Raw genomic sequence first — 139441 nt, 5'->3', positions numbered from 1 at the left:
AAAAAACAAAAACAACAACAACAAAAAAAAAGAAATCCGCCTGCCTCTGCCTCCCAGGGTGCTGGGATTACAGGCGTGTGCCACTACCGCCTGGCCAGACAGATTCTTATAAGGCCAAAAAGCAACCAAATTCCTCACCAAAAATATCCTAAGAACAGTCTCTCAGCCACATATTAACATTCTTCTCTTCTGAGACCTCTAGAGCCAGGCTTCCACCGTTCAGATCACCATTAGCAACAAAGTCTTTCCTTTCCTACTAGGCTGGCCCTTTAAGCCCCACTTGAAGCATTTCACTGCCTTCCAAATCCAAAGTCCCCAAATCCACACTCGCAAAAGCATGATCAGTCCTATCACAGCAATGCCCCACGCCTGGCACCAACTTCTATCTTAGGGTTTTACTGCTGTGTGTTCACATGACCAAGACAACTCTTACAAGGACTACACTTAATTGGGGCTCGCTTACAGGTTCTGGGGGTCAGCCCATTATCAAGGTGGGAACATGGCAGAGTCCAGGCAGGCATGGTGCAGGAGGAGCTGAGAGTTCTTCATCTGAAGGCTGCTAGGAGAAGACTGGCTCCCAGGCAGCTAGGACACGGGTCTTATAGCCCATGCCCACAGTGATACACCTACTCCAACAAGGCCACACCTCCTAATAGTGCCACTCCCTGGGTCAAGCATATATACACCATCCCAGTAAACCCAGCTGGTTTCAAACTCACAGACATCTGGCAGCCTCTGCACCCCAAGGGTGGGGATGTGTGCCACCATGCTTGGCCGTTTCAAGTATTTTTGTGTGTCTTCTGGTGGAATACTCTAATGTGCATATTTCTGTTGTGTGTAACTGTAGGTTTTGGCTACTTTGGGTGCTTTTACCTACCACCCTGTCCACTCCAATCCCTTCCAACCCCTCAACATTAGGTAGGAGAGAAAGGTTAGAGGGGCAAGGGGCACAGACCTTGTTGGTGTACTTCCTGGTGACGAAGGGCACTTGCTCTTTGGGGCAACACTGATCTTCTACTTGAGGGTACTTCCGATTTCTTCTTGTCTCTTTGCTCACACCCACTCAGCCAACCGCAGCAGCCGCCTCCTCTCGGGGTTCTGGCACTTTCATCCCCTCTCAAGGGTCCCCAGAATTCCAAAAGTAACCTATCTTCAGCTGGCAAAATCACACTCCTGCCAGAGACAAATCATAGCCGTTGCGGACAATCTGAAGCAGCCCCATATCCTATCCCTGGGATTAAAACAAAAGCAGTCCCATAACGTAACTGGGTTTTTTAAGAAACCAAATTCAAACTACAAATGTGTCTTAGAATTAATTAATTGTAGGAACTGGAACACGCAAGGTCATAATTTAACAAGCTAACTTTTTACACTGTTCCATTGAAGAGTGGCCAGTTCTTACCTGTCCTGTTCAGTTGAGACAGCTCGGCAGTTGAGAACATTTACTGCTCCTGCAGAGACCCAAGTTCTGTCGTGCTTACAAACAACTCTTTTCTCCTTTCTTTTTGAGACAGGATCTTCATATGGCCAAGCTGGCCTTGAACTTACCTATGTAGTGTATGATATTTTTGTGGACTCCTGGCCCTGCTGCCTCCCATCTCTGGAATGCTGGGATTACAGTCATGTGCTACTACATGGTTGTAAATTTTTTTATTTGTTTGGTGGGTGCTGGGATTGATTCAAACCTAAGACCTTGTAAGGCTTTACTTTTGAATGATATCAGCTAAGCCTAAGAGTTTTCATTTTCTTTTCAAATTTATCATTGTGTGTAGTAGGTGCTGATGCACTGTGCCACAGTGCATATATGGAGGAGACCAGAGGACTCTGTTCTCCCCTGATGGGGAGGTTCCAGGCTCTTTTGGGGGTGGGAGTGGGGGGTTTCAAAATGTAGTTTCTCTGTGTAGCCCTGACTGTCCTGGATCCAGCCCTGGAGACCATGCTGTAGGTCACAGAGATCTGCCAGCCTCTGCCTCCTGAGTGTTGGGCCTGAAAGTGGGTGCCACTGCATCCGGCTCGCCTACTTTTTGAGATGGTTCTTATTAAATTGCACAGGCTAGGTTTGAACTTGTTCTGTGGGTCAGGCAAATCTCAAACAATTACAGCCCTCTGCCACAAGCCTTAACTTTTTCGTTTTTCTTTTTTTGAGGGGAAGTTCTTACTATATATATAAGCCATTCTAGTACTTGGCGTGTGTCTGTGTCTCTGTGTGTGTGGAGGGCCTGGGGAGACAGCTATGTGTCCTTTGCGTATTTATTCTCTTACTTGTGTACTTTTTCTGTGCTAGGACATCTTCAAAGCCCCAAATTTCTAACTGAATAAAAGCCCAAATCTCTTCCCTTGTCAGGTTTGCTGACCGATGGGTACATGTGCCTATACTTGATAAATTAGATGTTCAGTAACAGAAGGTACTGGGGAGAGCTGGGTTTTCTGTGGGTGGGCTCAGTGCTAATGAGAAGGAGGGTCATATTCTTTGTCAAAGTGTCCTGTGGGCTTGGACGTGAGCTGTGAGCCTGTCAGTGATATGGGAAAGGACGCTCTGAACCAAGAATGAATGGTCTGTGCTTTGGACCTTAGACCTCACTGGTTAAATACCTGCCTGGGGTCGGGTCAGCAGGGATGGCCCCGGGGCAAGCTGGGTGGCCCTCGAGTGAGTGGCAGAACTGACTTTGGAGGTGGAATTTGCCCCAGGCATCAGGGTGACTGTAAGGGTGCCCAGCCCTACACCGGAGAGAGTCTGCCAGTGTCAGAATCACCTTGGTTCTTAGATGAAAGCACAGTTCTTCCAAGGATTTATTCTGTTTTGCGTGATCTGTTTGGCTTCCCCTTTTGTTTGTTTGTTTGTTTTTGTGAACCTGCTCCTGCCCTCTCTTCTTCAAGCACATATATTTTAGACCTCTGTGTCTTACTGGTGGCGATGTCCAGATTTACAAGGGACTTGTATCTATTCCATGTCACCATAAACCAGCTCTGATAGCCAGATATATGGTTAGAAAATGATAGATATGGAGACTAAATCTGGTGTGCGCCCTATGCTGGCAGACTCGCTGGCACAATTTTCCCCTGCTGGCATAGAACTGGTCACAGCTTCTTGGTTCTTTGCATGCAGAGCCAGCCCATCTTGTCTCCTAACTCTGTCTTGTAACAAAACCCAGCGGCTTATAAGCCAAATGTTTTGTTTGACTTGCAGAATTATTTTTAAAAATTAGATTACATTGCAACACATTCGTGTCTGTAATTATATTTAAAAATCTGGATGCCTAACTCTTTGAAAGATGACATAGAGTTTAGTGATTTCTGTTCTGTATTCTTGCAGTACTGGCATTGAAACTGGGGCTGTGTGTGCCCAGCAGGAGCCTGGCCAGTGAGCTACAGTCCCAGCCCTGTGGTCTGAATGCCTAATGTTGGATCTGCGTAGACGGTGATCCGCTCCTTCCTTGATAGGGTGGCAGGCAAGGAGACAGGATCGTCTGTCTGTCTGTCTGTCTGGAAGTAGGGTTTTACAGTGCTTCCACTGTGTGGATTCCAGATGTCTTAGTTAAGTTTTCATTATTGTAGTAATGAAAGAGACTGTAGTTGAACCAATTTAAACTTGTCCCTGTCTAACTTACAAATAAATGAGACCCAGACTGTGGTTATTTTATTACTGGGCGGTCATCCCTAATCTACTTTTCTAGCTCCTGGCCCGTCTGCTTCCCCAGCTACTGGTATGTCCCAAATACTTGCTGTTTCTCCTGGTTCCTCTCTCACGGGTGGCTTCCTCCTCTTCCTGTTCTTTCTTCTTTCCCTTTCTTTCTGCTGCCCCCCATCAGGTAATTCAAAACCCGCCTGCCTCTCTTCCCTCCAGTAATTGGCTGTAATATTTTTATTTAGCCCATAGTTTTAAATTAAGGAACAAGGTTTGCACCACACAACTAGACCTATGGGTATAGGATTAAGTATTACAATGCATAGCAACAGACTAAAACTCAGTAAGAGACACCATAACCAAGGCAGTTCTTAGAAAGGAAAACATTTTATTTCTTGATTACTTGAGACAAGGTTTCTCTGTGTAGTCCTGGCTGTCCTGGAACTCACTGTAGACCAGGCAGGCCTTGAACTCACAAGAGATCCGCCTGCCTCTGCCTCCTGAGTGCTGCGATCAAAGGTGTGTGCCACTGCCACCTAGCACTGAGATTGATTTTATTTTTGAGTGTGTTTGTCTGTCTCATGTATATGTACATCCATGTGTGTCTATATTCAATTTTGTTTTTAAGTTTAAACTTAAAAGCGATTCTCGTCAGGTAGTAGTGGCTCACACCTTCGATCCTGGCACTCACTCGGGAAGCAGAGGCAGGAGGATCTATGTGAGTCTGAGACAAGCGTGGCAGCCTGCAGGCAGACGTGGTGCTGGAGGAGCAGAGAGTTCTACATCTTGATCTGAAGGCAGCCAGGAGGAGACTGCATTTCCACACTGGGCAGAGCCTGAGCATAGGTGACCCCAAAGCCCGCCCCCATGGTGACACACTTCCTCCAGCAAGGCCACACCTCCTAATAGTGCGGCAAGCATCCAAACGCATGACTCTGGGGCCATACCTATTCAAGCCGCCACACCAGGGTTGAATTGAGGTTGTCAGTCTTGGCAGCAAGCTCTTCCACGGGGCTATCTTTCTAGCCTGGGATTCGGCTCTCATTCAGTAGCCCAGGCTATCCTAATATATAGCAGACCCATCAGTATAATGGCTCTCCTCCCTCTGCTTCTGAGTGTTAGGATTGCAGGCATAAGCCACCACTGCTGCTTTATAACTTGCTATTTAACCTTTTTTTTTAATTTATTAAGATTTTTTAAAAAGATTTGTTTATTATATGTAAGTGTGCTGTAGCTGTCTTCAGACACACCAGAAGAGGGTGTCAGATATCTTTATGGATGGTTGTGAGCCACCATGTGGTTGCTGGGATTTGAACTCAGGACCTTGGGAAGAGCAGTCAGCGCTCTTAACCTCTGAGCCATCTCTCCAGCCCCTATTAAGATGTTTTTATTGGGTTAAGAACCCCACTTGCTCTTCCAGAGGACCCAGCTTAGGTTCCTAGCACATGGTAGCTTACAACTTACCCATCTGTAACTCCAGTTCCAAGGATATGACCCTCTTCTGTCCTCTGCAGGTCCAGACACACACATGGCACACATTCCTGCATTTACGCACAACAACACTCATGCACATAAAAAATTAAATAGATCTTTAAAAATTAATTGTTTTATTCCATTTAATTTTGTGTGTGTGGAGGGTTGATGGTCTGCCATTGCTTATTTTTCTTTGGCGGAGGGCAGAAGGGAGGAGCTTGGGGTTGTCCTGGCACAGCCTTGGAGGTCAGAAGACAACTGGTAGGGAGTCAGCTCTCGCCTTCTATGCACAGGTCCCAGGAATTAAACTCAGGTTATGGGGGTTGTCAGATGTCCCTTAAACCACTGAGCCATCTCTTCAGCCTTATAGACTACTGTTTGTTTGTTTGTTTGTTTGTTTGTTTGTTTTGAGACAGGGCCTATCCATTATGTAGTTCTATCTATTTTAGAACTTGCTGTGTAGATCAGGCTGGCCTCGAACTCATAGAGACACACTTGCCTCTGCCTCCTGAGTCCACCCCATCCACAGTCTGATCTGTTTCTTGCACTTCTGACTTCTACCCGCTAGATGGCAGTATCATCTTAAAACTGCATCCGTGCCTGTGTTTTCACGTCTTGCATCATATCACTTGGCTGTGGTTATTCTACTGGTGCCAGTCAATCAGATCCAGAGACTTGAGCGCTACGCTGGCTTTTCTGGCTTTTCAGTTTCTGTGCACACTTCAATACTGATTGTTCTTACATAGAGACTGACAAACGTCTACCCTAGATTGTAGGTGGTTGGTGAAGGATGCCATGAATCTGGCGTGAGTATTTATATTTGGAGGACCATGAGTATTTCTAGTTGCTTCTTCTGGCCTCCCTTGGCTCTGAAGTCCTTACATGGAAGCTCTAGTCCAGGGGCAGTGGAGAGGCCTGGGGGGCCTTGCTGCGGAGCCTGACAGCTGGAGTTCAAGACCTTCACCGTGGGAGGGGAAAATTGAGTCCCTCAGGTTGTCCTCTGACCACATACATACTATGGCCTACACACACAGTAATTTTATCTATTTGTCTTTGAGACAGTGTCTCACTATGTAACCCTGGCTAGCCGGGACCTCATGTAGACCAGGCTTGCCTTAAACTCTTAAGTATCTGCCTGCTTCTGCTTCCCAAGTGTTGGGAGGGATGATAGATAGATAGATAGATAGATAGATAGATAGATAGAAAGAAAGAAAGGCCCAGATTTCTGTGCTTCGTTAGCCAGTCTGAGTGAGTAGTCTTAAAGTAACACCCAAGGTTGTCCTCCAACATCCATGCACATTCACATACCTGTGTGTATGAAAACATGCTTATTCACAGAAGAGAGAGCTGCCTGTTAGGAAAATTTTAGGACAGTCAGTGTAAATGATTTCCAACACCTCTTTTCCCCTCAAGGATACTTGAAGCTTAGGTTCTTTCTTTTTTTTTCTTTTTTTTTGGTTTTTTGTATTTGGTTTTTTTGAGATAGGGTTTCTCTGATAGCCCTGGCTGTCCTGGAACTCACTCAGAACAATTGGGTTCTATAGTCTTAGCCTACTGAGTCCAACCGGTGTCTTCCAGTTCACCATCTGTGGCCCTCGCTGCTTGCCATCTATGCCCCCCACCCCCACCCCCCTCCCACACCCCCCCACACCCCGCTTCCTGCGGCCTTCCCACCTGCTGGGTGGTTTTATTTCTCCCTAGATTCCCAGCTGTAGGTCTCAAATGCCCACTTGCTTGCACTGGCATGGAATCTGCTCTGGGCCTCGGCATGCTCCCAGCTGATGGTTTTCTGTCACCTCCACAATCCCCAAAGCTCAGAGTCCACATAGCTGGAACATCTGTGACATCTATGCGCTTCCTGCGGGCCTTTGCAGTAATGGTGGTTTCTTTCTAGTGCCTCAGCTTGTAGCACCCTGCTCCATTTCCAAGGCCACTGACCTGTTGTGAACTTGTGTTTCATTTGTGGGTGGTATACAGAATGCTTCCTGCCTTCCTACTAGACAAGGGGGCAATCTCAGAAGTGCCCACCTGTTCTACTGGTGTCTCTCCTCCTCCTCCTCCTCCTTCTCCCCTCCTCCTCCTCCTCCTCCTCCTCCTCCTCCTCCTCCTCCTCCTCCTCCTCGTCATCCTCCTCGAGCCAGTCTTTGTGTCTTTCTAGTAATTACACACTATAGATTTTGCTTAGGTTGGGATGAGGTGAAAACTTTGGTCTCCTGCATGCCTTCCTATCTCATCTTTGTTTCTGAGACACGTTCTCAGGCTGGACTCAAACTCACCATGTAGCTGACAGTACCCTCCCACTCCCGACCCTCATGCCCCTACCTCCCAGCTCCTGGCATGACAGGCTTGCGCACCATGCCCAGCTTGCCCAGTGAGTGCTGGGCACTCTGTGCGCCTGTTGTCTGACCTCAGCCGCCAAGTGCTTTGATTGACAGGCTAGAGGGAAGAAGAGGCAAGCCTGGGAACTCGGAGCTCAGAGCTTGCCCGCACCTCCGTCCTCCCACCACAGCTCATTGTCTTGATGGGAGCAGCAAGGGCTGGACTGCGGGGATGCGGAAGCTGCCCGGCGGGCTGATCATGTTTCACAGCAGAGCTGCCTCCTTGGTCCAGGTCAAATCCTGGTTGAAAAGCAGCAGCAACAACAGAAGAAACTCCAACCCTGTGGCCTGTTCTTTTTTTTAACTTTATTCTTGTATTGAGTAATGCTTTGAAAAAAATAAGGTCACTAACTAGAATAAAATTTGGAGTAAAACAGTGAATTTTTTTATTTGCTGTATATGGCTTGCCTGATACTTCTATGTAGCTCAAGCTGGCCTCAAAAACCCAGTAATTTCCTTCAGTCTCGTTGAATACTGGGATTACGGGAGTTTCCCCCATACACCCATATTTTATTTTTTACTTTAAGACAGGCTTTAAGTTGCCCAGGCTGACCTTGAACTCACTTGTAGCCCAAGCAGGCCTTGAATTTTTGATCCTCCTGAGTAGCTGAGCCACCCTGCTTGGCCCTTAAGACCAGGATGGTGTCTAGGCCGGGTCTTCTGCAATGACAATTCTTTCTTTTTTTTTTTTTAATTTATTCATTTTATGTATATGAGTACACCATTGCTCTCTTCAGACACCCTAGAAGAGGGCATCAGATCCCATTACAGATGGTTGTGAGCCACCACATGGTTGCTGGGAATTGAACTCAGGACCTCTGGAAGAGAAGTCAGTGCTCTTCACCGCTGAGCCATCTCTCCAGCCCGGCAAATCTTTAATTGTTGAGCTACGTCCCCAATTGAGGTATTTGGAACATCAGTCCCTGCACTTGCTTCTGGTTCAGTTGTCATCATTAGAAGTTAGAGAACAATCTAAGGTAAACTGAAGCCCGGGAAATCAATGGGAAGGCCGTGAGATGCATACCTGATCATGTCCATTGGCGAAGGTGATTTTAATTTCCAAGAGTTGTATCCAGTGATCTGCCTCATGTATCCTTACCATGAAGTAAGTGGTAACTCTGCCTTTTCTTTCCCTCTAGGCACATAAGGGAGCGGCTGAAGAACCAGGTTACTCAGATGCAGGAGCAGGTACCTGGCTTCACCCCTGGCCTGGCGATCCTGCAGGTATTAGAGCATCTTACTCCCTTTAACTCCGTTCTTACCCAGCCTCTCCACAGCAGTGGAGGCTGCCGCACTGCAGACCTCTGCCTCCCTCCTTGTGAAACCTCAGACACAACCCTGGCTTCTCACTCTCCGCTCCTTCCGGGACTTAGCGTCACTTCCGGGACCCAGCTTCCGGGTGCTGGCTTATCTTGCTCTATGCCAGTGTGTGTACTTTCTTCCTTTTTGTGTTGTTTAAGGTAGGGCCTCATATATGCCAGTGATATATTGATACAGGCTATGTGGATAAGGATGACTTGAACTCTGATCTTCCGCCTCTGCCTCCTGACTTCCGGGATTACAAGCATGTGCCACTTTACCTGGTTTTGTGTGGTGCTGGGGATGGAAGTCGGGGCTTTCTGCATTCTGGGTGAGCCCTCGCCCCACCGAGCTGCATTCTTAGCCTTGCCTGCGAGGTCTTCTTAGAACCTTTTGTAGTCTTAAAATTTAAACAGGTCATAGCTAATAATTGCTACTGTATTGGGAATAAAATTTGCATTTATTTATTTACTTATTTTCAATACATTTACTCTTGTTCAAAGCTGGGTCTCACTGTGCAGCCCTGGCTTGAAACAGTAATAACTCAGGGTTATTGATAGGAAGTAGATTTTAACAACATAGAGGGTAGTATCTACTCAGCTTTTGTGATGTTTAAGGCTTATTGCAAATATAAAGGCTGTGTGTGTGATAGAAACCCCAGGTCAGGGTGAGAAATTTTTTGACAATACTGGCTGGCCTGAAATTCCCTATGTTGACCAGGCTTCTAACTCTGAGAGCTCTATCTACCTCCTGCATACCACCATGCCCTGCCCTAAAATATTTTTATTTTTAATTAGACATTATTTATAGATTATTTTTAAGTACCTATATAAGTGGTTGCCCTTGTGTAGGTATGTGCACACGTGAATGCAGGCGGATCATTGAGTCCCAGACTCCCTGGAGCTGGAGGCAGTGATGGTGTGAGCTCCCCAGCGCGGGTGCTGTGAACAATGCTCTGCTCCTGAACTGCCGAGCCAAGACCCAGATTAAATATAATTTATTTCAAAATGCCAATGGAAACTGTTGATACGTTAACATAAATGTTATGGAGAGAGAGCTACGTCTGAGACAGGCCCTGCTCTGTGCCCCAGGCCGGCACTGAACTCAGAGTACTGAGATTATAGGTGTGCACTTTACAACTGTTTGATAGTAATATTTGATGAGAAGACATGCATTACCTGTTGAAAACTTAAAAAAAAAAACTTACACATTCATTTATTTGGTGTGTGTGCATGTGTGCCGTGGCACTCCTGTGGAGGTCAAAGGTTACTCTCAGGAGCTGTCTTTGTCATTCATTGCTGTGACGGAACACTATGAAAGGAAGGGCTCGTGTGCTTTGTATATCTTGAATCATGGTCTGTTAGGAGAAGTCAGGGAAGGAGCACACGGGGCATAAAAACCGGAGGCAGGAGCTGATGCAGCAGGAGCTGATGCAGAAGGAGCTGATGCAGAAGGAGCTGATGTAGAAGGAGCTGATGCAGAAGGAGCTGATGCAGAAGGAGCTGATGCAGAAGGAGCTGATGTAGAAGGAGCTGATGCAGAAGGAGCTGATGCAGAAGGAGCTGATGCAGAAGGAGCTGATGCAGAAGGAGCTGATGCAGCAGGAGCTGATGCAGAAGGAGCTGATGCAGAAGGAGCTGATGCAGAAGGAGCTGATGCAGAAGGAGCTGATGCAGAAGCCGTGGATGGGTGCTGCCTACTGGCTTGCTCCTCATGGCTTACTCAGCCTGCTTTTCTGTAGAACCCAGAACCGCCAGTCCAGGGATGGCTCCACTAATAAAGGCTGGGCCCTCCCAGGGTAGCACACAGTAAGAAATGATGGGCATTATGGTGTATATGTATAAGCCCAGCCCTTGGGATGCTGAGGCAGGAGGACCGCCGGCACCTGGCTTATGTGAGTATGAGAGCAGTCCTGTCTATACAGCAAAACCCTGTACAAAAAAAAAAAAGCAAGTTAAACTTAGTAAAAGCTACGTCTAGAGGGGGGAAATGCCTTCCGGACTTCCTACAGCCTGATATTGTGGAGGCTTTTTCTCAACCAAGTTTCCATCCTCAGGTGACTCTAGCTTGGGTCAAGTTGACACAAAGACTGGCCAGTATTCATTTCTGGCCAGGAGTTATTTCTCCTTCGACTGTGCAGGCCTTGGAGGCCAATCTTCAGTCTTGGTAGCAAGTGTGTTTTTTCCCACTGAGCCATCTTGAAAACTATGCACTATTGTGTATACCAGGAGAGCTAGGTCCCTTCTGTTTCCACATTGGACCCTGCTGTGTGCTGTTCTGGTTGAAGAAAACCTGGCTGGACCTGTAGGCTGGTGGTAGGAGGCTCTCTCTCTCTCTCTCTCTCTCTCTCTCTCTCTCTCTCTCTCTCTCTTTCACCCCCCTCCCCCCCGGAACCACCTGCCCATAGGGTCGCATCATCAACAATAAGCTGGGCCCCCCCCCACACCCATCACTAATTAGGAACATGCACCACAGGCTTGCCCACAGAACAGTCTGCTGGGACCGTTTTCTCAATTAAGGCTCCCTCTTCCCAAATGACTCTAGCTTGGGTCAAGTTGACATAGACCTAGCCAAGAGTCAACAGTTTTGGTTTTTTTTTTTTTTTTAAGTGTTTTTGTTTGTTTTTGAGACAGATTTGGTGGCCGCAGTCCATGGCCTTGGACCTGTGGCCGCTACCCTGCTCATGCTATACTCCCGAGGCCTGGGATTGCCAGTGTGTAGCACCAGGACAGCAGTTGTTCATTTTTAGAAAATATTTGCAAAATACTGAAGCCTGAGTAATCTCTGTCGGCTCTTTCAAGAAAAGTTGGTTCTCTGTGGAAGAGTGCATCTGGTTCATCTGGCAAGACACAATAACACAAATGCTTCCCTATTAATAGCCACCGAACTTCCTTCACAGACAACAGGAGGGCTATGGGAACTTCCTCATGCTTTACAAAAAAATCTTGAAAAGACTCCCAGGTTGAAGTTTAATAACATCAGTACTTGGTGTCACTTACCAAGAGCATTCCTTAGTGAAACTGCCCTCTGTTTTTCCTGAGGGACCATGGCTAGGTTGATACATGGAGAATAGTGGGGTTGGTATCCTTGGTCTATGCCGCCACCATCAGACTTGATGCCACTGTCAGACTAGCCCACTGTTACTTTGTACCATTAGTACAAAAGCCAACACAATTTAAAAAAAAAGGCTAGTGACATCATACTACGTAAAGGCTGTCAGAATTTAAAGTGATATTCCTTATGATAAACCTTGATAAAGAGGTTCACAAAGGGGCATTCGACACACATGACTGCTTCATAACTGTATCATCAAAGTCTTTACCAATATACCATAGCCTTCCACAAAACCACACCCTTTATACAGAAAACATTTCTGCAAGGTTCTCTGCTAAGCAGTAACTGCCTGTCCAACCATAGTCTAACATCACCATTACCATGTAGACACTCGCTATATATCCCCTGAATTCAGCCTCAGGAACCACCATCGCCCTGACACTCCTTGTATATCCCAAGCTTACCTTGTGCCTCAGCCTTAAGTGCTACAGTTATGGGTGTGCAGTATCTTTTTTTCATTGAGGGAATATTGCCAGACTCTGTTACCCTCTGTCCAGTTTTCTCCCTGATCTAAAGATTCATCCACTAGAGAAGCAAATAGTTGCTTAGGCAGACGTGCAGATGTGCAGATGTACAAATGGGTGCTTTGGGTGGCAGAAATAGCTTTCCTTTGAAACTTCCTTCAAAATCACCATCTTCCTTGTCCCACATTCTGTCTGTGCGTGTCTGCACATATGCCATTTAGTCCTTTGCTAAACCTCCGTCCCTTATGTATCAAAGATCTCAGAAAATTCCGCCTCCCCCGACCCACTCTGCCGCTCTTCCACATGGCCTTGGCAGAGCAGAAATACAGAAGGTTGTGGCTCTGCCTCTTGTGCTCCGTGTTTTCCTTTTTTAACCTCAGATAACTAAGAACCAAAGATTTGTGTGGAGGGTCTATGCCTGGTACATTTGGGGACTGGTTACTTCTTAACTCTTTCTTAATTGTTTTTGTGGGAAGAAATGCACGCCACAGGCATGAATTGTGACTCTGGCTGGAGGCGTAGCTCAGTGGTAGAACAGTTGCCCAGCATGCACCAGGCGTGGCTTTATATCCTCAGCATTGCAAAGTGAGCTGTTTATCTGACTTGAGAAAAAGCAGCCAAACTGCCCGGCAGGCCAGTTTCCCCAGATGTATCCGTTGTGCCCTGTCTGTTCGTTGTTCCGCGCTCCCTGCCTCCTTCCAGAGGAAGTGACTTTGAAATGGTGGCTGAGCTTTCTTGAGCCTTTTCTGACTAAAATAAAAACCAAGCACCTCTGTTTTATGAAATGAAAGCAAAGCAGCTCTTTGGATTGTTGTGGATTCTTCCTGTTTCCTTCCTTCCTCTTTCTCCTCCTTCAAAGGCTCTTAGCATCTCAGCTGGGTCTTAATTCCGTAAGTAGTCAAGGATGGCTTTGAACTTCAGATCCTTCTGTTCCTGCTTCCCTAGTGCTGGAATATCCAGATTAAGTTCTTCTTTTAACCAAACTTTTTCTAGCAATACTTGTAAAAAAAAGTATTGATTTTGCAACTATCTACTGTAATCTCTGCAATTTCTGTGTGGATGCTCTGGTTTTGTTCTTTGGCAATATAATGTTACCATCCCGGTTTTCCCTCAGACCTCCTGTGTTTTTTGCCCTGAGGTTTTGATGTCTTCCTACATACCAATGCCAGAGGTCTAAGGTTATCTCTCTTCAAAGCCTATGTGGTACATGCCTGTAACCCCAGCACTGCGTCAGTGGAGGTCAGAGCACTAGGAATTCAAGGCCAATCTGTTCCCATGTGAGAGACCTGTCTCTATCACAAGACAAACTCTCATTCTCGTGGGGCTGTTGTCCTGTGGAATCTGTCTTCGGTCTCAAATCTATTCCCTGTTTTACGTCCCTGTTCCTCCCACTCTGGGTCACCCTGTGACTGTTCACTAGTTTTCTGTTTCTAATCTAAAAACTTCCATTCTTTTTAAGTGTATTAATAAGCCTGCATGTCTGCCTGCACTGTGTACCTGGTACCCACATAGGCCAGAAGAGACCATTGAATCCCCTGGAACAGATGGTTGTGAGCCACCATACGGGTACTGGAAATCAAACCCAGATTCTTCAAAAGAGCAGTCAGTGCTCTTAACCCCTGAGCTCTCTCTCCAGCAGGAAGCTCTTGTTAAAATATGAATCTCATCATAACTACACTCCCTTTTTACTGATGAGATGACAGTAGATAAGTGTTTATTGTGATTCAAAGGTTCTGTATATATTTGTGATTGTGCTAATTGTTAAATTATCCCTATAAGATAAAAGCTGCCTCTACAGTAATTCAAAGGATTTGAAAGACTTTCCACCAGGGGAAAGGTTACATGAATTTTTATAGTCATCAAAAAGAAAGTTATCAGTCAGCATGTTTGCAAAACACATAGATAGGGCCACCTTGAAGTGTTACACCAAAGCAGGCAAATCTAGGTGGACGCTGTCTTCGTCCTTAGTTTAAGGTTAATGGAGGCTAGACGTCTCAAGCTTGTTTCTAGAGTTTATTTAAAGGTTATGAGGAAGTCGGATACAAGGTTGATAACAAATGGCTGCGTATAGATAGCCAGAGGTCATTCTGGCTCTTACTGGCTACAGTCTATTCACATCCAGAATGTTCTGTTTAGCCAGGTCCGTCCGGCATTCTGCAGGATCTCAAGCTCATTGCATTAGTGTGCTCTTAAAGATGTTGGCGCAGCAGCAGATGTCGGTGCAGCAACCAGGGCAGTGGTGCAGCAGCCAGGGCAGTGGTGCTCAGCTGTAAAGTAAGTCCAGACAGGAAAACCAAACTGCAGGACATTCACGATCTGGACCAAGTGTATACTTGTTAGATTTCCTTCCTTCCTTCCTTCCTTCCTTCCTTCCTTCCTTCCTTCCTTCCTTCGTTCCTGTCTTCCCTCCTTCCCTCCCTCCCTCCCTCCCTCCCTTCCTTCTTTTCTTTTATACTTTTTCCTTTCTTCTCAGACTTACTTCAATTTCTGCTTTAAAAACATGTGTGGTAGCCATAGTAGAAGCCTGGGTCCTCTAAATAGAGGCTCTGGTGTGAGTTTACACAAGGTGGTCAGTGAATTCCCGGAGGAGACTTGGTTAAACACAGTCTCTTTCTAGAAGTTGGGGGTAGCTGTAAGCCTTGGGAATGGCTTTAGAGCTGGCCTTGGCGAAGTTGTCCAGCGTGGCAGAGTAGTCCCCGGCTGGTTTGTAGTAGTCATCAATACTGGCTATCAAAGCTTCTTGGGCGCAGGAACAGAGATCATGCTTTTGCCTCTGGGGACAGGGATGAGGCACGTTCACTATGGCTGTCACCTTGCGTGGGAATGGGACTTGCCAATCTTTGTTCCTACAGTAACCTCTCTGCAGAGCAACGATGAAAAGTGTGACTAAGATGATAGCCCCTCGGATGGCACAGGTTACCTCCTTGAAGGACCTAACACCAAGACCAACTTGACCATTGCAGCCCCCATCTGCACCATCTTTAGAACAACATCCTTTAGGGATACTCTCGAGAAAATGTCAGTGATCATACAGTCCTGAACAGGAGATCTCATCAAGGCCCTTGATCTTCGTGTCCTTGGCCAGATGGCCAGCCTGGTGATGGGGATCCACTCATCCTGCCCCTAAGATAGATAGCTGAGCCCTCCCGAGCCTGGGCCCCCAGTCCTCCGGTGACACCCGTGTTATCTGTCATATTCCTGAGGAAGAAGGTGATGGCTAGTGGGTTTTTTGGGTTTTGTTGTTGCTTGGTTGGCTGGTGGCTTTTTGAGACAAGGTCTCATGGAGCAGAAGCTGACATGGAACTTGCTGGGCAGCCAAGACTGGCCTTGAAATCTGCACCCACCTCAAAAATGCAGGGATTACAACTGTGTGCCCAGTGGTGTGATGGTGCATGCTTGTGATTCAAGTGCTGTAGAGGCAGTGGCAGGCAGATGTTTGTGAGTTCAAGGCCAACCTGGTCTACCTAGCAAGTTCTTGACCAGCCAGGACTGTACCTCAAGACCCTGTGTGGAAGAGAGAAGAATAAATAAACTTTAACATTCACTCTGTCTGACTGTTATAAAAAGTGCAAAGGCCCTGAACCTGGGTTTATAATCCCAGCATGTGAGAGGCAGAGGCAGGAGGATCATAGAAGATTCTAGCTCATTTTGGGCTACATGAGACCCAGGTTGATCTCAAACTCATATCAGTCTCCTTCCTGCCTCAGCCTTCTAAGTGCTAGGATTACACGTTGGGCTTATTCTTGTCTTGTTAGGTCTTTCTGATGGTTTGAGGCACCACCCCTTTGCAGGAAGGGATTACCACTCAGGATGAAATGCTTAAGTAACATTCTTGATAAATTATTGGGATTAAGATGTGTTCTGGGGAACCAGTCTACCACCCACCCACTTGACTGCCAGTCAAGAATTTAATGTTCTTTAAACATTCTTTCATCTAGTCTATCATTGATTGTATAACCGGCTCCTCTGTGAGAGGCTTAGAGCTGGGGATGTTCTGCAGGCACAGCATGCGGGAGGCAGGACCGAAAACAAAGCTAAATCGCCAATATTCACACTCCTCTGTAGGACTCTCCTAGTTCCTTTGAAGTTTGAATAAGTCAGCAAAGCTAAGAACCAAATGAATATGGGAGATCCAGGGCTGGGATTCACACCATATTCCTGAGATCCCAGGACAACATCAGACTGCATGCAGAAAGTTCTGGAAATGCTGTTATGAAGACCACCCTCTGTCACCCTGGGCCCTATCCTGAGGCTAGGATGCTTTGCCTTGTACAGAATGGAGAGAAGCAAAACTTACTCCAAAGAGATATTAACCTGAACATGGGGAGATATTTGTGAAATAAATTCTTACAGATAGCTTAATGCAATGAAGAATTGCAAGCATGGTCGCGGTGAAAAATGTATACGGTGTAATGGGGTCAGGGTTGAAAGGGTACAAAGTCTCCCACACTGACATCTGTCCTGTGTGCGCCGGCTTGCCCTTCCCATGGTGTCTGTTTATATAAGCTAGCTCAGGATCCGGTCTCACTGGTTTCATGGTCTAGTTGACCGTGAGCATTTTCCGTTGTCCCTGGGTGCTCGGAGCCTTTGGGAACCTCTGCCTCTCTAGTGTCTTTCTGACTGATGACAATTTCTCAGTTTCAGTTACTCACCAATTACCCATCCCACAGTCCTGGAAGCCTCTAGCACTCTCGCCTTGTGTACAGTGTAGGCACTGTGCAGTGGCACCTGCGTGTCCCTTTTGTTGTTGTAACAAGGCTGTTGTTGTCCTTGTTGTTCAGGCTGGATGTTATCTGGTGGGCTTAAGCAACTCTTTGCCTCCATCTTCCAAGAAGCTTGAGATTATAGGTTCCTGCTGTTGCTTCCAGCTGTGATCTTTCTTTTGGCATTGTCGACTGGATCCTGTGAACGAAGTTATGGGGTGCAGAGTAGAGTCGCTTGTCTTCACCCCAGCCTTCCCCTTCCCCAGCCTCCTTTGTCTCCCATAAAAGTTCTCTTCATCAAGAGCAGCATGGCTCAAACATTTCGTTTTATCCAAACGAAAATTGCAGAAGTTTTTCTGTACACTCTGCCTTCCCCTGACTGTCTGATTTGCATGTATTTATTATTCCAGGTTGGCAACAGAGATGATTCCAATCTTTACATAAACATGAAGCTGAAGGCTGCTGAAGAGGTAAAGCCAAGAACAGCGATGCTGGCCTCCTTCCTCACTGCCACCCCAGGTCCTGTTGGTAACCCCTTGCCCTGTGCGACCCTCCCCACAAAACTAACTGCCACCAACAGACCCTAATTTAACTCTTGGGCAAGGCAGAATCAGGTGACTAGCTGTTTCCCCTGTGTGTTCTCGTTGGTGGGTTTCTTCACTGAGAGCCAGGTGAGAGGCTGTGGGATGGTGTTGAATGTGATAGTGACAAACGGGCCGATTCTTCTCCACACACAGGGTGAAACGACCATCCCTTAGAAAGGCAGGCTGTCTTAGGGTTTTACTGCTGTGAACAGGCACCATGACTAAGGCAACTCTTATAAGGACATTTCATTGGGGCTGGCTTACAGGTTCAGAGGTTCAGTCCTATATCATCAGGCGGGAACATGGCAGCATCCCAGTAGGCATGGTGCAGGAGGAGCTGAGAGTTCCACATCTTCATCTGAAGGCTGATAGCAGAATACTGACTTCCAGGCAGCTAGGATGAGGGCTTAAAGTCCACACCTATAGTGACGTGCCTACTCCATCAAGGCTACACCTTCTAATAGTGCCACTCCCTGAGCTGAGCTTATACAAATCATCCCATGGGCCCAGGCCTTGGGCTCTCATGCCATTTCCCTGTTTCTTGTGTTCATTTCTGCAGATTGGGATCAAAGCCACTCACATTAAATTACCAAGAACATCCACAGAGTCCGAGGTGAGCATGCGGCCGCACATGGTGGGGTGTCCCCCTGTCTGCTTGCTTTGGTGGGACTTTAGGGGCCAAAATACTCTTTGCAGACAGAAGAGATTTCTTTACAGCCCTCACTCCCCCCCCCCCTCTTCAACGTCTGTGATTAATTAGTCCAAATCAACTGTGGCACTACTTCTAGGTGTTAAAATGTGTCATCTCCCTGAATGAGGATGCCTCTGTGCATGGATTCATAGTGCAGCTGCCTTTAGACTCAGAGAATTCCATTAACACTGAGGCAGTCATCAATGCCATTGCACCCGAGAAGGATGTGGACGGGTGAGTGCTACCCATTGGCTTTATTTAGAGCGCGCTTCTGTTCTGGAAACACACCACGTCTGTTTCTAGAGGGCACAGAAGCGCCTTCCTCCTTATTCGACTGTTGTAGGTTGACGAGCATCAGTGCTGGGAAGCTTGCCAGAGGTGATCTAAACGACTGCTTCATTCCGTGCACACCCAAAGGATGCTTGGAACTCATCAAAGAGACAGGTACGAATGAGGGAAACCAGCAGGAGAACGTGAAGACCGGCCTCTGCCGCCCAAACACTGGGCTTGCAGGCATTTTTACAAGCACGCTCACTGGCTCTGAGCCTGTTTCCTTAGCTGTAAACCAGGCTTAACTAGAGCATGTACACTCCTCAGTGCAAAGGAGAAAACTAAGCATTTCTTGAGCTTTGTGAATCAGGTCCACTATGACCCACTTCCTCTGGACTGCCAAGTATCTAGGAAGCTTTCTTAGGAAGCTTTGCCTTCCTGTGGCTTCAAGAGAACTTGCCTCAAAACCAAAGATTCAGCCCCCTGCACCGAAAGCAAAAAGAAGCAAACAGAAGGGGGGGGGGAAGTGTTGCCAAGAGATAACGAACCAAGATTTGAACCCAGGGTTGCGTGCATTCAGAACAGTTTATTTTGTGAGTGGGGTGGAGTGGGGTGGGGTGTGACTCCTAAATGGCAATAAGAATTCTGACAGAAAGTGAGCAGAGTTGTCGCTGGAACCAGCCCCAAGTCAACTCTGGTTCTAACACTAGACAGATGGCTGGAGTGGATCCCATGAACATTTCACCCCACGTTACTTCAGTACATAGCTAGTACCTTTGTATTTTAGCTTCCTTATGAATACTTTTAGCAGAGTTTATTTTTTGCTCAGAAATGAGTCCTGTTAGAAAGAAGTAGGTCAGAAGTTTGAAGTGGGACGTTTGGCCAGCGTTAGCAATGAAAGTTGTCTGTGGTTGGACAGCAAAGGCCAAGCCAGAAGCCTTGGCCCAGCTGTGACAGTTCAGATCTACAGTGTCTATTCCTCAGTGTGTTTAGCCAATGTTTATTACAGCGTTATAGAAAAGAGTCCCATGAGCTATTATACCTGTGTCTTCCCAGCAGCTCACAAGCTACTGTTGCCTTAAGGTAGCTTCAAATCTTTGCTGAGTCCTAATAGTATATAGAAAGTGTCATTGATCAATTGATTGGTTGATTTGTAGTGCTGAGAAAGAAAGCCAGGGGTTCTAGCATGCTAGTCAGTTGTTCTGTAGATGACCCATGCATTCAACCCAGCAATGGACTTGTCAATTGGTTCAAACTATGAGGACTTCAATTCTAGTATAGGCACGATGTTAGCGTTCTTTAAGTGCTGATCATCTGATGAAGGTGATTATTTTTTGAGAGATATGGTTTACATCTCATGCCAGAGTTCCTAGTTTGTCAGCCATGATGGGTTAGCTTGGCCAGGCAGAGTACTTCAGAGCACTCTGCTCCCTTCTGTATGGCCAGCTCATTTCAGGCCTCTCCCTCCCTGCTCTCTTCTCATGCTAGACAGTCCAGTCATAACTGCATGTCACATAGCTGCATCAGCAATGCTGCTGGCCTCGGGGTGAGGGAGAGCACTTGTCACCTCTGTGGGACGCAGCTTCCAGTTCTAAAAAGCACATCAAGGCTTGCCTGTGCTCTAGGGAGAATGTCCGGGGCCAATGCAGGCAACCTAGTGTCTCAAAAGAAACACAAGCCTCGGGGTAGTTGAGTGGAAGAGCCCAGGCCTGTGTGTGTGAGTGAGGCCTTGAGTTTGGTCTCCAGCACTGACTGGGGTGAGGGCGATGTTGACTTGGAGCCAGGAGTACTGGTGCTGAGTCAGCAAGAGGCTTTCCGTCTCTTGCCCTTCCCGGTTTTCATTCCCCCGGAGATAACCCCGTGGTTCAGGCCCTGAGCCAGACAGAACTTTGGATGAGAAGCTGTATGAATAAACTCACTGAATTTGGGAAGTCTTACTGATACTAAACTAATTTCCTCTTTGCTCTGACCCCGTTCCACACGGCGTAGTTTTCATGACTATTTTGCCCGTGTAGTTTAATTTGATAGCTACTTCCATATGGCTGTTAGCCGTGTGTTGAGGTTTCTTTTTTGAGTGTAGGATTTCTTCCCACTCTCTTATGACTCAGTGAACAGATCTTGGCCTAAGTAGATCTCCAAAGCCTACTGCAGGAAGGACAGTGTACAAGTCCCGGTCTGAAGCTGGGTCTGAGGCTGAGGTTGGCAAAGGAGCATTCTCAGGAAGACTTCTGGCTGATGCAGAGGATGAGCTCTGTTTCCATCTGGGTGGTGTGTGAAGGAGGGCAGCTGCTTCTGCATCCCTAATGTGTGCTGCCTTCTCTTCCAGGGGTGCAGATTGCTGGAAGGCACGCGGTGGTGGTTGGTCGAAGTAAAATAGTTGGTGCACCCATGCACGACCTGCTTCTGTGGAACAATGCCACGGTGACCACCTGCCACTCCAAGACTGCCAATCTGGACAAGGAGGTAGGAGGTCCAGAGTAGTGTAGACGTCCAGCCCGCATGCCTGTGTGGGTACCTTATCTCTCTCAACCCCAGTGACTGTGCTGTGTCTCATGTCTCATTTTCCAAGAGGAAGGAACAAACTCAAATCACAAGCCTGCCAACATTATCCAGATGTTTCTGACAGTCTGACCATTTCTACACCAGCATGGCCCATGACAGACAGGGCTTAGCAGGACCATCAGTGCAATTATGCCATGTACAGCTCTCCCAGGCGTGTTGTTGGCCTTGGGGATGCAGGTACTCCAGAAGAGGTCGAGCAGTGGGCATCTTTAGCTGTTCCTGGTTATCGTCTTGTTAGGCTGGGGTTGAACCCCTTAGAGCAGGCGCTGTTTTACCACTGAGCTGCATTCTTAGCCCCAGCAGCTTATGCTTGATCCTTACGTTGGATTCCTGAGTGGCTGTGCCCCTGTGGGCAGAGAACAAGATGGAGGCCTGGTACCCCCTCTTTAATATTCTCAAGCTGTTCCGGGAATATGGCGGTAGCAATTGGCATTCCGTAAGTGAGGGTTCAATCACCAGGAATGTTGTCTTAAGTCTGCGGCTCCAAACCTGTGCTCCCTCCAGCCCCCACCGGTTCTCATTGCCTTTCCTGTTAGGGAGAATACCTAGGGAATGGGGACTTTAGGCATGTATAGGATTGAGTACGGGGTGGGATTGGGCCAGCAAACTCTGTGGTTTGCTTTTGAGGCCTTACCCAATATCCCTTAAAGTGTTGCTGGTAACTAAAAATGTAATACCACAGCTCATGATTTTCCTTTCTGTGGTGTGTGTGTGTGTGTGTGTGTGTGTGTGTGTGTGTGTGTGTGTGTGTTTTGATTATTTAATTTCTTAAGTGTGGATCCCTCCCCCTCCGTAGGTAAATAAAGGAGACATTCTGGTGGTTGCCACAGGACAGCCTGAGATGGTGAAGGGGGAGTGGATCAAGCCCGGGGCTGTGGTCATAGACTGTGGGATCAATTATGTTCCAGGTGAGTGGTGCTGCTTAGTGAGCGTGGCTATGGGAAGGTTGTCACTGTGGGCTGTGCTGCCTGGGGTCAGAGGTGTGGCTCCCCACTGCTCTGCTAATCCTCAGTTGACTTAGTCCAGAGAGAGTGGACAAGGGACAGATGCATCATTGCTTGTTTGTTTGTTTGCTATCTCTTCCGATAGCCATGGCTGCCCTGTGCCAGCCTCCTGAATGTGGGGTTACAGGTGTGCAGGACCTCTCCTGGCTTCTGTTCTGCCTTCATATACCCGTCACCCTGTATCCTACCGAAGGCACTAGATAGACTTAATGATATGCTACAGTATGTTTTCCTTGACTGTGATCTTGCTTTCCCTGGTTTCAGTTACTCAAGGTCAACTGTGGTCCAAAAATATTAAATGGAGAATTCCTTTTTTTTTTAGCCTTTTTTTGTTTGTTTGTTTGTATTTGGTTTTTTTCGAGACAGGGTTTCTCTGTATAGCCCTGGCTATCCTGGAACTCACTCTGTAGACCAGACTGGCCTCGAACTTAGAAATCCGCCGCCCGCCTCTGCCTCCTAGAGTGCTGGGATTACAGGTGTGCGCCTCCACCGCCTGGCTAAATGGAGAACTCCTAAGATGTTAGTGAGGTTGTTTCTTGTTTTTGAGTCACAGTCTCACTCTGTACTCCTGGCTGGCTTGGAACTCATTATATAGACCAGGCTGGCCCTGACTTCCCTGAGATCTGCCTGCCCCTGCTTCCAGGGTGCTAAGACTAAAGGTATACACCATACACTCCTGGGCCATTAATGACTTTTAAATTGTCTGCCTTCCAAAGTGGCTTGATGCAGTCTTGTGCCATCCTTCTCTGTCCCACGTCTTCCTGCTTGGAGCAGGGTCCACCCTTTTGTCACCCTTGTCCAGCTCTAACTACTCTACTTTACCTGTTGGTTGCTTGGTAACCTTCTCTTATTAGATCTGAACTTAGGTCATTAAATTTGGTGACAAGTGCTTTTACTCACTGAACCATCTCCTTTCCATCTTCTGTGGCAGGTTGTACTCTCAAAAGAAATGTCCAAGAACAGTACAGGAATATCCATGTGAATATATATATATAGCTAATATAACATATACTTATATGTGTATAACTATATATGTGTGTGTGTATATGTGCATATATATATATATATATATATATATATATATATATATATATATATATGCTTTCTTAAAAAATTGCATGTAGAGACAGTAACTACTTATATTCACTGAGTAGTATAGCAGGCCTTGGGCTCTGTGCCTGAGTATGGCCTAGTTATGGACTCTGTTGATTGATTGATTCATTCATTCATCCATTTATTTCGTGGTTGTGGAAATCAAACCTAGGACCTTGTGCATGGTATGCAAGTGCTCGCCCCTTGAACCACAGCAGCACTCACTCACTATTCTGTGTATTTGCACTTCAAAGACTTCTTCAGTTCCTCTCCTCCATGTCAGTTCTTCCTAAATCGGCTCTGATTTTCCTTTCATTCAGGGGATGATCTTTGTCTTCTGAAAATCCTTCTTCCCCTCACCCCAGTCCCACAGAACTTGGCATTTCGGGTGTCCCTGTGCCTTCCGCTCCTCTGGCTCCGAGGGCAGTCTGCTCTGCTCTGGGGAGCTCCTCGGTGGTCTCTGGTCTGCATCCTGCCTCCTGGCTGGCACTCAGATCTGCGGAGCTGTTGCGGCAGTTACAGCAAGGATCATTGTTCCCATCTGAAGTTTAAAATGCAGACACTGAGCCAGGAGCGCTCGTCACTGTCGAGTTCTCCCCGGTTCTAACCTCCCTCCCACTCGGCCTCGCTTTTAAGACAGTAGCTCATAATTGAGCACTCATTTGCTGGGTGTAATTATCTAACGGGTGCGGCAGAAGCTGCTCTCCTGCGTCTCCCCACTGTGAATACTTGCAATGTGACATCTAAGTTCAGTCTGCTTGCATCCCCACATCTCTGGATCATAAACTACTACTATGGGCATTTTTAAAAGAGGCAGATAAAGGCGGAAACAAGGTCTGGAGGTGCAGTGCCAGCTGTGCCATATCCTGGATTCCATCCTCATTACGTCAGCAAAAGGGAGAGATTTATTTATTTGTTTGTGTGCTTATTTATTTGAGATTTAGAAAAAAGCCAAACTGGGTTAGGATCTAGAATTCTGTAGATATGCCTGAAACTTTGGCATTAACATTGATATCTTATGTAAATATTAAAACATTATAGGTGGTCATCAATGTTTTCACTGGTCCTATGCATAAGGCTGAAATGTGTAGTTTTCTGGGAATGGTGGGATTATATCGTACCAGGCCAGAAGTGTGTCCCAAAACCTACAGATTGATCTTTGAAATCTTTATTCATGAAGCAATCTAGTCCATCCTTTAGGCCACTTCTTGGTTCATATTTTTTAAATTGTTTGAGAATTGACTATCAGTGGTAGAAGAAGAGTTTAGCAAGCAGGAGACTCTTGAGTTTTATCTTATTAAAACTGAGCCTGGTAGTGGTGACACACACCTTTAATCCCAGGACTCAGGAGGCAAGGCAGGAGGATCTCCGTGAGTTGAGGGCCAGCTTGGTTTACAGAGTGAGTTCTAAGACAGCCAGGACTACACAGAGAAACCCTGTCTTGAAAAAAACAAAAAATGATAGATATAGGTAGATAAGAATTGTCTGTGTGAGCCACTCAAGGGTAAAAGGAATGAATCACCTTATAGTTTAAGACTAAATGAATGCATACATTTTTCCAGTTTTTAAGTTTTGGTTTGCAGTGTTTGGGGAGTCAAACTCAGGACTTGGCACATCCGGGGCAGACACTCTGCCTCTGAGCCACATCTCCAGTCAACCCCAAAGGGTATTTTTCAGGAATCAAGTGGATCAAGGAAAAGTATTGGCTGGAGCTGGTGACTGACTTTCCTGCTCGGCTCTAAGGATACTTTGAGGAGTGCCAATGCTCTGTTTAAAGGGGCAGATTCCTCACCTCACTGCCTCACTCACCAGCTGAGAGCTCTGTACTGCCCCTATAGTTAGTAGTCTCCAAACTGAGTTTCAGAGCCAGACTCAAGCCAAACTTGATTTTATGTTTGGAAGTTTCCATTGAAAGAGAAAGTGTAGAGCTAGAGACAGATAACCGTGCTCATAAGTGGTCACTTTCCTGCCGACCACACAATGTTGTCCCTTTTTCAGTAGGAGATTTAAGTCAACCCTCATAGTGTTTGGTCACTGTGTCTGTGTACTGGGCATGCGCAGACATCAGGATAACTTTTTGGAATTGGTTCCTGCCTCCCTCTGCTGACTTGAGATAGTTTCATTTCCACCATCCTGTATCCCCCAGACTAGCTGGCCCACTAGTTTCCTGTTAACCCCTCAGCCTAGGAATGTTGGGACTACAGGTACATCCAACTCCTAACGTGCGCTCTGGGCATCTGACCCAGGTTGGGATGCTTTTGCTTTCTGAACCATCTTTCTCCTTCCTCCTATATTCCGAAAAGGCTTTAGGAAGGACACCGAGGAGAATCTTTCTTGCCGTGGTGTGCTGCTGTAACCTTTTGGTAACCTAAAGCATTGTGAGCTGAGCGGGTGTGTGTTAGGCCTTTGCATTTTTGGACCACAAGTCAGTGCAGGGCTGGAGAGATGACTGCTCTTCCAGAGGTCCTGAGTTCAAATCCCAACAACCACAGCCATCTGTAATAGGATCCAGTGTCCTCTTCTGGTGTGTGTGAGGACAGCAACAGTGTACTGATGTACATTAAATAAATAAATGAATAAATGAATGAATAAATCTTTATAAAAAAAAAAACAAACAAGTCAGTGCAAAGCCTCGAAGGGCAGAGGACAGTTACAATGAACGAGCTCGTCCTAGAGACAGAAGCTTCTTGGTTTGAGGTTGTTTTATTTTTTGGCTACATCTGTAAACTTCCTCTCCCAACATAGCAACATGCTCAAAGAGAACTGGAAATGTGCCTCTAAGATGCTACCAGATCCTCCCTGGGAACTTTAATGCTTCAAGGTCTAGGCCTGCCCCCAGCATGTCCCGGAAGTGCACCAGAGCAGGATGTAGGGAGCTCTTTGTGCGAGCGGTGGTGAGCAGTGGTGCATCTCTGAGTTTGTTCCCTTGAATAGCTATTCTTCGCTAGAGAGATTTGTGCTTCTGGTCCTTTTAAGGGAAGTGTAATTATATTCTTTGCCTTGAGCAAGCATTTAAGTAACGGCTCAGTCTTTGGAAGGGGATGTTGAATTGTTCCTCCGGCTCCTGCCTGGAGCTCAGTAACTGCTGACAGTTGCTGTAGAAACGTATCTGGCAGCTGTGACATAGTTGGAGCTTTGTGTACCTAAAAAAAAAAAAAATTCCTTTGTAGTCTTTGGCAAATTAACATTTTAAAAGGTCGAGAATAAGCAGCCTATTTTATTTATCACCAGAGGGAGTATAAAAGGATTCTCTGGGATCTGAAAAGCCCCTTCTTAAAAAGTATTTATTCTTAATTTATTTTAATTTTCTGTTCTTGCCACTTACACATCTCACGAGGTTTCTCAGGTAATGTAACTTTCTCCCTAGAAGATGGGGAGCACCGGCCATCTGTCTAGCCCTGGGGATCAGGGTAGAATCCAGGGCCCGCCCCGTGCTGGACCAGCACTCTCCCACAGAATTGCACCCCAGCCATGTCCAGTAGCATTAATTAAACTAGACACTGGAGCCTTATGGGACTAATACCCTCTTAAATTTTACGTAGATCTTTTTGCGGATGGGGAGCTGGGGAATGATTACGACATTGTGACTCTGAGACTCTTCTTTGATTTCTCCCCCTCTTCAAACCAGATGACACCAAACCAAATGGAAGGAAAGTGGTGGGTGACGTGGCATACGATGAAGCCAAGGAGAGGGCGAGCTTTATCACGCCTGTTCCAGGTGGTGTGGGGCCCATGACCGTGGCGATGCTGATGCAGGTACTGCGCAGAAAGTTCTGGATTGCTCTAGAGACTTTTCTACCCAAAGCCACTACTAAGATATACTTAGAAATTAGGTTCAGGGGCTGGAGCGATGGCTCAGTGGTTGAGAGCACTGACTGATCTTTTGAAGGTCCCGAGTTCAAATCTGTAATGAGATCTGACACCCTCTTCTGGAGTGTCTGAAGACAACTACAGTGTACTTACATGTAATAAATTAATCTTTAAAAAAAAAAAAGAACAAAGAAATTAGGCTCGGATAGGAGTCTGTTGAAGGAAAGAGAAGGGGGAGAACAAGCAGGGGCGCCCCTCACACTGGTAGAGCTGACGGTGCCCTTAAGTCCTTTGGCATCTTGAACTGATGTGCAGCTCACACAAACACGCTGGCCACTCCTGCTGGTGTGGATGAGACAAAGGCCTCGGTCCATCCTCCCTCTAACTGAGGTGTTTACAACGGGGGTTGTGGATTCATTCATTTGGACTGAACTGTGGTGACCTGAAGTGAGGAGTCAAACTGTTTACTGCTTCTCTCTCCATTCCTCTCACTTTGCCCAGAGCACAGTAGAGAGCGCACAGCGCTTCCTGCAGAAATTTAAGCCAGGGAAGTGGACAATTCAATACAACAAACTGAGCCTCAAGACACCTGTCCCAAGGTAGGACATGAAATGTTCTTGGTTAGAACTTTGTGGCTCTTAATTAGTGTAGGGTTAATTAAATGCGGAGACTAAAGATCGACTCCCATGTTTGTGTTTTTAAAGTGACATTGCTATATCACGATCTTGCAAACCAAAACTCATTGGTAACCTGGCCCGAGAAATTGGGCTGCTCACAGAAGAGGTGGAATTGTACGGGGAAACAAAGGCCAAAGTCTTGCTGTCGGCACTCGATCGCCTGAAGCATCAGCCAGACGGGAAATACGTCGTGGTGACTGGGTATGAACCTTCTGATGCCAGCAGGCCGGCATCACCAGTGAGGCGTTTGCACGTGTGTGGAAGAGCCGTCAGCTTAGTCTTTTCGTTGTTGTTTTAAGGGGGTTTTACGTTATGTGCAGGAGTGCATGTGTGTGTGTGTGTGTGTGTAGTGTGGGTGCCCACAGACTCCTAAAGAAGCGATTGATTCTTGGGGGCAGGGGGAGTTCTGCTGCCCCATCTGGCTTCTGAGGGCTCCAGGCGTACATGTGGTACTCTTGCATGGAGAGATGACTTGGTGATTGAGAGCCTAGGCTGCTTTTCCCGAGGACCAGGGTTTGGATCCCAGCACCCACAGCTGTCTGTACTGCCAATCCTGAGGAATCCGATGCCCTCTTCTGGCCTCCTCTGGCACTGCATGTTGTTGACGTGCAGGCAAAAAAAAAAAATGCATGTAAAATAAAACTTAATGCCAATTTTTTGGAAAAGAACTTAAAATCATGGGACATCAGGTTAAGCATCAGTTATATTTCTTGCAGTGAGTAGAGCTAACGTTCTTTACAGTTGTATTTATTATTATTGTGTACATAATGATGTCTGCATGCAGGGATACAAGTGTGGAAGTAGGACAGTTTGTAGAGCTGGGTCTTGCATGCCATCTCTATGAGTTCTGGACGAGGCTCAGGGTAAGGCTCTGCGGCTGGCGGCATCTCGGAGACGCTGCATTTTGTTTTTAATGATTTTGAAAATTACAAATGGGACTCAGCAAAGATCTCGCAGGGCTTTTGTTCTTTTTGGTTTTTTTAGAGACAGGGTTTCTCTGTGTAGCCCTGGCTGTCCTGGAACTCACTCTGTAGACCAGGCTGGCCTCGAACTCAGAAATCTGCCTGCCTCTGCCTCCCAAGTGCTGGGATTACAGGCGTGCGCCACCACTGCCTGGCATGGCTTTTGTTCTTTTTCTTTTTTTCTTTTTTGATCTTTTTGGTGTGTGTGTGTGTGTGTGTGTGTGTGCGCGCGCGCGCTTGCCTGTAGATCCAAAAGAGCATGTAAAATTCCCCCAGGGCTATCTTATAGATGACTGTAAGCTTAGGTGGCTTATTAGGATGCTAGGCCTGAATTCAGTCCTCTTGAAGAACAGCGAGTACCCCTGACCACTGAACCATCTTGCCAGTCCCTTGTTCTTATTATTTAGATTAGATTATTATTAGACTACCCGGTGACTCGGGTGACATTAATTCGATTGTCTCTTGCTCTCTTCTTGAAGAATTACTCCGACGCCCCTGGGAGAAGGGAAAAGCACAACCACCATCGGGCTGGTGCAAGCCCTCGGCGCCCATCTGCATCAGAATGTGTTTGCGTGTGTGCGACAGCCTTCACAGGGCCCCACCTTTGGGATAAAAGGTACTTGTGACCAGAGGCACCTGCCTTCCCTGCCTTTCCTTTAGTCTTCCCAGACTGATTCTTACCCCAGGGGGCTTTAGCTGGTTTAGATAGCTGGAATATTTGCTTCAGACATTCGTATTGTGGTGTGTTTGAGGAAGGCTCTCGTCGTTATCCCAGGTCTATCATTTGACACACAGATTCTTGGACTGTGTAACATGGAGTTCAAGGGGCTTTTATTTGACCCTGGTGTTCACTCCACTGTCATAGTAGCAGTAAAGGAAACCATAGATGCTGGTCAAGGCTTACACTGATAGTCCGGCCACACAGACGGCTCCCTGTCTGCAGTGAGAAGAGCCTGCCTTCACTCGGGAGTGCTCTGTGCTAGCGACTGTGCTGAGCACCGTGTGGTGTCATTCTCTCCTCCCGTGAGATGTCATAGCAGCAGTGGGACTTAACTGGTAATTTGGTTAAGGCTCCATCACACATTTAGTCAGTCAGTCAGTCAGTCAGTCAGTCAGTCAGTCACTTAGTTGGCTATGACTGAGTGACTTAGTTCAGGCCACAGCCTGTGTTTGGAGGCAGAGGACAGCCTGCTGACGCCATTCTCTGCATCCGCCATGTGGATCGTAGAGATCAGACCCGGCTTGTCAGGCGTGGTAGCGTGTACCTATGCGCTCCTAGCTCTCCCCCGAGCCCCTAGTCCAGGGGTTCTCAACCTCAGGTCACCCTTAGGGTCCCATATCAGATATTTACATTATGATTCATAAATAGCAAAATTAGAGTTTTGAAGTAGCAACAAAAAGAATTTTATGACTGTGGGTCACCGCAACAAGAAGGACTGTATTAAAGGGTCCCACATTAGGAAGGTTGAGAACCAATTATAACTCAGACCACAGTGACTCTGGCCCCATGTCTATTTTAGCCTCTACACACAACACTTCTGAATGGGTGAGGACACTGGATCGCCATATTTAAGCTCCTAGTTTCGGTCACTAGGCTTCTGTGGTGATGCTCTTTTCTTTCCTTCATGTTATTCTCTTTATGTGTTTATTTTGCATACATCGGTTGAGATTGAATTAAGGCCATCACATGTGCTAGGCACACTCAGAACCGAGCCACACACTCAAAACGTGCTTCTGCGTTTGTCTTAGCTTCCGCTGCGCATCTTCAGGGTAATGTGGTGCTGTGCTGCACAATGGCACCTTTACACACGTGTGCATTGCACACCCCAACCCCCCACACCTTCCCTCCCTCCTTTTCCCTCCCCTTCCCATTGCACCTCTTTGTTTTCTTAGACGTCTTTGCTTCTACTTTCAAAACATACTCTTTTAATTGAAACTGTTTTTATTAATTATGATACGTTCTTAGAGGCGCTCCTTTCATTTGCTAGCTGACAAGATATCGTGTTCCACTTGTACTTGTTCCAGTAATTAATGGAAATATTCTCAGCAGGCATCTCTCCCCCCCCCCCCCCACCCAGGTCTGCCTCGCTTTTGTTTGTTAGCTTCCTTTTGTCTTTGAGACAAGGTCTTCCTAGGTAGTTCAGGCTGCCCTGGAATGAATGCACTGTGTAGCCCAGGTTGACCTGTTTGCCAGCTTCCTGCCTCCCGAGTGCTGGAATTATGTGTATGTGCCACCGCCGCCCCCCACCCCCGCCCCGCCTTCGAGCTTGTAAGAACCCTCCTTTGATTCCAGGAGCCTTGTGCCTTATTCCCATTCAAGAACCCGTTGCTCCCTTTCCTCGTATTGAATTTTCCTCCTTGCATTGTCTTCCTCACAAAAATGAGACCCGTTCTTTCACACTGGCGTTTATCTTAACCGATGCTATGCCACCCTGACATCCTGACTGGCCTTTTGTTGACCACTTGGGCCCCAGAAGCTTCGAGGTTCAGCTGCTTTCTGATCGCAATCTTCTGTTCTAGAAGAGTTGGTATCTCTGTTTGGTGTGTACCTTCAAGACTCCTTTTCTGGAAGCTAGAGTAGCTTTGAGTAGGGAATTACACGGGCCTTTATGTAGCTGTCACTGGGTTCTTAACATGTTAGGAGTCACAGGAAACCTGCCTCTAAAGATAATGAGTAGGTGCGCGCGCGTGTGTGTGCACGGCCCTGTCATTTGCACTCCGATTTCAATTGAGAGCCTATTCAGTGTGAGCATGATCGAGTGTTTCAGTAAGGTAAAGGAAATTAGAAAACACCTTCTCGCATCTGTCCAAGTGACTGGAGAGAATAAACAAACAATTTGCTTAATAGTTATGAAAATGGGTTTGTTGGTCTTTGGATTCCAATTCACAGAGAAGCAAATTAACCAGAGTCCCCGCTGTTGCTCTGTCCCTAGGTGGCGCTGCAGGAGGTGGCTATTCCCAGGTCATTCCTATGGAAGAGGTAAAGCAGCCCAGGCCAGGGTCTGACTCACCCCTACCCTGTATGATAGATTTGCCTTTCCAGAGATGAGATTTTTTTTTTTAAGAGTAATTAGTGAGCACTCTACTTGTTTCTTAGCAGGAGCAATATATTAAACAACAACAACAAATCTCTCTATTTGTAGACGTGAGACAACAGCTTGAACTCGGGCTCTACCTTTCAATAGGGATAATCCTTTTGAGCAAGCAGACACATGCCACATGGTCTCCAGAAGCATCAGGGGCCTGGGGATTCAGGAGCGGTGTGGGAACCCAGAGGGGAACAGCCGTCTATGCTCCTAGACTGTGCAGCCTCTGACCTTGGCGGGAGGTGGGGGTGGGTGAGGGATACTCTGCTCTCTGCACACCCAGATGGAGAACTGCTAAGTCCTTCACTGGGCATTGTTTCGAGAGCCAGATAGCTGGGCATTGGTTTTTCTTCCGTATCACTGTGTAGTTCAGGCCGGCCTTGAACTGGTGGCAGTCAACTCTGTCAGCCTCCTAAAGGCGTCAAGCATTTGCTTGTCATATAGAAGCCCACTTGTGTGCCTGTCGACAAGCAACACTTCATTTCCGCCAGCGTCCACCCGTGTTAGTGCAGAGACTATTGGTTGTGGGAGGCTGCAGGTTGGAAGGTGGAGCTGCTAGACTGCTATGGCTTCTGCTCTGTTACAGTTTAATCTCCACCTCACTGGTGACATCCACGCCATCACCGCTGCTAATAACCTCGTGGCTGCTGCCATTGATGCTCGAATATTTCATGAGCTGACCCAGACAGACAAGGTAGGATGCAGAGGGTGTGTGTGTGTGTGTGTGTGTGTGTGTGTGTGTGTGTGTGTGTGTAAGGGGGAAGTACCTGAATTAGTGTGGGTCCCTTGGGTGCTGATGCCGGTGCCATGACAGTAGGACCCCCTCATCTCAAGCTCTTTTCTTCTCTTTAAGGCTCTCTTTAACCGTCTGGTGCCTTCAGTAAATGGAGTAAGAAAGTTCTCTGACATCCAAATCCGCAGGTTGCGGGTAAGCTTTTGCCTAATTGATAGATGACACCATAAGAAATTTCATTAAAGATAACAAGGATTGAAAGCGGGGGTTTCTCTCATTTCTTTATAAATTATAGTGGTTGATAGATTGTATAGTAAATAGAGTAACAGTCCTCAGCTAGGAAGAGAGGGGGCAGAAGCTTTTTAATGTGAAGATTGAGGATGCCCTTGTGGAGACGCACAGCTTCTGGAGTTTGAATCCCTGCTCTCCCAGCCCTGCCTGGGATCTTGGGAACATGTTCTTTGTTCTTTGTGAGCCACCTCTTGGTTCAGTCTCCTATGAAACGAGCTTGGTAATGCTTGCCCTGAATAGATAACGGACTCTCAGAGTACTAGTGACTTCTGTGTTTCATTTGCATTTCTATTATTATATATATCATATAAAAGTACTATATATATAAAAATATATATCATATAAAAGTACTATATATATAAATATATATCATATAAAAGTACTCATGTAAAAGTATTTATGTGTATTAAATGCAGGCACGTGTGGGTCACAGTACTGTATAGAGATTAGAGGACAGCTTTTGGGAGTCAGTCCTTCATTTCTGATTTGTTGTAGCAGGGTTGCTCTGGTTTCTGCTGCTATGTACAATATCATTCCCTAGTCTCTTTCCGTCTTGCGTAGGAGGGCTTGGTTTATAGACGTGCACACCACATCTGGCTTTACCTAGGTTTGAGGAATTGAACTCAGGCCATTGGGCTTTTGAATGAAGCAAGAGCATTTACATTCTGAATAATCTGCCCAAACCTATATAGTCAGCAAGCACATGTTTTTACCACATACCCTAATAATTCCTGTCTTCAATCTTTTTACATGAAAAATGAAAATTGGCATTCACACAAAAACTTGTGCATACATGTTTTAATGACTCTATTAATAATCTCCCCAAAGTGAGAAAAATCTAAAGTGTTCTTCAATGGATGAATGGTTAAACAAATTGCAGTACATCTGTGCAATAAAAAGAAATGAGCCGCTGACAGGCACGGCAACTTGGTTGACTCTCAGAGGCATTGTGTCTAATAAAAGAATCCAATATCCAAAGGTCATAGGCTGTGCTTCCGTTCATGTGGTATCTTCAGTGAGACAGAACCTCAGACTAGCCTATGCCAAGAGTCATGAGGCAAGGGATGGTGTAACTCTAAAGGAATAGCACAGGGATACTCATGTGTAATTCTGTTGGAATAGGGAAATAGTTTATATGTGTGTATAGATGCACATATAAGCACTCGCTGAATGGTGTATCAATAGTTCTGTTAATTCTTCACACCCTATCTTTTCCTGTGGTAGTCAGGAGTACACCCAGGCTCTCATGTTTACTAAGCTCCTGCTGAGCTACATCCCCAAACCCTGAAGCTTTGTGGGATTTTGTTTAGTTGGTTTTGATATTTATTTAGTGTGTGTGTGTGTTCTGTGTGCATGTGTGCACCTTATGCCCTCAGAGTCAAGAAAAGAGCACCCGCTCCCCTGGAACTGGCGTGACCGACATTCGTGAGCTGCCACGTGGGTGCTGGGTCCTGGGTGGGTGCTGGGTCCTGGGTGGGTCCTAGGTCCTGGGTCCTGTGTAAGAACAGCAAGAGTTTGTAACCCCCAAGCATCTCTCCGGCCCTGAGCAACTCTGTGTGGCTGCTGCAAGAGTAACCATGGCGGTTTCTTTACAGATATGTTGTTTACATGTTGCTCTACTTACGACTCGGTTGCTAATTTTTGTATCTGGGTTTTTGTCTGTGGCCCTTGTTGCCCACCGAGAACACACTAGCTAGCCTCCAAGCAGTTTGATATTTCTTAGCTTGTCTTTTTACGCCTCCCCTGAAACCTGTGCTCTGGGTACATCAAGTGTTACTCCATCACGACAAAGCCATATTCTGTGGTGTGCTGGGTCACCATGGGAGGAGCAGATGACCTGTTACCGTACCTTTCATAAAGGGACCTCTTCTTGTCAGCAGGGAAAGGGGCGGTTCACTCAAAGAAATTAGATCAAGAGATGCCTCTGGGTGCTGCAGTTCCCTTTATGGGGATCAGACTAGAGCCTGGGCTGTTGTCCCTCTCTCCCTGGCACTCTCCTGCTTACTTATTGCTTTGGGGGAGGGGGTTTGGGGGGGTAGAGAAAGAGGAGGTGGGGGGGTTGGTCTGTGTATTTGAGATGGAGTCTCACTGTATAGCTGCAAAGTCACAGAGCCACCTGCCTGTGCCACCAAGTCCAGGTACAGAGGGTTTTCATAGTCTGCCCAGAGGGCTCTGTCAGAGCGGGTTACTACACTCTTCCTGTTGCTATGATTAAAAAAAAAAATACCTAGGCAAAAGCAATTGAAGAGAGAGGGCTCGATTTTGGCTCGCCGTAGGAAATTACAGCCCATCATGGTGGAGGCAGCCCAGTGGGTGGAGCATAAGGCAACTGGTCACATTGTATCCTCAGTGGAGAAGCAGAGAGAATGTCTGCTCTGATCACTTGTTCATTTTTTTATACAATGCAGAGTCACAACTCAGAGCATGCAGTGGGTGTGTGGTCTTTTCACCTTCAAAGACCTAATCATGATAGATTCCCCATGGGCATCCCAGGGACTTATCTTCCAGGTGGTTCTAGACCTCATCAAATTGACAGTTGGTCACCTCCAACACTGGTTTGTTGGCAGGGTGACAGGGCGGTTTGTGGGTTTCTTTGAACAGTGTCAAGTTCTAGGCTCATGGGGCACCTGAGGTCTGCATGTTCTCATGCAGTGGTGGTGCACACCTTTGATCTCAGCTCTCCGCAGGCAGATCTCTGAGTGGAAGGCCAGCCTGGTCTACAACTCTGTCTCAAAGGGAAGGGGAGGGGAGAGGAAGGGAGAGGAGGGGAGAGAAAAGAAAAAGAAAAAAGGGTCTTGTTGGGGCACTTAATTCATGTCTGCCAAAAATGAAAAGGGGGCTGTTTGATAAGTATTTTCCATTTCAAGAAGTGACACTTATAGACACTAAATAAAATTTAAAAGTACTTCTGTAAGGAGAAAAATAAAAACCGTTTTTGTGCCTTTTTAGAACAGTAAGAAGCCAGTGAAAGCATTGTGCCATAGAAGAGCATGTAAAAGAGTTTAAATTGATTTTCTTTTTCATTGATTGCTTCTCAACTTTGCCTTTCCTAAAATTTGACTTCAGTTGGGTTTCTTGGGTTTCTCAGTCTGGTTTTAAAAGCTGTGCATATTGCTTTTCATTTCAGTATATTTAATGAATTCAGAAATGCATTGTGATAATTCTTGGTTGGGGCTGGTTTTGGCTGGATTGAGGGAGGTCTCTGGAGGTCGGTTACAGAGGCAGACATCCCAAATGGGAGCAGGAAACAACCTCCAGGCTTAGTCAGGGGGTCGGGTCACAGTTTTCCCTTCTGGATTTATGCTGTTGGCATTCCAAAGACATGCCACAGGCTGCGTTCATTCATACTCCTTATTTCCTTATATCAAGATAAAGGTCAATTTAAGAAAGTATGCTTCTCTTTTTGTCTTTTTGGGGGTGGGGTGAAGGATTATATTAGTTTACAGTTCAAAGTAGGGAAGATGAACAGCAGGGGCTTTGAAGCATCTGTTTACATCACATCTATAATCAGGAAACAGGAATGGATGGGTGGGTGGGTGGATAGATGGATGCTCTTACTTTTGTTTTGTTTTGTTGAGATAGGGTCTGGCTATGTAGCCCTGGCTATCTTGGAATACGCTGTATAGACCAAACTGCCTCAAACTCAAGAGATCTGTCTTCCTCTGCCTCCCGAGTGCTGGCTCTTGTCTTATTTTATGGTTTAATTTCCTTTCTTTCCAGAGGCTAGGCATTGAGAAGACTGACCCTACCACGCTGACAGATGACGAGATAAACAGATTTGCAAGACTGGATATTGATCCAGAAACCATAACATGGCAGAGAGGTATGCCCCCAACACAGGCTGCCCGCCCCTGTACTTTGGTAACTCCACATCTCTCCCACCTCCAGGATGCCCCTGCGCCAGGATGCCCCTGCGCCAGGATGCCCCTGCGCCAGGATGCCCCTGCGCCAGGATGCTTGTCCAGAATGGTCATAGCCTTCGCTTTGCTTGTCAGCTTTAGCTGCATTGAAGATGTCCCTTTGTGGAGTGGGTTGAATGTCTGTTCAGTGTTGATTGAAATGACGATTTCAAGGAAGTTCATGCATAAACCAAAAATAACATTTCTTAAGTTTCAATTTTATGCAGAAAGTTTGGGTGTCATGAAGTGGGAGAATGATGTCTAATCACTTGAATCATGTGTGCTTTTTATTCTGAGAACTCTCTGGCACTGGTGACTTGATTTTTCATATCTATCTATCCTACTAATCATCTCTCATTTTATTATCTCCTGTAACACATTCTCCAGCCTTCTATTTGCCTGACTTCATGGCCAGACTTTTTCTTCTTCTTCTCTGTATACAATTAGCATAGCTTCTGTCCATCTCCAGCAGAGAAGAAATGTCCATCAGGCCACGCAGAATGCACCAGGTCAACTTACCAACTTTATTCTTGTTTTGTTGGCACAGTGACTGTTACTGTCCAGTTTGTGTGGAGTTTTTGGTGTTTGTTTTGATCGTGTAGCCCAGGCTGGTTTTGGATATGAGTACCTTCATCTATTTCTATTTAACATGTATATATACTGTCTACAGAAACCAGAAGAGGGCATCAGATATCCTGTAACTGAAATTAGACAATTGTGAGCTGCCGTGTGGGTGCTGGGACTCAAACCTGGGTTCTCTGGAAGAGCAGCCAGTACTATTAACCATTGAGCCATCTCTCCAAGCCCCATTTTAATTTCTTAAATATATTTATTGTGTGTATGTGTGTTTTCCTGCACACATGCGTGGACACCATGTCCAAGCCTGGTGCCCAAGGAGACTGTGAGAGCATGAGATCCCCTGGAACTGGAGTTGCTATGAATGGTTGTGAGCTCCCGTGTGGCTGCTAGAAACTGAACCCCTGCTCTTTTGCAAGTGCAGTAAGTGCTCTCAACCACGGAGCCATGTCCCCACTCCAGCACCTGCCCCCCCCCCAGCAGTATTTTTAGAAGAAGGAAGCTCACCATCTGTTCTGAGGATTTGATATATTGTTTAATCTTTTCCCTTCAGCATGTATAGGTGTGTGTTTGGGGTTCAGGCATCGAGTGTGTCTTACTATGTAGCCTATACTGACCTTGAGCGCTTGATTCTCAGCCTTGTGTGAAGTACCACATCTGGCTGCTTTTCCTTTCCTGATGTTTGTTGGTTTGCTACAAAAGAAGCAATAAGGGAAGAGCCTGTTGGAGCCTTACATAAGCTCCGTGTGCACCAGCCTCCCTGAGCCTTCATGTGGTAACCAGCTTGGAAACGCATTGTTTTATACCACCAACTATATAATAGTTAGTTATATATAATAATAGTTATATATAGTAATAATAAGTGACAGTGATTTTTTTTATAGGTCTTCAACTTCGCTTCTATTCCTCAGTGCAGTGGAGGGGGGGGGGTCAGTTTTTCCAGATGGGACTGAAAGTTACCTCCCTTCAATCGCTTGTCTTTGCTGATGACCATACCCCTCCTGAGGCTCTCTGTCTCCTTAGCATTCCAAGGGCTCTGGGAGCCTGGTTCTGTGAACCCATGGCAAAATGAGACGTCTTTTTGGATTCTATACTTAGGACAGTAGGAGTCCACTAAACAATCAGAGGTAATGAGTTCTGGGAAGTGAGGTCAACGGTGAGGGGTAGCAAGTCCCAGGCAGTGAGGTTTGGGTCTGCTGGTGGCTGATCTGTCCAGGTTAGCTGAGGTTATACAAGTGGGTATGTAATCTCTCATCCCCAGAGAATGTGCTAAGGAGGCCGGGCCTGAGGCCTGGAGTGCTTCGCAGGCATTTGCACTTGGTCTGAGTTGACAGCTCTTATGTGAGTCACCCACAGAACTATACACACCTCAACTGGGTTGCTCTGTCTTTCTCTGCTACTAAAGAGTGCGCTTTGAAGTCCAGATTTCATCATTGTTTGAATTCTTTAGAAGGAACGAAGCTTAACCACTCCACATTCCTTTTGCTTTAAGCACCATCCCTCTGCAGTGCTGGCTTGTGGCCATGTCTCTTACCCTGTGTTCTAGCTTTGAGGCCATTTTGAAATCAAGTATTGATAAACTATCGTTAGGCTAGATTTGTTGTTTTAAAACTCTATTGCTAAAGTGGATGTGGTAATGCACACCTTCAATCTCAGCATACACAAAGCAGAGGCAGGGGGATCTCTGTAAGTTTGAGGCCAGTATGGTCTACATATTAAGCCCTTGTCTCTGAAACAACAACACGCACACGCACACATGAACACTCACGGGCACGCACAACATGAACGCTCATGGGCATGCACACATACTAAACTCTGCTCTGCCCTTTAGCTTTATGGTCCCTGTGTCTTTGTCTTTATGGGATTATTTGTTTACTGTTGAGATAGGGTCATGCTCCCTAGCCTAGGAAAGCCTTAAACTTGCTATTCTCCTGCCTCGGCTCTCGGAGTACTGGTGTTCCAGGTGTATGCTCCCTAGTGTTTCTTCCTCCCTCCTCCCATCCTCCCTCCCCCCCTCCCTCCCTCCTCCCTCCCTCCACTAGACTGCCCCGTCACTCAACTGTAACCCCATGCCTTTACGTGTACCTTTCTTAAGCACCGTCCCTGCCCTCCCTTTTCCACCGTAGTGTTGGACACCAACGACAGATTCCTGAGGAAGATCACAATTGGACAGTCTCCAACAGAGAAAGGCCACACACGCACGGTAACTGTTCCTCTCCAGTAATTGCTCCATGGGAACTCGCTCTCTCTGCCTCCACCCTCCTCCGTCGCCCCCCTCCGACCACACCGGCAGGTGTTGTTCTGCCTTCTCCCTTTTAAAATGGAAGTGAGTGGGTGCGGCGCGGAGCGCTCCTGACAGCTTGTGCAATAAATCCATGTGTCACCTGTGTGGTTTCCCCCCAGCATTCTTTCCTGGAGGTGGAGAACCCCATGTGAATATCCTTGCATATAAATTAATTAAACTTGTTTCTCTTCTGTGACCATTTGACTATATATGTCCTCAGTGTACGAGTACCTGTTTTGTCCCCTTTGTGGTAAGGAAACTAACCAGCATTCCAAGTTGCTTTCACAGGGATAAAATTATAGCTCACTGGTCATGCTACAGCTTTTTACTTTTAACTGGTCTCAAACTTATTATTACAGCTGAGGATGATTTTGAACTCTGCTCCTCTGTGAGCTGGGATTGTAAGCATGTACTACCACACCTGTTTTAGTAGGTGCTGAGGATCAGGTGCCCAGGGCTTTGTGTGTGCTGGGCAGGTGCTCTGCCCAGTGCTACAACCTCTAGAACACCGACTTTTAAATGATTTTTCAGGCTGGACAGATGGCTCAGTGGTTAAGAGCACTGACTGCTCTTCCAGAGGTCCTGAGTTCAAATCCCAGCAACCACATGGTAGCTCACAAGCATCTGTAATGAGATCTGATGCCCTCTTCTGGAGTGTCTGAGGACAGCTACAGTGTACTCATATATAATAAATAGATAAATCTTTTTAAAAAGTGATTATTCAAGACCTTTGAACAATTACGAATTTCTCGACTGTTGGAAGATTACTTAGTTATTTCTACTCCGTCTTTGTTAGCTATTTGTCTAAGCAAAAAGAGATGCCTCTGATATTCGTCCTTCTGGTTTGACACAAAGGGTCTTTTATCTCTTTGCCCACAGGCCCAGTTTGATATCTCTGTGGCCAGTGAAATCATGGCAGTCCTGGCTCTCACTAGTTCTCTGGAAGACATGAGAGAGAGACTGGGCAAAATGGTGGTGGCGTCCAGTAAGAAAGGCGAGCCTATCAGTTGCGAAGACCTGGTGAGTGACAGGCAGTGTCTAGCATCCCTGGGTCTTAAGTGATTGTTAAAAGCAGAGATTATGTTCTACTCAAAATGTTGCAATTAACTCATTGACTGATTTTGCTCATTGCAAAGATTATGAAATTTATATTCTTTAAAAGTTCTTCGTAGTAAATGATGGTAGTGGTGTTGGGCTCTTGTAACGGGCCACAAGTGCCAGGTGACTTGAATGATACCTTCTTCCTGAGCAAGTATCTTCCTGAGCAAGCCCTGACTACAGTCTGTATGAACAGCTAGAGTCCAAGTGTTTGCTGTCATCCTCGGTGCCTTCCCATGGCACTTGGTTTGGAAGGACTCATTGGCCACTTTGGCCAATAGTCTTCTACCTGAGTCTCTCTCTTTTTGTTTGTTTGGTGTTTTGTTGTGTCTTTAGACAGGGTCTCTTTATGTATGTCTGGCTATTCTGGAACACTATGTATGTATGTATGTATGTATGTATGGATGGATGGATGGATGGATGGCTATGTATACTAGGCTACAGAGTTCCACCTGCCTCTGCCTCCCAAGTACTGAGATTAAAAGTGTCTGCCACTATGCCCATGTAGCCCTGGCTATTCCCAGATCAACAGCAATCCTAGTTTAGCTCCACCCTACCCCACCCTGCTCCACCCTGAGTCCTTGGATTATAATAATGGCTCTCAACCTTCCTAATGCTGCAACTCTTTGATATAGTTGCTTTCATTGTAGTGACCCCAAACCATAAAATTATTTTTGTTGTTACTATATAACTGTAATTTTGTTACTTTTGGTCTTTTTGTTATTTTGTCTTTTTTTTTTTTTTTTTTTTTTTTAACAGGGCTGAGGACCGAACCCAGGGCCTTGCGCTTGCTAGGCAAGCGCTCTACCACTGAGCTAAATCCCCAACCCCAATTTTGTTACTTTTATGAATCATAATATATTTTTTAGAGATTGAGGTTTGCCAAGGGCTCATAACATTCAGGTAGAGAAGATCATAAGTGTCAATCACCACACCTGCTTTAGATCAAAGATGTAACGGACTATTTGTATCCACACACCAGTATAGCTGACACGATGGCAGACAAATTTAGAAAAGGCGAGGAAAATATGAACTTTGTTTTCACAGTTAATATGTGTTTTAAATTTTAACACCCAGTCCTTAAATTTAGACCCACATTAATGTTGAATATAAATGAGCGCTGTTGCTCAGTTTTGCTCGTGTTTGCCGCCGGCTTTGTTCAGCGATGATTAAATGCCTTTAAAAGCGGGAGCTGGACTTGGGAGTTGAAATTAGACTTCTGGCTAGTTTTCTGGCTTCCACTTTGGGAAACATACATGGATTTTGATTTATGTACCATTTCTGCTCAGATACCAAAGTTATAAATAACTCCTTGCTGTTGGAAGGACCGTATCTACTCTAAACTGGTCTAAATGGATTCCCCACGGCAGCGGCAGCAGAGCGTGATTGAGGTGCTTGTTTCCAGCGCCACATGCTTCCTCAGAAAATTGTATGCGAAAGCCGTTTCCATTCTGCTTCCTCTCCCTGCTAAGATAACTGGTGGCTTCCTAGCACAGCCAGGAAAAATAAGAAATGAAAGATGAATGGCTGAGATTGGGTATAAGCACTAATTGCTCCAAGGTGGTTAAAATGAATGAGAAGCCCCGAGTGCTCAATTTTGGTTTCAGGAGATTGGATTTCTGCTAGCACAAGTTGATGCGCCTCGGGTTTGTCTTACAGGGCGTGAGTGGGGCGCTGACGGTGCTGATGAAGGATGCGATCAAGCCCAATCTCATGCAGACCTTGGAGGTGAGCTGGGTGACTCCTGGGTCCGGAATTTACTTCCTCTGTTCAGAGCCAAGAGATTATAACGCAGCCTTTCCTTGCAGAATCAGACAGCTTTTTTGAAAGATTCTCCAAAGCCACTTTGTTGTGGGAGCATTGTGTGTGCCCAGCACGCATCTAGAAGTGAGAGGACAACTCCGTGGAGTCAGTTTTCTACTGGCACTTTTACTTGGGCTTTGGGATTTGAACTCAGTTCTCTAAGCTTGCAAGGCAATCTCCTTTATCCAGTGAGCCATCTTGCCATGCCATCAAAAGCTTTTCTACTGCCCATCTCTTTCCTTACTTTCCTTACTGTAGCTGGGGTGAGAGGGTGTTGTTGAAATACAATAGATGCCTTGGGGCTGGAGGCATAGGTCAGCACCAGAGCATTTACCTGGGATGCAAAAGGCCCTGTATTTTCCTTTTCCTTCCAGAAGTCTTTTTGTTATTGTTGTTGTTCTTTCAAATTCCAGCTAAATCCTAGCCCTTTGGCTCGTGTGATCCCATTGTGAAGCCAGGTTGGCATTTGCTCATGACGCCATGGTCTCTCTCCACAGGGCACACCAGTGTTTGTCCACGCTGGGCCTTTCGCCAACATTGCACATGGGAATTCCTCCATCATTGCAGACAGGATTGCACTCAAGCTGGTTGGCCCTGAGGGCTTTGTAGGTGAGTTCTCACGCATCCTCGGTGGGTGGCTGTGTGTTTATTTCACAAAGTGGCCGTGGTGACCTTACAGTTGCTCCTCTTCTTTGCAGTGACAGAAGCAGGATTCGGAGCAGACATAGGAATGGAAAAGTTCTTCAACATCAAGTGCCGGTATTCTGGCCTCCAGCCACACGTGGTGGTTCTGGTCGCCACTGTCAGGGCTCTTAAGATGCACGGGGGTGGCCCCACGGTGAGGACCAAGGACTGGGAGAATGGCTGTTAGGAACATTCCAGGTGCTTGAAGGAAACTTCATGGCTTGCCTCAGGGTTGGCCTGCATTCCACTGCTCTTATCTATCCTCGTGCTGGGTAGGGTGCCAGAAGCCAGGCCACGTCACCCTGAGGGACAGATCCCTTTGTGACATTTTGAGAAGACCCAAACTGTCTTTATGACTGCCTATCCAACCCCCTCTAAGGGCTTGTGCTTGGCCCTACTGATATTTAAAAAAAAAAAAAAAAACAAAGTTATTTATAAATCCAAATCCAATTTTTCTTCTTAATATTAATGCTGGCAGCCAGCCGGCCAGGCACTGAGCTGAAGCAGAAGTCAGCTCGTGAGGAGCAATCCTGGCTGACAGGGCTCTGAGAGCCTGCAGGAAGTTGACGTGGCTGCCAGAGGCCGTGAAGAATGACAGTCCCTCTGGCTGGTGCAGGCAGCCAGATCAGCTCCAGCCAGCTCATGGTGTATTCTCCTGAACTCCTGTTGCTTAGAAATTGCACTTATAGTATCTTTCTATCTCTTCTCTTTTTTGTTTGTGTGTTTGCTTGCCTTTTGAGGCAGTGTTTCTCTGTGTATCCCTGGCTGTCCCAGAACTCACTATATAGACCAGGCTGGCCTCACTTACACCCTCCTCCTCCTGCTTCTGCCTCCTGGGTACTGGGATTAAATGTAGTAGCACACCTGGCTTTGCATCTTCTCTTCAGATTAGCATGTAAAGTTGCGTGTACTGTTCATTCTAGTATTACATTTCTGTTCCTTAGGCATTGGTATTGTATCTAAGGGAGCAAGACCTCACTTGTCTACAGAACAGAGTCTATTTCTTGGTGCAGTGGCATGCATGTATTCTTATATAGCAATTCACAAGTGTTTTGGATCTTTGTAGTGATTCTCCTGCTTCCGTCTTCTGGGTGCTAGGGGGTCCAGGCACACACTGGTTCCTGTTTTCCCATCTTCATTGTTCCACCATCACAGCTCACCCCCGACCCTCCTGCCAAGGCCTGAGCAGCCGCACTCCTTACAAGCCTGGCTTTACACATCAGCAGTGACTTTCAGGGCTGATGGCTGTCTTTCCCCCCCACACCCACCCTTACTTCCATTCCACTGGTGTGTGCTTCGTTCTCTGGGGTCAGTGTTCTGCCACAAGCATATTTCTGTCCACCTTGGCCTTCATCCATCTCTGGCTCCCCCCACCCCAACCCACCCCCATCTCACCTCACAAAGCACCACCTGACTGATCACGGCATTATGGTCTCATGCTCCAAGTCCGTTGGGCAGGACACAGCTTCACACTGCTGCCGTTTACTCTCAGGAGCGTGCAGCCACTGGCCTGTCACAGTGCACTAAGCGCCACTTGAGCCCCAACAGTAAGTAGGAAACACACCTGACTCTCTTTCCTTCCTTCTAGGTCACCGCTGGACTGCCTCTCCCGAAGGCTTACACAGAAGAGGTAACTACAATTATTTCTGATCAGTTGTCCTAGGAAACCACACCCTAAATCAGCATGTCTTAATCTAGAAGACAGGTGGGGGGGGGGGTGGGCAGATCCTTGAGGTGCTGGAGGACAAAGCCTGCTGTGCACTGGAAGTCACATTAAGGAGGTAGCAGAGAGTAAATTTGGGTGACGGACAATAACAGAAAGCCCTTGCCCTAGACCAGTCATGGGCAATACAGCCAGGGAACAAGGCTGTATCTAGAAGCTTTCTGTTGTGATTTGTTAGAGATGGGGGTCTTATTAAGTAATCTTAACTACTTGAATTTCAGTGCTAGGATTAGCGCTGTGCACCCCGTATCTAGCTAGAGAGTCATTATCCATTGTTACAACTACTTCCCTCCCTTCCCAGTGTTCCTGGCAGCTGATAGGTAGAAGACAGAGATGGTTGTTAAACAGCTGGGGTGTGCAAGGCATCCCCACTCAGTAATAAAAATGACAGTAGTGCTGGAGTTAGGAAGCCCTGCCCTCTGGACTGTCGCGAAGAAGTCCTATGTACCATTTAAATCAAGCAAGAAGAGAGCTTTAGAAATAACCTTTGTCTCTACAAACCCAAACCCAAATTAAAGACCTGAGCCGGAGCCAGGAAATGCCTGGTTGAGTTTTCAGGCACGTCTTCTGGAAATGGGTTTGCTCTATTGGGCAGGAGCTCAAAGAACCGTTCTGAGTTCTTTTATTTTTTTCCTTCTTCATACTGATATCATTTACCATCAAAGAGCCGTCCCTAGAGCCCCGGTGAGTGATTACATAACCGATGGGCCCTTGGATAAGATGCAGGGTCAGCTGCTGTCACCGTTGATTCCATTTCTCTGCCCTTTTGGGGGCTCTTACATTACCAGGCAGTGCAGGGTCAGTACACAGCCCCCAGATGAAGTCTGCAAAATTGACTGGAAAAAAAGATGGTTAGTGCCTTGAGTCTGCCTGTCTCCTGAGCTGTGATTTGCCTTTTATGGTCATCTGTGTGATTCAGGCGTAGGAGGGGAATTCTCAGCTCTGGCCCTCCTGCTACCCCACAGCCTTTCCTGTGTCTAATTACAGTGACTGCCCCGAACTGGCCCAGCTGGTGTCTTCATTTAGGAAATTCCGCTTATTTAAAACCGTTCTCAGTCGGTCTTATATATTAATTGTTTTTTATGTGACTAGAGATAAGAACAAGAGTGTGCTTTAGACCATCAGATTACAGTTAAAGGGAATCACAAGGTGCTTGTTTTCTGCTGATAACCTTCCTGCTGTTCCCTGTGTTTTAGGCATCTAAACACTAAGTCATAGTGCTAGGTTTTCCTCATGATCCAGTATGTTTCTATGAAGACAACCATGTTTTTATTATTTATCGGTTTTCCTTGAGACACAGTCTCACTTTAAAGCTCTGACTAATCTGGAACTCACTCTGTAGCCCAGGCTGTCCTTGGACTTACAGGTGTATACCCTGGCCTCTTCTTCCTGAGTGCTGGGGTTAACAGTGGTGCCACTACACCTAACCATTTTTTTTTTATTTTGATTTAGTGCTGGGATCAGACCAGCACTAGATGGGTCTCATGCATGCTACCCTAAAACCTTAGCATTTTAAATGATAGGCCCTTTCTTTACAAAAAGAAAATTAGACAGTATAAGAATATTTTTTAAAATGGGTTTCCTTTAACAGTACTTATTCTCTTGACTGGGGAAATAGCTTAGTCAGTAGTATGATTGTTAAGCACACAGGAAGCTTTGGGTTAATCCCAACTGCTGCACAAGGCCATCGCTAGGGCACTAGTGTCAGTGTCAGCACACTTGGAAAGTGGAAGGAATGGAATCTAAACCCTTGACTATAGAGCAGGACTGGGCAACACGAGACCCTATACCCACCCATCCATCCATCTATAGACAGACAGTTAAATTGGGGGGAGCATCCTTGTGGACGAGAGGACTAGTCCCTGCAATCTGACCTTTGATCTCCACACTCAAACCATGGTACAAGCAACAGTGGGGGACACACACAAATAAATGCAACTTGAAAATAACAAATAGCCACGCTTGGTGGCACATGCCTTTAATCCAAGCACTTGGGAGGCAGATGTCTGTGAGTTCAAGGCCAGCCTGACCTACATAGTGAGTTTCAGGACAGCCAGACCTACATGGTAAAAAAACAAAAAACAAAAGGAAAAAAAAATCTCTAAGGTATGTTTTAAGACAAGAATGGTGGCATACTCCTATAATCCCCATATTTAAGAGGATGAGTCAGGAGGATCACAAGAGCCCAGAAAATACAGTAAAATCCTGTCAGGAAATACGTAAGCAGTGGTGTGGAGCAATGGCTCAGTAGTTAAGAATGCTGGCTTCTCATCAGAGGACCTGGGTTCAATTCCAAGTCCCCACATAATGGGTCACAGCCATCTGTAACTCCAGTCCCAGAGAGGATCCAACCCCTTCCTCTGGCTTCCAGGGACACTGCATACACATAGTGCACAGACATGCAGGCCAACATCTATACACACAAAATAATTACATTAAAAAACAACTTATTTTTTTAAGAATTAAACAAATAGAGACTGGAGAGACGGCTCAGTTATTAAGAGCAGTGACTGCTCTCCACAGGGCCTGAGGTCATTCCCAGCACCCACATGGCAGCTCACAACTGTTACTCTAGTTCCAGAGGTTCTAACAACCTCACACACAGAGACATGCAAAACACCAGTGCATATAAAAAATAGATAGATAAAAGGATCTTAAGTAATATTTCTGCTAGTTTCTTTCATTATTTCCCTTTAAATTTTAGATTTTATAGTTTTTTTTTTTTTTTTTTGTGGGGATACTTGTAGGGAGTGTCATATGAGACTATCAGTACGCTGCCCAGAACAGACTCTTCTTTTCAAGAATGGTTTATGTGCATGAATGTTTTGCCTCTTCTGTATCCTTTGGCCCTCCTTTGCTTCGCTTTGTCAAGTGCTAGGGTCCTGGGCATGTGCCACCACACCAGTGCATGTGCTGAGGGTCAAACTCAGGGCTTCGTGCATGCTAAGCAAGCACTGCCAACTCAGACATAGCCTCAGCCTCTAATAATCATTTTTAAGGTGGGTTTTTTTTTTTAACCTCTATGGTTTTTATGCGTATGTGGGAAGTGCCTACATCATGTGTACCATACACATGTCTGACGCATGTCTGGCTCCCTCAGGCAGAAGAGGGCATCAGATCTCCTGGAACTGGAATTATAGGTGGTTGTTTTAGGGCCCCCTGTAAGAACAGCCAGCGCCCTCAACTGCTGGGCTATCTTTCCAGCCCCGACTTTTCTTTTAAGCGTATTTGTATTCGTGTGTCTCCATATGCAAGCACTTGCATGGGTAGGGGATATCTGAAGAGACAGAGGATGAGCCGCAGAGCAGAGTTACGGGCTGTTGTGAGTTGCCTGACTGGATCCAAACTCATTTCCTCTGGAAGAACAGGAAATGTACACTTAACTACTGAGTTATCAGTCCTGCCCAGTCCCTGGGTTGTCCAAATAGTGTTTCCTTATTTTATTAGCCTTGGGAAGACTCATGGTTGAGTTCATTAAATCCTCTGAAACTCCACTGGCTTATTGCCTGACAGTCTGTATGGCTGTTGAGTCCTGTGCTGGGCTGGCTCTGTCATGATCTGATGGCTCCCACTGGGAAGAGTCTTGTTTTGTTGCTCACCTTGGGAGTTAATCCATGTAAACACACAAGCTGTGAGTGTCATTTAAGTAGAGGCATCGGACTCATCCCCTTCAAAGCACTAAGAGGCCATTGCGTGTTTTCAGGGTGTAGGGAGGCAGCACAGCTTCAGTCGAGTGCTGTAGACTGAGTCACTTCTCCCTCCTCCTCCACCAGCAGCACGTGGGAAGGGCCCTCACGGTGGCCCACCACCTTCTTCCTGCCTTTCTTCCGGCTCAAAGACACACCTTCCTTTTGTTTGTTTGTTTATGTGAGACAAAGGTTCACTGTACCCTGACTAATCTCAGCTTGTCTCTCCTCCAGCCTCAGCCTGCTGCATGCTGGGATTACAGGTGTGCCTGCCATGCCCCAGGGACAGTCTATGTTCAGGTCAACTTGCTTTGACCTTACAGGCCATTGCCTATTTTTTTTTTCTTACAGGACCTGGACCTGGTGGAAAAGGGCTTCAGTAACTTGAGGAAACAAATAGAAAATGCTAGAATGTTTGGAGTGCCTGTGGTCGTGGCCGTGAACGCATTCAAGTAAGTGTAGACTAGAGAGAGGAGGAGTCTAGGAAATAGCTCCTGTGGCAGGTGCAGTGCTGCCTTCGGCTCCCTTTAGTTCTTCACTTACGGCTGGCTGCTGGTCACTGCTTGTGGTTTAGCCTGTGATGTGACAGGCACCATGTGTGCCACAGCAGACGCACGTTAGCTTCCTCGCCACTGAGCTCTGGAAGTCAGGATTGCTCCTGAGAGCCCTCTTCTCTACCGAGCAGCTCAAGAACACACAGGCTTGACACGAAATGTTCCTTCTGGTTGTTCCGAGGCCTTTGTGCTTACGGAAGAGCGCAGGCTGCAGAACGCCTTCATTTCCCTGGGTCAGGTGGGACGCTATGCTGGGAGAGTTGAATGTATTGGGCTAGAAGTGTTTGTGCAAGAGCTGTGTGGGTTGTTTGGCACTTTAGCACTGTTTAGGATTTTGCAATAATGCCCTCACCGCAGCGCAATGGGAAGCAGCAATTTTTAAAGCTAGTATTTACCGATTCCCAGTGGTGCGCTGGGATTGTTCACATACTTTAACCATATTCCTGCCTGAGCCTCATCACGTCCTGGGCAGCGCTGCTGTGAGGCTTCCCATTTTTTCCTTGTAGGGGCCAAATAAGTAAAGAGAAAGTTACTGGCCAGAGGTCAGAGCTGAGCTTAAAAGCAGGCGGGAATGAGTGGTGCCCATTTCTCAGGCAGTAATCCCCGAGGGCTTTAGTGGCATAGGAAGATGTGCTGCCCCTCCAGCCGCCTCTGTTCTCTAACATGAAGCCTCCTGAACAGGACAGACACAGATGCCGAGCTGGACCTCATCGGCCGCCTCTCCAGAGAACACGGGGCTTTTGATGCCGTCAAGTGCACCCACTGGGCAGAAGGGGGCCAGGGGGCCTTAGGCCTGGCTCAGGCTGTCCAGAGAGCTTCGCAGGCCCCCAGCAGCTTCCAACTCCTCTATGACCTCAAGGTGGGTGGCTTGCTCTGTGCAAACAGAAAAAACCAGGGTGATCTCTGAGTGCAGAATGCCTCAAGTGTGGAACTTGTGTCCAGCTACGGGTAGTCTTACGTGTCTGATTCCCTCACGGGTGAGTCAACCCGCAACCACAGCCTGCCTGGGCTCTGAGCTCGAGACATCTGTCTTACAAACACAGATGACCTCACACCCTAACTTTGTAAAGCTTATAATATATACACCCCTTTGTGGGTGGAGCCAACCATGTAACTCACTGCATTGAAGCCTTTCACTACCGCATCAGCCAGGTAGTAAGAAATTGACAAGGGGCTGGCTGTATATGACTGGAAATTTTTCTGACCACTTCTCAATAACGCTTCCTGGTATAGTGTTGCCTCAAATTCAGAGAAACCCCAGCCCCTAAACCAAAGCGCCTCCACAGGCTTCATCAGAGTCTCCACTGAGTCAGGTGACTCGCATCTGCCTTAGCAGAGGGAGTTTGTCCTGTGGCACACTGCAGTTAGCTCAGAGAATGCCATTATCAATATGTGGTTGCATTTCAGGATGTGACAGGGTGTTAGCCTGTCAACAGTAATTAGAAACATTGTTTGGACTGTGGTGTACATTGTAGTTCATTTTGCTTATGTTCTTTAGGCTACATTTTGGCTTGGGTTTTCAAAGACTTTGGGAAATAGCCACAAAACAGATTGGAGCCGGAATTAGATGACTCACTAACTAAAGTGTCTGCCCCACAAGCACGAAGACCTGAGTTCAGATCCCTGCACCAGGTGTGAGAAACAGATGCAGCAGTGAGTGTCTGTAAATGGAGACAGTGTCATGACATAAAAAGTGTCAGTGCTGGAGACCTGTGCATCTGTAGTTAATTTCGGGCCAGTGTTGCCAAGTCAGTGAGCTGCAGGTTCAGTGAGAGACCCTGAGACACAAAAACCAAGGTGAAGAGGGTTAGGGGAAGATACCCAAGGTTATCCTGTAGCCTCCATCCGTTCTCCTGAGTGCACGCGCACATAGACACACACACGCACACTCAGAAGGAGGAAACCCTGTTATTCTTGAGTTTTAACTTAAAACGTTTCTGCCTTTTCTCTGCGCTGTACATATATGTGTGCATACTACATGGAGAGTTAATTAGCATGCTCCATTGATAATGGCATTCTCCTATTGAGCTTTGGCTTTGGAAATCTGTTTGAACAATCAGCCTTCTAGGAAATGTCATAAACATAAATACAACTTGTGAGGCTCGTCTTCAAGCCTCTGCCCAGGATCAGGAACCCTAGACTTCAGGGACACCTGTTGACCCGAAAAGTGAGAGGACGGGGCTTCAGACCCGTTTCTCCAGGGGCTCTTCTCTGTTCTTGAGACCAGAGGCTGCCACTTTGTATTATTCAACATCTGCGAGTCTTAAATCACCCCTCAACCAGAGTGTTTTTTGCTTCCGAAGTTCTAACTATGCCTTGGCATTTAAGACACTCCAATTATGAAGACGCAAATGGACGTCATCTGCATCTTTCTAAAGCCACTACTGAGAGCATGTTTTTCATGTCCGCTTTCTAAAGCTCCCTTGCAAGTCATCACTGTTTAGTAAAAAGTAAAGTTTGTATTTTATAGGTACAACATTGCTCTTTTCAAAATCTGCTCGATATATTCATTTTGCCCTGGTTGCTTAGGGGCCCGATATGTGTACATCTGTCTATATAGACAATAACATCTGTGAGATATTTTCCACTTAACCAAATCTGGAATTTTGTATTAAAATGGTTCTGGGCTGGCAAGATAGCTTATTATATAAAGGCACTTGCAGCAAACTCGATGACCTGAGTTCAGTTCCCAGAAGCCACATTGTTGAAAGAGAACTGACTTTTGTAAGTTGTCCTCTGGTCTCCACACAGGAGCAGTGGGAAAGGCATTGCCACGTGCTTGTACACACACAATAAGTAGATAAGGTAGCTTGCTTGTTTGTGTTTTAATTATAAGAAAATGTTTCTAACCCCAAGCTAGAGATGTAGCTTAGGGATAGTGTTAGTGTAGAATATTCAAGACCCTGGGCTTTGGTTAAATGTTTGTGACTCAAAAAAAAAAAAAAGCCTTCAAGTTATTTGCACTTGTAGCACATAGAATGCATTGTGTCCCTTTTAGGGGGCACTGATCTAGAATGACCTTGCTAAGAATCCTCACACGTGTCCAGTCACAATCCCCTTCTCTCTTGCACACCAGCTCTCAATTGAGGATAAAATCAGGATTATTGCACAGAAGATCTACGGGGCCGATGACATCGAGTTGCTGCCTGAAGCACAGAGCAAAGCAGACATTTACACGAAGCAGGTCGGTGTTTGCGCCTGAGCTGCCCAGCCCTGTGACCTCCGACACACCGACCCCACCCCTCACACAGCAGCCTCCTCTCCCACAATGCTGGGTTTGAGTTAGAAGTTCCAGCCCTAGATTCTGTATTTACCTGTAAGTGTGTGTGAGCATCTAGAAAAGGCAGGGGGGATTCCAGAGTGCCCTCCTGGAATACTAAGCCGCCTCTGTGGTGCACTGTTTACTCAGCTGGACGGAAGCCAAACAGTCACTTGTAGAACATGGTTAAGTCCTTTCCTCCTTCCCTTCCTGGGTTTCCTTTTTGTTCTGGTCTGTAGTAACTAAACTGGAGGGTAGGTAGTGAGGCAGAGGTGGGGTGCGGGGAGGTAGCTATCTCAGAGCCTCCTGACAGTATCCAAATGTTCTTCGTTGTATAGTTACACCCATATTCCCTTTTTCCCACCCAGGGCTTTGGGAATCTACCCATCTGCATGGCCAAGACACACTTGTCTTTGTCTCACAACCCAGAGCAAAAAGGGGTGCCTACTGGCTTCGTCCTGCCCATCCGGGACATCCGTGCCAGCGTTGGGGCTGGTTTCCTGTACCCTTTAGTGGGAACGGTAAGTGGAGGCTGGAAGAGGAACATGTTCATTGCGTCTCTAATGTGTCGCCCAGGCTGTGAGAGAGCGCTAGCGTGCCGTAGTCAGGAGAAAGGTGTAATTAGGCCACCCTGGTTAATCCTGGTCTTGACATGGACCGTGCAGGTACAATGCTGCGCCTACCTCTACTGAACAAGTCCTGTTTCCCAGTGGCAGTGTACTCTAGGCTAAATCCAGAATGGGTCTAATTAGGCTCTGATGACGCCAAAATTCAGTCTCCTCTCTGTGGTGGTAGGAGTTGGGTCTGGTGGCACACACCTGTAATCTTGAGAATGCAGAAGACAGGAGGTCTGCTGTAAGTTTGAGGCCAGCTTGGTGTACTTAACGGGTTCTAAGGCTGCATACATAGCGCAATCCTGTCTCAAGCAAAAGCAGTAACTGTCCCTCAAAGAGCTGGTACCCACCTCCGGGTCTGTGTGCTTGTTGCTACTCTCTGGGAAGTCCACCACCCGTGGGCCTTTCTCTCATCTCGGCCTCTCCTTTTCCTTTCAACCCTCTTGTTCAGGCCTATATTCAAGTAGCTTTAATAAAACTTGCTTTTCAAAAAAAAAAAATTGCTATGGGGAAAAATGTGTCTGAATTGAGTATGAATAGATTCAACATTTTCTAAATAGTGTTCTGTAATGGCTGTTTATACAGTTCTTACATTGTATTGGGTGTTGAAAGTTATCCAGGGGTGATTTGAAGTATATGGGTGTGCATAGGTTATGTGCCATACTAGACCATCTTAAAACACCTCACCCTGCCCACACCCCCACTCCCCGCCGCACCGCCACCATCACCATGGGAAGAACCGGTCCTCGCAGTTTCATTTACTGAGCACATTATACAGATCCTCCCTGTAGCTCCAGGACGAAGAACAGAGCCTGTGCCATCCTGCATCTCCCTGACACTCGTACAGCTTATTCTTTTTGTTTTTTGGGTTTGGGGTTTTTGGGGTTTTTTTGTTTTTTGTTTTATGTATGTGTGTGGTTATCTTGCCAGCGTGTATGTCTGTGCATCATTTGTGTGCCTGGTACTCAAGCAGGTCCGTGTAGCCAGTCTTTGCTACTCTGTGTGCTCTTTTCCCACCCTTTACACCCATGGTTTCACCCAATCATTAGATTGGGGGGGGTAGGGGTCTCCCTGAATCTGTCTTCTTATTTCTTCTCTGAGTACAACTGCTAACAAAACACAGCCAAAGTTGTTCACACCCTGAGCAGCCAACCACCACCACCAACCCTGCCTCTCCAGGCTCTGGCATTTCTGTATCTTCTGAAAAGTTTTAGAATTCCAAACATCGCACAATTGCAGAAACCATCTACAGCTGGCAAAATCATGTCTCAGCCAGAGCATGAGGCAAATCACAGTCAACCACTGTAGTCAGTCCAAAGCAGCCCCGTATCTCCATACCTGCGATTAAAACAAAAGTAAGGTCTTATAACCTTTCTCCCCCTCCCTCTCCCCCTCTCTCTTTCTTTCTCTTTCTTTTAAGAAACCAAATTCCTGAAGTGTCATTACAGGTGAGGGTGTTGGAAACCCTGGAACTGGAGTTACAGGTGCCTTCGCCCCGCAGGGGCTAGAGCTATACATACATAGATGCCAACATGCCTGGCTGACTTTTTCTCTTTTTTAAGTTTTTTATTTATTTTCTGTATATGAGTACACTGTAGCTGTACAGATGGTTGTGAGCCACCATGTGGTTGCTGGGAATTGAACTCAGGATCTCTGGAAGAGCAGTCAGTGCTCTTAACCACTGAGCCATCTCTCCAGCCCCTGGCTGACTTGTATGTGTGTGGTGATGGTAGGAGGGCACCCATCCTTTGCCTTTATAAGGCTGACTGCTGGGTTGTTCTGGTCTGAAGACCAGTTCTCTCCTTTCCCCACTTTGTCTCTACACCCACCCTTCTTTCTTCCTACAGAATGCTTTCATAGAAGCCAGTTGTTGGATCCATGTACCACCCCGGGAGTGTATTAATCGGTGTTCTCAGATGTCAGAGTTAGGTTTTTCTTTTTCTTTTTCTTTTCTTTCATTTATTTATTATTATTTTTTTGTTTTTTGTTTTTGGGGGGTTTTTTGAGACAGGGTCTCTCTGTGTAGCCCTGGCTGTACTGGAACTCACTCTGTAGACCAGCCTGGCCTCGAACTCAGAAATCTGCCTGCCTCTGCCTCCCAAGTGCTGGGATTACAGGTGTGCGCCACCACCGCCCCGCTAGGTTTTTCTTAAATATTGATGTTTTGTGTTAGAGAAAGTGACTCATCTATTTCATGGCATTTGTGTAGTGAACTCTTAGAACTTCAGTCTAAGCTGGCTTCCTTTCTGGGTCTGGTCTGGAACGTGCATATATTCATATACAGGCAGTATGTCAGGAAAGAATGCCACATGTTCAGTTACAAGCCATGGGAGTTTGCTGATAAATGGCAGAGCCGAGTGCTCAGAAAGAAGCAAGAACAAATATAGCACAGAACTTCAGGTTTCCCTTCAGAAAGCCTGTGATCATAAGAACAGGCTGTCACCCCGTCCAGGCTCTATACAGAATGCCCTGTCCCAGATTAAAGTCAAGTCCCTGCAACAGAAATCACACGGGCGTCTATGCAAGCAAGACTCAGGGAGCGAAAATTCAAAAGCAGACCAGCGCTGTGCCTCTCTTTGGCTACTCTGTTTAGCTGTTTTGAGAGATGACTTTGCTAGGTAGCCCTGGTTTGTGTTAACTCACCAAGTACCCCAGATCGGTCTGAAACTCTCCCCGGTCCTACCTCAGCCTCCCAGTGCTGGGATGACAGGGTGTCCCAGCCTCCTTTGGGCTTGGGAAGCACAGCTGAGGCAGTTAAAGGGTGAGCTCGCTGGCTGCCGAGTGGGTGCAGGGCCACGCTTCCCCTGCCACGTCAGCCCCAACCCCGTCCTGTGTGTGTGTGTGTGTGTGTGTGTGTGTGTGTGTGTGTGTGAGAGAGAGAGAGAGAGAGAGAGAGAGAGAGAGAGAGAGATGGTGAATGTGTAGAGTTCACAGATGACTTGTAACAATTGATTCTTGCCTTTCATTCTGTGGGTCCCAGGAATCAAACTCAGGTTGTCAGGCTTGGTGGCAAAAATAAAAGGCCACTGAGCCACCCTGCTGGTCCCCGAAGTTCCTTTGTAATGCCGTTTTCCCTCACAGATGAGCACAATGCCTGGACTCCCTACACGGCCCTGTTTTTATGATATTGATTTGGACCCTGAAACCGAACAAGTGAATGGATTGTTTTAAACAGGTGAGCTGTGACTGGTAAGAGTTTTCTTGTTTGCCCTTATTTTTACTTTACATTTGTGTATTTGTTCATTTCATGGGAGCAGGGAAGGGTGGGTGTGTGGTGTGTGCTGAGGTCAGAAGAGTCCTAGGACATCCGGCTTGGTAGCAAGTGCCTTCCCGGCTGAACGGCCTTGCCTGCCCTGCAGAAAGTGTATTTGTTCTTATGTTTTTACTTTATACCTTATTCATGAATTCTAAGGCTCAAACTGAGTCTACAAACATTCAAAGTCAAGTGATTTCTAAATATTTCCTACCAGATTCATTGAGAAGGAATCGATGATAATCAGGAAGGATACTTGACAATTATCAGTACACATTTCAGTCTGGAAGAGGAGGCTCCAAGGCCCGTGGCAGTGCAGGGAGGAAGGGTCCACCTAGCCGGGGTACGCCTAGCCGCTGCGGAGGTCTGCAGTGGATGTCGGCTTCCCTTGTAGCATCCGCAGGAGGCTCGGGGCTCAGAGTTGATGATCTAGTAGAGGCAGGAGTGGCCCATCTGAATACTTTGAAAAGACAGGCCAGGTGGTGGTGGCACACACCTTGATCCCAGCACTCTGGAAGCAGAGCCAGGCAGACATCCTGGTGTATAGAGTGAGTTCCAGAATAGCCAGGACTCACATAGAAACCCTACCTCACAGGAAGAAAGGAAGGAAGGTAGGAAGGAAATGAAGGAAGGAAGGAAATACAGAAGGCAAGAGTTGGGCTGGGGTGTAAATGATGGTGGTACAGTCAGCCTGTGTGAGAGCCACTTTCAGTGCCCAGGAACACACTCGTACACTCAGAGATAGAAGCCGGCTAATTGTCCAGAAAGCAGAGAAGGAAAGAGAACCAAGTCTGGAGTTCTTGGACCCTATGTAACGGCCCTAGGTACTCACCACAGTGACACATTCCATTCAGATCTCAAAAATGGCAAGCAGGAAAATCCTCAACATTCCTCTCCAAAAAAATTAAAAAACAGCCTGCCTGTGGAAGAAAGAGCTGTGGCTGGCCTATCTGGTGCAGTCAGGGCCATGGAATGAAAAGAGAAGAGAATACCTGTCTTATCAGCAATAAGGAGCTCTCAGGCGCCAGAAGAATGTCTCCAAATGTGTGAGGGGAAGATAACTTTCATCCTGTGTTTACCCCTGACCAAATCTGCCAAGGTATTTTCAGACAGGCAAAGGTTTGCCACCCCCACTTCTGCTAGGAGGTTATTTAATGATATAATCTACTCCAGCAAAATGAGGAACTAAACCAAGAAAAGGGAAGGTGTGAGTTTTAGGGAAGTAGATTTGGACGGTAGCGAGTAGGGGGTGGTCTGACAAGAGCACGTGGCTGTGAGTTTCTGATCTAGCACAGAGCGGGCAGGAAGGAGCTGGGTATTACAAGGTGATTATGAAGCAGCCACCTGCCCCGAGAGTGACAGTCCAGGAGGCAAGCTGTGGTCTTCCTTCTGGCCCTGTGAGGAGAGTAAGAAGAGAGCTAGTTCCAGGGAAGCACTTTCTGCAGAGGGTCACTGTGCTGTAGGACTTGTCCTGGCTCCTGCTCAGTTCACACTGATCACGCCACCATCACACTCTGGGTTGTTCTCAAGTTCATATATGGACAGGCCCTGGAAGGCTCACCCAGAGGGAAGGGTGTAAGCTTAAACAGCTCTGAGATGTAGCTGGGAAATGATGACGTGTGGAAGGAAAGAGGAAACTGCTGTGCTTAGAGAAAACTCTCACTCACTCATTCATTCATTCATTCATTCATTCATTCTGCTTTTCTTTCCAGATCTTCCATCTCCAAGAGGCTACTCTGTCCAGCCAGCGTCTGTTCAGGTCCACTGAGAAAGTATGCAGAAGTCTTAGACGTCTGTCCCCGCCCTGAAGAGTTTAAGAAATAGTGGGAGTTTCCCTAAAGTCTTTCATAGCCTTAATACATATCATGTATAAATTAACATAAATCATGTCTATTTACAGAGTAAAAGTCCACAGAATAAATGAAATAATTTTGCTACCTTGGTGTTGAAGCATAGACTGTGACTTCGATAGACCTAAGTAGAATAGTAGGATGGCGGCCATCCGTCCAATGGGCGTGTGGGGTGGGGCTAAAGGATGCTGGCTTATGGACCTGTTTCTATGAAGACAGGTAACTGGGGAGACCTGAAGGGGTGGGGTGGGGATGGGGTACTGAAGGAGACTTGCTTTCCTGCTTCTTCCTGTCTGACCGAGCTCCTCCCCACAGGGCCTGCTGCTGCTTGTATGAAAGTCGGCCTTGACATATTGGATTCCCATTCACATCACTGCCTTAGTGCTATTGGTATCTGTTACTGGGGGGGGGGGGGGCTGTTTGTTTGATTTTCCCACTGAGCCTTCTTTCCCCTTTCTGTTCTGCCTTGTCATTCCCATCCCTGCCCCCTCCCATGGGCCCCTTGCTGGCTTCCTGACTTTGGCCCCTATTTCCTCCCACCTGGCTGTACCTATTTAACAGTCAGAGGCTAGAGTCTGCATGCAGCAGAGAATAAGCTACCATTGTCTTCTGAGCAGAGCATACCTCACTTAATTTAATGATCCATTTTCATAATTTCGTTTTCTTTCATGGCTGAATACAATTCTATTTTCTGTAAGTACCACATTTTAATTATCCGTTCTGGCAATAGACATCTATACTGACTCCACTTCAGGTCCTCAGGATGCGGCACTCCCTTTCGGTGAGCTGCTCTGCTCCACTGGCTTAGCAAATGTTAAGACTGCGCTGAGTACCTGCGCACCACCTCTCTGTACAGAGTGGTCTTGTGAGGTTTTGTTTGAAGTTTCTAGAATGTCCTCACATCTCTCATCCTGTGTCTTCTGTCTTCCCTGTCTTCCTGTATTGGCTCCTTCCAGATTCTGCATCCTACTGGTACCAAAGCTAACCACTGCCGATGCGGACAGAGCTGGTTTCCCAGGCGTCTTCCACATTGTTACACTTAGTCCCGTGGGTCCACATCAGTGTTGTAGCACTGTTCTGCCATCTAAAGAAACAATGGTGGCGAATGGCTCAGGAGGGCTCAGCTCTGCCCCTTACTGCCTCACAAACCTCTGTCCCTCACCCACCCCTCTCACCCAACCCTCCACCCCTCACCTTGCTTCTGAAGACAAAGGTCCTGTTGCGGCTTCCTTGAGGGCAATGGGGGCAGTTTCACAGTCAAGCAAACAAGTTCTACAAGGAGCTTTGGACAGTGCCTGGCACATTTGGAATACTCATTGTTGTCTGGAGTTCCAGGCCTCCATAAGCCACCTGGCATGGGTACCAGGATGCTAACTCCAGGCCACACAACAGAGCGGCAAACTCTTAACTGCTGAGTCATCCCTCCAGCCCTGTGTAAGGCTCTGGGTTTGATCAATAGCTACACACACACACACAATCACAAATAACATGGGGAATTTTCATGTGCCTCTGCAATTTGTGTGCAAGCATCCACACAGCTCACTCCTGCCAATGAAACTGCTCAAAAGGAAGAAGTCGCCAACGTTATAACAAGAGCTGACACCTGCCTGAAGTGTGTAGGTGAACAGTAATCAATTAGGTTTAGATCCTCATTTTACTGAAAGGAATTTCTGGATTCCAGTGCTGGTGCCTGCCGTCTCCTTACTCCAAAGCCTCTGATCTCTGCTGCCTCTCAGCAGTTCCTGGAAGGCAGCTCCTACCAAGCTGTACAAAGAAGAAACTGGGTCCATTCCGCTTGCCTTCAGAGGAAGAGGTGTGAAACTTTACAGAAGAAATAAGGCCAGGGCGGGTGCTGAGCAGTTCCTCACGGGCAAGGGTCTTTGCTCAAAGATGACACAAATGCAAGCTTGCAGAGGCTATTTCCACAGTGAGAAAAGGGCGTACGGTATCTGCCTGCACCATTTGTGTCAAATACCTAGAGAAGAATCCGTGCACTGGGGGATCTGTCAGTGTCGCCATCCCAAATCCCATCCCTGCAGTGTGGGCCTAGCACATTCCTCCAGTTCCAAGGGTTCCCATGCTCGCCCTCCCCTCTCCATACTGGTAGGATCTCTGATGAGCAGGTTGTGTCTCCTGGTTGTCACAACTCCGATGCTGTACACTCAAGAGTCATAGACCCACAATTTAAGGGTGACAGCGGTGTGTGTGTACTGACAAGTAAGGCACTTACTTGTCTCCCTGCAGCCTTCATGGTGCCCACAAACAGATCAAACCACCAAGGACCTGGGGCCGCAGGTATTAGATGGTGTGCCAGAGAAAGGCACTGCGGAAGGAAGGCTCAAGGACGTAAGAATTGTTAACGAGGAGTTGAGGCCATTGTTGCAGCTAAAAGCCTGGACTGTGGATGGGGATTAGGATGGAAGAGATGGTGTAGTCAGCTCGGTGCTGTTCAGATACATATGTAGGCTATTTGGTTGGCACGCTGTATCTGTGACATTAATAAGATAAGCTGTGAGGAGGATAGTTCCTCGTCAGATTGGGGAGGTATTTATAGCTCATTCCTAATTATATAATTCAGATGGAGTAGTAGGCAATAATACAGTAACAGCTTCAACGGCCTTGCCTCTTGAGTGTGTTTAGGAGTGACAGGTTTCTTTCTCTTGTGCATTAGGTACATTGTTCAAACATCTGGCCTCGAGTTCTAGCCATATCCTAAAGAAAAGCCAAAATGCAGATTTTTATTTAAAGTAACATTCTCCCTCCTCTTCCCCCTCCATCTCTCATTCTCTTTACTGGGTGCATTGTGTATGCATGAGAGAAAGATGTTAGATAAGTTATTGATCATATAAATCTTATTTTCCCTGAGAACATGAGGTAATCCACCTCTTACCTTAGACTATGTTCAGCTCCTTCTAAGAGCAGAGCGGAGTGGGTGCAGGAGAGCGACACTTGAGTTTCTAGGATGCTCTTCATAGCTGCTCTCAGGCTGCATCTCCTATTGCCCGATAATTGCGACCCCCTCTCCCCAAGTGGGTCTTGCAATGTAGCACAGCCTGGCTAGGGACTTATTGTCCCTCTGCTTCAGCTACTCAGGTCCTGGGATGGTGCTACTACACCTGCCTCCAAATGCTTTCTAATAAGGTGGCTAGGCTGCCCATCCTCATCTGGATGAGCCTCCTTTTCCTAAAATGACTGCCAACTCCCAGGTCTGCTGGATTTGAAGAAAGTGTTTCTTCCAGCTTGTCTCAAGTTCAAAATTGCCAGAAGCTGGGTTGCCATCACCGGCCGGGGATATAAAGACACATCACACATCTGTGCTTGCTGGGCGAACAAGGCTAAGTCAAATTCATTTGGATTTTTTTTTAAGATGTATTTATTTATTTTATGTAAGTACACTGTAGCTGTCTTCAGACACCAGAAGAGGGCGTCAGATCTCATTACGGATGGTTGTGAGCCACCATGTGGCTGCTGGGATTTGAACTCAGGACCTTCAGGAGAGCAGTCAGTGCTCTTAACCGCTGAGCCATCTCTCCAGCCCCCATTTGGATTTTTTGAGATGGGATCTCATGTAGTCCAGGTTGGCCTTAGACTCCCTGTGTAGCCAAGGATGGCTTTGAAAGTCTCATTCCGCTCTCTTGCCCACGCTCTCCCCTCGTCTCTTGCCCCCCTGGTCCCCCTCTCTCCCCATTCTCTTTCCTCGTGGCCATAACCAGCTCTCACCTCTCTATCTCTTCTTTCTCTCTTTACTTCTCTATCTCTTTTCTTTCCCCATGCTTTTCTATAATAAAGCTTTAAAATCAGAAAAAGGAAGAAAAAAAGAAAAAAGAAAGTCATCCTACTGTGTCATCTCCTAAGTACTGAGATCACAGGCTTGCTTCACCATGTCCAAGCCACACACCCGGCAAAGGTGTGTGTGTGTGTGTGTGTGTGTGTGTGTGTGTGTCCAGTGCCTACAGGGGCCAGAAGACTTGAAGTGTGTACTGGGAATTGAACTCTGGTCCTTTGCAAATCAAGAAGAGCTCTCTTTCTTTTTAAAATTATTTTTCTTTTACGTACATTGGTGTTTTGCCTGCATGTGTGAGGGAGTCATATTCCCTGGAAAAAAAGTCAGAGACACTTGTGAGCTGCCATGTGGGTGCTGGGAATTGAACCTGAGTCCCCTGGGTCTGCTGTGTGCCCTAAGAGTTTATTCCTTATCAGGTCTTATTGGAGTAAATCTAGACTAGAGAATCTGAGGAAGGTAAAATATATTCCTTGAAAAACCATCCCCAAGGGGACATCTGATATTGACCTCCCCAAAGATCATGGTCCAGGTAAGAAAGGGGAAGGGGTCTTGCTCCTCCATGTTACTGGGGCTTCTGAGCTCTGCTAGCTAGAACCCTGGAGGAGGCTGGGATCTGCTGGAGCACCACATCCATGCCGACAGGGGAGCACAGGTGAGGGATGCACAGTGCATGGCCTATCTGACATCTCACATGAGAAGCAGTGGATTACTGTTCCCTTTGGGACAGTCCTTGGGGGTCTGCTCACCTCGTTCCTCTCAGGTGGGGATGGAGATGAGGGCACTCTCTATCCCAGCCCACTGGGAGCAAAGGGTACGGATGCAGGCATTTGCCTGCTGTGCACAGAGCCTGAGGTTTGGACATAATGAAACAAGGCTGCAGTCTCTGCACTTGGAAGGTAGAGGCAGTAGGATGAGAGACTGTCAGAGTGTGTGTAACTTACAGGACCTCAGCTCTTGAAGACACCCCAAAGCCTGGGCCCTGAGCTGGGAAGCCACACCCTGTGTGCAGTGCTGTATTTGTGCTGGTTTCCACTTGAGCCGACACCTTCCTGTTTCAGAGAGAGAACTGTACCAGTATCAGGTCTGAAATTCTGTGTAGCCAGGTTCTTTCTGTTTCTCACCATATATATAATTTTCTCCATAGCCAGAGGTGGCTCCTGAGGTAGAGGTGGGTGGATCTCAGTGAGTTTAATAGCAATCTGGTCCATAGTGAGTTCCAGGTCGGTTGTACAGAGGGCTACACAATAAAATAAAATGTCTGCCGGTGGGTGGAGGCAGAGGTATGTGGGTCTCTGTGAGTTCTAGGCCAGTCTGGTCTACAGACAGCACAAGCAAGGCTACACAGAGAAACCTTGTCTCAACAAAAATAAATAAAATAAAATGTCCCTCCTTACTGTCTCTATACTGTTATGAATCTTGCTTTTTAATTTTGTTTTTGCAAAAGATCCCGCTAGGGCTGGTTACAGGTGGTTGTGAGCTGCCTAGTGTGGGTTTTGAGGATGAAACTCAAATCCTCTGGAAGAGAAATACGCTGTTGACCGCTGAGCCATTTTCCCCATCAATCTTTATTTGAAGATACGCTTTCTACCTTGTCTTTAATGTTCGAGGGGATTCTCGGTGGGAACCTTACAAATTCAAACAGGGTTTTTACGGATGCGTGTCTCAGGAAATGAGGAGTCTCCACCCTCTTCTTGCAGTCCTCTTGCTCTCTGCCTTAGTGGTCCCTCTACCCTGGCCCTGATGTCTTTATTCAGCGGGGATGCGTCCGGGGCGGGAGCACGGAGGTCTCTCCCAGGCGACGGGGCAGTCGGCTGTCAGGTGGCGGGCTGAATTTACCCCGCCCCCGGCCCTAGCCCCGCCCCACTGCTCCACGCGCATTGGCGCGGCCAGCTGTCTCTCTCCGCTCTGGGGAGGGGGCGCGCGGCTGCGGTCCTCTGCAGAGGGCTGCGCGCTCCGCGGTCTCCGGGGCTCTCCGTTGTTTGGGCCCGTGCTCCTCGACCTCAGGAACAGGGCTGGCCTGAGACCGCGACGATCTGGGTAAGTAGAGGCAAGACCAAAGGCTCTGGGTCAGAATCTGGTGCATTGAACCCTGGTAACGGCGGCAGACCCGGGGTCCTGGTCACCAGATTGTGAGGGACGCGGACTGCAAGGTCGCCGATCCTCAGGCGGCTCCAGGTGGATGACCCTGGGCAGTTCTGCCGCCCGCTAGCTCGCTTCGCACGAGTTGCAGCTGCTGCTTTGGCACCGGCTGCCTAGCCCTTTTCCTTCTTGAGGGGTTTTCTGGGGAACTGGGATTTTCGGCTCCGGGCCATGATAATTCTGCAGATAGCTTGAAGCTGGGCTATCTGTTCCACGCCCCCGGTATTTTCTTTTCTGAGCACTTTATCCTGAGCTCTGTCTCCTGCCATAGAGGCGTCAAGCTTGGAGAGTCCTTCCTCCAGGAGGAAGCTTCGCGGTTCGTGTCTAGGGCTGGGAAAGGTTCCTTGCTCTGCTCAGACTGATAGTGGCTGCTCTCTGTTGCTTAAGGGGAGAAGGGTGGTGGTTGTTTCCTGTGGTCTTGGACAGAAGATTCTGCCAGGAAAGGACAGCAGGGACTTTAAGGTTTCCAAGACAATAACGGTCTTCTCGAATCATTTGCAGCCTTAACACTCTGCAAAGTTTTAATGCCTGGCCTGCAGGCTGCATCCTTTCTCTGCCTCGCATACACTTGTTGGGGTGTTGATCTCTACGGTGATGTACATTAAAAGAAAGCTCTCGTGCAGTCTTATAGGCCATTTAGGATAGTTTCAGAGACTTTCCAGAATATAATCTCATTTGAATATTTCTTCTATTAATACACACATCCTCTGCTTAGAAGGAATGCTCTCTAGGGCGCTGAGGACTCAGGGAAAGAAGACTTGGAGCCATTAAGGCTGGGTTCTAGTGCTAGGGTGTGTGAGGAGAGGCTGCAAATGTTATCCTGGCTCCATCATTCTAGAATTTGATGTTTCTTTGTAGAAAGACGAAGCGTTCAATACTTGCCCTTAAAAAGAAAAAAAAATGTATCCCTAGCTCTTAAAATGATTTTTCACTGTTCGGAGAATTCGGAACTGGTACTCAAGTGACAGCTCTTGAAGATTATACATGACAGGAAGGAGCCCCGTGCCACTTCCTCACTCAGGGCATCTAGCACCGACACTAAAACTCACGGAGCTGTTGTTAACTGGTCACCCCACGTGCCCATTTTTTTTTTTTGATTTGTTTTTTTTTTCGAGACAGGGTTTCTCTGTGTAGCCCTGGCTATCCTGGAACTCACTCTGTAGACCAGCCTGGCCTCGAACTCAGAAATCCACCTGCCTCTGCCTCCCAGAGTGCTGAGATTACAGGCGTGCGCCACCACCACCCGGCCATGTCCCCATTGTTTAAGCTTTGCCATTTTCAGAATTATTACTTTTTTGGTGACACTGGGGACCAAACCCAGGACCTTGTGGCATGTAAGGCCAATGCTCTATCACTAAGCTATGTGCCCAGAGCAATAGCTTAGTTTTACACGTTTTTCTGTCTTGAGACAGGGTCTCATGTAGCCGGTGCTGTCGTCAACTATACTATATAGCTATGTGGACGGCCTTGATTGATTCTCCTGCCTCCTCCTCCCACTTGCTGGAATTACAGTCATGCATGGTCATAACCAGCCTCAGATTAACATTTTAAAGCAATTTCCTTTCTCTTGGTTGGACCTTGAAGCACAGTGAAGAACGCAGTTCCCAAACAGGCAGTCTTGGGTTAAATCTGAGCACTGTCGCCCGCCGACTAGCTTTGTAGTCTCAGGAAGGCTGCTGAACTGCAGATGGAGATATCACCACCTCCTCACTCTGCACCACTGCGGTGCAGGTTAGAGAGGCATGTGAAAGTGTTCAGCGCTGCTGCCTCATACACGGGAGTTGCACAACCAGCGCTGGCTGTTGCCGTCAGTACTCACCTCCAGCTGTGTGCAGTTACAGTGGGAAAATATGAGTAGCAGCCGCTTCGCTGAAAATGTCAAAGTTACACAACGACTTTAGGAGCAGAGAATGACAGCGATGCTGGATTTTTTTTTTCTTTTTCTGAGAGTATGTATGGAAAGTAGCGCCTCCTCGGTAGAATGTACATTTTTAGAACAGAAACCTTATGCTACAATAGAACAAACACCAGAGAGTCACATTTTCTACTTCTGACTCTGGCTAGGTCCCCATCTCGCTTATGGCTTTCTGCAAGCCCCCAGCTGCCCACTGGGAGCTCAGTTTTGTCATTAATTCATCGTGCGTCATCTCCCAAGTCCCTAGTAGTATCAGTGTTCTACACTGCATGTGAAGAGGTAGTAGTCAGGTTTCCTACCACCCTGCCCTCTTTTCTTGTTATTTGCTAAACTTTCCAAATGGGACCATAAACAGTTCTGGGAGAAGATCACTAGGCACGCTTGCAGAGTGACCCCAAAGGAAACCTGAGCAAAATGAGTTCACACTGGAATCTTTTTGACAGGGCAAAAACAAGCCTCACCTTGTAGCCATAAGTTGTTTTTGTATGTACTTTCTATGGGATGCATGCCCCATATGATACAGTTTATATTAAAAATAATAGGCTTCCCCCAGGCAGTGATGGTGCTCGCCTTTAATCTCAGCACTTGGGAGGCAGAAGCAGGTGCATCTCTGAGTTTGAGGCCAACCTCCTCTACAGAGTGAGTTCTAGGACAGCTAGGGCTACACAGAGAAACCTTGTCTTGAAAAACCAAACCAAATAAAATAATAAAATACAGATAAATACCCTGAAATAAACCCTACTTTTTTGTCTCATCAGGTTGGACTTTAAAGGAGACATTTATCCAGGAGAATGCTTTCATTCAGAGAGTAAATTAAAAGAAGACCCCACCCCGTGAGCCGAAAATAAACAAGGTGTTTGTGTCCTGAAGAAGTCACAGAAACAACTGTGGTGAGGGGAGAGTGGACACGCAGGAGAAGTCGGACCTGGTGTGATATTCTTGTCAAAGAAGACTTAAGGAGGAAGAGAGGAGACACGTTTCCAGAGAATGAAAGAGTGCAGCGTCAAAATGGAGACCAGCGTTTCTGAGATTCAAATAGAAACTAAGGCTGAGAAGAGACCAGGAGCAGCCAGTCCTCAGAAAGAGAGGCAGGAGAAGAAAACAGCCACGCTGTGCTTCAAGAGAAGGAAGAAAGCGAACAAGACGAAGGCCAAGGCTGGCACCAAGTCTGCTGAGGAGACAAAGAAGCATGCCCCAGAAGCCGGGGGTTCCGGTCAGCGGCAAGCAGCGGGGGCCTGGGCCTCCATCAAACGCCTTGTGACACACAGGAAAAGGTCTGAGTCTGCGAAGAAGCAGAAACCATCTGAGACTGACGTGCAGCCTGAGGATGGAGCTCTTCCTAAGAAAAAGGCAAAATCCAGACTTAAGATTCCTTGCATAAGATTCTCAGGAGGGGCAAAGAAAAGTCGCCATTCCAAACTCACGGAAGATTCGGGCTACGTCAGAGTCCAGGGAGAGGCAGACAATTCGGAGATAAAAGCCCAGACCCAGCCAGATGACCAGGGAATGCAGGCTAGGTCCACTCAGGACCTACAGGAAGGTGTGATGGTGAGAGATGGTAAGGAGATCCAAGAATCACACGTAAGCAACAGTGTCACAGCGGGAGAGAACGTGATTGCCGTAGAACTGGCAATCGTAGAAAACGAGTCCTCTGCTCTCCAGATGGGAATTCCAGGGCTGGAAAAGGAGACTAAAGGGATTACGGAAAAGCAAAGTGCACAGGCGCAGCAAGCAAGTCGACTTGACTGTTCAGCAGCGGGCAGCCCTCGGCCAGTGACTTCTGCTGCTCCTCCTTCACCTGCAGCCACACACCAACGGAGTCTGGAAGAACCCAGTGATGGCATCCGGGAAAGTGCACCAAGTGAGAAAGATGGTGACAGAAGGAGAAAGATTGCTGCTGAAGAAAAGAAATCAGGAGAGACTGCGCTGGGCCAGGCAGAGGAAGCTGCAGTCGGCCAGGCAGACAGAAGTGCACTAAGCCATGCAGAAACTGCCGCGGGCCATGCAGAGGAAGCTACTGTGATCCAGACAGAGGGTCAGGCAAAGGAAGGTAAACTGAGCCAGGCAGAAGAAGCTACAGTGGCCCAGGCAAAGGAAACTGTATTGAGTCAGGCAAAGGAAGGCAAACTTAGCCAGGCAGAAGAATCTGCAGTTAGCCAGGCAGAGGAAGCTATGGTAGTACAAGCAAAGAAAGCCACAGTGGGTCAGGCAGAGGAAGCCACAGTTGGCCACACAGAGAAAGCCACAGTGGATCAGGCAGAGGAAGCCACAGTTGGCCACACAGAGAAAGCCACAGTGGATCAGGCAGAGGAAGCCACAGTTGGCCACACAGAGAAAGCCACAGTGGATCAGGCAGAGGAAGCCACAGTTGGCCACACAGAGAAAGCCACAGTGGATCAGGCAGAGGAACCCACAGTGGGTCAGACAGAGGAACCCACAGTGGATCAGGCAGAGGAACCCACAGTTGGCCAGGCAGAGGAACCCACAGTGGGTCAGGCAGAGGAACCCACAGTGGATCAGGCAGAGGAACCCACGGTGGGTCAGGCAGAGGAACCCACAGTGGGTCAGGCAGTGGAACCCATAGTGGGTCATGCAGAAGAAGCCACAGTTGATCGGGCAGAGGGAACTGTATTGAGCCATGAACCAGATCTGAAAGAAAATGGAATTGATACAGAGAAACCGAGATCAGAAGAAAGCAAAAGAATGGAGCCAATTGCTATTATCATTACTGACACTGAAATCAGTGAATTTGATGTGAAGAAATCTAAAAATGTCCCAAAGCAATTCCTAATTTCAATGGAAAATGAGCAAGAGGGGGTTTTCGCTAATGATAGTGATTTCGAGGGGAGAACTTCAGAACAGTATGAAACACTCTTAATAGAAACAGCTTCTTCGCTCGTCAAGAATGCCATCGAGTTGTCTGTAGAACAGCTGGTTAATGAAATGGTTTCGGAGGTAATCAAATAAATACGCTGTTCCAGTGACTTCATTTCCAGGTCACGGGAAGGAGGGGGGTAAAAAATCCTTAAGAGATGAATTCTTTTATACCTTTGTGGCACTTCTTTCTCAGTAATAAATTAGTGGCTTATATCTGTGGACTCTAAAGGTACAATTCCAGCCCAGAAGTGCTAAAGGATGGATGAAGGTTGTAAAACTCCGTCCCTGAAGCACAGTTCTGGACTGGAGGGAGTCGGCACAGATCACAATGTGAAGTGACTTACGGAAAGGTGTGGAAATGGCAGGCGATGGCCCAGTGCTGTGAGGACTGAAGACCACTGAGCACTGGGCATGCCACATGCTCTTACGGTGCTCTAATGTCACCAAGTCTGGATTTCTTTCCGATGGTTTGACCCTGTGGTGTAGGTGAATGTGAACTTCGCTCTCCTTTTACACGGTTTTCCCACTGACCCTAATGGTGAATCAGGTGAGTGGGCCTTTCTAGCCTTGAACAAGTTCTGTACAAAAGCCATTCATGGGTTCCCTCGGCCAGGCAAATAGTTAACAAGTATGTAGGCGTGGACACAGAGTGTGTGTTTTCTCTCCTCAACATCCTTCTGCCTAGCAGACCTGTGTATACCTATCGGCGAGTGGACCTTATCTCCTGAGAAGTCAAAATGGGAATAGTAATTTTTAATCCAGGAGGCAAACTTCCCAGATAGCAAAGGCTTCCCTTAGCAGAGCTACTTCTTTGGGTTGTTTGATTTTATTTTTGTTTGTTTTTGATAGACAACTGTGTAACCCTGGCTGTCCTGGAACTCATTCTGTGGACCAGGCTGGCCTCAAACTCACAGAGATCGACTGCTTCTGCTTCCCAAGTGCTGGCCAAGAGTAAAGGTGTGGGTCACCCTCGCCTGACTAAAGGGCCAGGAAACCATAATATTCTTGTGAAAATAGTTCTTGGCTAAACATAAACTATGTAAGGAACCGAATAAAAAGTCAAAAATCACGCTAAAGCCTAATTTTTTTTTTTTTTTTGAGACAGGGGTTCTCTGTGAAGTCCTGGCTGTCCTGGAACTCACTTTGTAGACCAGGCTGGCCTTGAACTCAGAAATCTGCCTGCCTTTGCCTCTCAGAGTGCTGGGATTACAGGCGTGCGCCACCACCGCCTGGCCGAAAGCCTAAATTTTTAACACCAGTATGTTTCATTGTGTCTAGCCATAACACTGTAACATACTTTCCAACCCTACAAGTTAGGATCCATACTGTACAGCACCCCCATCCCACTATCTAAACTAAGTGATGGTGTTACTACTTGTTACAAAAGATGCAGGACACGTGGTACAATGTCTGCTGAGCATCCTCTTGAGGCATGAGCACCACTGGTTTGTTTGGTTGTTGTTATTTTTGTTTTTGTTTTGTTTTCAAGACAAGGTTTCTCTGTGTAACCCTGGCTGTCCTGGAACTCACTCTATAGATCAGGCTGGCCTCCAACTTAGAGATCTCCTCAGCTTCCGGAGTGCTGGGACTAAAGTGGTGTGCTGCCACTGACCAGGGAGCACTACCCAGGGAGCACTGCTGATTTTCATCTGCTCTGCATTTACACTGTGTTTATAGACTGCATATGTATACATTGCTTTTTCCTATACTTTTATTTTGTAAATACATATTGTGATCTTGTGCACAAGTAACTAATGTGGCTTTGAAATTTAACCAAATGGTGGCTATTTAGCAAGATTCTTGGCTGGAATGTGAAAATATTTTCTTCTAGGCTTGCCTATCTTCATGTTTGTAATGGGTGAAGGGGATATCATTCAATTTAGATAAAAAAAAAACACATGACCCCTTCAATAAATTTATTTTAATTGTTTTCCTTTTAGACATAAAACCAAAAAATCACTCCTAAATCATCTTTGAAAGAATATTTTAACCCACTGTATATGGTGCTAATAGACTTGTATAGATAGCTACCAGTAAATATGTTTAAAATGAACTTTTAAAAGCCTGGTTAAAGTTGGTGCACTTTGCAGTACTTTAAATAATTCTGTATCTACTTACTATAAGAATGGCTCCGAGGGGAGCCACATTAAACTCGCATTAAAGTTACTAATCTCTTATGAATGAGTAAAATCTGTAAGATACAAAGCTCTTAGTTATTGAAGGTATTCTAGATTGGGGGATTTTGAAAAGCTGGCATAAAGTAAAGTTGTAATTTGGGGGATAAGATAGTAGCTCTGGGTTTCAGGTTTTGGTGTGTGTGTGTGTGTGTGTGTGTGTGTGTTCCCTACACTGCTGTTTGATAACTCCACTTTTGGTTAGAATGTGTTATTGTAATTGATTGTTTTTATAAGAAAATATATTCTCCTTTATTCTTAAGTAGTTTCTCTGGCTTTCCTGAGGACTTAAAAAGAATTTCAATCTGTACGCAGAATGCAGAAATTCATTAGTGGGCCCCAGCTCTCTGTATCTGCTATATGGCGAAATGATAGTGAATTTTAGAGTGATGCAAACTTTGCTGTTGTTACAAAAATAAGTGGGAACCAGAGAGGTGGTTTGGAAGTCTGCCATAAAATATTTTTTTTGTAATGGGATGTATTTCAAGCAGTTTGACTTTCTATGCAAAATATGTAGAAAGATTCTGACTCAATTTACACCCTTGTGGCCTTAAACTGGCCCATCAACTTAGGACACTCACATTAATTTTCTTTGAAATTTGCTTTTAATGAACATTAGCTAAGATCACATTTCTTCTTGAACTCTGAATTTTCCTAAGGCCGGGGGCGTCTATCAGATCCCTGATAATTTTCCAGTTCATTCTCTTCGCCCTCTTAAGCCCTATTCACACAGCACAGAGGGGATAAGCATTTGCCGCGATTTTTGTGTGTGACTATTCACTTAACATTTGTTCAAAGCCCTTTTTTAGGATATTAAAAATAGTCCCCGGTAACATTTAAGTAAAGGCAGCAGAAAACAAAAGACCTCTCCAACAGAAATCCTGCTCCCTGCCTCCTCCTCCACCTCCAGGAATAATAAGCATGTGGCACAAATGGATCTCTTCAGAAAAGCTGTCTGCATAATTTTCCTCCCAGGTAACAGACTTGACGGCATGAAGACGCAATGATCTTAATTGGTCTACTACTTAGTGGAGTCTTAGACATGGCTTTACATCTGAGAGACAATGCGGTCTCCACAGTATATTGAAAGAGGTTTCTTGCTAGGGGCTCATTAGCTCTGTGGCCTGTGAGAAGGCCCTGGGCCAGCCTTGTGTGCACCTCCAGCCCAGAGTTCATTTCATCTGCAAATGTCTGATTTCCAGTTGCCTTGTTATTATTTTTTTAATAGTTGAGAATTGTTTTAGGGGGTTGTGGCAGAATTTTTAAAATAATTGTTAGACTTTCAAACTCTGTTGTTTGAAAAGTTCCTTTAGGCAGCCTTATTGAATAAGTAGTCTATTTCCTGGTTTAATGCTAAATGCACCAGGATTTGACTTTTATGCCTGTCAGTTTTGCATTTTTAGAATACCTTTGTTTAAGTTGTAGAGTTCTTGAGGTCAAGTTCCTGTTTTACTGTGTAACAAAGTTTCTTACATGGAATTGGAATTTTCAATCCATTCTGCACTTTATCACACATTTTTAGAAAGAATTTTTGTAATGATCCCTAATGACAAACATTTATTAAAATGAATCTACATAAAGTATGGGCACCCCAATTAAGTTAGATTCAACATGTTAACGCCTGCCAAAGACCATGATAACAGGACCTCCTATAGCTCGTCCTGGGTAGGGTGTGTGTGTGTGTGTGTGTGTGTGTGTGTTTTGGAGGCAAAGGAGGTGGCAACAGAAGTCAGGACAGGGGTAAGGCAGAGCCACAGACAATGGAAAAAGGAAAGTAGATGGGATGGAGAAGCTGGGATCTGAATACAGGAGCGGTCTAAACATAAAAAGTGTATCCATTCTGATTTGTGACCAGGTACAGGAAAAGGCCTGCATAATGCCACACATGTCGGTTCTTTGTAGAAATGTTAAGTGGATGAGCCGTTGGAAAAGTAAGAGTACCGCTTTGTATTCTCAATGAAATTAGTACTTCTGTGAATCAAAGACTAATAGTGAAGAAATAATACTCTGTAGAGAAAAAGGTTTCAAGCTGACTTGATTCATGTACTGACTAATACAGAATAAATGTTAAATTAGCTCATTTAATTAACTGTGTCTTTAAAATTGGTAAATTATGTTTATTTCCTAAAACTGTAAAGATCACACTGATGAGGATGTTTAGTTCTATAAAAAGTTCCTCTATGCTAGGGACTGGACAGACAAAGCAACACAGACACACAGGAAGCCACCTCCAGCAAAGAGATACTAATAGAACCAACCACAAGAGAAGGTCTGCTTTGGGCCCTGGAGCCTAATGACACAGTACTTGCTACATGTATAATATAAGCAAGCTACACACCCAGATCCCAGGACCTCAAAAACAAACCAAATCAAACAAAAAGAAAGAAAGAACAAAAGAAAGAAAGAAAGAAAGAAAGAAAGAAAGAAAGAAAGAAAGAAAGAAAGAATTAGTTATTTCTTACCAGATTCATGAATTGCTTTTCTATATTATTATTATTTTGTTTGCTTTTGGTTTTATTTTTTGAAACAGGGTTTTCTGTGTAGCCCTTGCTCTCCTGAAACTAGCTTTGTAGACCAGGCTGGCCTCAAACTCACAAAGATCTACGCACCTCTGCCTCTCACTGCCCAACCTGTCTTTTCTATAGTATGTGTCTAGGGATTGTTAATAATCTCTGTGGTTTCTTAGAGAAGCCAGGGCATGGAAGGATTTGCATTATTCTCATGGTCCCAACATTAGTTTGCTGCTCCATAGCTGGATTTCCTAAAGCCCTAGTTTCATTCTGCTCCCAGTATGATGTAGGTTGTAGTGTAAGGCCAGGGCCTTAAACATCTGTCTGCTCCTCTTGCCTCAGCCTCCTGAGTGCTGAATTGCAGGAATGTATTACCATGCCTGGCCTCTGGTTTGGTTTGGTTTTTCCTAACAACAACCTAATAGTAATAACTGGGTCCAATGAGACTCTACTTTCCAAATCTCAGGACCCACTAAAAAGTTGATAGCACTCCAAGATCCTGAAAGGCCACCTGGCTGCGGCTTCCCTCACTGCCTGACATTGCACAAGCACTACAAGTAAAGAATTTCACAGCTGGACAGTAGTGGCGCAGGGAGGCAGAGGCAGGCAGATTTCTGAGTTCGAGGCCAGCCTGGTCTACAGAGTGAGTTCCAGGACAGCCAGGACCACACAGAGAAACCTTGTCTCGAAAACAAAACAAACAAAAAACAAAAACAAAAGAATTTCACATTCTTCAGAATTGTGTTTTATTTTTGTTATTACTATTATTATAATTTTGGTTGGTTTTTGTTTGTTTGTTTTGTTTTTTGAGGCAGGGTCTTCTTTCTATGAAACCCTGCTGTCCTGGAACTCACTACATAGACCAGGCTATCTTTAAAAGCACAGAGATTTCACCTGACTCTGCTTCCCGAGTATTGGAATTAAAGCCATTTGCTACCACACCGGGCTTAATGAACTTTCAAAAAGTTATTGTTGTTGCTTGAGACAAGGCATGTGTAGCTCAGGCTGTTCCCAAACTCGAGATCCTCCTAACTCTGCCTGTCCCTCATGAGTGTTGAGATTACAAGCATGTCACCAAATTCAGCATAAAGCTTTGTGAAATTAACTTTTCTAGAAGGGGACACTACCATTTACAGACTGTGCCCTCATCACCATGTACGCAAATTCTTCACAGACTCACCTTCAACCCTGAAGTCGGAAGTCCCGTTTCCCTCTCGCTTTGGTTTTCTGGGGACTTAATTCATGAGTTTAGGGGACAGAGTAATTACACGTGAACACAGCACAGAAAATCCTCAGCCAAGTTGGCTCAAGTCTCATGGGCAATGAAAAATCAGGAAGGGGGGGACTCCCAGCCAATCAGAATGGCGCAAAGCGGTTACCTGGTGTTAGCAAGATTCGTTTTTGTGGCTAAACTCAAATTGCACTTGTAGCCCTGACTTTCTTCTGGGGTTTAAGAAATAAGTTCAAGGAGACAGGGGGGAGCAAGGGCACCTTGTCCAGGGACTTTTGAAAGTTTGTACATGATAGATGATCAGCGTCTGGGCCAGAGACCGGAGCGGAGGGACCAGGTTAGATTGGTAACTGCTGGGGATCAAACCGAGGGCCCGTGCTCTCCGGAGCCACATTTGAGCGACCTTGATGACCCTGCAACTAGTGGGCAGGATGAAGCTCATGCACTGTTCACATTTACACACCTGATGTTCCACGTCTGCTTTCCTGGGAGCTACAGAGCACAGGAGGACACTGAAGTAGATGCAGTCATTTGTAACTTCGCACATCTTGAGGGGAGGAGATATTGAACATTGAGCCGTGAATTTGCACATTCACCATGGACTCTACAACCCAAAGCCTGCACGCGAATCTTCCACTCCCAAATCCCTACACTGACATCTGTACCTTCATGTGACAGGAAGGTCTGGTCAGCATGATCATCAGTGAGACTCTGGGCCACATTGTGAAGAATCGTTCCCATGACTAATGCAACCTGGCAAACAGACAAGACCCTAAGATGGGCTCTGTGTGGAATTGGTGTGCAGAACAAGGGCTTCGATCAACAGGAATGTCACATCTAACAGAGGTCATGCCAAGCCAGGGTCTCTAGCCTGTCAGAAGTGCCCTGCACACTGAAGTGCTGAAATGGAGCCCTGCCCAGACAGAATGCTGCAACCAATGGCTGCTGCCGTTTTCAGGTGGAGCTGGCCAACCCAGTGTGAGCTCTCCACCAGATGTGGCATAGAGTTAGCAGTGAGCCCTGATCTCAGAGAAAGCCTTCTCAGAATCCTCTTTTAATTTTCTGGGCTTCCCTTAATATTTTGGTTATTATTTTCACTAAAAGATTAAATAATTGCATGCATTAAACTTTATTTTTTTTTACTTGCTCCTTTTTTTAATTTTCTATGTTCTTTGTTTACATTCCGAATGCTTTCCCCTTTCCCGGTTCCCCCCTCCCTCCCCATCGGTCTCATAAGCCCTCTTCCTTCTGCCCATTTCCCAACCACTCCCCCCCCCAGCATTAAACTTTAAAATCAAATGTGGATGATGTCAGGCATCACGCACAAATCATGAAACCTACCATTTTTATTTAATTACATTTTTATGTGAGTGTTCTGCCCGCATGTATGCGTTCATCACTTACACGCCTGGTGCCGGTGGAGACCAGAAGAGGGTGTCAGATTCCCTGAACTGGAGCTACAGGGGACTGTAAGCTTCCATACGAATGCTTACCGAACCCAGGGGCTCCACACGAGCAACACGTGCTTGTAACAACTGAGTCATCTGTCCAGCCTGAACTTGGGATGTTTTTGCTTCCATATCACAAGTGTTGGGGTTACAGGTGTGTGCTGTCACACCATTTATGTGGTGCTGGGATCCAACCAGGGCTTTGTGCACGCTAAGAAAGTACTCTGAAAACTGACCTCTAACCCTGGCCTACACTTTACACGTTAGATTTCTATACTGCATTAGTTTACTCCCTGCGGTGGGGTTTATTTTGGCTCATGGTTTTGGGGTGCAGCCCATCACTGTGGAGAAGCAAGTTGTGGGCTTCTTCAGTCAGCGGCTCTCACTGCCTGCAGTCAGGAAATGGAGGATGGGTGTGAATGCTCAACTAAGTCTCTTCTACCTCTGCAGTACAGGACCCGGCTCACGGGCCAGCGCTGCCCAGAGTGAAAGTGGGGCTTTCCACTCAAGTAATCTGACCCAAGTAATCCCTCAGACTCAATGCCCAGAGGCTTGTCTCCTAGGTTATTTCTAGATTCTGTTCACCTCACAGTTAGTCAGCCAGGTGTGGTAGCACATCTTTAATCCCAGGCAGAGGTGGGAGGATCTAGGAGTTAAAGCCCCCTTAGTCTACAGAACAGTTCCAGTGCAGCCAGAGCTACACAGAGAGACCCTTTAAAACAAAAACAAAAACAAAAAACAAAAAAAAAAAAAACAAAAAAAAACCAAAACAAAACAAAAAGAGAAACGATCTCGAATGCTGCCTGAGTATTTTTAGTTTAATATCCTTACCTGTGTTAGCAAAACTTGCAATTTGTGCAGAAATCCAAAATAACTTTCTTGTTTTGTTTTCAGACTTCTCTGTGCAATAGCCTGGCTGTCCTGGAACTCGATTTGTATACCAGGCGTGGATAAATTAAGTTTTTAAATCTTAGAGTTTAAATTGGGAGAGCCAGGCATGTGACACACCTTGCACCCACTAATCAATTAATAAACAAGAAAACACCCCAGCAGAGAGCTAGGCTGACACGCCCACTCGGGGCTGCTCGGCTAACCTCAAAAGCATTCTCTGAGCTTCGTCCACAGGTGGAATTGAGGGTACTCTCTGGCCACTGCGGTGGCTGATGCAGTCCTCAGAGCAGGAGACAGCCACACAGCTACTGAGGACTGGGCTTTCCCTTTTCATGCTTTCCTCCCAGTTTAAAACCAATTGAGGGCTGGAGAGGTGGCTCAGCAGTTAAGAGTGCTGACTGCTCTTCCAAAGGTTGTGAGTTCAAATCAGAGCAACCACATGATGGCTCACAACCATCCGTAATGAGATCTGGTGCCCTCTTCTGGAGTGTCTGAAGACAGCTACAGCATACCTACATATAATAAATAAATAAATAAATCTTAAAAAAAAAAAAAAAACCTGATGAAATGGGGAGCAGGAAGGTTGGAGTGCTTTCCTGGTGTGTGTGTGTGTGTGTGTGTGTGTGTGTGTAAGTACACACATGTAACTTTAATCTGAGTAAGGTGGTGTCTACCTGTTATCCTTGTACTCCCAAGGCATGGAGACACAAGAATTGGGAGAGCAAGAGAAAAAACAAAAAACGGAAGTAAATTAATCAGGAATCACTTCCTAAGAGCACTGGAGACTGCAGACTTGTGGGAGTGAGAGGGTGATGGAGGGCAAGATTGGCCTAAGAAGAATTTTGAGTTTTCCCCCTCCCTCCCTCCCTCCTTCCCTCCCTCCCTCCAAGGCTTTGGTGTGCATTAAGGAAACTTCCCTTTGCCTTCATACTTTAAACTACATAGAATTTGGACTCTGTACCGCTTTCACCATAGAAAAATGTGCTAGAGTTGAATTCACAAGTCTCCGTTCTTCAAAGGCCTATAAGGCACACGAAGATCTTCTTCCCTGGATCTTGCTGAGAGTCGAATGGCAGAGTGCCAGAGGTGAGGGCCGCCTGGCTGCTTAGACCGCCTCCTCTGCGTGGGCTTCTGGTCCCCAGAGAAGGGACAGAGAATATACAAGAACCCTCCAACAGTACTGCCATTCCTTCAGGTTTCTGGCAGGAGGGGATACCATGGGATGGATCTCTTGAGGGATACTTTATTTCTGTTATTTTGATACAGTATTACCAAATTATTTCAGCTGGAAAATGTGTAAATGCTAGGAGACAATTTATCTGAGAGAAAATAGGGTCATTTTTCAAGAAGGCTCAGCTGTGCAGAAACCCAAACACTTGGGACAAAGTCCTAGGAGAATACTAGCAATAATAGCGAGGACAGGCAAGGTCCAGGCACTGACAAGTGTGGACTACGACAGTTGAGAAGTCTATTACAGAGGGCCTGGGTAGAGGGGAAGAGGGGGTCTACGAGCACCCCTGCAGCTGGTGGGACTGTTCCTGAAAGGCAAACAGCTGACAGAGGGAAGGGAAGGGCAAGATGCCTGTGAGGCAACCTGTTCAGGCCTGAGGAAGCTCCACGCTGATTCCAGTGACTGTCTATGCAGCCACTGGCTCCTGAGCCCTCCTGTGCCCTCATCTTGTGTCCTTGATGTAGCCATTCTGACGGCTGAGAGGAGGAATCTCGGTGTGCCTTTCATCAGTGTTTCAGTGGTGGCTAAGGATGCTGAGCCATTTGTACTTTATCTTCTGAGAATTGACTGTTCTTCCGCTTAGTGACCGAATTGTTTGTTTGTGTTTAGCTTTTTGACTTCTTTATATATTGTGATCCTGCCAGACACACAGCTAGCAAAGGTCCTCTCCCTTCTGTGGACTGCCATTTACTCTTTTCCTTTGCCAAAGAAAGGAAGGCAAAGGAAATGCCCTCGGACTCAATGCCCAGAGGCTTGTCTCCTAGGTTATTTCTAGATTCTGTTCACCTCACAGTTAGTCAGCCAGGTCCTCCTCCTCCTCGTCCTTTCCCTCCCTCTCTGCTCCCCCTCCTCTCCTTTTTCTTCTGTTTTTGAGACTGGATCTCTTTATGTAGCCTGGCTGTCCTGGAATTTACTCCTTAAACCAGGCTGGCCTCAACATCATAGTCACTCCTGACTCTGCTTCCCTAGTGCTGGGATTAAAGGGGTGAGACACTATGCCTGCGCTGTTCAGGAGCTTTTAAATGTCGTGCATTCCCACCTACCAATTCCTGGTATTGTTTCCTAGCAGTACCAGTATACATGTATATACCTGAACAATTCTGCATCAACATGCCACAGATACTTCCACATCCATGCTTACTACAGCAGAATCCATAACAGCATAGATTTCCATCAATAAAAATGTATACATACACAACGAAGTTTCATCGGCCAGCAGAATGAGTCATTTGCTATAAAAATGGATGTAACTGGAGATTATACTAGGAAAAACTAGGATGGTTGCAGAAGATACATGTTTTCGTTTGCTTCCTGCCTCATGCATATACACACACACACATTACAAAAGGAAGGAGACTGGGGTGTGGTGGCACATGCCTTTAATGTCAGCGTGTGGGAGGCAGGGGTATGAAGATCTTTGTGAGTTTGAAGTCAGCCTGGCCTACATAGTTCCAGAATAGCTAGAGCAATGTAACTGAGAGATCTTGTCTCAAAAACAAATAAATAAAACCAAAAACTAAAACAACAAAAAATCGAAAGGGAGACTGGGGGAGACAAGTGGGTGAGGGAGGGACCAAGGAAGGAAGGAGGAGGGCGTGGCCACGATTAAAACACATGATTGACTTGAAATTGACTTTATAAAACCAAACACTGAGTGCAGTGAATATATGCCAATAAAGGGATCGGGGGGGGGGGGGGTGCCGTGGAGAGAAGGCCCAAGCAAGGTATGATTTTCTTGAATGTCTCCATTTAGCTCTTGGCCAGGGAAAACAGAGTTTTCCCACATAATAAACACATAATAAAGAGGGTCAATGTCATTGGAGTAAAAGTCCAGGGCTGTATCTCAATGACTTTGCAAAAATCCTCAGACTCGTTCAATTGTACAACCATTAAGGTGCTGTTCTCCACAGATATGCCTCTTGTAAGTCAGATGCAGAGAGGATGTTAAGATGCTACTACCTAACACTGAACAGACTGCAAGGTAAGGAAAGATCCAAACGCAGCTCCTGAGGAAAGGCCTGAGTAGAACACACGTTTTTAACGGCACACTGGCGCCATCTTTTGGCCAAACTAAAATGCACACAAATTATAAACGGCAATCCAGACTTTACCAGATTTTAGATACAATTGAGTCGACATTATTTAAAGGTTTAGTTGTCTCGACTTGAAAAATGGCAGCCCATATCCATTATCTATAACTTGGGAGGCTGAGATAAAAGGATTGAATTTGAGGCTAGCCTGAGCTACAGAACAAGATGACTGGGTTTTTGCTGTTAAAGGATGCTAAATTTTAAGTGGTCTGCTGATGAATATATTTGACTTTATTTTACTTGTGTTTGTAGTGTTGTGTCTGTACTTGTGTGAGTGGGTGCGTATGTGCATGAGTCCTCACGTGGGCATTTCCTGCAGTCCTCCATCCTTAGACTTTGAGACAGGTTTCTCACTGAGTCAATGAACTTCAGGAATCCCTTTCCTCCATCACATCTTCATCACACACCTGGTTACAGGCATGTGCAATAGCACGGGCTACATATAGGCCCTGATGCTGTGTAAGTGGCATGTTACCTACCAAGCCATCTCTGTAGCTCTGACTTTAAATAATCCAATTTAAGATTTCTAAAAGGATAATAGAACTGACTTTGGACAAAGACATCATGCATCCCATTAGAGTAATATTAACTCCAAGCTGGGTAGATAGAAACCCCAAACTTTTGTGCCCTTAGGCACTATTACAAGATTTTTAGACCGGAGTTAGTCAACCTCAACTCTACTGACATCTTGAGTGGGCCTTGAGTGGGGCATGAATGGGAGATGCTTTTATTATGACATGCTTACCAACTTCCTTGGTCTCCACCCACTAGATGCCAGTAGCAACTTTATCATGCCCTCCACCCAGGCATAATTACCCCAAATATCTCCACATTATTGATCATCCACATGGTGAAGACCATTTTTACTGTCAATCTTGTGTTGATTGAGCTATGGGATATATTTTTATGTCTACATTATTCTGCAGGATGAAACTCCAGGCTTCGTGTGTGCCAGCAAGCTCTCTACTGAGCTCCACTCCCATCCCCCACTCTGGGTGTCCGTGAAGGTGCTTTTCACTTTTTGAGAGAAGATCTTCTTGCTCAGGCTGGTCTCCATGTAAGCTGATGATCTTCCCACCTCAGTTAACTCACTGAAACTCAGTATGTCAGCCATCATATTTGACTTTGGTGGTGGTGATTTGGGGGTTAGGGTAGCATTAGACTTACTGGTATGGGTAAAATAGACTGCTTTCATTTCGCCAGCAGAAATGAAACTCAAAAGCTGCAAAAGCTGACCTTCCCCTGTCTGAGAGCCATCTTTTCCTAACTGCAGACCAAAATGTGAGCATCTGATCTTTCCGGGTCTGCTAGCTTTTGGACTGGGATTTGTTTAACAGCTCTTCTGGTCTTGTCTTTGTTGGACTTACAATGGCACTACATCAGTAAGTTCTGGGCACTCAGCTTGCAGAGTGCAGCTCTTCACAATCCTGTCTCTATAGAGGCAAGAATCAAGGTCATATTTACCAATTTTGTTTGTGGAGACAGGGTCTTAGTATAAAGCCCCGACCAGCTTGGCACTCACCCAGGAGACCTGGCTTATCTCAAACTCACAGTTGTTCTTGTCATTACCCCCAAGCGTTTGGATTACGAGTGTGTACCACCACACCAGCCATAAGTCAGTGTGACATACCTGCTTGCCTATTTCTTCCTCTAATTCTTATTCTCTGAAGATCCTGATATACCCTGACAGAAACCACCACTGTAGATCATGTTGCTGGGGGCTAAGAATAGAGTACAAAGCAGAAAGTCAAAGCAAACCAAGAACCCTGAGAAACACCTTGACCTTTCTTTCCAGTGAGACCTTTCTGGATTAGGACAGCACTTTCTCTTGCCACAGGTTGTGGCTGCTAAGAATTGAGTCCATTCATGCCTTCTGCATCATGCCCAACGTAAGAGTGGCTGGAGAGATGGCTTAGTGGTTAAGAGCATCCCATACTCTTACAGAGGACCCAAGTTCAGTTTCCAGCACATACATAGTGGCTTATAGCTACCCCACAATTCCATTTCTAGGTCAGATACCCTCTTCTGGTCACCACTGGCCCCAGGAACCCATATGATGCAAATACTTATGTGCAGGAAAAACACAGACATTTAAAAAAATTGTGTTTAAAGTTACCCAGCAGAGACTACTTACCTCAACAAAGATGACATTGACAGAAAATGATGTAAAGATCAGGACTCTAAACTAATATTTTGTTGCGTTGAATCAAGTCATATTATGTCTTCATAAAATAAATGAAAGCCAGTTTCCAAACTGGGATACAAAACTCTGGAGAATCCTCCTGAGGTGATTTAGCATTTCACATGGAAGTGTAACTCTACCGCGTATGGTCCTACATTTGCTATGTATGCCTGATAACCTGACGATTTCCTCATTAGGCCTTTTATTATGTGAGTTCTTAGGTTTGACTGGGGCTTATTTTTATCCATGGGTCTCTGTGCATGGGTATGGCATTCACAAGTGCAGGTACCTCAGAGATTAGAGGAGATCTAGATTCCCCCCAGAGCTAGAGTTACAGGTAGTTATGAGGTGCCTCATATAGGTGCTGAGAACAAATCTAGGTTTGTAGAAAAGCAGCCAGTGCTTTTAACCACTGAGCCATCTCTCCAGACCCTTGTTTTATTTTTGAGACTCAGTTAAGCCTGGTCTTAAACTCAATCATACTGCTTCAGCTTCCTGAATGCCAGCTGAGGTTTCTCCTGACCTACTCTGCCGGTGACTGTGAGGAGCCCATGGCAGCTGTGCTGAAGGAGTACCTGAGGAATTAGGGCACACACACAGAAGCCCCAGGGGTTCGTCCAATCTACAATGAGAGTCAGTTCAGGACACCCGAATTTAAGACATCCAGATTTAGGACTGTGACATACCAGATTAAAAAGAGAGACCAATTACACGAGCATGACTGAGCATAGAAATGTTTATAGAGTTCACTTCTAAGAACTTAACAACTTATTAATGAACACCACAGACATATTTAGTTTAAGTACACTAAAAGACACAAGTTACATTGTAAAAATTTTCCACATGAACTATTTTTAGCACAGATACCACAAAAATACCTATCAAGTATTCATAAGGGATTTCAGTTTCAGTATCGAGAATCTGCCCGTGCGAACAGGCCTCAGGAGCTGTCTGTCCACTTCCCAGCTGGTTCTTCCTTCATGACTAGGAGGCATTTCCGTCAGTGTTCAGAGAAAGCATTCCAGCTTTACTTCAGAAGAACATTAGTGAGTCCTGCGGATACTCCTCACTCCAGTTGCTGTCCCTAGTTATTACTTAGACCATTTTCATCCAAGAAACAATGGGATTTTTATTTTCTTTGTTCCTTTTCTTATACGAAAATAATGTATTTGGAGGGAAGTTTCATTAATGCTGAAATTGGCATATTCTACTTGCAGTAATTTCACATCCTATCTTCCTTGCTGAACGGTAGAAAGTACAGAAAAGGAAGAATTCAAGTAGCACTCCTATTTCTGGCACATTTTTGTAAAAACAAATTTTCAAAATTAATTATCTGTCTAGTAAATGGTGCTTGAGTGCTGCACCACATTCTAGAATCTGCCGGATGGAATGCTGACCAGGGCTAGCTGCGGAACCACTTCCTGGTGGTGGTCTCTATCAGCACACTAACCATCTTAGAGCAAAGCCTCACAACGCCCCGTGAGGTAGGTGCTGCTGACTTCACCTGGAAGAAGTAACCAACCACCTCGAACGTTCTATGTAGTAAAAAGTGGCAACGCTGTTTGCCCGGCAGACCACACCTACTGAGCGCTCCTATCAACCACCAACAAACGCCGAAATGGCCTCTGCTTTTCTCCAGAAAACACCTGCATGCAGGATCTATAAAGAAGGGAAGACTTAGGGCTGGCCCAAGCAGACGAGATCATTTAGTGTCTGCACACAGAAGACACACATTTTGTTATCCTTCAAAATGTTACCCAGCAGGCTACTCACCTCAACACAAGAGGGCGCCATTTGGCCACAACATACATATAGCAACTCTTGGTTCAACTAGGCTACCATTATACAAACCACACTGCTTGAGAGAGGTGGAGGGGGATAGGGGGGGGGGGAGGAGGGGAGGGGAGAGGAATGACGGGAAGGGTTTCATTTTGCAGATGTGACAAAAAGTAAAAGGTTGTTCCTGAAAACCTTTTAAAATATGAATAATTTTTCACCCAATGAAGAATCTTGGTTTTTCATCTTAAAAACCAAACCAGGCTGTTTGACTCCCCAGGCTGTAGGCAATACAGTGCACGCCTGCTACCCAGGCACTTAGGAGGTGGATGCAGGATTGTTTCAAGTCCCAGGCCAGCGGGGGACATATCAGAAGACCTAATCTCAAAGGAACCAGCGTGAGTTGGAGAGGTGACTCAGTGCTTAAGGTATTTGCCATTCTTGCAGAGGACCTGGTTCAGTGACAGCACCCACATGACTTCCAGAGGTTCTGATGCCCTTTTCTGGCCTCACAGTTATTGTGTGCAGAATACACACAATATTCTGACACACAATCTACACACACAATAGATCTCAGTATAACTATGAATATCAGGAATAAGGTGAAGCTCTCAGTGCTAAAGAACTTTAATAATGGGGACCATTATTAGATGGTTATCTTAAAGCCCATAGAGTCCCACTCATACGTTCTGCACGTGAGGAGCATGAGCAGGCGTGGGTGTACACCTATGTGGGTACACAGAGACCAGAGACTGACAACATGCCTTCCTCACTCGCTCTCTGCCTCAGTTTTCTGAGACAGTCTCACTGAACCTGGAGTTTGCTCTTTCTGCAAGGCTGGCCAGCCTGAGAGCCCATTATCTGTCTCTGCTCCCAACCAGCCCTGGGCCTACAGATACCACACCTGCCTCAGGTTCAAATGCAAGAACGGCAATCCCATTACTCACAGAGCCATTTCCCCAGGCCTCAGGTATTTACTAGGTATTATATTTGCTAATACAATTTTATTAACTCTTTGAGAACTTCATATATATACAGTTCTGCTTTACTGACGGTGTAACGTCTGATGCTCCTGGCCCGCCCTGAGCTGCTGTCTGCGCCCACACACCTGTCCTGAGAGCACACTCCATACCTCTGCTCTCACCCCAGTCAGGGCTGTTTTAGGATCAGACTAATGACCTGGTGAGCAGGGAGGATTATGGGAAAGCTGAAAAGTAAGGTTTTCCTTGAGAAGGCTTGGGGAGCTCAACGTGGGAGGGCACCTATAATGCCAGTGAGTGGAGAGGGGAGGCAGGCGTGTCAGGAACTTAGGGCCAACTTCAGCTATGTTGTGAGTCTGAGGCCTGCCTGGGATCTATAGCTCAAAAACTCTATATATCAATGTAAATATATTGAGATATAATTGTGTATCGCAAAAAAGTTAAAGGTAGAGAATATATCCTAAATAGCCTAAAATATATGAAGTCAGTATCCGTGTTTCTGTAAGATTAAATTACTGAAGTAACTGAGTAATTGCTTTGATGACTTAAGTTTAATATGTAATTATGAACCCCTCATAACAGCACACTTGTTTAACCACCCCTAATACAATCCATTCTACCACTAGCTAGGTTTTGTTCTCAAAACACATCAGTGTTGATCCCAGAGCCTATCTCTCTAAATCAGAAATTCAGTTACCTTAAAACAGTACCCAGCAGGGTTCTTCACTTGGCCCTTAAAAGTTACCACCCTGAAGGCTGGATGGTGCTCCAGCCCGAGATCCCAGCACTAAGGGGGCAGGAGAGGACAACGGTGAGCTCAAGCCTGGGCCAAGTAGCAAGAATGCCTCAAAAACTTAAAAACAAGGAACCTACTACTTTGGTTTGGTGTGGTATCTGTGTGTGTGTGTGTTGTGCTGTTTTGTTTGAGACAGGGTCTAACTATGTCACTCTAACTGGTCTGGAAATCACTATATAAACCAGGATGGCCTTGAATGCAGAGATCAGTCTCACAAGTTCTGGGATTAGAGGCCCATGCCACTAACTCTGAAACTTTGTTACTCAACCAAACTCACCATTTACCCAGAAAAATAAAAATAAAAACAAACTTTTGTTTCAGACTTAGCTGGAACACTCTGACCTTCTGACAGACACAGGTAGTAGAACCTCTTAAATGTCTTCAGAGGTACGGGAGTGAGGTTAGTGTCCCGTCAAAATTAAATGGCTATATTGAGGTGTCTGTGAGATGGCACATGCCCCATGGTCCTGGCCACCTGGGAAGTTGAAAAAGAAAACTGTTTGTGCCCAAGATTTTAAGGACAACCTGGTAACATAGCAAGACTCTTGTTTCCAATCTGTGTGTGTGTGTGTGTGTGTATACCAACTTAAATATTCTTCAAATGTCTGTGAGCTGGAACTTTAATAGGGGAGGGGAGGAGGCGGGCCGTTCTACAGTCTCTCTTGCCTTCTGATCCTTGAGAGCAGAACTTCAAATTTAAACAACATTTCAGAGACAATGAAATTTGCTGGGCTACTTGTTAGGTACAGAAAATTCATCACTTAGTCCAACAACTTTCATTTTCCTGGAGTTTTAAGTCTCTGAGCGTTGTCACTATAAAAGGGAAGTGAGTATATTCACAAAAGGAGAGCTGCCAGCGTGGGTTTAAAGAGGCCTGGGCCCTTAATGCATCCATGCCACTGGCTTTACTAACAGAAGGTGAAAACCATGCCACTGTAAAATGACCTTTACAAGTGACTTTTAGAAAAGTACCATCACCCCAGACAGCCCTGATGAGTCTGCAACATTAAGTCAGAGAGACGATGTGTATCTTAGCGGTTTCCTCTTCACACTCAGGTGAACCTCCTGCTATAAACATCCAAAAGCATCCAAGAACACACCTTAGATCTGCCTATCTGTAGAGGTTAGCTTACAGACAGAGACCTAGAGCTGGGCTCCACTTAGGTGAATGCACTGGTTTCTCTGTTCAAGACTCTGTCACCACTGACTTCTCTAGTCCTTACTTTTAGCCAAAATAGTTTTATTAAAAATGAGGTATACTCAATGTTTAATAAATAAAAGGCCATGTGAGTGGTGGGAATGCTAGTAAGCACAGTTAAAACTACTCGTGATTTGGTATAGCCATGGCTTAAAACAAAACAAACTTTTATACATTATAATATATAGTTATACATTAAAATAACTACTCGTTTCCTATATATATAGTTATACATTAAAATAACTATTGATTCCTATATGGCTGAAAATATTTAAAAATCATTTTCCTAAGAGCATAATTCATATGAAACCTAAGACAAGTGACAGTTTAGAAATGTGATGTGTGTGAGCATGTCATGTGTGTGGTGGACCCTGAGCCCAGGGCCTCGCACATGCTAGGTAAGCACTCTATAGATGAGCTTCATTCCCAATCTCTAAGATAGTCTTTAAAACAGATCTCATCTGCTTCATACTCAAGTTCATTTTACTGATTCTGCAACCTGGAAAAACAAGAGATTTTATAAATAATCACTCACATTAATATTTCTACATTAACTTCTGATTTTCAAATTATGATTTAATTTATAGAAAAGCTCATAGGATAATTTGAAAGTTGTGTTTATAACACTGTGTGGTTGCTGGAAATCTACTCGGGCCCTCTGGAAGAGCAGTAGGTACTCTTAGCCTCTGAGCCATCTCTCCAGGACGCAAGTTATGTTTAATTGCCATGTCTTATAATGAGAACTGTTATGTTCAACCGCAAAACACAGGACAGATCATTTTAAGTCAAAAGACCTCGAGGAGGGAACTAACTTATGATTAGGATGGCACGTGACTCTCTCCTAAGAGCGGTGTAAAAGTCCTGCAGGAGAAGTCGCTACTCAACTAGGATGGTGTCCACACCTGCTTGAGTGAGCTCTGACTCTAAGGCACAAGGCAAGTCTAAATGTTCTTGTGACAAGCGAGAGCTTTTTAAGGGGACATCAGGCCAGCTGTCACAATACTGCTGAAACCTCTGGGCCAATGAATTTCCAAACCTTTGGCATCGGTTAAATCTGTAGGATTTACCTTTGTGTGTATACATGTGTTCTAGTAACTGGCTCTTTCGAAGAAATTTATGACCACAGATGGTACAACTGATTTTTCTTTTCCTTGAAAAAGAAAAATTACAGTTTAACTCTACTGGCTCTGTGTCTTTGGAGATCAGAGACACTTGACTGATCTGTACAGGCTCGGAGGCACCCCTGCTCTGGAGCTCAGGCGGGGGTGGCTGCTGCTCACTCTCCTTGATGAGGAAGGAGCTGAGCCTCCGGCACTGAAGAGCCTCACTGCCGTCACTAAGTGGATGCACTTCACCAAGGTCATTACTTTCCAAAATGGAAGCAGGAACACCAAAAGGGAGAGCTCCCGACACATGGGTATGGAGGTGCTGCCTCAGGTTACTTCGGGATTCAAAACGCTCCCCACAATAATGGCATAAGTGGGCTTTGATACTGTTTTCTGTAAAAGAGGGGCCAGTCACCTCTGATGAGGACGAGGAGTGGCTCTGGGAGATCACAGGCTCTGGATCACATCTCTCCTGTTTGATGGACACTGGGGGCTTCCGGTGCTCCTCCAAGGCCTGGGCAGCAGGATGGGCCCTCTGCTGCTCCGCTGCACCATCATCTAGCCCGATGGCAAGGGAGAGCTGCAGCTGGGGGTGGTCACCTGGGACAGCAGCTCTGTCTCCACTGCTATTGGGAGGAGTTTCTTTGATCTCCAGCCCTTGTTTGACAGCTGTTTTCTGGGTTGTTGAAATCTGAATACCATACAAATTTGATGTCTGCACAGTCTCGGGTGAGAACACTTGATTCATTTCAGTTGCAATGTGAGAAAGGTAGTCAGCATGAAGAAATCGGATCCCCTCCTCCAAACGACTGTGATCCACAATCTGTTTTGGCCCTTTTCCTGTGTACATAATATGCAACAAGTAGCTGAATATATCGGGCTGGATGTCAGCTGGCTGTATTTTTATGCATTCACTGTTAAAACAAAAACCCACACAAAATGAAATACAACCTAGTTGGCCTTTTGGTTTCTAACAATCTTAGGTTAAAACAAATTCTTCCTTAGAGGTTTAAATCTGGCAATCTGCCTTGATGAAATACAACGGCAAAAATCACTCTTTGAATTTAACTGCCTTTATGGTTCATCAGCAAGCCTCTGTGCGTCCAGTCTATTGCCTACCAGCAGGAAACGCAGAGATGTTCAGACTAGTTCAACGCCAGGCGACTCCTAGGCAGTACGGTCTATTCTAGGTACTAGAGGACAGAGAGAGGATAGAGGGACTAAAATAGGCGCTCGCTCTGCTTTCATACTGAACATACAGTGAAAGGAACTAAACACAGACACTCGAAAGGATGCTTGGATGCTGGTGTTCGCTGTACCATTCTTTACAGTAGCTAAAAACTGGAAACAACTAAATACTCATCAAAAGATAAATAGAGCCAGATGTTGTGGTGCAGCCTTTAATCCAAGCACTTGGGAGGCTGAGGCAGGTGAATCTCTTTGAGTTTGAGGCCAGCCTGGTCTAAATAGAGAGTTCCAGAACAGCCAGAGCTACATAGACAGTCTCATTCTCGATAAACAAAAAGCAAACAAATAAACAGAAAAGAAAAGAAAAAAGAGAGAAAGAGAATGTCTTAGTCAGGGTTTCTATACCTGCTCAAAACATCATGACCAAGAAGCAAGTTGGGAAGGAAAGGGTTTACTGAACTTACATTTCCACATTGCTGTTGATCACCAAAGGAAGTCAGGACTGGAACTCAAGCAGGTCAGGAAGTAGGAGCTGATGCAGAGGCCATGGAGGATGTTCCTTATTGGCTTGTTTCCCCTGGCTTGTTCAGCTTGCTTTCTTATAGAACCCAAGACCACCAGCCCAGGGATGGGGGATGGCCCCACCTACAAGAAGCCCTCCCCACTTATCACTAATTGAGAAAATGCCTTACAGATGGATCTCATGGAGGCATTTCCTCAAGGGAGGTTCCTTTCTCTGAGATAACTCCAGCTTGTGTCAAGTTGAGACACAAAACCAGCCAGTACAATTGACCCCTTGTCAACCTGACACAGAAACACATCACTATAAAACTTCAACCCTTACTTTTTTATTCATCCCCAAGATCTAAATAAATTTAAAAGTCCCACAGTCTTTGAAAATCCTTACATATTAAAATTTCAATCCCTTTAAAATATTTAATCTCTTTTAAAGGTCTCTTAACTGTGGGCTCCACTAAAATACTTTCTTCCTTCAAGAAGGAAAAATATCAGGGCACAGTCACAGTCAAAAGTAAAATCAGACTCCAACTATCCAATGTCTGGGATCCAACTCATGATCTTCTGAGCTCCTCCAAGGGCTTGGGTCACTTCTCCAGCTCTGCTCTTTGTAGCACACACCTTGTCTTCTTCTAGGCTCCAGCTGCCCATACTCCACTGCTGCTGCTGTTCTTGGTGATCATCTCATGGCACTGGCAACTCCAAAACACTGCTGTCTTCTGCTGTAACTAGGCTTTACCAATAGTCTCTCATAGGCTCTCTTCATGGTGCCACGCCTCAACTCCTTTGCATGACCCCTTCAGTCCTGGGTCATCAATTGCAACTGAGGCTGCACCTTCACCAATGGCCTTGTGCTGCCTCTCAGAGTGCCAAGCCTCAGCTGCTCTTCTTGACCCCTTCATGCCGTCAAAACCAGTACCAGCTGGGTGATTCTTACACATTACCAAGTCCAGCCACAGTACAAGGTACAACCTTGGTTAATTCTGGAACACAGACTCTATGTGCTCTTAGAAAACACTTCCCAGAAGATCTCACCTCAATGATGCTGGTCTCTTCTTAATCACCACTAATTTCTTAGCTCTAGCTAACCAACATCAATAGTCCCAGTAATGCAAAGGTTTTGCTTTAGTGGTTCTGGTATCTTGTTACTCACAGCTGATTTTTCAGCCCCAGCTAACAAAAACACAGAATCTTCACAGTCAAAACAGCAACAGCCCTGATAAGAGTCTCAAATTTTCCCTCTGAAATTTCACAAGCCAGGCCTCCATTTTCTGTACTGTTCTCAACATTATCTTCCAAGCTCCTACAGAACATTCCACAGAGCTCTTAACATCCTAATGGCTCTTCTAGCTCAAAGTTCCAAAGTTCTTCCTCAGTCCTCCCCAAAACAAGGTCAGGTTGTTACAGGAATACCCCACTCCTGGGGTACCAATTTGTCTTAGGGTATCTATTCCTGCATAAACCATCATGACCAAGAAACAAGTTGGAGAGGAAAGAGTTTATTCAGCTTCCGCCTTCCACATTACTGTTCATCACCAAAGGAAATCAGGACTGGAACTCAAGCAGGTCAGGAAGCAGGAGCTGATGAAGAGGTCATGGAGGGATGTTCCTTACTGGCTTGCTTCCCCTGGCTTGCTCAGCTTGCTTTCTTATAGAACCCAGGACTACCAGCCCAGGGGTGGCCCCACTCACAAGGGGCCCTCCCCCCTTGATCACTAATTGAGAAAATGCCTTACAGCTGGATCTCATGGAGGCATTTCCTCAAGGGTGGCTCCTTTCTCTGAGATAACTCCAGCTTGTGTCAAGTTAACACACAAAACCAGCCAGCACAAAGAAAAACAATGGGTAAGCTCAGCGGGCTGTAAACATCACATATGCCATTCTGCTCTAAGAACGAGGAAATTCTGGTATGGGTTATAACTTGGAACTCTTGAAATCATACTAAGTAAAACAAAACAAAACAAAACAAAACAAAATGGATACAAAAGGCCAAAAACTGTACGGTAAGTACCACATCATGAAATATCTAGAACAAAACCAGGCCATTAATCCCAGCACTCACGGACAGCCAGGGAGAAAGAAGCCCTCTCTGGGAAAAACAGAACCAACCAAAGGAGAAACATCTAAGACAACACTTAAAAAGAGACAGAACCGGGCTGGACAAAGGACTCAGTGCTTAGAAATACTTGTTGTTCTTCTAGAAGACCTGGTTTTGATTCCTAGCACCCACATGGTGCCTCAGAAATGTCTGTGACTCCAGTTCCAGGGGACCAGATGCCCTCTTCTGGCTTAGTAGGCACCAGGCATGCAAGTGGAGCATATACATCATTCAGGCCGTACACCCATATACAAGGGACAAGGACAGAGACACGAGGGGTGGGGTAAGGGGTGGTTCCAGGAGGCTGAAGGAGAATGGAGGTATGGCTGGCTATTCCTGGTCGACAACTCAACTCTTATCTGGAATGAACTACAATCCAGGACTGGAAGGCTCACCTGTGACCCTAATCTGGATGCTGGGAGATACAAGTTTCTGACCTGTATCCTGGCATGGAGATATTGAGGTATAGTGGCTATAAATCCCAGAAGATTAGGACAGGGAGATCTCTGAGTTCACAATCATCTGGGACAAAGCAAGTCCCATATCCAGGTGTGGTGGCACACACCTTTAATGTAGGCCACACCTTCTGCTGGAGACCTACATAAGGACATTAGAAGAAGGGAGACTGTCTTCTTTGCCTGCTTGCCTTGTGGGACTGAGAAACTGCTAGATCCTTGGACTTCCATTCACAGCTTCTGCTGACCATTGGTGGGGAGTTGGACTAGAGACTGTAAGTCATCAACAAATTCCCTTACTATATAGAGACTACCCATACGTTCTGTGACTCTAGAGAAACTGACTAATACAGGAGAGTTTTTCCTTAATATGTTTCTGTTAGGAAGTGATGAAAAGGTTTTGGAAACAGCAGTGACAGTTGCAGGTAACATAATGAATGTAATTACTGCCATTTAGCTGGACGATTTTAAATTGTTTTTTTGGTTTTTGGGGGTTTTTTTGGAGACAGAGTTTCTCTGTGTAGCCCTGGCTGTCCTGGAACTCACTCTGTAGACCAGGCTGGCCTCGAACTTAGAAATCCACCTGCCTCTGCCTCTCAGAGTGCTGGGATTACAGGCATGCGCCACCACCACCCGGCGATTTTAAATTGTTAATTATAGAGGCCCTCCTCCGAAAATCAAAACCAGGGGCTGAGAGAGATGGTTCAATGCTTAAGAGCACTTACTGCTCTGCCGCTTCTTCAAATGCATTATCTCCCTTTGGTGCCTCTCCTCTAATTGCACAAAGGTCTGCTTTATTATGCTATCTTAGTAACCATATTGACTTTGAAATTCCTAGGATGCTTTTCAAAATTATACTTGGATTCATTCATGATTTAAACATTTAGAAGCCAAAACAGTTACATTTTAACAAAACAATTATTTACATTTTAAATGTTAAAATTTTATCATATACCTTTAAAAATATGAATATTTTTTGTTGGTTTGGTTTGCTTTTGGTTGTTTATCATTTTGTTTTTTGGTTTTTAATATTTTTTATGTGGTATGAGTGTTTTGTCTGCATGATGTGAGCTGTTATATGTGTGCTGGAAACTGAGGCCAGGCACTCTGGCAGAGCAGTAAGTGCTCTTAAGCATTTTTTTTGTTTTTTGTTTCCCTGAAGCCATCTATCCTGGGAGCCAGCATATTGACAATCTAGCTTCTCTACTCCTTCATCCTGACACCCCACTTCCTCTCTTGGGTTTCACTCTTTGATCTGCCCTGTCTATTCACCAACATGTTCTATGACATGTATTCTGGGAGTGTAAATTCAGAATTCTGTTACCTGAAGATGCTTATCAATACAAACATAACACAAGGCAAGCCTCACCTTCACAATGCCTGTGTTTAGATGGTGTTTCAGAAGCTAAACAACTCACAGCTCAGACTGAGCGGGAGATAGCATTTGTAGTGTGGTGAAAGTGATCTACAGTGTCACGTCAGAGACAAAACTCCTCTAGCAGTATCTCATTCCAACCCCATCTTCGTACCATGCCACACTTTAGAGCCACCTTATCTACTCTGTTGTGTGAATGATCATATCTTCATTTTATATCACCTTTGTTTGTGTGATGGTTTGTGTATGCTTGGCCTATGGAGTGGCACTGTTAGGGGCATGGCCTTGTTGGAATAGGTGTGTCTTTGTGGAGTGGGCTTTAAGACCTTCATCCTAGCTGCCCGGAAGTCAGTACTCTGCTAGCAGCCTTCAGATGAAGATGTAGAACTCTCAGCTCCTCCTGCACCATGCCTGCCTGGATGCTGCCATGTTCCCACCTTGATGATACTAGACAGAACCTCTGAACCTGAAAGCCAGCCCCAATTAAATGTTGTCTTTTATAAGACTTGCCATGGTCATGGTGTCTGTTCACAGCAGTAAAATCCCAATTAAGACGGCTTGTTTCTTTTGTTTGTTTGTTTGTTTTTCTTTTTCTTTTTTCTTAACAGGGTTTTACTATATTGTCCAGGCCAGGCCTGGCACTAGTACAGGCCGGCCCCAAACTCACAGGGATTCTCCCATATCTGTACCTAAAATGCTAGGATTATAAACATTAGCCAGCACACCTGGATGGACTAAGCCTTCAATCAATGTTTGTTATATTTGTTCTTATTAGTATGTTCTACTATGGATACCATGAACTGAGTTTAACAGTGATATATCAAAGTTATGGACCAAACTGTAATCCATGCTATTTCTCCTCCAAGTGTAATACTCCTCCTTATATTCTTCTGCAACATCTGAAAGACTCTTGATTTTTCGGATTTGTAAAGTCTGTTTCAAACTTCTCAAAACAGGCCTGCTGGAATTCTTCTACTCTAAGTACACCTGATGTTTGACACCATACCAAATGATGTTGATGTTTACTAAGAACAAAGCTCTGTTTTAAACATTTTAATGTTAATTTAATCCACTTACTCTTTTAATACCCAGAAGGAGAGTATACTATCGTGGAATTTAACAGACAAGAAAACTGAGGTCAGGGTTTGAATATGAACTGTCCCTTGAAGGCGCAGGTGTTCAGTCTTACAGCCTTGGTGGCCAGCTGACGGGCTCTGGGGAAGTGACTGGGTCATAAGGACTCTGGCTTCACTGGTGTGCTCTCCATTCATGGAGTCGCAATGTCATGTGACTGCATTACTTGAAGGTGGGAGAAGAGTCACTAAGAACAGTCTCCAGCGCTGTTTATCTAGTCCCTGGTCACTGCACTGGTCCTGCTTTCTACCTGCCTACCTCAAAGTGCGTAGCTTTTCTGTTCTGCTTCTTTCATGGTATCTCTGCCTTCCCAGTGTTAGAAGTCACAGGGAGCCAGCCGGCTGCAGGTGCACTAAAGCCTGAGACTGGAAGCACAACAAATCCTTGTTTTCTTAGGCATTTTGCCACAGCACCAGGGAGTGACTAACACAAGATGCAGCAATTATTTTCTTCACATTTAATTCTCTATCAGACTATAGAGTTCTTGAAGACAGAGTATAACTTACTTATAACCGTATTCTAGCTCAATCTCTAATATATATGTACTTAGGAAATATTTAAATGATTGAACAGTTAAATAAAAAAATAGATAATTGAGATTTGACACCTCAATTTCATGTAAGGTTCTTTAAAAGCAAACAAAACAACCGACCAAATATCCAGGGAACCAAGCCTGGTGGCTTGCGTCTATGGTTCTAGCTCCTCAGAAGGCTGAGGCAGGAAGATCACAAGTTCAAGGTCCTCCTGGGCTTCGGAGTGAGTTCAAGCAGCCTGGTCAACTTAGTGAGACTCTATCTCAAAATTTATAAACAAACAAACAAACAAACAAACAAGCAATATTTTAGAATTGTCTAAACATAGACTGGACCAAAATTAATCTTTTCTAAGAGCTCAGAATTTGAATTCCCATACCACCTAAATTCAAAAACTGCAAAAGAATTAAAAGAACACAAAAACAGGAAATGTGAAACAAATACTCTCTAACTGATGATGTCCAGTATGTGATGGTACAATGTGACACTGAAATGATGCTACACCAAAAATCAACAGCCTAGTGCTTAAGTACACAGGTTAACTTCAGAGTTACACTTGAGCCCAATGGATCAGCTATTTAATCCTTCCTATGGGGCTATTTAACAGCTCAGTCTCAGCTGCCTTTTCTCTAACACCAGGATAACAGTGGAATTTACATTATAGGACTTGATGCTTGGGTAATAGGTTAAGCCTTTTTTGTTGGTAGTGGGTTTTTTGAGACAGGATCTCCTTAGGCAGCCTTCAGTGGCCTAGAACTCACAATGTAGACAAGTTGGCCTCCAACTTAGAGATCCCCTTGACTCTGTCATGTGAGTAGTAAGATTAAAGGAATACAGCCCCACACCAGACTAGGCTAAACCTTTAATCAATTTGAGTTATACTTGTTTTCAGTAAGTATGTTTTACCATGGATACCATATACTGAGTTTAATACTGACATATATATGTTTTTATAATTAAAATTTTGATTTAGGGTAACCCAATAGTAAGCCCTTAAACCAGTGATTCTCAACCTGCAGGCTGCAACCCCTCTAAGGTCAAACAATCCTTTCACAGGGTCAATTATCAGATATCCTACATATCAGATATTTATATTATGATGTGTAACAGTTAGCAAAGTTACGGTACACGAAATAATTTTATGGTTGGGGGTTACCACAACACAAGGAACTGTATTAAAGGGTCTCAACATTAGGAAGGTTGAGTAACCACTGCCTTAAATGACATCATAAGACATATGTATCACAATATTAAAAAAATTCTTCTCATTTACAAAAGCCCCTTCTTACCTTGTTTGGTGAATAAAAATCATCTTGAAATAGTTAGAAAAAGCAGCAAGTACTGCTCTGTGGGCTTTGAAGTAAACATCCCCAATAGCAACTGTGCAGTCACACAGAAAGCCAAATTCTCGCTGCATGTTCAGCTGCTGCAGAAGCACAAGGCTATGGCTAGCAGTATCCATTGCGGCTCTGAGAAAAACCAACATAGATATATATGTTTGGGATATATAGATGTTCATATACATACATACATACATACCTACACACACACACAAATATATGTACTTACACACAAAACTGGTTATGGTTCACACAAACCTAGAGCATTAAGGCCTCATTTTAAGTGAAAATATTCAACACTGTTGACTTCGATAACATTAAACCTTCGATAACATTAAACCCCTCAATTTCGACAACTGAGATAAACTCTACTGATCAGTAAGACCGTCTTTTTAAGTGAGGAAGAAGGTAATTTGTATGGGAGAAATGCTCATGCTTTTCGATGTGATCATGCTTCACTTTGGTGGGTGTGTGCTTGATCACACCAGGGCCTTGCACATGCCAGGCAAGCCCCACTCCTATTCTCCTTATAGGTTAATGCCTGGGGCTTCATCTACACCAGGTAAACACTCTACTTCTGCCCTCCACCCCCATGTTGTGATCACGTTTCTAATGCTGTTTCTTAACAGGAGAGATAAAATGAGACGCTGCTGTGTGGCTCAGAGTTACATGAGGTAACTTAGTGAAAACTGGGTTGTAAAGTGCTATTGAAATGTGGGAATGACAGGGCATCCTACCTGGTTGTGAGCCTCGACTGTCTCTTCAGCCTGATGGGCATCCTACCTGGACTAGAACTGTCCGTTTTCTTCTGAGATCCTCTGGCATTCAGGAGACACTGGCCTCCTGACTGTCATGTTTGTGGGACTTAGCAGTCACAGATGTCAACCCATACTCTGATTTATATGGGGCCTGGGAACTCACGAGAAAGAACCTACAACCTGATCTCATACACATCAGGATGTAGATTCTCCTGGTAAGAAAAGGGAGATCTGGCAAATGAGCCTCCAGGGGGAAAATTCTGCATGAGGATATGCAAGCAAGTTCTGGCCAAGACAGACTGTGTAACTGTGTGACTAAACAACAAAGTCACAGGAACGTCAGCTTCAGGCAGGTGTGAGGCTAATCTTCACCACCACCTCTGCCGCTGTGCAAAGAGCCCTGGTGCTTTGTGAAGAAGGCAGCTGAAATTCAACAGTGTCACTAAGTGTGGTGGGTGGATGTGTTTGGCCCACAGACTCATGTGTTTCGATGCTTGGTCATAGGGAGTGGCACTATTGGGTGTGGCCTTGTTGGAGGAAGTGCATCACTGTGTAGGTGGGCTTTGGGGTCCCCATGCCTGAGTTCTGCCCTGTGTGGAATCAGAACCTCCTCCTGGCTGCTTTTGGATCAACAGGTAGAACTCTCAACTCCTTCTACAGCACCATGTCTGCCTGCAGGCTGCCATGCTTCCCGCCATGATGATAATGGCCTGAACCTCTGAAACTGTAAGCCAGCTCCCATTAAATGTCCTTTGTAAGAGTTGCCATGGTCATGGTGTCCCCTCACAGCAATAAAGCCCTAAGACACTAGGGAACTGGAAGAACACCCTTTCAAAGAGCAGATTCTGAAAGTGAGAATGAGGTTTCTTCCATAGCCAGAGACCAAGGTCTGAGGAGGTCGGTCAGTGATGGAGGCTGGGGAAACCACTAGGAGATGAGCAGGAGCATGGGTAGCAAACAGGTGAGCACTTGATGGTGAGACAATAAAGACAGCTAACACATCATTCCTATGTTAGGCACTTTAGCCCATTCCATTCTTAACAGAACTTTCCAAGCCAAGGAATATTTGGTTCCCTTTATAACTCAGGACTGAATGACGAGCCCCCAAGCAAGATCACACTGCTAGTAAGGGGAAGAAGCAGAGGATTCAAACCTAAGCTCTAAAGGCTAAATCCTCCCCCATATTCCCTAAAAAGAAACATGACCCACAAACTAGAGGAGCACAGATAACAACTCCACAGGAAACTTAAGGAATATTAACAAACAGGAGTTAGGGAGAGACCTGGTTGTCCTGCTGGTTAAGCAGATGATATGCAACAACAACAAAATGTATATGGAAATAAAGTCTAAAATATAACATGACACTATTGACAAAAGGACCTGTTTTATTAACAACTACATAATATATTAATGCAACATAAGACATAAGAGACAGAATATAAAACTACATAAAGAAAACTGTGTAAAAGGCACTGAAGTGTTACTTTACTTTTAAACATGAGAGAAAACATTTTACATAAATAACTTCCTGTCTGTATATGCATCACTGGAAAGGTTCAGATGCACCAGGAGGCTTTTCACTCCTCAATAACTCTGGGAAAGAAACTAAGGAGTAGAGATGAAAGTGGGAACTATACTACCTGAACTCAAAGTTACAAACAGTTCAGATAACAATAAATATGAAAAATAAGCCTACCCACCCACCATCCACATAGGAGACTATCATTCTGCACAGGAAGGATCCCTTGGCACGTCCCTCACTTCACCCTCCACCTACCTTACCTCCAAACATAACCACCATCCTCAATTCAGGGTTTTTGACTTCCTTTTTTTAAAAATGTATTTATTTTATGTCTGAGTACACTGTCATCCTGAATTTAGTGTTTTTTAATGTATTTTGTTTATTTTAATGTATTTTGTCTATGAGTACACTGTCATCCTGAATTTAGTGTTTACTTCCTTTTTTTAAATGTATTTATTTTATGTGTATGAATACATTGTCATCCTGAATTTAGTGTATTTATTATGTATAAATACATAATACATCCTAAATTTTCTTAATGTATTTATTATGTATATGAGTACCCTGTCGCTCTATTCAGCGCCACCAGAAGAGGGCATGAGATCCCATTGCAGATGGTTGTGAGCCATCATATGGTTGCTGGAATTGAACTCAGGACCTCTGGAAGAGCAGTCAGTGCTCTTAACTACTGAGGCATCTCTCAAGCCCCTCTTTTGAGTTTCTTATACATCATCACATTTTATTTACTTTAGGTTTTATTTACTTCAAATTATGTGTTTATATGTCTGTATGTGGACACCGGACATGAATACGGATGCTCTTGGAAGTACTGGATCCCTGGGCGCCAACGTTGGGAGACACTCTATGTTGATAAGAACCGAACAGGGGTTTTAAAGTGCTTTCATATGCTGAAACTTCAAGTATAGGTCTTTTTAAAATCTCCTTGTTGCTGGATCAGGTTTCAGATCCCAACACTGATGTAATAAACCAGGTTTCTTGTAAAATGCCTTTACCTACAGCTTCTGACCTCCGTGTACCCACTCACGTACAGACACATGCAAACATAAACTATAAGAGTTTTTAACATTATATTGGGGGGGTACAAGTATGCCGTGGCACACATGGGGAGACAACATGACAGTTCACAGATGAGCCATGTTCTATAATTCTACCATGTAGGGCCAGGGGTTCAAACTCAGGCTGTTGAGCTTAGCAGTAAACACTCTTACTGCCAAGTCATCTCACTGGTCCTACCTCACTTATCATTTTAATCTATGCGCGCGCACATGGGCACATGCATACGTACATGACAGTGAGAGCACAATGCTGGGGAATTGGTTCTATTATATAGGTTCCAGGGCTCAAGCTCAAATCATCAGACTTGGAACAGCAGTCACCTTTATATGCTGCTAAGCCATCTGCTGGCCCTTCCACATGTCAAAAAAACAAAACAACAAACAAAACAACAACAACAACAAAACCTTTAGGCATCACTGAAATAACTCAATGGAAGCCACAGAGCCTATCCTCTGAAATAAAACAACACTCCAAGGCTGGAGAGATGGCTCAGCAATTAAGAGCACTGACTGATCTTCCAGAGGTCCTGAGTTCAATTCCCAGCAACCACATGGTGGCTCACAACCATCTGTAATGGGATGTGATGTCCTCTTCTGGTGTGTGTCTGAAGAGAGTAACAGTGTACTCACATACATAAAATAAGTAAATAAATCTTTAATTTAAAAAAAGGCACAAAGCTGCCACCTAAGGGTCTTATTCTAAGAGGTTATTTGACCAAAAGTTACTACTTACATCACATTTTGCTTCTAAAATATCACCAGTGATGAGGAGATTTTTAAAAGACCTATATTTGAAGTTTCAGCATACAAAAACACTTTAAAATCAATAAAATGGCTCAAAGTAAAATACTCTAAATCAGCTGTTTTCTTAAAAAAATGCTTCACAAAAAACCTCCACCAAATTCTAGCATCATAGGGTTTTCAAATACAGCTTACATATATTCACTGACATAGCCAACTACTGAGCCAGACAGAAATGAGGAATAGCACACACAACGCTGCAATGCAAAGCTCTTGTGGTTAATGGGCTGAGTAACAGTTAAATTTTCATTTCCTCAGCAGATACTCATTGAAACACATACATCAAAAGCAGCATGCATTGCACTAAGTTACAGATTGGGGGCGGGGGAAGCATAAATGCTCCAGTCAAGAATACAGGCTTAGCAAGGAGATAAAACACAAGACAACAATTATGTTACAAATTAAAAGTGTAAAGCGCCCCCAGAACAAGTGGAGATAGGCATGGAGAAGGCAGTGAAAGTAAGATATTCAAACTGGTCTTAACAGGCTCAGCCAGACAGATAAAACCAAATAGCATCACTGGGCGGGGCGTGATTATTTCAACATCAGAATTCCATTTAGTATAAGGGGGGGGAGGAGAAAAGGAGTAAACAGAAGGTCGTGACAGGCTCAGCTCACTGGCATACTAAGTATAAGTGTACCCCACTGTACCTGAAGGGACCCACTGTTTGCAATGAGCTGTGTGAGATGCTTGTGTAGGAACAGCACTGGCGGTCACTCGGTGTCAGGGGGAAACTGCCTGTAAACCTGGACACAGCACTGTAAACCTGGACTCTGAATCCTAATCTCTTAAAGAGTTTCAGGTCAGCCACTAACTAGGTCTGTCCCTTGTCAGGACATTCAATTCCCCGGGCCTCAGCATTCATGAAGTATGGGTAATGGCGATTTCTTCCTGCAGAGTCAGATGAAGCATTCAGGCTAGGCAGGTGGGTCTGGAATTTAAGGCCAGCCTGAACTATAGTGAGACTTTGTTACTGAGGGTGGTGTGTGTGTATGTGTGTGTGTGTATACACATTTGATAGCAGGACCTGTAGTAAGTGTTCAGTAAGTATTAGACAGTACCATCTCTAGGTCGGTCAGTCAAGGAGCCAACTAGAAACCGCACAATGGCAGCGGGAATGGAGAGCGAGAGAGCCAGCAGACGGAACCGACACGCTGTGGCGGCAGCAGACAGGACAGTCAACCACAGGCTGCAAGCTAGAGGTGAGAGGGTTACTAGAAGATGTCATTTATTTCTTCAGCACACATTTTCACAGTAACTGCCATGTTCTTGGTGTTGATATTAAGGTAAAACACCAGAGCTAGCCACAGGAACTGGCTTAGAGGAGGAGGTTTCTTACACAGTGAGTTCAAAGTGTCTACTCCAGGAAAAGGAAGTAGAAATGTCTGGTGATGAGTGAGACAGCTCTAGAAAGAGCAGTGCCAAAGAGGGAGGAGGCCTTTGAAACGACAAGACTGAAGTTTCTAAATATGCATAAAGCTATACAGTGAAGCCAAATTAAAAAAAAAAAAACTTTAAAAAGCTAAGTATGGGTTGGGCCTGGTGGCACGTGCATTTCGCAATCAAAGTCACCCTGGATGCCAGGGCCTGTACCATGTCACAGATTCACAGATTCAAGGCTTGCCTGGGAAAGAGCATAAGCTTAAGTCTGGTTTGGGAAACTTAGAGTTTGTGTCAAAATAAAAATACTTTTTAAAAAAAGGGTGTAGATGATGGCAGAGGATATGTCTAGCACACGTGAGCCCCTAGGTTCACTTTCCAGCACTTAAAAAAAAGCTAAGTATGAAAACTTGGAAAACAGAAAAGATACAATAAAACAAGGCAAGAAACTGGGACCTGGGGGAAAGGCAGAACCGTGAGGGGGGAAGAGTGGTGACCAGGAGCAGGTGACCTACATGTGCCTGAGGCCAACTTTCTGATTCAAGAGGAGCTTTCAGGGTAGAGACAACAAAATAGGAGGTACTGTCAGGGTGGGGCCCTGAGGAAGCTGCAGACCTCAGGAAGAGTGCTGGGTAGAAGGTGAGACCTCTTAGAGCCAGAAGCCAAGCACCAGATTAACCAGGGAGTTAGCTGGAGGGACTGAGGACCTAAAATACTAACAGGATTAAACTATGTCAGGAGCACCTATATGCAGTAACTTCCTAGTTTCCATTTATCCGTCCTCACAACCTCGGAAAGCTGCCTCCAGCTCTAACCCTATTTCACCTCTTGCCTCACGTCTCTCCAACATGGCACCTCTCCTCCATCTTCAGGTACCTGAGCCAGAATTTCTCGGGAAGGAGCTGAGCCCCAAGCTGGCCGCCATGCCCTCCCAGGCGTTGGTGTCGTTCCTTGTACTGGAAGCCTTTTCCAGGCTGAGGTTTCCTATTTGCTTAGAGCCTTATTTTACATCTTTGATCTACTAACTTCTGTGTCACTGTGGGGTCAACCTTCATCGATTAGGGTGATGGCCTCCTGGTCTTTCATTTTCTCATGTCTAGTCACTTACATACTAAAAGCTATGATTAGGGGCTGTTGAGAGGGCTTGATGGTTGAGGAGCTAATTGTTCTCGTAGAAGACCTGGGCTCAGCTTCCAGGACCCAGGCAGCAACTTACAATCTTTTCTAACTCGGAACTCCAGTTCCAGGGGATCAGATGCCCTCTTCTGGACTTCATGGACACCAGGCATGCATGTGGTATACACACATACAAGCAAAGCACTCACACACAGAAAATAATGTAAGAGACTCTTCAGTAATAATCCTCCAAGCAGTGATCTTTTTGTTTTTTATAATTAACTTGGCTGAACTTAACACTCCCAAGTTCTGCCCCTTGATCATGAGCAGCAACTGAAATCCGTGGGTCTGGCCCTAGGTATACTCTTTGGAGGCTGCTGTAAACATGTCCAGCTCAGTGGTAACAACATTCAGAGTATTACACATTACTCCAACAAACCATGTCTTGAGCATCTCCCTCACGTTCCATCTGCATGTTGTGTGCTCTGCCCTTTTCTTCTAGCAACATTACCCCAGTTTTAGTCAGCCACTGTACCATCAAAGCCATAAAAACAGAAACATCCACTGCTAACCTTTCTGCCAATTCAATTTTCAAACACACACATGGTTACAAGACATATATGTGGGCAAAACACCCATATACATAAAATAAAAAATTTTAAATCTGGTAGACAGACAGACATGGTGGTATACTTGTAGTCTAAGCACTTGTGAAGCTGAAGCAGGAAGATTGCTGCAAATTCAGTGTAAGCCAGGGCTACACAGAGTGAGTTCAAGGCTGGCCGGCCTGGGCCTATTTAACAAAAACCAAACAAAGAATTAACAGAAAAGATTTTTGGTAGAAAAAAAGATGTAAAATAGGTTGCAGAAAATAATTTACCCTTCATTATTTAGAGAAGCGAAGAGTTTTAAAATTTTAAAAACATTTTTATTATCAAATTAGTATTTTTAATATTTTATTCTGAGAATTTCATACATGCATAGAAGGTATTTTTATCATAACATCCTTCCCATCTAAGCACCACACCCTAACCCCCAAGGTAATATTTATAACAGGCTGAGTATTGATAGTTATGAGACTATAAAAGTTTTATTTACTTTCTAAATTGCAGTAAATAAGCTCTGGATTAGTTCAAACTGAGATGAAACAAGTTTATACTAGCTTATTTTTAATTTAGTTAGCATGATATTCAATATCTTGGACTGTTTAGAAAACATTTTTGGTTGTTCTGCATTCTCAGAACAGCAGTAGCAGAGCAGGCTAGAATACTTAGCTCCTCATTCTCTCGCACTGTGAGAACCTTTAACAGACTTTATAATCAATTATCAGTAAAAGATAGGAAAGCTGGCAGGGGACTGGCAAGCTTTTCTGAGCAACTTACTCATGGCTATAAATACAAAAGTTAAAAAACTCTCCAGGGCTACATCATAAAAGGTTTTCTACAAGTGTAACTTGGTATTTGTAAAATGGTAAGCATTTTTAGATAATTGTGGATGTATGACAGTTGGTCTGGTTTTATTTGTGAGACAAGATCTCACTATTTAGGCTGACCTACAATTTACTATGTAACCCAAGCTGACCCTGAACTCTGTTCTCCTGCCTCAAGCTCCTCAATAGTGGAATCTAAGCATATCCATCCCATAATTCCAGCAAGTAGGGAATAGTGTTTACTATTGCATAAATATTCCAAAGAACTGGGTTCATTAGATATATAAATATCAATGATTATTGTAAATGTGGCTTTAAAATAAAATTTTAGGTGGTTTAAGGATTATGAGTAGTTAGACATGCTGTTACATACCTGTAATTCCAGCTCATCGAAGTTTGAGGCTTAGAAAAACTTATCTCAAAAAGAAAACAAATAGGAGACTTGGGAAAATAGCTCAGTCAGTAAAGTGTCTGCCACTCAAGTATGAGGACCTGAGTTCAGATCCCCTGTATTCTTATAAACAAAAATAGTGTTTTCTGACCTCCATAGGCAGTCATGGTACACATGTATATGCGTAAAACATCCACACATATAAAAGCTTAAGGCCCCCCCTTAAAAAAAGTTTGTTTATTTATTTATTATATTTGTTTATTAAATACACTGTAGCTGTCTTCAGACACACCAGAAAAGGGCATCAGATGGTGGCTCACACCTATCTGCAATAAGATCTGTTGCCCTCTTCTGGTGTGTCTGAAGAAAGCAATGGTGAATAAAATTAAAAATGTGTTAAGTTCTGTTTTTCCAGAGGACCTGAGTTTGATTCCCAGTGCCCACATCAGGAAGATTAAAACTGCCTGTAATGCCAGCTCCAGGGGATTTGACACCTTTTTCTGGTTCCCCCCCCCAGGACACTGTGCTCACTTCCCCAAACCCCGGGAGGCATTCCCTGGAGCTCACTGGCCTGCCAGGTGTGATGAATCCGTGAGCTCCACCTTCAGTGAGGAAGACACTCAAGGTCAACCCTTGACCTCATACACATATACACACACACACCCATCAAAGAAAAGAAACAGAAATGATCTAAACTAATGAACTAGTAGAGTGGTTAAGAGACCAGGAAGGGCCACACCATTTCCAAACTTTTTGATGAAATCTAGGAAAAAGCATTTATTCTTAAATCCCTCTAAATTTATTTCCATAGCGTCTAAAAATGGTACAGGAACTGAAAATACAGGCACAGATAAAAGCTGCCAGGAGCCCATTCACAGAGAATGTTGGAGAAAGGGCAGTCACATTCTAGAAACCTTCAACAGGTTGGACAGTCAGGAGCCCCGTCTGTGGGCAGACAGCAGCCTCTTCCATCGTGTGTGCATGTGTCTGTCTGATAAAGCACTAAGCCAATAACACTCAGAAATAAAAAACTTAATATAAAAGAAAAGGACCAGATTCTTTTGTATTTGATTTATTCTAAAGACTGCATTCTAACAAGAGCAAAAGAGGTACTCACAGGCTGGGGGAGCGAGACAGCAGCAAGTGATTAAGCTGCCGTGTGAGTAAACCACCATTTCCTCCGCCAGAGTTAGGGCTCCAAGAACACACTACCAACACAGATCCGCCGACGCCATGCAGTGGTGGCGCACGCCTGTAATCCCAGCACTTGGGAGGCAGAGGCAGGCGGATCTCCAAGTTCAAGGCCAGCCTGGTCTACAGAGTTCCAGGACAGACAGAGAACACACAGAGAAACCCTGCCTGGAAGGAAAACAAAACCAAATCCTCTGCCTAAAAAGTCGTGTTTCAGAATAAAACATTGGTTTTAATCTGTATCTACAAAAGCAATTAATTAGAAAAATTTCAAAACCTTAATATAAACATTTTTTTCTTAAGTAAGGTTAATTTTTTTAAGAGAAGAAAAAAAGACCCAATAAAATGAGAACAGAGACCTGAGAAAGGATTGGGGATATAATATAGCCCAGTAGTAGAGGCTTTGTCTAGCAGTCACAAGATGCCAGGTTTGATCCCCAGAGTACAACCAAGTACAATTAAAGTTGACTAGCTTTGAGTCATTTCATGTTAGCTTTGAATACTGCCTTTTCCCTCCACTTTTTTGGGAGTGGGTGGGTGAGGGGGTGGTGAGCAGGCTCCCTATGTAACCCTGGCTGTCCTACAACTTACTATATAGACCAAGCTGGCCTTCAACTCACAGAGAACTGCCTTCCTCTGTTCCCCAAGTGCTGGGACCTAAAGGGGTGCACTACCATGACTGGCAAAACATATTATATGTGTACTTGAATGAATTCAGGGATCTGCAGGAGCCTGTGGGAACCAGGAGGGTCAGACTCCTGGAACTGGAGCTATAGAAGGTTAGTAAGAGCCACACCGGTGCTGGAAACCAAACCTGGGCTATCTGTAGGCATAGAAAGTGCTCTCAACTGATGGAACATCTTGACAGGCTAAAGGAAAAAAAAATTGATTGAGGAACCTGACTAACAAATAGTATGAAGTGGAGATAAACGGATCTAATTCCATAGCCGGAACTACTAAGTGGAGCAGTAATTTCTTTTTGGCTTTCTCTCTCTAAGGACTCAGATGCACATGTTCTGTGGAATAAACAGAAAGGGGCACAAGAAGTAGTGTAGAACTACTTTACAATTCATCAAACTACTGCTTTTCTATGGGAATTCTGTGATAAAATAGCTCTTTTCTAGCTCTTACTTCAAAAATGGACATATTGGTCAGACACCACCAACAGCTTGCGGGGAATCAATCACTCTGGGTCAGTGGTAGGGAAAGCACTATGCAGGCAGCACTTCCCAGCAGCTCAGCCATGCTAGGAGAGTTTACTGCCAAGCCACTTGGGCCCCTCCTCCTCAGCTAGACAGCCTGGCTCCTTTGCATTCCCCTCAGGAGATAGGGTGGAAGTACATAGCTCCACTCAGTAAGGCATAGAGGGCAGGAAAAGTCCTGCTTGGCCTCTCTGGGCAACCACAGGCGCCAATAAATCAGCCACAGGCCATTCTCTCCCCCACCCCCCTTCCTGGGGAGCAAGATGTAATGCAAAAGAGCACTGAAAAGGCTCGGAAGATAAGTCTTCTAGACTTACACTCCTTTGCAAAATACTGTCCAGGCAGCGAGGTTACCTCTCTGGCTCACTTCTGCAAGCTTAAAACATATTTGTAACAAGACAATACTACCTTTTCAGGGAATTCACCTATTAAAACAGCTGGCAAAGTTTAGCACATAAAACTAAGTGACCAAACTTGACGACTGGAAACTCTTTATAGTTAGAAGATGTTTATTATAGTACTGGGCATGGCAAGTCGTGTGTGTGTGTGTGTGTGTGTGTGTGTGTGTGTGTGCCTGGGGGGGGGGATGTTTCCCTGCTTTCTAACTGCCATCCCAGCCATCTCAACTATTTCACGTCCATCCCACGGTGGGTCAGGCAGTGTACCTTTAACTAAAATATCTCCAGGATGCGCCAAAAATGATGCCTACACCTAAGGGAGAAACAAGTGGCCAGACAAGGTGGCACACACCTGTAGTCCCTGCACTCGAGAGCCCGATGCAAGATCCATCACTAGTTCTACACTACCCTGGACTATCAACCTGGGAAGTCCTGTAAACCGGATGTAATCACTTCTGGTGTATATACTGTCCAAAGCAGGATAAACTGGCACGGCAATCTGGAACAATGGTGGGTTCAATGGCAAAAGTGTCTGCAGCCCTAAAGCCTTATGAAAGGCGCAGAAAAAAACTTGATGGAGCAACTCTATGTTCCTTAGGCCGGTGTTAGCTGTGAAATGGGGGATGAACTGGATATAACGTAAGATCCTTTTCAGTTCAGAAAACCCTGATTCTAAGATGTACTTTAATCATGTCAATCAACAACTCTGCAGCTTTTAAAGAACTTGCTCAAGTCTCTAGAGGAAGAAGGCCAAGTTTAATCCCTTAGAGGGAGATGGGAGTTAACTTATAAAATACACAACACTAGCTGCTATCAGGTTCCAGGTACAGCGCGGTGCGTTGCCTAAGCAACTGATAACGGCTTGATTTCTCCAAATGAGTGCTAGGGAGACGATGATAAGGTGGGGGCAGAATTCAAAAAGAAAAATCATCTGAAAACACGTGAGAAAAAAATAATTATTAGGGTAGGGGGCTACTTGTCCTAGAAGCTAGGTACTCACAAACTGGATGGGGGAGGGGAGAGTGAGGGCTGCGCAGCCTGACCCGGATACCCGCCCACTAGCTAGAGCCCGTAGGCCTGGCGCGGCCGCCCGGGACCAGACACAGACGGATTGAGGCTTCTGTGCCCCGTCGGAGCCCGGCCCGCAGCGGGATGGGCTCCAAGGCTGTGCGGCAACCGCGCGCGCCATCCCGCCCGCGTTAGGCCCCGGCGGCCCACGGCCGATGGCGGCTCCGCGCGCCCAGTACTCGCTCGCCGTTGCTAATTTCCTCCTGGGCCCTGCCATCTCCAACGGACCAAAGACACCCCTCTCCCCAGCTACTTGCATCTGTCCCGCGACGGGTGCAGCTGCAGCCGCCGCCCCGGCGGCTCGCGGCGGGAGGGACTGAGCCCGGAGCAGCCCACAGGGGCAGGGCCGCGTCGCTTACCCAGACTCCGCCGCGGCGGCGGGCGGGCTTCTCTGTGCGGGAGGGGCGGGCTCCCGCGCGGCGCACAACACGCGGCTGCGCCCGCTCACGCACCCGGCGGGCTGCTCTCGCGCGGCTTCCCGCGCCGGGCCCACGTGACCGGGCTGCTGGGAAGCGAGCGGCACCCCGGCCACAGTGTGCGTGCCTGCCTGCCCGCCTGCGTGCGTGCGCGCGCGCCTACCCGAGTGGCCAAGGCGGGGGTCGGCCCGCGCTTGGGGCGCCGCTGCCACGGTCCCCAGTCGTGACTGGAGGCGGAAGTGTGGGGACAAGCTTGAGCGTCACAGGCTCTCCACACGTCTCAGCGTGACCCCGGGGACTTTCCCCGGCGTGTGCAAAAAGCACGGGTGCCCCCTCAGCCCTGGGTGGGGACGGGCAAGGATGTACCGGCTTAGGGAGGGGGACGAGGGCGCGGGGCAGGCGGCCACATGCGGCGGGAGCCAGGCCGGGCGGGGCATGGCGGGGGAAGTGACTCAGACCCGAGGCCGGCGGGCCCGCGCGAGGGAGAGTCGGGGGGCACGGGGAACGGGCGACCCCGAGAGGACAGGCTTTAGGCTGGACGGGACCAGGGTGTCAGCCCCCCCAAAGCGTCCAGGGTGGAGCGCGGGGGCGGGTCCAACTGCGGGGCCCTGCGGGGCAGGGGTCTGACTCCTGGGTAGAGGGCGATCAGCATCCAGCCCCGGGGGAGTCGGGAGGATCCCAGTGGCGTCCAGCTGTGCAAACGAGAGAGGGGCGAGAGTGCTGCTCAAGCCGCCGCCGCCCGGGCGCCCGCGCTGCGGGCAGTGCCAGCCTCCCCGGCCCGACGCAGAAACTTGTTGCAACCAACAGGCGACCGCGGGTGCCCCTAGCCGCCAGCGGCGGAGTGGGTGGGCGGGCGAGAGGGAGGGGAAGGCTGGCGGACGCCGCCGCGAACTGGTGGGCAGACCCGGAGTCGCCGCGTAAGCGGGGCCGGCTCAGTGCGGTGCGGCAGGCGCGGCTGTGCGGCAGCGGAAGTCCTTTGTTGCAGCGCAGTCCCTGGCAGAGCCGGAGTGTCTCGGCGCAGCCCAGCCGAGCGCCGCGCGCCGTCAACTGCAGCCCGCGGCCCCCTCGCCTCCGCCCGCCGGCCCCGCGGCCCCGCTGCCCTAAACTCCGTAAAACCTCCGCAGCCGCGCGTCCCACCGCGCCCGGTGAGTATCTACCAGTCGTCGGGGCTTTTTGCGCAACTTTGGCCGGAGCTGGGCCACGGGCCTGGCGGAGTGCGTGGCCGAGGCGGCGCCGACCGGTGCGGGAAGCCGGAGCGTGGAGAGCGCGCGGCGAGGAGCCGGTGGCGGGGTCTGCCGAGCGGCTTTGCTCGGTGCCGGCCATCAGTCCGGTGCGCGCGGCCTCTCCGGGTCCGGGACGAATCCCCTCTCCAGACGACTTCCCAAATTACTTCTTTTCCCTTTATTTTATTTTGTGGTGGGGGGAGGGGAGGTGGAGGCGGGAGGCCGCGCTTGATTGACGGGCCCAGAGCGCGCTTCGCTAACTTCCAGCTGCGGCTGGGCGGCCGGTGGGAGGGGAGCGTCCCGGAGCTGGAGGCCGCAGACTTGGGCGCGCTCCGAGGGAGGAGGCGGCTGGGCCGCGCGGATTCCTGCTTCGCTCTTTCCCACCCCCGCTCCTCAGCACACACGCTTTTTGTTCGGGTCCAAAGTGGTAGGTCTCGGGGTTTGGGTTTTTTTCTGTGTACGAGATTTTCCCCCCCGAGTCCGGAAAAAAAAGTGTTTTTTGCCTCCAGTGGTGGGCGCTTACAAGTAGAAGTTTTGGTGGAGGCGGTGAGCTAGTTGGGTGGCGATCTGGAGTCCTTGCTGCTGAAGCGTGCAGGCACGCTTGGATCTTGGATCTGAGCTCAGCCGCGGCTCCCAGGCTCCTTTTCCACCTTAGCCACTTGTCCACGTGATCTGAGGGGTTGACAAGACATTTTCCAACTCGGACGCGTGTAGAACAGGTTAATGTAAGTTGTTTTCTGGAGATAGGGTATTTGTATGTGTGTGATCATGTTCCTAACTCGAGTGTTGCCGTGACGGTACACGTAGATTCTCCACTGGTCAGAATGTATTTCCGTACAGTATGTATCGCCGCGGCAAGCTTTTTCCCTTTGACACTGGAATCCACAAAGCGTTCCAAGCATGTTTTCCCCCTCTTTTGAGACAAGGTCTGGCTAGGTAGCCCCGGATCGCTTGGATATAATTCTCCTGCCTCGGGAAATCCTAAATTCGGGGGTGATAGGCGTGCTCCGAGGCACCCTAAAGCCGATTGGGGAAATAGATGTAGTTCTTATGAGAGCTTGAAAGCAACCATGATTTCTAAAAGATATAAAATAAGATTCTCTGGAATTTTGTCACTTCAAGTGGATATGATCTGGAGAAATGGGGAGAATGAAGGTACAAGAGGCTGAAGCCCGAAAGATGGATGGCTGGTCAATCCATCAATCAACCCAGAACTGTAAAACTTCCCTTTTGAATCACTTGCTGTTATCTCCTAAAGTCTCAGTAATACTGAGTGGCATTGGTAGCTACATGAGGTGTCTTCCTCTTAAAGAAATAGACGGACCTAATGTAGACGAGGTGAAATGCCTTTCCAAAGGTCAGTACTTAGAAATTCTGCAGTACAGTGTTGTGTTACAGTCCCTTGCACTTATTTTAACACGAGAATTTATCCATTGACAGCAGAGTTTTACTGGGTGTGGTTGCACACACGCCCATAATCCCAGCCCTTCAAGAGGTTGGATCAGAGTTTGTGGCTAACCGGGCCTGGCACACATACTAAGACCCTTTTTTCAAAAATCAAAACTCAGGGCTAGAGAGATGGCTCAGCGGTTAAGGGCACTTGCTTTTCTTCCGGAGGAACTAAGTTTGACTCCCAGCACCCATCCCAGGCAGCTCACAACCACCTGTAACTTCATTTCCAGGAAGCTCTGGACTCCAGAACAACTGTACTGGTGCACACACCCCTGCCCCCACATACTCATAATTAAAAAAAAAAAAAAAAACAACCCAAAGCGGCAGTTTTCACGATGCTGAGTAAAACCTGGCTGAGCAGTCTTTCCAGCTGGCTGTGTTCTTCCTCACCGTTATGCCTGCTGGTTTGTCCCACTGCGGCTGGGATGTCAGGAATTTTAACCAGGCCATAAACATGGCTTCCTGACCTTGTAAGTTGGATTTTGGTGTTTCAAGACAAGTGTTTCTCAGAGTGTCCCTGTTTTGGCACTCGCTCTGTAGACCAGGCTGGCCTCAAAGGCAGAAATCCACCTGCCTCTGCCTCCCGGAGGTCAGGATTAAAAAAACGTGACCACCACGTTTTCTTTTGTTTTGTTTTTTAAAGTTGTATTCTCACTGTTTGGTCTAGGGCCAGCCTTAGTTTTCTGTCCTCCTGCTTCAACCTCTCACCTAGTGGTGGGATTATGGGCCTGCACCACCACTCCAGGCTTCTGACCTTGTGAGGTTTTTTTTTTTTTTCCCCTAAAGCTGGGTCTCACTATGTAGCCCTGGGTGAGGTAGAACTCTAGACCAGGCTGGCCTCAAACTCTTAGGAGATGTGCCTGTTTCTGCATCCACAGTGCTAGGATTAAAGGCTTGTGCTGCCAGTCCTGCTCATGACCTTGTTTTTATTTCACGGTAGCTGCCAATGTCTGTACCTTCTGCTTCCTCATTCTTCCACTTTTGTCAGTTTCTGGTACAATTGGGGGCCTTTTCAAAGTGTCCAGTGTTCCTTGCAACATGAGTCAGGAAAAATGTCGCTGCCTTCTATTTTTTTAAAGGCTTCTTCTCAAGACAGGACACAGACTTTGCCTAAAAGAGGGGGGAAAAGTTTGTGTTAGAATGCAGAAAAAAATATTTTTAGGCTGCAATCTGTTTTTTTGGGACGGTTGAATATGTAAAACATCTGTTTGAAGTTCACTTAGGTCACTGAAGTATTTTTCGATGGTTTCTTGTGGTAGTGTCTCTGGTGATAAAATAATGAAAAAGCTTCGCTATTCATTGGTGTGCTTTTATGTGAGCCTCATTAAGTTATTTATGCCTATTTTTCTCAAGGTGGAAATACTTTTTCAATGATAAAAGTGCATGCTCTTTATAAAAGTTCAGACTATACTAAAGTACATAAAATACAAAACTGAAAGTCACTCTGACTCCCACTCCCCAGAGATAATCACGCGAACAATCAATTCCTTGTTTAAAACCGTGAAGGCAGCATCAGAGCATCTTGCTGTGTGTGCCTTGCCCCGCCTGTGCCGGTTCGTTTACGGCTCATGCTCTCTTCTCATAACTCAGATTGCTGAGAATTCCCAGATGTGGGGGGAGGGGCGTGCATCCAGCTGATGTCACATTCTATAACTTGGTAACATGTGAGCCGTTTTTTTTGTTGTTTTTTGTTTTTTGTTTGTTTGTTTGTTTTTCAAGACAGGGTTTCTCTGTGTGGTCCTGGCTGTCCTGGAACTCTCACTCTGTAGACCAGGCTGGCCTCGAACTCAGAAATCCACCTGCCTCTGCCTCCCCAGTGCTGGGATTACAGGCGTGCGCCATGTGAGCGTTTCTTTATGTTTGGTAGGGCTGCTGTTTTAGGTTAGTCCTCATGCAGTTCACCCTGGTGGGCGTCTTCTCACCCTAAGCAAATGTTGCAGTCTCTTGTCTGATTGTCTTATGCAGACTACGATCACTAAAACAAACCCTCCCAGTGGAGAGAGCTTCTCAGCTCATCATGGGGAAAGAGTAGGTACACTTGGCATGAAGGCCACTGCCAAGATATCCCTGTGCCTTTTTGTGATGGTGTGGGTTCCTCAGCAACAGCAGCCAAAGTTGCAAGAGAAACTTGATAGAAAGGAAATAAGAGGAACAGCGGCATTAGCCAGTGTTGTTTGAAGTCTTGGTGCAGGAAGGCCTGGCAGTGTGGGATGAGGAAGGGCAAAGATTTCTAGCCTGAATTCCGCCCACATTTGACATCTTACATATTTAAGGTAGATTTCTAAGTATACTGATATTTTGTCCTGTATTACAAAGCTACTTAGCCCAGTACATTCAAGGTGGATGAGCTGTGAAGTCGATTTCCTAGTAAAGCTTCAAAATAGCAGGTACAGATTTAATCACAGTAGTTACTTGAAGGTGTTGAGGACATGCTGCTTTTTTTGAGGGGGGGGGTCTCTCTGTGTAACATTGGCTGTCCTGGAACTCACAGAGATCCATCTGTCTCTGCCTCCCAAGTGCTAGGATCAAAGGCATGTGTCACTAATTGCTTTCTTTTGGGGGGGGGTACTACTATGTGAATATAAATTGTTCTCATAATCATATTTGAAGGCTTGGAGATATGACTTAGTAGGAGATTGCATGCCTATCATGCCTGAAGTCCTATGTTCAGCCCCCAGCACTGCAACTATAATAATGAATATTAAAAATTAAAGAGTAGCTAGCATGACTTTAATCTTAGCACTTAGAAGGTGGAGGCAAGTAGTGGATTTCTGTGGTTTCAAGGCCAGCTTACTATACATAGTTCCAGCCAGCTACATAGTGAGACCCTGTCACCAAAAAAATAAATAAAGTAAATATTAAATAATAAATTGCTAATTCTATTAGTTTCCTGTGTGAGGTGCATGTCGTCCTTCGAAGAGCTAACTGAGGAGTTCCTTCCCACTTGAAATTGCCAGCAGTGGGAGTGGGCATGGTGGTCAGCAGATGGAAAAGGAGATGGGGAAGGGGGTGCACTCTGCGTGCCTGCGAGATAAGATAGTGAGAATGCTGGGCGCTTGTACTGTGATGGAAAGAGTGACTGTGGGAGGCTTAGAATGTTCCAGAGGGGCGCTTCACTGAATACTCATACCCAGAAAATGGTGTCTGCGTTACAGAAACTGAAACTACATTTTGAATCAAGAGTTAGGGTTTCAGCCCCAGCTTCTGTTTACAAGATGAGTAGTTAACTACCGCACATGTCCTCTTCAGTCACAAAATAAGGATAATTAAAAGGCTAACTCAGGGCATTGCAGGAATCTGTTCACTAATGTCTGAGTTATTAAAAGTTTCAGTGACAGCCATAAGCAAAAACTGATGAGCAAACTATAACTTGCCCATTTCAACATTTATTCCTTGAAAAAACTCATTCAGTATCAATTAAATGTCAAGCAACTCCTAGAAGCTAGGGGTTGTAATAATGCCGGACACAACACCTTCATCTCAAGGAACATACAACCTCCAGTGTAGATGAGCGGTCTCTTGCCTCCCTGTGGCTTTTGCCGAACAGAAAAGAGGTGCCTGCCTCATCCTTCAGGATGAGGAAAAGAAAGATTTCCCAGAGATGGTTCTCAGAAGGGAATGAGATAGGAATGGCCGCTTTCACTTTCCACAGGTTTGGGATGGGGGAAGTCCTAAGAGATTTAAGGCTTAGGAATGGAATTATGTTTAGAATGGATTTTTTTTTTACTGGTACTTTTTATTGGGTTTTATTTCACTTATTTTAATTAGATAAAACTTTGGAGTTTAACAGCTGTGGTAGCACATGCCCTGTTGATTCCGGCACTTGGAGGCAGAGGCAGGCTGATCTGTAGAGGCCAGCATGACATACATGGAGACCCTTTCTCCAAAAAGGAAAAAAAAGTTCTCTCAGTTTTGGTTAGAACTTAGAGAAGGCACTGGAGCTGTGGAACTGGAAGCCGTGTTCTTCACTGACTTACAGGCTCTGCTAAGAGGAGGAAGCAGATTATGTGGCGCTCCCTAGCGAGCCCTGTAGACAGCAGCTGATACTGAATACTTCAGTTCTAAAACGGCCGGCCTTCGAGTTGTTAACAATTGCGGCAGACAGTGTGAGTTCACAGACTCAATACTTTAGAATAAGTAAAAGGACTACAAAGTAAACTCTAACAATACTACATGCATGCCACGTGCTGGGGGGACCCACTGGGTGGTGTAGCTGCTTTTAGGTCAGAGGTGCCTACACTGCTGCCCTCTAGTGTTCAGGAAATGGCGCTAGTGCCTCTAGTTAGAGGGTTAAAAATGGATATGTAAAATACCTTTGCTCTTACACCGGCGAGAAAGCAGAGTTCAAAACTCCGTTTTCTTTCCTCTGCCTTCCGTGTGAGGAAAAGGAAAGACATGGGATCCAGTTGAACTTACAGAAATGACTCCTTCATCTTAGTCGGTGACATTTATTATCCACTGACCTGCCATGAAGCCAAAAGAAAATTTGGTTACCTTCTACATAGTACATAACAAAGGGCCTCAAAGAAGTAAATTATGTAGGCTTGTTCACTGCCTATCGGATATTAAAATGTTGGACAGCAGATCTGCATGCCTTTTAGAAGTGACAGCTGTTGGCTTGACCAGGGGAACAGAAACAGACAGAGAGCAGCAGTCTGAGTTTTGAGTAAGTGTGAACGGTTCCTGCATTCGGCAGGGCCTGTCAGTGAGAAGTCAGGTGGCACGGTCACAGGCCCTGATGGAAACAGGAGGACGGAGACCTAGGGCTGACCGCCAGCCACGGAGACTGCTTAACCTCGTAGAGCAGTGTTTCTCAACCTGTGGGTTGGGACCCCATGGGGGGTGGTCGGATGACTCTCACAGGGGTCACAGGTCTTCTGCAAATCAGGTATTTACATTATGATTCATAACAGAAATAACTTTATAGTTGGGCATCACCCCGGCATGAGAAACTGTATTAAAGGGGTGCAGCCTTAGGAAGGCTGACAGCCACTGTCTTAAAACCTGGATTTGCTTTCTGATCTGCAGAGTAGTAAATTGAGCTTGACTTTTTTTTCATGAAATTTTATAAATTGTGTTCAGTAGGATGACATTAGCTTTTTAAAAAATTAGATAGCCAAAAACACTGTTGTTGCTAGTTGATGCCAGAGGCCTCGGCTAGGTGTGACTGCCCGGCTTTGATGGTTGAGAAGTAGGATTCAGGGGCCGCAAAGTTTCCTGGGAGTTACTGAGAGCTAGAACTGGTACCCATATCTAGTAGTGCCTGCCTCCAGGACTTGTTTTCTTTTTCCTTTCACTTAACAAACACGTGCTAAGTGTGAGCCATGTAGGAAGACTGTTGACCACAAGAACACTAAGGCCTTTTAAGCATTGTCCCTGTCCTTGAGGACTCGTATAGTGGGCGTTACTGTACCATTCTGCTCCTTCCATGGGGAGTGCTAATGACACAGCATACTCCAGCATTGTTAAGACTGAGACAGGGCACATGGTGGCTTTAACAGACTTTTGGGTGTGAGCACAGAATTGAGCGACCATTTATAGCATTGTTTCTATGGGAATGTGTGTTTCAGGTTCCAAATAACTTAAAAATGAGTTGGAACATTATCCAATTATAAATTCAGAACTTCCTGTACTAAGTACTGAATTTAATAGCTAGCCAGAATGCCTAGTTTAAATAGTGAATAATTTTTGCGTTTGTCACTTAAGTGATAAAAACCTGTTATCTTGAGGAATCTCTACAACCGATTATTGCCACAAGTGTCTGTCTTCTCTCTCACTGTGTGGCCCTGTGGTGTGGAACTGCTGGAACTAAAGGTGCACGCCACCACTACATTATGTACATTTTTACACACCCTTATAACCAGGCAAAACCTGCTATTTACCATTCAAGAGATTTATCCACAGAGAAAGTTTACTATGTCCATGAGAACTTTTCTAAATATAGCTTCTGCAAGCCTGGGGGTATAGCTTGGTGACAAATTTGCTTACCCAGCAGGCCGGAAGTCCTGGGTTCTGTCACAAGCACTTAGTAAACCAGGCATGGTGGTGCAGGGCTGTAATTCTAGAGCTTGGGGGGCAGACAGTAAGATGATCAGAAGTTCAAGGTCATCCTCTACTACAAATAGAGTTCAAGGAAAGCTTACGCTATGTGAGGCCCTGTCCTTAAAAAAAAATTGTCCTAGTACCCTTAGGGACCATGTCAGTAAAGACAGCCTCATCACGTGAAACTGTCATTCTGAGGAGGCTTAGCACCTGAGTTCAGTACCTGTACCCAGTTCATAGTTGATGTTCTTTGCCAAAGACCACACTAGAAAGTACCAAAAAAGTTTTAGTACCATCTGCGGTACATAGGAATGCTTGTCTATAGTCCCAGCACCTAGTTTACCTCAGTTAACTATATTCTGGTAGAATGTTTAATAGTCCTAGATGTTTGGTTTTTATGAGCTAAGACTCTTGAACTTAGATTAAGATCTGTTTTCTAAGCCGGGCGGTGGCGGTGCACGCCTTTAATCCCAGCACTTGGGAGGCTGAGGCAGGTGGATTTCTGAGTTCAAGGCTAGCCTGATCTACTGAGTGAGTTCCAGGACAGCCAGGGCTACACCGAGAAACCCTGTCTCGAAAAAAACATTTTTTTCTATAGGTTTATGACTGTCCGAATTGCTTAATACAGTTGATGAGTTTCTTGACCATTTTGACATTTAAAATAAGCTGCTAAACATTTTCAAAGTAATTTTCAATTGTAGTGTAAGACGTACTGGCTCTCTGCCCCCTAATGCTGGTACTGACCTGGGTATGAGACCTGTGAGTGCAAGGTGAGGGTTTGTCTTTCTGGCCCAGCACACCGGCCAGCTGTGATAAAAGTGTTCTTCGAGGGACAGCCAGTAACAAACAAATACAGTAGCAGATTTTAATCACAAAAACCAGAGCAGATAAGATATAAGGACTCTTTATGTAAATAAACTTCTTGATGACTGGAGACATGGCTCAGTGGTTAAGAGCACTGACTGCTTACAGAGGTCCTGTGTTCAATTCCCAGCAACCACATGGTGGCTCACAGCCATCCGTAATGGGGTCTGATGCCCTCTTCTGGTGTGTCTGAAATCAGCTACAGTGAGCTCATATACATAAAATAATTTCTTTCAAAAAAAAAAAAAGACTTCTTATAAAGCTTATTAAATTTTGGTGACTTTTTTGTTGTTTGTTTGTTTGACAAAACAGGGTGTCACTGTGTAGCCATTGACTGGCCTGGAACTCACCATGTAAACCAGGCCTTTGTTTGGGACTCTCGAATCTCGCTGTCTGCCCTCCCAGTAATGGGATTAAAAATCACATTCAGCAGTGTTTCCTTTGGATCTGTTTATTTTATTATTTTGTGTGCATGAGTGCTTTTCCTCTGTGTATGTTTGTATACCACGCATGTGCCTGTTGCCCACTGAGGTCTGAAGAGGGCATCATCCCCTAGACCTGGAGTTGTGAGTGCTAGGAATTGAATCCAGGTAGGTCCTCTGTAAGAGCAAGTAGTTCTCTTAGCCACTGAGCCATCTCCCTAGTCCTACCATTTTTATAAGTCATAAATTAAAAATTAAAAAGAAAGCACACTTCTTGGAATTTGAGTGAAATTGTTTAATAAAAGCAAATGCTTAATACAATTTCCTTGTGGGGGAGGGGGGGAACTTGCTGTCCTGGAACTGAGGGACCCTCCTGTTTCTGCTTCCCAAGCACAAGAATTGAAGGAATGTGCACCACACCCAGCAACTTTCTGTGTCTCACAGTAGGGTGGACGGACAGGAACTTGACTGCGACTGCGGGGTTTACCCCTCCCTGCCCTGGGTTCTTGTTCTCCAACACAGTGTGCTGCCTTCTTTAGAGCAGTCGCTTCCTGATTGCATGCTGTGTGAAAACCCTGTAATCTAGGGAAGAAAACAACTCCCTGTGTTCTCGGCTTTAGGATGCCTGTGCCCTTGCTGCTTTCAGTGTTGTATACAGTTTCTGATTTATTGAATGAATAAATGTGCGTCAGAGAGCTTTAGAGGCGGAACTGATTGAGGAGTGCTTGCTTGGGTTAGTGCAGAGTACGTGAGTTTTAACTCGTTGAAAAGTGGTTATAGTTTACATGTAATTGGCTTCCTATATCTATTCAATTTTGTTAGTGGCCAGATCAGTGTTTTTCATTTAGCTAAGAAGGGTCTTGGAGGCTTTTTTTTTTTTAAACTATCATTTCTTTTACTTGGAAGGAAACTTATCTCGATAGATTTACCTCCTGGTGCTCGGATAACCATTGCCGCCATTGCAGCTGAAGCAGGTATTGTTTCCGTTAATTATTACTTGGCCAGCGCCACGTTTTACACATTAGTTGTGTGATTCTTTGTGTTTGTTGTTGGAGTCATTGTTGTTATTCCCACCTTACTACTAGGGCAAAGGACTGTAAGCAGGTTGTACAGTGGGAGAGGACGCGCCACTCCCCTCCCTCCCCCCCTCCACACTTTCCCCACTCAATTTCACCCCTGTTCTGTGTGGGCATAACTGGGTTCCACTCCGGTTTTTTTTTTTTTTCAGTTTCCAGTAACTGTTACTACTAGAAAGTTTTTTTAGAGCTTTTGATCCTTTTTGCTTGTTTCTCTTTAATTTTATTAAGCCTTTCCGTGAATCCTACAGCAGAATGACCTCAAAATCTCATCCTTCTTAAGTTGGACTTGGGTCGCTGCTGGCTGCTGTTGTATATTTTCTTACCTTTGCATTTGGTTGTATTGCTGTGTAGATTTGTTTTGTATAATTTTTTTTAAAGACTTATTTTTATGTACGTGAGTATACTGTTTGCTGTCTTGAGGCACACCAGAAGAGGGCATCAGATCCCATTACAGATGGTTGTGAGCCCGCCATGTGGTGGCTGGGAATTGAACTCAGGACCTCTGGAAGAGCAGCCAGTGCTCTTAAAACCACTGAGCCATCTCTCCAGTCAGCTGGGGGTTTTTTGTTGTTGTTTTGTTTTGTATGGGTACAGATTAAAATCTGAGACTAAAATTTAGAAAACTTTTTTTTTTTAATACCTCTTTAAAACGCACTTATGTGCCGGGTGGTGGCGCACGCCTTTAATCCCAGCACTTGGGAGGCAGAGGTAGGCGGATTTCTGAGTTCAAGGACAGCCTGGTCTACAAAGTGAGTTCCAGGACAGCCAGGGCTACACAGAGAAACCCTGTCTAAAACAAAACAAAAATGCACATACACAAAACAAAAAACAGGGTCCAACTATTTGCACTTGATTAGCCTAGAAAACTCTGGGTAATCTAGGCTGGCCTTGAACCCAAAATCCTCCTGTGCCAGGCTTTGATTATATGTTATGTGCACTTTTAAGTTGGATTTTATTTTTGCTTTGTAATATAATTGAACCTTGAGGATTTTAAAATTTCCCCCTCTTACCCAAAATTAACTCACTATATTAATAATTACACTGTCCATCAATGCTGGAACATTACAGAAAGGTCTACGTACTATGATACTATTTGAGTTAAACTACCTTAAAAGTAAAGTATATGCTGGGCATATAAGTACACTGTTGTAAGTCCACAGGTTTTTTTTTGTGTGTGTGTGCTTTTGTTTTGTTTTTAAAGATTTATTCATTTATTGTTATATCTAAGTACACTGTAGCTGTTCTCAGACATACCAGTAGAGGGCATCAGACTCTCCACTACAGATGGTTGTGAGCCACCATATGGTTGCTGGGATTTGAACCCAGGACCTTCGGAAGAGCAATCAGTGCTCTTAACCGCTGAGCCATCTTCCCAGCCCCTTGTTTTGTTTTTTATGTTCATTGATGTTTTGCCTGTGCGATTTATGTCTGTGTAAAGGTGTCAGAAGCCCAAGAACTAGAGTTACAGACAGCTGTGAGCTGCTGTGTGGGTACTGGGAAATGAACCTGGGTCTTCAGGAAGAGCAGCCAGGGCTTTTAACTGCAGAAGGAAATTTACAGTATAAAGGTAGATAGATACTGTCTTCCCAAATAACCATTGCTTCTTTTCCCCTTAACCACATGGTGAGAAATAAAAGATGTATTCTGACTACAAACTATTGGTGTAATTTCTATATAACCTAATAAAGTTTTGAGGTTTTTTTTTTTTTTCTGTTTTTTGATACAGAGTCTCACTATATATACCTGGCTGTCCTAGGATTCACAGAGATCCACCCAAGTGATAGGGACTTACTTCACCGAGCCCAGCAGGTTCTTTAATAGAACTTTTTATTTATTTTTAAAAGCTTTTTTATTTTAGTTGATGTGTGGGTATTTCGTCTGTATTTATGTATGTGTACTGCATGTGTGCCCTGCCCATGGAGACCTGAAAGGGCATTGAATGCCCAGGCTCTGAGTTACAGGTGGTTGTTAGCTGCTGTGTAGGTGCTGGGACCCAAGTGTGGGTCTTCTGTAAGAGCAAATTGTCTTATCCACTAAGCATTCTCCAGCCCTAATGAACTTTCCTGTGACATTTCAAGCAGATATGAAATGACCGTCTGTGGCCCTGCTTCAGTAGGTAACAGCCAGTCTTATATAGCTGTAGCCCTCATTCGCTCCCGCCTCAGTTTTGAGGTTTATTTCAAATACATAACTTCATCTAGAAGTACTTTTAAACATTTACCTAAAACATATGAGTTCTTAACCCCAGGTGGTAGTTCACACATGCAATCCAGCATTCAGGAGGCTGAGTAGAAGGATTCAGAGTCTGAGGTTAGGCTGGGCTACATGGAGTGAGTTCCAGGTAACTGCCCACAGAAAGGGACTGGAGAGAGGGCTCAGCAGTTAATGGCTCACTGCTCTTGCAGAGGACCCTGGTTGGGGTCTCAGCACACAAAGACACTTTCATCCACCTGTAACTTCAGTTCAGGGACTATAACGCCCTCTGACCTCCACAGGCTCCTGCATGTATGTGGAGCACATGCATATATACACATGAAATAATTTTTAAAAACTCAAAGTGAATTCATAAAGGGAAGACTTTTAGCACAGTAAGAAAAAAAGGCCCATATTGCGCTTTTAAAACTCCTTACTATCGAATCACTCAAAAGGCTTTTAAACCTGGAATACCCAAAACATAATCTACACATCAAATGAGGTACAAGAAGAAAGGAAGAGTGGCCCCTTGTTCTGGAAAGACTCAGTGAAGCAGTATTCAACAAAACCAGAACGGGGAAGTGGGAAGGGGTGGGTGGGAGGACAGGGGGAGAGAAGGGGGCTTACGGGACTTACGGGGAGTGGGGGGGGCTAGGAAAGGGGAAATCATTTGAAATGTAAATAAAAAATATATCGAATAAAATAAAAAAATTATTTACTTTTATAGTTTGTATCTTTTGAATTAATGTCTGGTCTCTTTCAGATTTATTATGTGTTTTCCCTTTAGGATGAGAATAATTTTTGTGTGTGTATATGTTCATTTTTGTACAGAGGCGCGCCCATGTGAGTGTGTGGTGTGGTGTGGTGTGTGTGTGTGTGTGTGCGCGCACATGAAGGCCAGAGGTCAACCCCAGGCGTTGTTCCCTGGGTGCTCTGTACCTTGGTTTTGAGACAGGGTTCTTGTTGGCTTCGAGCTTCCCTAGTCGGCTAACTGGTTGCCGCAGGTCTCGGGGTCGGCCCCATGCCGGCTTTTTTAGATGTCTGATCCTGTAGTTCTCCTGCTTCCTTGTTCGTTTGTGTGGATACAGGGTCCTGGCAGGCCTGCTTGCCTCTGCCTCCTGAGTGAGGCTGTAAGGGACTAAAGACTGCCCCGGCACACCAGACACGGCAGAGCCTGGCCCTCATGCATTCTAAGACAAGCGCTTCACCAACTGAGAGATCTTGGGTTTGGATTTGTTTTTAATTTAAAAAAAAATGTATTAAGGATTTTGCTTCCGATTCCTTTTGTTCAGTATGAGAAAACTGAATAAAAGACTAGGAATTTTCATCTTCAAACTTTTGCTTTATTAGTGTAGAAAGGTCATGCTATATTGTCCTTTCTAAGTGCCTTCCTGCTACCTGACTGTTGTGTTTTTGTTTTACATAGGTCTAATCAATAGAAGATGGCAAAGCCCAGTCACAGCAGCTATGTCCTGCAGCAGCTCAACAACCAAAGAGAATGGGGCTTTCTGTGTGACTGCTGCATTGCTATTGACGACATCTACTTCCAGGCGCACAAAGCGGTCCTAGCTGCCTGTAGCTCCTACTTCAGGATGTTTTTCATGAACCATCAGCACAGTACTGCACAGCTGAACCTCAGCAACATGAAAATCAGCGCCGAGTGTTTTGATCTCATTTTGCAGTTCATGTATTTAGGAAAGATTATGACCGCTCCTTCCAGTTTTGAGCAGTTCAAAGTGGCCATGAACTACCTCCAGCTCTACAATGTGCCTGACTGCTTAGAAGATATACAGGACGCAGACTGTTCTAGTTCAAAATGTTCATCTTCTGCTTCCAGCAAACAGAACAGCAAGATGATTTTTGGGGTGAGAATGTATGAAGACACGGGGGCTAGAAACAGCAGTGAAGCCAGCAGGTGGTGTGCGGAGCCCAGTTCCACAGTGAACACACCGCACAACAGAGAGCCTGAGGAAGAGTCTTTACAGTTGACGAACTTTCCTGAGCCGCTGTTCGATGTGTGTAAAAAAAGTTCTGTGTCCAAGTTATCTGCTCCAAAAGAACGTGTGTCACGACGCTTTGGGCGGAGTTTTACCTGTGATAGTTGTGGATTTGGCTTCAGCTGTGAAAAGTTACTAGATGAACATGTGCTGACCTGTACCAACAGACATTCATACCAAAACACGACAAGAGCATACCACCGAATCGTAGATATTAGAGATGGAAAAGATAGTAACATCAAAGCTGAACTTGGTGAAAAGGATTCTTCTAAAACATTTTCTGCACAGACAGACAAATATAGAGAAGACACCAGCCAGGCGCCTGATGATTCAGCCTCGACCACTGGAAGCAGAAAAAGCACCGCGGAGTCTGGAATCGCTGGCGAAGAAAAAAGCAGAGCTGCTGAGACAAAGAGAATTATCATCAAGATGGAACCAGAAGATATCCCCGCAGATGACATAAAAGACTTTAACATCAAAGTTACTGAGAAAGACTGCAACGAGTCCACGGACAATGATGAATTGGAAGATGAACCGGAAGAGCCATTTTATGGATACTATGTTGAGGAAGATGTTGGCATTAAAAAAAGTGGTCGCAAAACCCTAAAGCCTCGGATGTCCATCAGTGTGGATGACAGAGGTGGCTTAGAGAACATGAGAGCCCCAAACGCCACCAGTCCGGCACAAGAGGACGCCGAGAACGCGTCTTGTGAGTTGTGTGGACTCACGATAACTGAGGAGGACCTGTCATCTCATTACTTAGCCAAACACATTGAAAATATCTGTGCATGTGGTAAGTGTGGACAGATACTGGTCAAGGGCAGACAGCTTCAGGAACACGCTCAGCGGTGTGGGGAGCCCCAGGATCTGACCATGAACGGGCTCGGGAATGCCGATGAGAAGATGGACATGGAAGAGAACCCCGACGAGCAGACGGAGATAAGGGACATGTTTGACATGCTGGATGACTTCAGAGACAGTCATTACCAGATAAACAGTCTCCAGAAAAAGCAGCTGTTTAAACATTCTGCTTGTCCTTTCCGATGTCCCAATTGTGGCCAGCGTTTTGAAACTGAGAACTTAGTGGTTGAACATATGTCTAGCTGCCTAGACCAGGATATGTTTAAGGGCGCCATCATGGAGGAAAACGAAAGAGATCACAGACGGAAACATTTTTGTAATCTGTGTGGAAAAGGATTTTATCAGCGCTGTCATTTGAGAGAGCACTATACTGTTCATACTAAAGAAAAGCAGTTTGTTTGTCAGACATGTGGAAAGCAGTTTTTAAGAGAGCGCCAGTTGCGTCTGCACAATGATATGCACAAAGGCATGGCCAGGTACGTCTGTTCCATTTGTGATCAAGGAAACTTCCGAAAACATGACCATGTGCGGCATATGATCTCTCATCTGTCGGGTGGTGAGACTATATGCCAGGTCTGCTTTCAGATATTCCCCAATAATGAACAGCTGGAGCAGCACATGGATGTTCATCTGTACACGTGTGGAATATGTGGAGCAAAGTTTAATTTGAGGAAGGATATGAGATCACATTATAATGCCAAGCATTTGAAAAGAACCTGATGGGTTTCCACTGTACAGATGTTTAGTTGGTAGGCAGAACACCAAAGCAAAAGGATATGAGCTATTTAGGACTGATTTTATAACAAGTGTTGGGGAAATTTTCAAGGCCCTTTTACTTTGAACGTTTTTTGTTTAGGACCTTAAGTATATTTTAGGCATTAAATGTTTATCATTTTTGTTGTTTTTGAGAACATTCTTTGTTCCTAGTTTTCTTAACTACCATTAAAATTAATTTTCGATGTAGACTATAAGTGGCTTCAATGACTATTAAAACTAGTTGGGTTTTTTTGTTTTTTTGTTTTAAATCAATAGGTGATGACTTTGCTGTTTCTATGTACTTTCATTTTAAGGCTATCCTATGAAATTTTAAACCCAAGATTATTGACCATTCCTGCTTAAATTTTTAAAGAATTTTAAAATAATTATTTAAAACTATCCTACTCATTTTTAACTTCTTTTTGTTTTTTGCTTTTTGGGTTTTTGTGGGGAGGGTTGTTGGTGGCTTTTTGTTTTTTGGGAGGCTTTTTGTCAGTTGTATAGTGGGGTGGCTACTATTCTCCCTTATAAATGAAATCTATATTCTTAAATTGACAAACTTATTAGGCAGGTGAGATGCACTGAATCTAACCTTTAAGGTTGACATGGGCTCAATCTTGGCCTGAGATTGATGGACCTAAAGAAATTCCTATAAATGAACATTTCCTATAATTGATAAATGTTATCATTTAATAATCACATTTAAAACTTATATTAAGTGTAAATCCCAATGACTTTCCCTCACTTGAGAAATTAGTGGGGATAAGCCATTTTGTTTTGTGATAATGAATTTAACTATGATAGTTAATTAAAAAAGACATCTTGTATTCATTAAAATATTTTAATTTAAAACTATTCTGATTTCTAAAGTGTGTTAGTTTATCAATTATTTTGTTTATAAATAGACTTTAATAGCTCTTCAGGAATATGACATCTAAAGAAAAATGATTTTTCATTTTTAAAATTACTTTGGAACTGAGATTTGAAAAAGCTGCCATGTATATTGATAAATCTAATAAAATAAAGAAATCAATTATAAATCTGGTTGTTCTATAAAATAGAGTGCACAGAGGTGTGTTGTGTTTTACACTAAGATTTGGAGAAAATGTGTTGTGGCAAATTACAGTTTATTACTATGCTTTCTATATCATTTTCTGTAAAAGATACAAGATTTGAGGACTATAAAATAATCACAGCATATAAACGGAAACAGCTGCTTCTACTTTTCAGGTAAAGTAATCATATTGTTAGCTGTTGACAGGGTCTATATCAGTTACGTGTGAACTAAAACACTGGCAGAATAACCCACCAATAAACACATCTATCAAATAGAATGCCTTTTAATGTGAATTGCTTGGACCACTCTTCTTAATACCGAAAGGGATTTTAGTTAACATCTGTATTTAGAAGTAATACTTTGATTGTGGACCACAGTTTAAAAGCATTGCTCTTTGCTCTCATGATATTTTTAAGATATGCAACTCATATTTTCACATGCTATTTGCATAAAAGTACAAGTTGCCAAGAGAACAGAGAGAAGTGTTGGCTAGTGCAGGATGAGTTGAAAGTCCAGGGTGAGCACAGAGCTCTGGGGGCGGGTGGGCAGGTGGGCACTTGTCGCAGTGCTAGTGAGGACTAGTGGGTGGCTACACAGGCCGGGGACAGTTAACCATGGCCCTGAGTGAAAGCACAAACCACGAGTGAGATCTTGAGTTGCTGTTGTGTTTTGTTTTTGTCACCTTCCCCTCCCCAAGCAGGTATGTAGTTAACAGAAAAAGCTTGAAAAGTTCGTTTTAAAATGTTTTGAATATAATGATTTAATGAATACTTAAAACTGAAAATGAAATATGAGATGTATGTTTGATTACTACTAAGAACCTGATAACTGTTCTCTAACAAAGCCAGACATCAAAGAGTAGTATAAAGAGAGAGAGGAGATAAATGCAAAGGAAATGTTCAAATTGTATGGTGTCTGAGGGGACCCAGTCTTCTTGTGGTCGCTTTTCCTGTCAGAATTTCTGTTGAAAAGGTTTGCCCACAGTTAAAGTCATTTCCCCATTTTGAGGGAGGAATCCTCATTTTCATTAGAGAGGCTTAATTTACTGTTTTAGTGTGTGCTAACAACAAATTAGCAAGAAAGTGTATAAACAGAGTCTAGCTTTGCCCAGCTATGTTGATGATGATTTTTGTTTCGTTGCTACATAGTACACATGGGTTTGGGCACTAAGCCACAGGGCAGCACGGGCTTCTCCAAGCAGCGTGCATGATTTTCTTTAACAAGACAGAGAGGACTCAGGTAAAGTTACTTAGATTATAAGATTAAGGTGATTGAAAAACAACCACTGCTTCCTCTCACCTTCCTTCCTGGGAGGGTCCAGAAAAATTCCACCTCCTTTGCATATTGCCTCTGTCTCCTCGGGTGTTGGTTGTCAAGGCTGGCATGGAATTTGCCTGCTGCTTCTGACTTTGATGCTTCATACACATTTAGGATCCAGATTTTCAGATCTGGAGGGGAAAAGAGAAACCAGAGAGGCATAGCATAACACTTCATTTGAAGGCCCATTTCTGGAATTTCTTAATAAATAATGAACAGTCTTAATTGGATCTTTTTCCCTGGTCCAGATCAAACCCAGAGCCTCAACATGCTAGGCAGCCATTCTCTCCTGAGCTATTTGCAGGAGTTTCCCTTTTGGAAACAGCAAAAACCCTAGAGAAATAATCCAACTACTACATGGATAGATAAATTTTTTCGTAAAGACTGGACCTCAGAACTTATGTAGAAACAAGGGAGCAAAAGACTAGGACTCAGCCTCTCCCTTGTCCTTTGGCTCAGGACTCCTAACCCAAGAGCATGCCTCCCCTGTTGTAAAGATGTGAGCTAAAGCATTAAGAAACTTTGGACTGGAAGTCCCGGTTCCTTTGGCCGTCCTTCGGGAGTGCTGGGATTGCAGTAATTCACCACCATACCCAGCTAATTTTCCATATTTTTAAAGTGAAAGTTTTCAGAGAAATGATCCACATGGGTAACATGGTATCTAGCAGATATTAATTAATATAAAGCAATGAACAGTTTGACTCTGAGCAAAAAATTAATTAGAAGAAAGGAGGCCAGAGGATACTGGTTAGAGATTTAAACTGAGTGTGTTTAGACCTGTAACCCAGCGGGCAGAGAGGCCAGATGAGGTTCAGGGTCAGCGCTTGAGTTCAAGGCCATGTTGGTCTTTACATAGTAAGACCTTCTCTTAGAAAAATTAAAGATACTCATGAATACAGCTTGTTAAGACAGGTCAATAATGGGCTTGGAAGTCCATGATTCGGCTTGAAGCAAAAATATGAACAGAACTGGGTGTGATCTTGCACCCCTCTAATTCCAGCACTCAGGAAGCAGCGAGGGCTACACAAAGAAACTGTCTGAGAAAACTCAAAACAAAACAAAAAAAGCAGTGTTAAATTTGAGCATACGCCAATATATAGACATTGTAGAGGGAGGTATAGGCTCTCAAATCTTTTGACTAGGCTAACACAACTGTAACTGTGATATACCCAATGGAATAGTGTTTATGAGCATGCCATGGATGTGCCCCAAAAAGCCTGGTGGTGCTGGGTGGTGGTAACTTTCTCACTGGTTAAGCAATATTCATTTTATTTCACTAAGTAAGCTCTATATTATCTAGATCTCTGAAAAATCTTCCTAAAAAGCCAGCCAGCATAATAGTTTAATATCAAAAAGTAAAGCCTGTCACTAACAAAAGATAAAACAGTGCCAAAAGAAAAAGACCAGAACATGTATGTGTACATATAGCTGAAAAGTTTAAAATTTGACATGCCTGATTTGAACCAGGTTTATCATAACTTAAAAGCTGGTTATGATGGTACATATTTAAAAACACAGCATTTGGGAAGTTAAACCAGGAGCACTAAGGACTGAAGGCCAGCCTGGACTATGTGGTAACCTGTCACAAGTTGTTTGAAAGAAAGTTAAGACAGATCTCTGAGAACAGGCAGAGCTACACAGAGAAATTCTCAAAAAAAAAAAAAAAAAAAAAAAGGAAGGAAGGACGGAAAGAAAGGGAAAGCAAGCAAGTGAGCAAGCTCCCAACCCTAATCCTATTGATCTGTTTTGATCAGTTCCTCAAATGTGTTCAGCCTCTCTTTTCCAAGTGCAATAAAATTGGAAAATTCTCTACCATTAACTAGGAGTGCAGAGTAGTGGCAGGTAAGGGGGGCATGTTTGTAGAATCCTATTCTCAGGGTTTGGTAGCTGCGGCTCAGTAAACTAGGACAGCAAGCACGGGTGCTAGAAAGCTTTTAAGTGACCCCATCCTTGCTGTTTAGCATTTAAAGTTTACACACACCCCGCCCCATTAGGAAAGCCTGTGTGCCCCGCCCATAGTCAAGGGCTCTGTGATCCCAGCATCCATTGTTTCCATACTCTATACTCTGGCGTTTTGTGTGCATAATTGTAATTAAGCTTCACCACCTTTGAGGTAAGTACGATAGCTTTCCTGATGGGGGACTAAGGACCAGAGACAAGCTTTCTCCTAAAGTACAGAAACCGTATACATTAGACCTGGGGTTTGAACTTTAATCTTTGACTTAGACTACTTCTTGTCCATAATCATGAAGTTCCGTTTCATCTACAAAGAAGTGCCTCTCAGCATAGGACACACATAAAGATCGTGTGAGGCTGTGCTCCTTGGTCATCTGTCACCGGTGGTGCCTGGTAAGGAGGCTGGGACTAGTGGGATCTCAGGAACAATATGAGGGAGAGTCTTGAGAGTAGAAACCCAAACTTTTTTGGTTGTTTTGTTTGATTTGGTTTGTTTTTTTTGAGACAGGGTTTCTCTCAGGAGCCCTTGCTGTCCTGGAACTCACTCTGTAGACCAGGCTGGCCTTGAACTCAGAAATCTTCCTGCCTCTGCCTCCCAAGTGCAGGGATTAAAGGCATGCGCCACCACCGCCCAACTTAGCCAAATGTCAAGAGTCATTAAATGAGTTGTTTTAGACATAAATGTGACATTCTGAGGGAATTTTTTGATTTTGCTTCATTTAAACTTAAAATATTTGGCAGGATGATTACTTCTTTAGGGGCTCAACAATCAGTTGAAAGTTGGTTTTGGGTTCAGATTTCACATGTCTGTCTGGGGCTTCTCTTTCTCTACCGTTCCTGCTCTTTGCGTGTTAATGTCTCCACAAGCCTCTATTTCCTCATTGGTTATGGAACTAATGAGCTGAAGAAGTCAGATTGCTTGAGCAAATCTCCCGGAGGAAAGAGCAAGATAACAGACTGGTTCCTCTTTTTTGCTTTCACAGATGTGGAAACTCATTTTTCCTTTGACCAGCAAATACCCCTCCCCCACTAGTATAGTACTGTTGCTTTGCTAAAGGAATCTGCTTAAACACAAAAGTTGATTGGTTTTACAGTGTATAGTCCCATTTCTGAAGGTATCTATAGGTGTCCAGGCAAGCGCCTTGGGTGGTCTTATTACAAAAGAAGGGAGAGATGGCCCCGAGGTGACAGCTCCTTACCACCCCAGTCTAGCAGCACTTGAAAACAAAAGTAGTTAAGTAATGCTTTGAGGAGGACAATATGCAACATTGTTTAAGTAACAGAATAGAGTGGAGAAGGTTCTGTGACTAATACCAGTATAGTCATTTTAGGTGGCCTGCTCTTTACTGCTCTGCCAAACTCTAGGACACATTGGTAAGGATATGATGTCAATAAAAACATGAAACTTGGCTCTTTCTAAAGGCAAAAAGGGGTCTCAAGGTTATGTCTGTCAGTGACAGTTGGTAAGTAGAAATTATCCAAAGAACAGTAACAACTTGTAACTCCATACTGATTTTGAACCAACTTATTACAAACATTCATATGTATATACCTATACAAAAGTAATTGAAGTTAGCACTGAGTTTAAATATCAACTTCCTTTTAGTCAGGAGAACCAAATTACTGAGGCAAATTAGTAATTATGTTCTTTGTATCAAAGCCCACCCAGATCACTGAGGGCAGAGGGCCATTGTAACTGACAGGTTACAGTGTACATGTCCAATTCAGTACATGTCCAATTCAGGACATGGTGTCATTCGAATGTGTCAATGTGCTGATTATCAAGCTAAGTATAAAAGCATAGGAAAGGCTAGCACCAGAGGAAAGTTACAAAAGACATTCCAGAGCCAAGAATAATAATGATTTTGTTTAAGAAATTTTGAATTTAAAAAAGGGGGGGGTGGGTATTGTGGCATGTGCAGACCACTGAGTTCAAGGCCAGCCTGGTCTACAGAGCAAGTTCCAGAACAGCAAGAGCTAGAGAATCTCTCTCTCTCTCTCTCTCTCTCTCTCTCTCTCTCTCTCTCTCTCTCTCTCTCTCTCTCTCTCTCTCCTCCCCCCCCACTCCCTCTCTCGTGTATAATGACCTATTTGAAAGGGGACTAGAAGCTGTGCAGTGGTGGTGCACGCCTTTAATCCCAGCACTTGGGAGGCAGAGGCAAGATGGATTTCTGAGTTCAAGCCAGTCTGGTCTACAAAGTGAGTTCCAGGACAGCCAGGGCTACACAGAGAAACCCTGTCTCAAAAAAAAAGGGCGGGGGGGGACTAGAATTAAACATACAGCCTTAAAGCCATACTTAAAAGAATGTTTTTCTCCTAAAACCAACGGTTTATACCTGGTTATTCACTCTATCAAATTAATAGAACTAGGGGCTTGTTTTATTTTGAAGACAGGGTCTTAGGTTACCCAGCCTTGTTTTGAACTTCTGATCCTCCTGCCTCTAGCTCCCAAGTGCTGGTGTCACTAGTGTGTATGCCACAGTACTGTTTCTGGTGAAGCAAACTTAAACACACTGATTATGAAGATCACCTTTTCCTTCAAATGTTCATGTTCCCTAATGTGAGAAAAACATTTTAAGGGACTTTTTTTTTTTTAAGGATATTAATATAAGACCAAAATAGTCCTGCAAAAATATCACTACCCAATACTAGGGGACAGTTAGGAGAGTTACAGACCTAGAACTAACCCTGGCCACATATGTACTTGGTTTTCATTTGCAGAGGATACACCTATTTGGAGAGAGTAATGTTTGTGTGGTGGCTGCAGACTAAAACCAGGAGCATAACAATGTATCACATCTGTGTGTCAGATGGTGCCAGTAGCAAACACATTGTAAACTGTCTTGTTTGAAGGGAAGCACTTCCTTTGTCTCACTTGTGGCGTCCTATTTGTCATACACTGATGTATCCAGCCATCCTTACTTAAATCCTATGAATAATCAAAATAAAAGGTGCCTGTATTGAAGATTCTGCCAGTAATAATACTTTATATTTGGGAGGTGCAGTGCATTAGATTTGATAAATCAATCTGACTTCTAGGAGCTGTTCTCTGGTTCCTACCCTGTGCCAAAGCTAACATATTACAACCTAAGCATGATGTTGTCTTGTAGAGCAGTTGACCTGTGATACTATTTTTCTTGAGTTTTGTCTTTTTCTGTGTGGCAGTGGTGCAGTAGGGCCTTCTAAGCCTCTGGAGAAGTGACAAATCTGAATTTGGAGAGAACATGGGGAAGAATCATTCTTCAACAGATAATCTTTAAGTGCAGACCCAGGAAATCAGATCTGACGTGGCACCATCTTTTCTGTCTTCCTGACAAACGTCATCATCCCCAAAGTTCCAGTTGCAAAGATCCAAGGAAACTCAATAAAGATCACTTTGGAATCACTTTGTTGTAACAAAACTGATTCACGGTGACTCTCCCAGTACTTATGGGAAATCTGCTAAAGAAAAGTGACTGTAAAAGTCATGTGACATCGATGATTAAAGCTACACTAAAATGAAACTTTATGTCATGTTATCTTCATGGATCTAGAATAATAGGGCTTGCTAGACTACTTACATACATTCTAAAGGGAGATAATTATGTATTTCCATAAATATATCATTCTAAAAGTAACCAGAATTATAGCTTATATATTATGAAATGTAGTTAAGCAATTTAAGAGGATACTAAAAATATCTGTAGAGTGTAAGTAAAAAGAGATGGAGAAAGAAAATCCAAGGCCAGTTCTTTACAGGATGATGTAGCTATTATGGAAGTGTAACACTAGTTTTCCTTTCTCCCTGGGTACCAGTCGCACACTTGCCTGTGAATATTAGCAAAGCTTCTTTCTAAGTCTCTTGAAGAACAGAGGAGCATTATTATTCAGCAGTGGTAGATTTCCACAAATCATACCTTATTTTCTTCTGAACTTATTTACACTAAAACCCCATAGTGTAGAATAAATTTCTGTTGATCTCAGAACTAGTGTGTAGCACAATGCTCCTCTTCAAATCTCAACATAAAAGTCAGTGCTAAGTGCAGTGGCAACATGTTTATAAAAATCCCGTCCCGAGGAGAGGAGTTAGTGAGAGTAGAGTCTGGCTGTGACTACGAATGCTTTGCTACACATCCACTCCTTAACCATATGAATCTTATGATCATATTATTTCCTTATTGTGAATATACTTCTTTTTACTTTTTGTTAACTATGTGACTAAGTACTTATTGCTTTTTTGTGTGTGTAATATCAGATGTTTAAATGCTTGCTTTGTTTTCATGCAAAATTTTTCAAATATTTTAGTAAGTTACCCAAAGAAACCTGTCTTAGAAAATAAATAAAGGTGGCACACAGCTTTAATTCCTTTAGTTGGGAGGCAGAGGCAGGCTGATCTCTGTAAGTTCTTGGCCAGCCTGGTCTACATAATGAGTTCTAGGCCAGCCAAGCCTATATAATGAGAACTTGTTGTAAAAAAAATTTTTTATTAAAAATAGAAAAGTCTAACTCTGAGATAGTAAGAACTTGAATACTGTTCTAGAATCCTTGCCTGAAAAGTCAGAGACAGAGTCCACCATGGTAGGATAATAGGAAGAGAGGAAAGAAGAGAAATCCCCCCAAAGAGCAAAGCCAGAAGCCAGGCATGGTGACATTTGCCTGTAGTCCTAGCACCTGGGAGGTGGGAGGGTCAAGAAAAGTTCAGAGTCAGCCTGGGCTACAGAGTGAATTCAAAGCCAGCCTGGGCTACCTGAGACCCTATCACAAACAGACAAAACATTTTCCAAATATATGACTGCTTTAAGAAAAAAAGGCTAGACAACACCAGAGTTAATCTCTGTAGGGAGCATAAGGAAGCATATAGACACAGGCTTCCTAAAATACCTAGAAAATAGAAAACTTTCCCAGTAATTAAACAAGTCAAGATAGAAATGATTCAACAATTTTTGATTATGTTTTTATCAAACTAGATTTACTAAAGAAAATGGCTTGGATTTTGACTGTACTAACCACATGTGTAATGAGTTACAGTAATTATAAGTGGCACAAGTCATAATGTGATTATTTTCTGTATGTTATTTTAAATGGAATTTTTGGATTACATACAGTTATTTTTGTTACATTTAAAATCCGTTGCTTTTACCTAATAAAAGTTCCTCCTCTACATTCAGAAGTTAAACTGTCTGTACATTACTTTATTTGTATTGCATTGTTTAGCAACCTGATTCTTTTACAACATAATTAGTCGGAGAAGTTACCAGCCTCTCCTGTTCTCTAGTGTCACTGTGATGTCACCAGAGGTGGCCATGTGTGGCCCAAAGAGAATTAGCTAAAATGTATTGCTGAATCCTGTTCTTCTGTTTATTTGTTTCTGATACAAAGAATGATTAGAAAATGCTATTTCATGGCAAACCTGAAATAAGTCAGAGACAGAGTTTATCCCTCAGACAAAATAATGATGTATAAAAATCTGATAAAACTATTAACTCTTTGACTTCTTTACTCAAAATAGCAAACATTTTATTATTCAAAGAAATAACTTATCCAGTATAATTTGCTTTCCTTATTTTCAGGTAAGGAATCTTATGGGTCGACAATAATGAGTATTTGGTCTGCCTGTCCCCTTGACAGCCCCAAGGACCATGAGTCAGGGTAGCACAGGATGAAGAAGGCAAATCCTGCAGCTTCTGGTCACGTCTCTCGGAAAGCACCTCTTCAGGGTCCAGGTTTCTAGCGGTCTGCACAGACGCGGCAGTCTTTGCCTGTGTTCCTGCATATCTTCAGTTTAGTTTTAACCGAACACTAAGATTTGTTTTTGCTGGGGTTTTTTTTGAGACAGGGTCTCACTCTGTAGCCCAGGCTACTAAACTGGTGGTGATCTTTCTGCCTCTGCCTTCAGAGTTGGAATTCAGAGTTGGAATTGCAGGTTAAATCACTATACCAAATAAGGCAGAATTTGGGGGCTGGAGTGATGGCTCAGCGGTTAAGAGCACCCACTGCTTTTTCAAAGGTCCTGAGTTCAAATCCCAGCAACCACATGGTGGCTCACAACCATCCCTAACAAGATCTGACACCCTTTCCTGGAGTGTCTGAGAACAGCTACAATGTACTTACATATAATTATAAATCCTTAAAAAAAAAAAAAAATTTTAAGAGTCAAAGCAAACAAGTAGTGATTTTTCCGCCTCCTGTAGAGACAAGGAATTGTATATTTATTATTTTAAGTCCAGGTACTTTAGGGCTGATGAAGTAGCTCACCAGGTTATAGCACTGGCCACCAAACTTGAAGACCTTAGTTTGATCCCCAGAACCATGTGAAACACTCTCACAGAAAATATGTAGGAGGAAAAATCCAACAGAGGATACTTGAGACAGGAGGACCAAGGCTAATCTGTCTCATATAACAAGACCCTGTCACAAACAGGGCTGGAGGCACTTCAAAGATTTAGAAAATGGCAATGTTTATTGGAGACCTTAAATATAAACATTAGCTTATACATCCTCAAATTACAAGATGTTGCTCAATTTCTCTTCAGGCCTCAAAACAATTCCAACGCTAAGAAAAGTTATGCTTGGGTGGGATTCAAAGGTCCCAGGGTAATTCAGTCTTCTACCAGCGAGCACCGGTACACTAGTGCACATGTCATCTCAGGCCTCATAGCAGCTCAAGATCTCCAGCACAGATGGTTTCAGAGAGGAACCTGTCACAACTGTTTGCCTCTGCAATGTCATTTAATACAGAAATGTGTAAGATTTTTTTTCTTACTTAGGGGAAAGGTGAAGTTGTTTTCAGATTGAAATACTGTGCCTTGGGTAATGAGTGGGCTGGGAATATAGCCTAGAGATAAGGGGCATTACAGGCTCTATGTACATGAAATCTTGGGTTCAAACACTAACACCATGTCAAAAATCAAAACCCACCAGGCTAGGAATTCTTACGGGGTTCCAGACACTCTTCTGGGTACTAGGGACTAATTGAAGAGTGTTTACAGTATGCTAAAGCTCTTGATTCTTTGACAAATCTGTGAAAATTTAGTCTTTGGATTAGAAGATATTTTGAAAACAGTCTGATGATCTATTTGATAAGGAGAGGTTTTACCTGTTGGGAATCAGTACTAGTTATGTGTAACTAATGGGACTGATGGTTTTTGTTTCAGTCAAATGTTAGATGCCATTTTAAACCTCAATTGTAGGGACTGGGAAGGTAGCTCAGTTGATAGAGCTTGCCTCGTATGCAAGCCCTGAGTTTAATCCTTATATGAATAAACTGGGCATTGGCCAGTGCTTATAATCTTAGCACCTGAGAGGGTAAGGCAAGCAAATCAGGAGTTTGAGGTCAGCCTGGGCTACACACGACTCTGTCTCAAAAAAAAAATCAATTATAAAAATATAATAAAAATATAATTACTAATAATCTTGCTTTCTAAACTCTGCTATAGTTCTCGTATATGTAGACTTATTCTACTAATAGAATAAGATGCAAAATTTGGAGATGGTAAAATAGTTCATTGTTTAAGAACAGTTGCTGCATAATCAACAGCATCAGAGTTTGCTGGGCTGTGACGGCTCATGCCTTCAATCCCAGCACTTGGGAGGCACAGGAAGGCAGATCTCTAAGTTTGAGGCCAGCCTGGTCTATAGAGCTAGTTCCAGGACAGCCAGGGCTATGCAGACGGGGGAAAAAACTGAATCCCAGTGCACGTATAACAGGATGGATGCACCTCACACACCCATAACTCCAGCTCCGAGTGCGTGTGGAAAGGGATGATTGCTGGGGCTTGCTGGCTTCCAGCCTAGACAACCAACCAAAAGCCTCAGGTTCAGCAAGACAACCTGTCCCAAAGGAGTGGGAGGAGAGTGATAGGGAAGACAGGTTAAGTTTACAGTCTTCTGACTTGTGCTAGTACATGGGCATGCATTGGGGTACATGCATGTTGGCAAATAATAAACATAAAGTGCCTACAGAAGTTGAGTAGCTTCATTTTCACTTAATTATATCAAGGGCAATTTCCTGTGTTATCAAGATCTTGTAAACAGGGCTGGAGAGATAGCTCAGCAATTAAGAACACTTGCAGACTTTCTGTTTGCAGAGGATGGATCTGAGTTCAGTTCCCAGCATCCACCTCCAATAGCTCACTGTGACCCCAGCTTCTGGTGATCCAAGGCCCTCTTTGGCCTCTGTGGACACATACAGAGACACGGACACATATATAGAACAAATCTTAAAAAAATAAAAAAGAGATGTGATGGTAAATGTTCCCAAATATTACTACTACTGTAACATTAGTTTTAAAAATCTTGTGACTAGCTGGGTATGGTAGCACATGCCTTTAATCCCAGCACTTAGGAGGCAGAGGCAGAGGCAGATCTCTGTGAGTTCAAGGCCAGCTTGGTCTATATAATGAGTTCTGAAATGGCCAGGGCTAAAA

General features: G+C 45.1%; 4 protein-coding genes across 12 annotated transcripts in view; 3 read left to right on the top strand and 1 right to left on the bottom strand.

Moving 5' to 3' along the window:
- Nucleotides 1-58188, top strand: part of Mthfd1 (methylenetetrahydrofolate dehydrogenase, cyclohydrolase and formyltetrahydrofolate synthetase 1) — a 65439-nt gene extending 7251 nt beyond the window's left edge. The window contains exons 2-28 of one of the 2 annotated variants that reach the window (XM_052185633.1): nucleotides 8616-8700; nucleotides 17467-17526; nucleotides 18200-18253; nucleotides 18429-18565; nucleotides 18675-18775; nucleotides 20928-21064; nucleotides 21960-22071; nucleotides 26888-27015; nucleotides 27571-27668; nucleotides 27774-27947; nucleotides 29188-29324; nucleotides 31642-31688; nucleotides 32381-32488; nucleotides 32648-32722; nucleotides 36539-36641; nucleotides 39420-39496; nucleotides 40457-40597; nucleotides 42335-42403; nucleotides 42976-43087; nucleotides 43177-43316; nucleotides 44751-44792; nucleotides 48923-49023; nucleotides 49807-49984; nucleotides 52202-52309; nucleotides 52753-52905; nucleotides 56080-56173; nucleotides 57964-58188. In XM_052185633.1, the coding sequence (XP_052041593.1) occupies nucleotides 8616-8700; nucleotides 17467-17526; nucleotides 18200-18253; nucleotides 18429-18565; nucleotides 18675-18775; nucleotides 20928-21064; nucleotides 21960-22071; nucleotides 26888-27015; nucleotides 27571-27668; nucleotides 27774-27947; nucleotides 29188-29324; nucleotides 31642-31688; nucleotides 32381-32488; nucleotides 32648-32722; nucleotides 36539-36641; nucleotides 39420-39496; nucleotides 40457-40597; nucleotides 42335-42403; nucleotides 42976-43087; nucleotides 43177-43316; nucleotides 44751-44792; nucleotides 48923-49023; nucleotides 49807-49984; nucleotides 52202-52309; nucleotides 52753-52905; nucleotides 56080-56169 (2767 nt within the window). In that variant the 3' untranslated portion in view covers nucleotides 56170-56173; nucleotides 57964-58188. Of the gene's footprint in view, nucleotides 1-8615; nucleotides 8701-17466; nucleotides 17527-18199; nucleotides 18254-18428; nucleotides 18566-18674; nucleotides 18776-20927; nucleotides 21065-21959; nucleotides 22072-26887; nucleotides 27016-27570; nucleotides 27669-27773; nucleotides 27948-29187; nucleotides 29325-31641; nucleotides 31689-32380; nucleotides 32489-32647; nucleotides 32723-36538; nucleotides 36642-39419; nucleotides 39497-40456; nucleotides 40598-42334; nucleotides 42404-42975; nucleotides 43088-43176; nucleotides 43317-44750; nucleotides 44793-48922; nucleotides 49024-49806; nucleotides 49985-52201; nucleotides 52310-52752; nucleotides 52906-56079; nucleotides 56188-57963 lie in introns of both variants that reach the window. The other variant, XM_052185634.1, reaches the window with a different exon arrangement.
- Nucleotides 58189-63769: 5581 nt separating this feature from the next.
- Akap5 (A-kinase anchoring protein 5) lies at nucleotides 63770-75863 on the top strand. The gene is made up of 2 exons (XM_052185640.1): nucleotides 63770-63922; nucleotides 66698-75863. The coding sequence occupies exon 2, from the start codon at nucleotides 66927-66929 to the stop codon at nucleotides 68904-68906; it is 1980 nt and encodes a 659-aa protein (XP_052041600.1). The 5' UTR covers nucleotides 63770-63922; nucleotides 66698-66926; the 3' UTR covers nucleotides 68907-75863.
- A 7428-nt stretch (nucleotides 75864-83291) lies between these two features.
- Zbtb25 (zinc finger and BTB domain containing 25) lies at nucleotides 83292-110183 on the bottom strand. Of its 3 annotated transcripts, none has more exons than XM_052185641.1 (3): nucleotides 109761-110183; nucleotides 97018-97197; nucleotides 83292-89343 (listed from the first exon to the last, which is right to left on the bottom strand). In XM_052185641.1, exons 2-3 carry the CDS (start codon nucleotides 97188-97190, stop codon nucleotides 88200-88202), a joined length of 1317 nt encoding a protein of 438 aa, XP_052041601.1. In that variant the 5' UTR covers nucleotides 97191-97197; nucleotides 109761-110183; the 3' UTR covers nucleotides 83292-88199. The 3 variants fall into 3 exon arrangements, with proteins under 3 accessions (XP_052041601.1, XP_052041602.1, XP_052041603.1); XM_052185642.1 differs by having other exon boundaries at nucleotides 109981-110183; XM_052185643.1 differs by lacking the exons at nucleotides 97018-97197; nucleotides 109761-110183 and adding an exon at nucleotides 90082-97006.
- A 683-nt stretch (nucleotides 110184-110866) lies between these two features.
- Zbtb1 (zinc finger and BTB domain containing 1) lies at nucleotides 110867-135624 on the top strand. 6 transcript variants are annotated; one of them, XR_007978352.1, is made up of 4 exons: nucleotides 110867-110962; nucleotides 124519-126426; nucleotides 127870-127936; nucleotides 134202-135624. XR_007978352.1 is itself a non-coding variant. In XM_052185638.1 (3 exons), exons 2-3 carry the CDS (start codon nucleotides 124535-124537, stop codon nucleotides 134236-134238), a joined length of 1929 nt encoding a protein of 642 aa, XP_052041598.1. In that variant the 5' UTR covers nucleotides 110867-110962; nucleotides 124519-124534; the 3' UTR covers nucleotides 134239-135624. The 6 variants fall into 6 exon arrangements, 5 of the variants coding, with proteins under 5 accessions (XP_052041598.1, XP_052041599.1, XP_052041595.1 ...); XM_052185638.1 differs by lacking the exon at nucleotides 127870-127936; XM_052185639.1 differs by lacking the exon at nucleotides 134202-135624 and having other exon boundaries at nucleotides 127870-128040.
- The last annotated feature ends 3817 nt before the right edge of the window (nucleotides 135625-139441 follow it).

The sequence above is a fragment of the Apodemus sylvaticus genome, chromosome 6, assembly GCF_947179515.1.
Source record: "Apodemus sylvaticus chromosome 6, mApoSyl1.1, whole genome shotgun sequence".
Taxonomy (NCBI): domain Eukaryota; kingdom Metazoa; phylum Chordata; class Mammalia; order Rodentia; family Muridae; genus Apodemus; species Apodemus sylvaticus.
This window is presented reverse-complemented; position numbering and strand designations above follow the sequence as displayed.

Coding starts and splice junctions, on each gene's coding strand:
- Zbtb25 (XM_052185641.1), bottom strand. CDS start 97,190: ATGGATACTGCTAGCCATAGCCTTGTGCTTCTGCAGCAGCTGAACATG. Junction 89,344..97,017: donor ATTTTTATTCACCAAACAAG/GTAAGAAGGGGC, acceptor TTGTTTTAACAG/TGAATGCATAAAAATACAGC.
- Zbtb1 (XM_052185635.1), top strand. CDS start 124,535: ATGGCAAAGCCCAGTCACAGCAGCTATGTCCTGCAGCAGCTCAACAAC.
- Akap5 (XM_052185640.1), top strand. CDS start 66,927: ATGAAAGAGTGCAGCGTCAAAATGGAGACCAGCGTTTCTGAGATTCAA.